At 32.0% G+C, this 121,896-nt stretch overlaps 3 protein-coding genes across 5 annotated transcripts in view; 1 reads left to right on the forward strand and 2 right to left on the reverse strand.

Annotated features, from left to right (window-relative positions):
* The window catches only part of LOC134683156 (protein mono-ADP-ribosyltransferase PARP3-like), a 15,135-nt gene extending 13,086 nt beyond the window's left edge, over positions 1-2,049 (reverse strand). Inside the window, exons 1-2 of one of the 2 annotated variants that reach the window (XM_063542271.1) lie at positions 1,901-2,049; positions 534-716 (exon numbers count right to left, since the gene is read on the reverse strand). In XM_063542271.1, coding sequence (XP_063398341.1) covers positions 534-716 — 183 coding nt within the window. In that variant the 5' untranslated portion in view covers positions 1,901-2,049. The remainder of the gene's footprint in view (positions 1-533; positions 717-1,900) is intronic. The other variant, XM_063542278.1, reaches the window with a different exon arrangement.
* Positions 2,050-16,234: 14,185 nt separating this feature from the next.
* On the reverse strand, positions 16,235-69,337 carry LOC134683169 (ERC protein 2-like). 2 transcript variants are annotated; one of them, XM_063542297.1, is made up of 15 exons: positions 68,113-69,337; positions 52,231-52,617; positions 47,800-47,898; positions 46,028-46,171; positions 35,532-35,699; positions 31,191-31,358; positions 27,534-27,673; positions 25,678-25,801; positions 23,218-23,358; positions 22,537-22,730; positions 22,054-22,189; positions 19,859-19,994; positions 19,304-19,451; positions 18,117-18,264; positions 16,235-16,723 (listed from the first exon to the last, which is right to left on the reverse strand). In XM_063542297.1, exons 1-15 carry the CDS (start codon positions 68,998-69,000, stop codon positions 16,568-16,570), a joined length of 3,177 nt encoding a protein of 1,058 aa, XP_063398367.1. In that variant the 5' UTR covers positions 69,001-69,337; the 3' UTR covers positions 16,235-16,567. The 2 variants fall into 2 exon arrangements, with proteins under 2 accessions (XP_063398367.1, XP_063398361.1); XM_063542291.1 differs by lacking the exon at positions 68,113-69,337 and adding an exon at positions 56,420-59,600.
* An 11,737-nt stretch (positions 69,338-81,074) lies between these two features.
* LOC134691568 (fibulin-2-like) lies at positions 81,075-120,927 on the forward strand. Its single transcript, XM_063552169.1, has 24 exons — positions 81,075-81,208; positions 83,646-83,747; positions 84,412-84,505; positions 88,154-88,221; positions 88,807-88,925; positions 89,932-90,007; positions 91,081-91,700; positions 92,812-92,948; positions 95,932-96,117; positions 96,898-97,086; positions 105,549-105,805; positions 106,228-106,372; positions 107,077-107,229; positions 107,781-107,897; positions 108,231-108,434; positions 109,502-109,642; positions 110,369-110,557; positions 111,243-111,380; positions 112,200-112,325; positions 113,254-113,373; positions 114,144-114,263; positions 116,221-116,352; positions 118,329-118,470; positions 118,952-120,927. The coding sequence occupies exons 1-24, from the start codon at positions 81,179-81,181 to the stop codon at positions 119,355-119,357; spliced, it is 4,011 nt and encodes a 1,336-aa protein (XP_063408239.1). The 5' UTR covers positions 81,075-81,178; the 3' UTR covers positions 119,358-120,927.
* The last annotated feature ends 969 nt before the right edge of the window (positions 120,928-121,896 follow it).

Raw genomic sequence — 121,896 nt, forward strand, 5'->3', positions numbered from 1 at the left:
ATTTTAACCGGAAGTGGGGTTTCTGAAGACATCTTATCTATTTAATTTATCCAAAAGTAGTAAAAAAACAAAGGTCTGTACCAAACATTATGATAGTAGCATGATAATAACACATTTTTACACGCTAGCCTTTGATATTTGGCTGATTTAAGTATGACGTTCGCCATTTTGGATTTTACCGGAAGTGAGACATTTTTTTCAAATGCCTCCCTATCTGAAATAAAAGAGTAATAGTTGAGGAAGGTCTATGCCAAATTTCATGCTTGTAACAGGATGTGCACAATTTGTCTGAAATATGCTTGTAGCCGCCGGACTATTGGCAATCATACCACATCTTCTTTTTTATATATAATGTTCAATAAGTTTGTCACTGATAGCATGTGCAGTATTTCTGTATTTTGTAAATAAAATATGACATTGGATTCTATGCCAAAAAACACATACATTTTATTCAGTTTTCAGAGACATTGCATTGAAAATAGTAGATGAAAGAACATGCATACACAATAGATAGATATACTTCTTGTACTAACCTCACATGATGATGCAAGAGGAAATCTATCATCTACTTTATGTTTCTTTTTCTTGCCAGCATCAGCAGCTTTCAGTGAAGCTATGTGATCATGTACTGTCTTTGGAGCCTCCTGTGCCGCCTCTTTCTTGGCTTTCTTCCCACCAGCAGCTGCTTTCCCTGCGGCTTTCCTTTTTGGTGGCATCTGTAAAACAAATTTGATGATAGAATCAATTTGAATGCACAACAGTATTTTTTGCACCAAACCTTACAGTACTTGCTTTACATTATGTATAGCTGACTCACAATGACTGCAATCACAGGGAACAGAATTACATGGATTATTTGAAGGTTAAAATTTGCCCCAATCTAACATTAGGGCCAAGATCCCTGCAAAATCTTTTTTTCTAGGGTTTAGTGGAGAGAGTGCATACGTATAATGTATCATGAACTCAAGCACAATATCCCTTCTTTTCCTCTAAATTGCTACAGTCAGTTGAAATACAATTATGATACAGGGATGAAGTCTTCACATTTCAAGTTTTTTTCTTTGAAATTAATTGATTGACATTTTCAATTTTGCACAGTTCATTTGCAGATGCATGCAGAGGCTATTTTAATAAAGTATCAACAGCCATTGTAAGCAAACAAAAGGAATATCTAACAAAATTAAACATAAGCACCTCAAAGATTGTTGTGTTTGACAAGAATGGACCATTTTGGACTGACCCAAGAAAATGTGGACATGTTTGATAGTGGCACATATTTACAATCCATTGCAACTGTTACAGTGTTTTTCAAACATCTCACTCAATCGAAGGACAATTCTCGAAGGGAAGTCTTCCCCAACACAGAGAAACTGGTACATATTTCTCCAACCTATAGTTTTTTTGGGGACATGTTTAGAAGTCCACCTACTGACTCCCAATAAATTCACTCTGTATTCTTTTTAGAAGATTTTTTGCAGTTTTGATGCTGGAATCTATGCTAAATTAGTTTTCCCCCCTAATTGATGATAAAAATAGCAAGTATATATCATCATTTCTTTGGTCATTAATCAATTTTTACATCTGAAACACAATAAATCAATATCACATTCTTCTAGTGCATAGGGTAGCACTTCCGCATGCCACGCCCCCTTTTTGTCCGACAAGGCGCCGGCTTGTTTTGTGTTTTTTGTGTTTATCTAAATGTTATGGGATACAATTTTGTTTACTTCTAATCGATTGTTAATCAATTAACAAGATGATGAAATGCCTGGCATAGTATATTATCACCTAATTAAATGCAATCTAATATCATTTACACATATAATGAACCATAATATTAAATCACGTGCAAAGTTTACAAATAAGCAAATGAACACAGTATGTATCAGACTATACCTACCTTTACCTCTCTTGGCGATAGAAGATCAGAAAATCATTACGTTAGCAGATTTTCGTCCTATTTATACTTAGACGCCGGTGTGTGTTTGACCAGACCAATCATTTCGTTCATCCTCAACAGGTTTATACTTGTGTCTTTTGGAGTCTCTTGGTTTTGTTCCTAACAATGAATGATATATAATAATTCCGAGTTGTCTCCCTTCTAATTTCCCGCAAAAAATATCACTGTCCATTTTCTCCCTACTTGCACAGCCTGCGTCGATGATCGATGTTGTGTTGTACAGGATTAGAGATAACAACTGATTGTACTAGATCACAAATGAATTAATAATATAAAGAATAACAACAAAAACTCTAAATCAAATCTTGGAGTATATGTCTCTCACTTGAAATGTGTTAGTTAAATTGGATATGTAATATTCTATTCTTATTCTACCATATAGTGACCGCCTTCAACAAATTGAAGATTATGTCACAGGAGGAAACTTACAACAAGACATAGATTGGAAAAATGTACAATTTTTAAAAAATAGGAAAAATTTAAAATTTAAAATGTTTTGTATAATAAAGTAAGATGTTGTAATTGAGTTAATATTGATGCTTTGAAATTGAAGATTTGAAAGAGTCGACTGAAGTGCAATTTACAATGTTGTCCGGTAGTTTGTTCCAGTCGGTGATAGTTCTTGGAAAATATGACTCTTTTCTGTACTGTGTTTTGCAGGATGGAATTTGGAAGCTGTCACGAGTCGAATTTGTATGTCTTGTTTGTCTTTTTTGTGGAATTAATTTATTTTGTTTAGGGATTGCAACCTTTTCGTGTTCAATTTTGTAGAGCATTACCAATCTGGAGTCTTTTCTTCTGTCAGAGAGACTGCGCCATTCAAGATGTTGTAACATGTTACCAACGCTTGAGGTGTTTCTGTATTTGTTGGTAACAAAACGCGCAGCCCTCGTTTGAACTTTTTCAATGCTATCTATGTCTTGTTGTAAGTATGGATCCCAAACAGAGCAAGCATACTCTAGTGATGGTCTTACTAGGGACTTATATGCTTGCTCTTTAATGGATGTTGAACTTATGTTCAGGTTCCTCTTTAGAAAGCCTAGTGTGCTATTAGCTTTCTTGCATATATGTTGTTAATATGCACATCCCATTTAAGGTTTGAACTGATGGTGACCCCCAGATATTTTGCTGTTGTTACATGTTCTAAAGAATGATTGTGTAATGTGTAGTTAAATGTGATTGGTTTTTTATTTCTGGTGACTGAAATTACATTACACTTATCTGGGTGGAATGCCATTTTCCAGGTAGTTTCCCACGATGCCAGTTTGTCAAGATCTTTTTGTAGTGTTAATGCATCGGAGTTTGATTTTATTGCCAAATAAACTATTGTGTCGTCTGCAAATAAACGTACTGTAGATGTTAGACCAGATGGAATGTCATTAATATAGAACAAGAAAAGACTTGGTCAAAGAACTGACCCCTGTGGAACCCCTGACTCAACTGCAACATACTCAGATTTTTCCCCCTCTAGAACTACTGCCTGTTTGCGATTGCTAAGAAAATTTTGTATCCAGTAATTTAATTCCCCCTGTATCCCGTAATGATGAAGCTTATTAGTTAAAAAAGAATGTGAAACTTTATCGAATGCTTTAGAAAAATCCATGACCAAAATATCTGTTTGTTTACCATTTTCCATGTTTAGTGAGACATCGTCTATAAATTCTAATAGTTGTGTTTCGCAGGATCGATTTCTGCGAAATCCATGCTGTAGGGGATATAAAATGTTGTGATTATCTGCATGTTTCATGATGTGTTTTACTACGATGTGTTCTAAAAGTTTGCAACAAATACATGTGAGTGATATAGGACGGTAGTTTTCAGGGTTATATTTTTGGCCTTTTTTGTATACAGGAGAGACATGGGCAGTTTTCCAGTCATCTGGAACAACGCCTGTTTTGATTGACTTCTCAAAGATAATAGTGAGTATGGGTGCAATTTCATGTGAAAGTTCTTTTAAAAATCTTGGTTTAATTTCATCTGGTCCTGCTGCTTTGTTTGGATTTAAGTTATGTAAGAGTTTTTGTATACCTTCTGTTTTTATTATTAATTTTGATATGGGTGGAAAAGAAGTATTCTGTGGCATGTTACACTGTTTGACAAATTCTGTATGAGAAATATTAGATGCTGGTGTAAATACAGACTGGAATTGTGCGTTAAGTGCCCCAGCTTTTTGTAGTGGATCAGTTAGAAGTTTGCCATCTTGTTTGATTTCAGTAATACCACTATAATCAGTTTTTTTATGTTTAATGTAGGTCCAAAATTTTTTCATAGTGCCAAAATTTGTTTCATCTTGTGGTGGTAATATGATGCTTTCAATGTATTCCCAGTATGATTTTCGTATACTTTTCTGCACCTGGTGTTTAACCTCTTTGTATTTTTTAGCAAGTGATGCATTCCCAGATTTTTTTGATTTTTTATAAAGTCTATCTCTTTTTCTAATGAGTCTTTTTGTTTCTATTGTGACCCATGGGTGACCGTCCTTTGTTTTTGCTGTTTTATGTGGGATGTGATCTTTCACTGCTTTTGTTATTGTTGTTTTAAAACAGTTCCACATTTCATTTACACAAAGATTTTGCTGATTTTCACAGAGATGTTTATATAAGGTGTTAATTTCTTGTTTAATTGTGCTCCAGTTTGCTTTTTTGTATAATGGAATTATTCTTGGCTTTTGTTTAAGTTTTGATGAAGCTATTGCAAATTCTGCGAACACAATATCATGATCGGATAGGCCAGGGATAACTTCAACACGCTGTACTTGGTTTGGTAAGTTTGTAATTATCAGATCAAGAATATTGTCTTTACGTGTAGGGACATCAACAATTTGTGTGAGACATGTGTCGTCAAGTGAGTTGCCAAAGAAGTAATGAAGGTGTGGGTAAGTAGTGTTTGGTTTTAATGATCTGTTATTCCAATCCCAACCTGGGAGATTAAAGTCTCCCCCTATAATAAGCGTAGAATTTTTTATTTGTGTGGCTTTTCTTATCATCAAGTCAAAAATTTTGAGGCTAGTTTCATCAGATGTTCTTGGATTATAGAAAGAGCTTAGGTACAGTGTTTTCGAGCCAACAATGTCTACTTTTGCCCAGACCATTTCTGTTTTGTCTGTAATATAACTTGTTACTTGTTCAATATGGAGCACACTAAATTATGTGGTAATGCGTATAAACAGAGGTTATAATATAGCATATGCCTGATAACCGGCTTCACCGAATGTAACATGTTGATCATCATACTAACCGGAAAAATATTTTGCCTTACTTTAAAATCTTGAAAGTACTCTAAAGTCTTTAAAAGATTTATAGAGCGCACGGTTACATGTATCTTCACGGTCTGATTTTTAATTACTATTATGATATCATCGGCTAATCATTAAAATCCATATTCTCCCAACCATTTGATTAGTTTAAAAATCATATGGATCGATATTTTGTGCTGCTTATCAAAGTAAGGCCGTACATTTCTGAAAGCAGAAAACCGTATATGGCCAGGGATTTATAGGATAAAACTATATTCATTCTTAAAAAAAAAGGTTATTATCAAACGTAAGATATAACAAGGCTTTTGTTTTGCTTTTTTCTATAAAGATGAATGATACGCTCGTCTACTAAAAAATATTTAAATTGGCTTTTGTCTCATGCTCCAAGACGCTAAGATATAACAAATTAGATATAGATAACATAAAACAGTAAACTAAATTCAAACTGACCTGGACAACCATAACGGCGTCGTTCAACACCATTACAAGAAACAAATATTTTACTACCACAATAGTGTTGACGTTCTCTCTGGCCTGTCTACTAGGTTTCAGTGTTGCTTGTATCTGAATTTACAACAACTGAAATGCGTATACACGGTCATAATTCGGCTGTTAATGGCATCACAAGAGACATTTTAATTATTAACATCTATTTTATCAGCAATCAAAGACGGGTTTCAAAGTTATTATTAAACTGCCTATTCTAAGGGTGGCGTGAATTAGATGTGGACATTTAAAAATTCCAAAGATCTTTTAGAGTACATACAATCTAACTCTCTTTCATCTTGTAACAGTATTAAAACATTTTACTTTTCTACTCTTTACACAAGTATTCCACATCAGTTCCAAACTAAAAGACAAATAGAAAGAGTTGGTATTGCTTTGCTTCATAAAGATGAATGACCAACGTAGATACAATTTAATTATCTTGTCTCGGGGAGGGGTGAATCCTACTTTGTACAGGATCACTCTGATTCAAACAAAAATTCTCTGAAACTGATACATGTATTATCAAGATGCTTGATTTCTTGATTGACAACATATTTGTTACGTTCGGAAGACGCGGTTTTTTTCAACAAACTGTCGGTATTCCAATAGGACCAAACTGTGCCCCTCTACTTGCCGACTTGTTTTTTTTATTATTGTGAGGCTGACTTCATACAGGAACTTCTTATGAAGAAAGATAAGAAGTTAGCAATATCCTTTAACTCTACTTTCCGCTATATAGATGATGTTCTTTCACTAAATAATTCAAAATTTGGTGACTATGTGGAACGCATCCATCCCATCGAACTAGAGATAAAGGATACTACAGATACAGTTTTTAAAAAAAGTCGGCCTCATATCTTGACTAACATCTAGAAATTGACAATGAGGGTCGGTTGAAAACAAAAGTTTACGACAAAAGAGATGATTTCAGCTTTCCAATTGTGAACTTTCCATTTCTAAGTAGCAACATCCAAGCAGCACTTGCATACGGGGTATATATCTTCCAATTGATACGATATCCCCGTGCTTGCATTTCCTATCATGATTTTCTTGATAAAGGGTTGCTGCTCACAAGGAAGCTATTAAACCAAGAGTTCCAAAAGGTGAAGTTGAAATCATCCCTTCGTAAATTATACGGACGCCATCACGAGTTGGTTGACCGTTATGCATGGAATAACCGTTTCACAAATGATATAGGATATGTTCCTTACGTCGCAACTACAATCCCCTTCCTTTTTATGATGTGCCCTGCCGAATTAGACTATTAACAAGATGTGTTATCACATCATGTAAGCAACACGACGGGTGTCACATGTGGAGCAGGATCTGCTTACCCTTCCGGAGCACCAGAGATCACCCCTACGGTTTTTGGTGGGGTTCGTGTTGTTTATTCTTTAGTTTTCTATGTTGTGTCATGTGTACTATTGTTTGTCTGTCTTTTTCATTTTTAGCCATGGCGGTACAACTCAGTTTGATTTAGATTTATGAGTTTGACTGTTCCTTTTGTGTCTTTTGTCCCTCTTTTAGCACTCATCGTGATTAGACTAAATCATATGAATAAAAAGGGTCACGAGTATACACCAATTAGACAGCATTACAAATGCAAAGATACAAACAAAAATAACATTCTAATATGACGTCCTTATTAATACGCTTTGTAAACAAAGCCGTGTTCTAATGAGCATAAAAAATATGTTTGACACATGCGCACGAACTTTCTGTGTATATTAACGTTATTTTCATCGTTATCCTTTTGCATCTATAAATTTAAGCAGCTAGTATACACTTTTATTATATATTCTTATAAAACAAAATATATTTACCCTGCTCGTAGTTTTTAAACTAATCAAATATGAAATGTAATGCACAGATTCCTCGGGGAGGAAACGGGAAGACCCAAACATTTTTACGGTATTTTTGTACGCTTCGACCTATAAAAATGCTGTATTTGTCCTATTAGAATCGAAATAATTCCTTCGTGTCATGGCTCTATGCTCATTTTAACATGGGTAGGCATTATATTTGACCACGATTTACATCTCACTAACGCTCAGTGTAAAATATCGACAAATATAATGCCTACCCATGTTAAAATGAGCATAGAGCATGACACGAAGGAATTATTTCTTAAATATACATCTAGTGGTCATAGCTATTTTTCATAGTACCTGTTTCAAACAGTCAAGAGCTGAAAGTTGTTGCATTTTAATGGAATAACATTTACTTTTACTACACAAAATTTCGCGCATCTGCATCTCAATAACGTTTCCTCCGTGATTCTCGTCTATGCGATACTAAAATTATTGAATGTTAAAAATTAAAGTTTGAATATCAAATAGCGTAATGATTAAACTTTAAATATTTGAAAACAATTTGCATGTAAACAAACAATTGACTAATCATTCATTGTGGTTTCTGTTGACTCCGAGATATTTTAATACGATTGAACCCTACCGAATCAAAGACTTGTTACCGGGTTTGTACTAAAATGAGCAACACAGCGGGTGGTGAAACATATGAAGCAGGATCTGCTCACCCTACCGGACCACACGAGATCCCCTACAGTTTGGTAGGGGTTCGTGTTGTTTATTCTTTAGTTTTCTATGTTGTGTTTTATGTACTAATAATTTAATTTTGGATGTAACGTGCCATCTGATTAGCTGACGTTATTTTGTTATCAGCCCATGAAATCATTTAGTCATGTGACCGTGACGTCATCAACGTTTTTCATGGTTTTCCATGTTTCAAATGGAATTTAGAATTAAATTATAAAAAATGACTGTAATATTTTTTTCTGTCTATTCGAAATAACATAAAAAATGTGGTGCTCACTGTTAAATAACCCGCTATGCGCGTTATTCAGTGTGCACAATTTTGTTTTAATGTTTTCTTTCAATCTATTCAAGTTTTGAACTTGAATAAAAAAAAAATACGAAAAAAATGGTTAAATAATATCATTGTTTTAAAAATTCCAATAGGGAACATACTTTACATGATTGTAGTATTAAACCAATAGTTAAGACGTTTCGGCCATTCGCCTTCTTCGGTTTCTATATATTTTTCTTCTCAACTACATGGCAGACATTTTTTCCTGTTTCAATCAATAAGATATAACATCTTAATGATTGAAAAAAAAATATTTCTTTCATTTTAATGAGTGAAAAAGAAAAACGTCTGCTATGTAGTTGAGAAGAAAAATAAAGAAACTGAAGAAGGCCAATGGCCGAAACGTCTTAAAAATTGGTTTAATTCTACAATAAACAATATCAGTTAAGGGCTATTACTAATTCAAAAACATAGAATACTGTATATGTCTCTGCTACTGCTACTATAAAGAGTAGATCACCATTTCAGCATTTATTTATTTTTTTGCATATTTGTAGATATTGTCTCTTAACTTGCTCAAAAAATATTTGTAAGGTTCTATCTAGCATCTAATGTTTCAACATAATTGGCGAACTCACAACAACTACCCAAACAATTTTTGTTTAAATCGTCATTTAGTGACCATATTTCTAATAAGAAGTTCACAAGTTGACTTATTTGTGATTCTTGTCATGCTGACAATGTTTGCATTTTAAAGTTATAATTCTCTATTATAATTTTCAAGATGGAAGGCAAAAATGTACAAGAGTGCACACACTGAAATGTCTGGCCTTCTGTACTAACCATTGATAATGTGTTAATAGTCCTAAATATAAAGCTTTACTCTAACTATCACATTAACTGAACATGATCCAAGACAATGAGGTCAAGGTCAGATAAATCAAACAAGAAATACATGTACATCTCACAAACATTCTATACACTAAATATATATATAGTTGAACAATTGCTTATATTTTCTGAGAAATAAACTTAACCAAATAAATTTAACATTGACCAAAAACCATAAAAATATGGTCAAGGTCAGAAGAACCATGCAAGGCAGACATTTACACTCAAACTTTGCATTAAACATACTTAGTAGCTGACCTATTGCTTAGAGTATTTAAAAAACAAACTTAACCATGAAAACTTAAAGTTGCTCTGTCAACGTATATTTGTTCCATTTAACAAAAGTTACAATGGAAACTTTGTTATACACAATGTCATAATATCTGTTCCTGTTGGAACCATTTATTCTCATTTACTGTAATATTTATTCCAGTGGAAATAATATTCTAGAATATTGTTTCCATTTGGAACTTATGTTATGAAGGAACTTTATCAATGAACCACCAAAATGAGTTCAAGGTCAGAAAACAATGAGCAATGAACCGTGAGGTCAAGTGAAAAAAACATGTGTGACATGTACATCATATAATATAATTGACCTATTGGATAAAAGTCCAATACTCAAGATCTTAATGTTGAAAACTGAACCCTGAAAAATGAGGTCAAGGTCAGATGACACCTTTCAGTTGGACATGTTCACCTTACATTCATTCCATATACCAAGTTTAGTAGACCTTTTGCATACAGTATAAGAAAAGAAAACTAAATTCTAAAACTTAACTATTACCACTGAACCATGAAAATAAGGTCAATAAAAGATTACACCTGCCATTTGGGCATGAACACCTTACAATCCTTCCCTACACCAAACATAATAGACCTATTGCTTATAGTATCCTAGAAACAGACATGACCACCAAAACTCAACCTTGGTCAAGGTCAAGCGAAAACTGTCTGACAGACATGAGGACTTTACAAGGTACGCACATACCATATATAGCTATCCCATTACTCATAAGAGAGATTTCTTTTTCAAGTAGTCACTGAACCATGAAAATGATGTAAAGGACAATGGACATGTGACAGACGGAATCTTCGTAACATTCGGCACCTATATACAAAGTATAATGCATCCTGGTCTTCTACCTTCTATAATATACAGGTTTTAAGAATTTGTCAATGTCCCAGCAGCTTCGACAAGAGTTGCAGGCTCGACAAAAAATTAGTCAAATTCATCATTTATGTTTTTATGTTTATAGTACTATTTTGTAGGTCTTTTCATCTTTTCTTTTGTTGTCATGGCATTGTCAGTTTTTTGCGATTTGTGCGTCAGATTTTCTCCATCTTTAGTGGTGTTCAAGACAATACACAAAACTTTGCCTTTTACCTTAGCTACATTCTTTTTTTCAACACAATTTTTCTAGCTAGTTATAGTAAGATGATAATGGCCAAGTTTGAGAGTTTTGTTAAGTTTACAGACAACTGACGCCAAGTGGTGAGAATAGCTCACTTTGATCTAAAAAAAAAAGGACAAAAAAATCAAAAATTCCTACAAGCAGTCAACTGACCATTTTTTTTTTTAGATAAGGCAATTTACACCTATGCTTTATATTTAGTCTTTGTTGCCATGTTGGTTGGCAGGCAGGATCATCAGACTTTTTTTTGTTACTAGGATACTAGATACAATAAGGATGATTGTGAACTGAAAGATAATGTGTGCCAGTTTAATGACAATAGCTCACACTGATAGACTTACTATTTCATTAGTACCCTTTGCCAAAAGCTTTTGAAACTCATCTGAAGGTACAATGAACAAATTTCAGTTAAACACAACTCTACATTTGGGCTTCACAGTCTTTGGTGATAAAAACAGCATCCTGTATTTTTCAAAAAAACAATTATGCAAGAAACTGGCATTTTACATTGTCAAAAGCAACTAATGTCAAAGTCAACTGATTTGTAACAATGGAATAAGGCTTCCTATACTGTTTACTTTTTTTAACAAATGACTGAACTTAATTATTTGTGGTGATTAAGAAAGTAGAGGAACATAGAATAAATGTGTAAAAACTATGGAGCTATTGAATGTGTTCAAAGTATTAAATTTTCAAAGAACTTATTGTGTTAAAAAGGGGATATTTTACCAAAAAGAGCCGCATCACAAAAGGATGTTCGGGGTTTGCCAAATTACGGAAAAAGTAATCTCACTTTGTACCCTGAAAATTTGACCACATATGTGAAAATGTCGTAGCTTCGAAACGAGCTATCATACATATCCAAGTTTACAATATGGACTGAGCTACAGGAAAAAACGTTACCATTACCGCCTATGTAAAAACAATTAAAGATTTTGACCCAAGTGAATCAAATTCATAACACTATGATTATTCAAAGCAAGAACAAAACTTGAAAGCAAACACAGATCTCCATTATTATCTTCTCCTGCAACAATGGAACATGTAACAAGTCCCTGAGAAAAAATGAGAATTTTTAAGCAATATTTACATTACTTTTTCTAATAGTCTCAAAACCTGTCAACGACTTTCTAATATTTGTCCACTTGAAAATATTGGAAATTTTATCCCTCCAAAATGAAAAACTTTTCTGTAAATTATAGATAGACTACTGCCATTCAAAGCATTAAAAGCTACCTTTTCAACATTCAGAAGTTAAAGAACCTTAGTGAGCACGCTCACATACCGTTGTCCCAACATTGTCATTGGAGAATTAAATAAGTGTAAGAAAAAAAAATTGTACAAGAAAAATTAATTTCCTGCCAATATGCACATCTTAATAGTATGTCCTTATTATCTACAAAATTTCATGAAATTCTGTTGTGTGGTTTCAGAGGAATTGAGATGACAAACTGTTGCAGAAGTACATTGAAGCAAATAAGTTCAAAGGGGTGTAACTCCTAGAAAACAAATTGAATCGCAATTTCCCTTTGATATGCACAACTACATAGTATGTCCTTATTATCTGTAAAGGTTTCGTGAAATTCTGTTGTGTGGTTTAAGAGGAGTTGCGAAGACAAACTTTTGCAGTAGTACATTATAGTAAATAAGTTCAAAGGGGCGTAACTCCTAGAAAAAAAATTTGAATCGCAATTTCCCGTCAATATGCACAACAACATAGTATGTCCTTATTATCTGAAAAGGTTTCATGAAATTCTGTTGTGTGGTTTGAGAGTAGTTGCGATGACAAGAAACAGGACTGACGGACGGGCGGACAGGTCAAAAACATTATACCTCCGCAACTCGTTGCGTGGGTATAATTATAAGATATAACTATGTAGGTATTTTTTATTATTTTTTTACATGCATATTATAACATGACAGTGCTAGAGTAATAACTGCGACATAGAACAAAAAATAAATATGAGCACCTCATACAAATGTTTTACAACGGCAGTCTTTCAGCTATATAAATGGAATTCATCCTTACATTTAGGGAGGCTAAGTATATATGGAACAATCACCAATTTCGCATTCATAGAAACATTTATCCTTCAAAACCCCACCTCTTTTCCCAATTATTATGAATTATTATGTTCTGAACAGTTGAGGTAATGTATTTACAAGTACTTTAAGAGATTTGATGGCCTAACTTTTCCCAATTATATATTCAAGTCAAAGATGATTTTAAAGTAATAGACAATAATAAAGACTAATACATCAACTAGTACTAATACTGTAAATTCAGAAGTTATTGCGTACATTTATTATTGCGATTTTGTCATTTAAAACTTGAATGCGATTTTAATTTTTAAGATTTTGAGAAAAGTCATGCTTAATTCAGACAAAATATTACAAAATGCGAGTTTTAGTTATTGCGTTTACATCTCAGTCGCATTATTCGCAATAATAAAAACCTCGCAATAATTTCTGAATTAACAGTAATCTGATCTGACATAATGAAATAAATATTATGATAATCCTAGTAGAGTGAGATGCTAACAGTCTGTATCAATTAATTCCTACAAACAAAATTATCAAATGGTGAGGTCAAGTTCATTTTACTGTTTAATTAACCTGGTATTTAATTATGTTTTTGAGAACAATTCAAGTACAAATATTCTCACTGTTACTGCAGGTTATATAAAAATTCATACATACATTTAATTTGTATAACATACAGATACAAGTATACCTTCAATAAGCAATTACTTCTATACTCAAATATTACTGGCTTTTCACTGAGGTATATAAATAACTTTTGTGAGAATAAGACTTTGTATGTTTCAGGCTGTTTGTGTAGACCTTAAATCTCCAATTACCCATACTATTCAAATAAGGTTGAGTCTATTTCAGAGGAAAGAAAATATCTTTATTCTTTATACCAGTTATACTTTTTTTCCTGCATATGAATTGTGATAAGTTGTGAAAAGAATAAGTTATCTCCCCTTTTTATTGCTAAGTGTTTTTAAAATTGATTTTATTATTTACTCCAAATCTTATATATCCATGTGAATCTGTATCATGGTTATTTAAACTACTGTTTTATCTGTTGCCTTAAAAAAATCAATAATCTTTTATCAATATCTTAAGAATAAAAATAAAGATATTTACATCAACTCACACATTCAATTACGTACAATTATTTCAGTTATCAGTTTATTATAACTAGAGTCATGTGATTGTGCTTTTCTGAGGTAAAGTTCAAACCCTTTTTTATAAGATATATGCATTTATTTTCAATTTATTAATAATAAAGGGCTTTTCAATAAAGCTTGTGAGGAGAAACTCAGAAAAGGTAATATCAATAAGAAATTTCAATTTTGCATTGATACTTGGAAGTAACTTTTGATACAACCAAAGAAAGCAAATTAAACGTGGCTTCTTCAATATCTTATTTTAATGGCACAGCCTTGAATATCTAAAAAATAAATGAAAACATAACATTGCTGAAAACCGTCTCTACAAGCAATAATGTTTGTATCAAAAGTTAGTCTTTTGTTTTACGTTTAGAATCGTACATGATGAAAGCACATATTTTCTTCAGACTTTGCTAATGCTAATGTGAAGAGGAAATACAATTTGTTAAGATAATAATACCATATCGGAAATCTATAACAAAGATATGTATGTGAAATCATACAAAATTTAAATTATCATTTATGTCAGCAACAAAAAAGCATGTAATTTATATTTACAGTCCCTAAAATTAAAATTAAAAAAGTATAAAATAAAAGTTTCTAAAAACGAACAAAAATATCTATTTTAAAAGGAGTATACTTAACACAGGCAATTGTAATGAGCAAATGTTTAATGTCAAATTAGGTTAAATTTGCCCAGAAAATACCCACTCATTTTCATCCACTTTTTCAATATAATTCCATACAAGTCATTCTACAGAGGTAAATATTGCATCCTTCAAACATTAAAGACAAATATAGCTAAATAAAAGTCTTATCACCAGAACACAATCTTCCATCACAAATGATATTAGTTTAAATGAAATGATGACAATGAATTATAAATGCTTGTTTCTAATATATTGCACATTTTATTAAAATCAAACAAGAAATAAACATCTTTTCTCAATTTTATCTTGTTCAAGTAGCTTTACATATACTAATTCATTCTATAATTAATCTACTCTTTTTTTTCGAGACAAAAAAAATCCCAATGCATAACAAAAGATCTCAAAAATTCATAATTAAAGTTTGTAGAATGTCATTTAAGAGAAATTAAAGCAGAATTTTAAGTCACTCAATTCACAAATAGTCTGTTTATCTCATAATTCGTCAATACAATCCTTTTGAAAAAAAAGTTCTCATTCTTATTTCAAAAATACAGATAACATGTAAATATTTGCCATGCTAAATTTATCTAATATTCTTGAAAATTCCTTTCTTCTGTGAATGAAGTGAGTTGTAACTAGTTTTAGAAATACATGTACATGTATTCATGCAACTAAACAACTAGTTAGCACAGGCAAGGATCTCCTAAATTTCTACATTATCTACATGACGCAGTAGCACTCCAATTACAACCATGGGACCATAAAATTATAAGTTCTAGTTTTTGGGGCTTCCACTATGTAGAACTTAAGCTATGAGGACAAATATGTATGTATCAGATATTAGAAGTTCAGCGACTCTTTTCACAAATAATCTTTGGAATTAGAATTGATCGTAAATTATACTGAAATGAGTATGACTTACAAGTTCTTTTGTCAAAAGATCAGCTGGGTTATGACTTTTTTGTAGAACAAAATTGTTTGATATTTTGAAAATAGCTACGATAATTACAACATAAATTCAAAGTTAATGGCATCAGGGAAAAAATGTTAAGACATTCCTCTTAAAAAAAAAAATATTCATGAACACTAAATCTTAACAAATATGTTTCTCAGAAAACATTCAATGCAACACAAAAACATCGACCAATTGTTTTCTGAATAAAAAAATCCTTTACTTATATATATACAACCTTAATGAACAATCACAGACACAGTTTATCACAATGAAGTTTATACAAAAGTTGTACTTTATACAAAAAAATATCATTACAATAGCTCACATCACCATTACTGGACATATGTTTGAGATATATATATATATAAGTCTTTAGCAGAGTTCAAAATGCAACTCAAAGTGTAGTTGCAGACTGTATAATATATATAACACAGAATGAAAATGAGCTTAGAATAAACTGCTCAATGCTTTATATGTTTAACAAGCTACACATAATTGGTACATATAAAAAGATTGATTTTAGCCTTTTAACTGCCGCAGAAAGTAAAAAACACAAAAATTTGTGAGTACTTTCTCTCTGTAAGTGCTCCCCCCCTTCTTTGGTACTGTATCGTATAAATCTTGTTTTTATTTTGAAGTAAAAAATGATTTTTTAAATGTCTGGTCATTTTACAGAGGATAATTTTTTTAATCTGTTCATGTATTAATTTTTTTAAAGAAATCTTAAAGCCACTAAATTTAAGACAAGATCATACTAATACAATTAATCAAAGTATACATAATTTTTAAAGATTTCAGAACTAAGTTGTACAAGTTCTCTTTCCATAGAAAGAAATTCCCCTCCTTTTCCTTTCCTTACATGCATGGGTATTTCTGATCCTTCATACATGTTATTAATACTGATGGCAACATAAATTTAAAACAAAATCTATGGAGACTAGAGATGTCAAGAATCTGTCTGTTCTATCGCAGGAGGTTGCTCTAGTACTGGTTGAGATTCAGGAGCCTCCAGGGGACTCTCTCTCTTTTTACGAGGTAGTGATGATTTCTTCCTTTCTTCTCTTCTTTCTTGTTTTTGGATCAATTTCATTCTATTATGAGTCTGAAATTAGAAACAAGAATATTTAAAATACAAATATTTAAATTTACTATTTTCTGAAGTTTAAATTTCAACTACTTTATCAAACTAATATATGTTCATTGTTGTTGACCAATGGCTGCTTAATGTCCAGCAGCAAATGTAACATGCATATTCTTAATGTCCAGCAGCAAATGTAACATGCATATTCTTAATGTCCAGCAGCAAATGTAACATGCATATTCAGGACAATTCCATAATAATGAGACTTGTACTTACCCTGCTTTGTATTAGACAGATATTCTGAGTGTGATATTTAATTAAACTCAGGAATTCTTCAAGAAAACCTGTCACTTAAGCTTACACATTATTCTGAAGCCCAAGAATACTAGTTAGTTCCCTGGTTATTATTAAAGAAATAATTCATGGGGGCTTGAATATATCGTTATTTTACCACGGGTTGGCCCTTTATGACAAATATTTTACCCTGAGCGATAGCGACGGGTAAAATATCGGCATAAAGGGACAACCCATGGTAAAATCTAGATATATTCAAGCCCCCATGAATTATTTCGATTCTAATAGGACAAATACGGCAATTTTTTTGGATCGAAGCGCTCTAGGTGGAGGCCATTATTTGCCGTTCCCATAAATTAATGCACTTTTAGATTGGCGTAAAAGAACGGAGCCAACAGAATAAGTGACATGCTAAAACTATTCACAAAACATATTTAGATAGATTTGGATGAATTCTAATAATAACTCACTTATATGTGATCATATGTCGTCTATGTATATAAAAAATGGGCTTATACCACATTTTAGCATCGTTTGTTTACGTTTACTTGTTGTGATGATTTTTGGTATCAAAAGCGTGTATTTTCCCGTGAAATGCTTAAATAATCTTAAATCATAACGTCATCATTCTATGACGTCGGGTACTTCATTCATAAAAAAACATAAGACGTGGGAGTACGATCGGAACAGCCAATGCAATATATTCATATTTTACCACGGGTGTGTACTCAAAGCGTTTGAAGGACGTCATGTTAGAATGCTTTGTAGAAAAGAAGCAAATCTTTGTCTTGTCCAACCTGATAATTGACCTCATTCCTTGCTCTAAAGATTTCCCATTTAACTTCTAATGTTAGATTAAATTATGTAACTGACAGTTATCTTGTTTTTCAAATAAATCTAGTCTTAATTCAAGAATAGTGAATGAAAAAATTTGCAACCATTATATTTTTATATTGTGAAGGCTATAATTCCTGTCCAACATCATTAAAGGAAATCCATTTTTTACCTTCACAATATAATTACTTACATAGTTATGCCTAAAATAGAAGGCTAGACATAAACTCAATACAGAAAATCTATCCCTATTCAAATTTTTTGGTCTTTAATAAAGCCTCCTTACCACATCACTTAGCTGTTGTTGTAACTTTTCTTTGTCATTATTAAGTTTCTCTATTTCTTCTTTATAGTTCTGTTTTTTAGAACTTGTCATTTCTAACAGTGCAATGTTGGCATCTTTTTCACTCATGGCAGCAAGAATGGCCTCTTGTCTACAAAAATAATACTACTCTTTTAGTTCTTCGCTTTTTGAAATAGCTGTAAACACTTAACATACTGTAACTTCAAATATTTAATGTAATGCTTTCAAGAATATGTAAAATATGACAGGGTGAACATTGCAATAATTTGGTTGTAATATTGTTCTTATATATATTGAGAATCACATTAACCAATCTGGCATTGTTGTCTCCTATAAAAATTTTGCAATACATTTTCGCTAATCAAATTCTGAATTCGAAGTATTCCAGTAATCATGTAGACATGTTTCAGTTTGATTACAATGATCAGTATTACCAATGTTATTTCAACTGATCGGGCGGAGCTTAAAATTTAATTTGCATAAGGACAGTCTATTTGAAGATGTGTGTGATAAGGATGATTGCCATTATAATTATCATTAATTTCTAATCACCTATCAGTGTCACCGAATGAATCTCAATGGCCATAACTGGACACTTCATTGATGACTTTATCCCAAAACACCTATCAGTAGATTGACTGGTCAATGATGAGCGAACCGTTTTAACTCTGCCCAGTCAAGTGAAATAAATCAAGTAATAAATATGTCAAATAAGACAATAATTTGTCTGAGAACACAAATGCCTCTACTTCAGGTTTGAAACTTTTCATGATAAAAAGGGGCATAACTCTTGAACAGTAAGTGAATCCCAGCCCAAAGTTGTACACTCTCTGTCAGATTTGTTTCTTAGCATTGTGTATGATTTTCATTAAATTTGGATAAGGAAAATTTTAGTTAAATTGCAACAAGAATGTGTTCAAAATACACAGATGCCCCACTTGCACTATCATTTTCTATGTTTAGTGGACTGTAAAAACTCTAATTTGGCATTAAAATTAGAAAGACCATACCATAGGGAACATGTGCTCTAAGTTTCAAGTTGATTAGACTTCAACTTCATCAAAAACTACCTTGACCAAAAACTTTAACCTGAAGCGGGTCAGAAGGACAAATGAACTCACATACCACAAAACATAATAATTCCAAAGAAGCGAATTCAAGTTACTTACTTCATTTCAAATACTTCTTCCAGATGTTTATGTCTTTCTGCATGTAATTTTTTTAACTTGATATCTTTATCTTCCATAATTTTTGTCATTTTTTCCACTTTTCCCAAGTTCTCAGACTTTGCCTTGACTAGATCCATTGTATATTCATCTACCTACAACATAAAACAACAGAGTCAAACTTCTGTGGTACAGACAATTTGTCAGAGAGTATTTCTCATTTGGTAAATGATCTTGTTGTATTGTATGATTTTATTCAATAAATAAATGTGTGCCATAATTTTAAAATGTAACATGAAAATGATGGGATCACTGACTGCAACCCTTTCCATTCAGTTTTTAAGGAAATAAAATTTGATGCAAAAAAAAATCTGACCAATGAAAATTACTCTATCTAAAACACAGTAAAGTATTTTTTCTTGCTCAAAAACATTTTTTGAATGAATTTTGGGTGAATATAAACAAGAAATTAATCTTTTTCTTACAACTTGGTCTCAAAGGCTTTTCTGTATTTTAATATTGATAATTGCTACTATCTAACACTTCTAAAATGTCCACCTACCTTTCTTTCAGCCTCTTCCAGCTGTGTTTGTAAGTCCACCATCACCATTTCTCTCTCAGCTGTTATTTTCACACTTTCTTTCAGAGCCTCCTCCAATTCCTCTATTCTATCATTCTTAGATTTCATATGATCCTAAAGAAAAATTATATCATTGAAACAATTTCCCTAGTATAAATATAAACCAGATACTGTGGATTCATTTTTATTCATTGGATACCAATTTTCATGGTTTTCATCGGATCAGGTGAACCACGAAATCAAATGTTCAACGAATAGCAAATTTTCTATAGGCTGATATGCAGATTTCGGCAAAACCATGAAATTAAATATCAACGAATATGCAAATTTTCTGTAATACACAAAAATTGGTACCCACGAAAATAAATAAATCCACAGTAGCACTTTAATAAAATTGACCAGTAAGTCAGTAGTATTACCAGTAATAGTAGAAAGACTTGAGCTTTGTATTTAAATCATTTTAATCAATAGAGGCCTATCATACATACCTGTCAACTCACCCGTTTTTTGCGGGTGACACCCGTTATTTTCACCTCTCACCCGGGAGTTTTTCTTTACCCGGCGGGTCCCGGGAATTTCTAACATTACCCGTTTCACCCGGATTTCTGACCGGAATTGTTTCCGGTATTTAGAAGTAATACGACCTTCGGTTTTATCGGTCTTTTTCAATGTAACCAAAAGTCCAAATGTAGGACTTGTTTACCTGAGCTACGTAACGATATTTTCAACAAGCTACAAGATGAGTTCAGTGACTATCAGTTGACCCCTTTAGATGAACTTCCACTTTGCACTTCCCCTGAAACTGACATTGGTACATTTTGGGGAGAAATGTCCAAGTTGCATGACATTTTTCTTAACAAGCCAAGATTTTTTGTTTTGTCAAAACTTGCTAAAACATGAATCCGGGTCCGTTCGCGCCCATTCACGTTCGCACCCACTCATGTTCGCCCCCTTTCACTTTCGCACCCTACATGTTCGCATCCAAAGTTTGTTCGCACCCTGCATGTTCGCGCCCAATATTTTAATTGGTTTTGGGTTTAATAACTTTGTAATCAAGTAGTATTCTTATAAGTATGATTGTTTTCGTTGTCTCAAAATAAAATGAAAGCGTTTTTTATTTTGTTGTCTTGAGAAAATTATGCTTTGGATAGTGATCGATAGTGTATTGTTAAAAAAAAAATCGTTTCTAAATAAAGTGGGATTCTGTCAACGTTTTATTTTGTGTTGAATAACTCTTAATCATGATTTTGTTAGTGTATTGCTATAACTTTGTTTCATTGACTTGTTTAAAATCGAGTGAGATTCTGACTACGTTTTTCTTTTGTGTTTTTCATTTGAAATCTTCAATCTTTTACTCATACCAAGCTATAAATACATTCAGTATTTACAGGAAAGCAATTAAAAACAAGAATCATGATTTCCCAATTGATCAACTGGAATTTGAATTAAAATTGGGCGCGAACGTGTAGAGTGCGAACGGACCTTGGGTGCGAACGTGTAGGGTGCGAAAGTATATTGGGCGCGAACGGACCTGATACCCTAAAACATTACTGGTTTTGCCAAACAGCAATGCGGACAGTGAGAGGGCATTTTCTTTATTAAAGAAAATAGCTACAGAGTTTAGGGCTGATCTTAATAAGGATACACTGTGTGCTCTTCTTCCTTGTAAAATGAATACACATTTGCATTGCTATGAACTGAAACCAAGTGCAGTTCTTTTAAAGAATGCCAAGTCTGCTACTATGGAATATAACAATAGTCTGAAATAAACTTGTATACATGTTTTAACTGTTTTATATACATATTGACTATATAAATTATATGTAAACATATTTTTGTTCTTCAATTGAGCCCGCAAAATGTCGTACGCGTTATGACCTGAGATTTTTTTTCTCAATGCAGGTCATGACCTGACTTTTCATTTTCAGAGGTTGACAGGTATGATCATATGAATTTTATATAAAACATTTGAAATTATGCTAGTGTAAATTCATGGATATTTAACAAGGATTAAAATCTAGAAGTATAAAAATGCAGCAAAATGTGCCTTTCAACCATCATAAGAAAAGTGACATAATGAAAATGAAATAAATAGGACTGCAAAATGGCCTCAGAAACTAACTGATTTTTTTTTCATTTAGATAAAAACTCTAATCCATTCCATTTCACAAACCTCTAACTGTGTAGCATCATCATACAAACTGTCCTCTCTCTTTCTAGCCTCCTCAAGCATGGTAGCACTGTTCTTTTTCTCCATGCTTTGTTTTCTTTTTAGAGTTCCTACTTTCTGTTTGTATTCCTTCATAAGTCTATCAAAATAAAACGGAAAAATATGACATTCATGACTCAACATTTAATAACACATAAGCTTAATTCTAAATGTTTGCTGTTTGTATACAGAAGAAATTTTACACTTGTCTTGTTGTCTTTGATCATTCCTGAACTTCTGTAGGTTTTTTTTCTTCACATTTCGTATTTTTTAGAGAAATTCCATCTCTTGTTTTCATTTCTATACATTTTTCTGTATATTTCAGTTTATAATTGATTTAATTGAACTAAAGCTGATGGTGAACAAATGGTGTCTGGGGATACAATCATACATAAAAATACACCTTCTTTCATGAAACAAAGTATGTAACCAAATTTTAAAACCTACTCTTGTAATTCCTTGATTTGATTTTCCTTGTCATTTTTCTCATTTTCCGTTTCCTTGACAACTCCTACAAGTCTATCCACCTCCTCCTGGGCTTTGTTAGCCTCATTACGGGCTGTTTCCAACTGACTAGATAAATCACTAGTTTGTTTCTGCAATTCCTCAGCAGCCTTTGTTTCTGGAATAGCACCTTTCAACTGAAACAAACGAGAAATCAAATTAATGCTATTTGTTATAATATTTTTTTCCCTTTCAATCTTAAACAGGTTAAACAATAATGTCTGTTGTATTAAATTATAATCCTGGTACCTTTGATAGCTATTGTCATGTACTTCTGCACGTGCCTGTCTGTTTATATCTTTTTTTGTCGAAATCTGGCTATATACATTATAATGAGTCCATGCACTGCCACTGTTATAAAACTGTATCTTATTTAGATATTTCTTTTAGTATGGTATGCATGTAATTTAGGAATATGGATTTGGCAAAACGATATTCATTGTTTGTATTCACACAAAATTTACCTTTAAATTATAAGAAAGGGTTTATTTTTGGGTCACAAAGATTCTAAAATTAAAACCATGCAATATACAAGTATTTTTAAATGATATCCATGAAACATAAGTTAATTACACAATTTGAACATCCTACAAGACCCACACAACTAATGACCTAATGACCTACCTCCTCAATACGAACATTAAGTTTCTCCACCTCTGATGTCTTATCATCAAGACTACTTTCCAGTTGTCGTATCTTAGAATCTGCCTCAAACTTCACTGATTGGGCCTCTGTTGAGTGTTCTCGTAAATCCACTAACTCTGTCTATAATAGATCAAATAAAACCATTGTACACTTAGAAACATGAGATTTAAATAGATCCCTGGTATTTTGCCTCTTTTTAAGTTTTCATGGTTTGTTTGATCATTTTAGTTTAGTTTTAAAGTTTTTTATATTTTATTGTAAAGGTCTTTTTTTGCTTTATCCAGTACTGAATCGTATTGTGACCTATCTTTGCTTAAATCCACTTCCTTTTGATTAGGCTAGGATTTTTTAATTTGTTGGTTTACGGATCCGCCGACCCGATTTTGCCGATTCCTAGAATAAAAATAAAATTGACATTTCATGCTTTTTTATTCCCGCCGACCCAAACAAATACATTATCCCTGAAAAATAATTAAATTCTTCTTTTTTCATGAAATGAAATGCATGAATCACTAACAAAATTGATAACACTCTCTGTTGTGAAAAAATAAAACTTCCAGTTTACGTTTCTAAAAATAGACAAATCAATTATAACTGACCTTGAAATGTTGTTTACGCAAATAATTTTGCGGAACGAAATCTGTTTTTAAAACCCATTACACATTAAGTTTGTTTCCTTTATTTGTCATCAGTCTGTAAGATGCATTATCTCATAGAAATAGACTTGTCCAAATGTGGATAGGTGGAAAGCACCTTGGAAGTAAAAGTTCTGAATATCAACAAGTCATTTAGAATTTTCTTGTTTCATGGATAATAAAAAAAAATATCGTCCATTTGGATTAAAAACGGGAATGCATGACAATAGATTAACCTGATATTCTCGTTTTTTCAGTGGACGAGTCTATTACGTTTTTTGACACGTGTGTTGAAACCTATTTTCGTATGACGTTTTTTACATTTTTTTCTTTATCAGTTTTCGTTTTTGAAGATCATTACTCACCATGTTTTCTGGAATTAATTAAGAGTTACTCAAATGTGTTTCTCTTGTTTGTGAAAAGACGATTTAATTTCGTCTTTGTCTGTGAACACCCCCCTTTTTACGGCAAATCATTAGACAATGTCATGCGATATTTATGACAGCTGAGCAAGAATATTTCATCGAACTAAATGTGAAAAGATGACAAAATAGCATAAAAACATTTTGTCAGAAAGGTGAAATGTATATTTATTTTGCATTTTATTTCTGTCTTGAAAGATATTTTTTTTCTTTTTTTTCCCCGACCGACCGACCCGACTTTTTCATGGGGAAAATCCGTAAACCAACAAATTAAAAAACCGTGGCCTTAAGTGAGATAGTTGACTCATTGGCAATCGTACTACATCATGTCAATTATAAAAATACTCCTTTTATCAACTGTTTACTTTTCTATCAGATTGTAAACATTTAAATTTTGTGCTGAAAACATTGAAACATGAAGATTTCATAATTTAGACGAAAATTAGACAGTTATGCAAGTGAAAATAGACAATATACATTTTTATCTAAATCGCTAATATCAATGTAAAACGAATTCTTAATTTTTTTCTCTCACAAAGTTAAACTGTACTACATTAATGTATGTACAACCAGATGCTCTGCAGCGCTCAGCTTTATACGACCACAGAGCTCGAACCCTGAACAGTTGGGGCAAGTATGGACACATCATTCAAACTTGATACAGCTCTGAATTTGAATTGTGATTAAATAGTTGACACAACATAGGTTTCTGACACAGAGTGAATGTGGTATAAGAACTTAAACTTAAAAACTTAAAAATTTTAAATTGGACATTTATCTATTATGGTCCAATATTTAAAATCTAAATACATGGTTAGATTCAGCATATATCAAAGAACCCCATATATTCAATTTTTGTTGCAATCAAACCAAGTTTAAATTTGGACCCTGATTTGGACCAACTTGAAAACTGGGCCTATAATCAAAAATCTAAATACATGTTTGGATTCAGAAGATCAAAGAACCCAAGGATTCAATTTTTGTTGATATCAAACAAAGTTTAATTTTGGACCATGATTTGGACAACTTGAAAACTGGCCCTATAAGCAAAAATCTTAATACATGTTTAGATTCAGCATATCAAAGATTTCTATTTACTTATACTAAAGTTATGGTGCGAAAACCAAGAAAAATGCTTATTTGGGCCCCTTTTTGGCCCCTTATTCCTAAACTGTTGGGACCAAAACTCGCAAAATCAATCCCAACCTTTCTTTCATGTTTATAAACCTTGTGTTTAAATTTCATAGATTTCTATTTACCATACTAAATTTATAGTGTGAAAACCAATGTGTCTTCAGACTACGACGACGCCAAAGTCAACGTCATATATATGCCAATATAAGGCCGCACAAATATTTTGCAGTCGTATAAAAATTGTGTACCTGTTTTTCGTTAAACTCTAATTGTAAAGAATCCAGTCGAGTCTTAATGTCCTGACTAGCTTTAGAGTATACGTCTAATTCTTCTTGATGTTCTCTTTCTGATTGATGTTTTTGTTCTTTTAATCTGAAAAAAAGTTTCACATATAAACATCAATTGGCTAATTTGAACAGATAAATTGGTCCAATTCATTAGATCTGGTAATCTTAACTCAATTATATTTTGTTTTACTTTTATTGCAATGAAAGGTTAAGAACAAATGTGCAAATCTTTCCCCAATTCTGATATTTTTTACTCTTTTATCGGTATCAAGATTTTTTAGATGGAATCTTTTTTCAGCTCTTATTTTTTGTCCATAAGTTTTTTAAACCAGGTTCACAATTTTTTTAATGTATATTTTTACAAATTTATCAAACTCTGTAGAAACAATATGTAATATATAACTATTGGATTTAAAATTTCAGCCACTCTTATTTCAAACTTTGCATTCAGATTTCTAGAATTCTTTTTCTGTTGTTTGAAGTTTATAATTTTTCTCCTTTTAACACAAAGTTTCTTTCACAAAAAGAAAACTTTAGTCTTACCTGTCTATTTGTTTGTCCTTTTCACTAAGAGATTCTTCTAACACCTGTATTTTATCATTGGAGTCATGAGATGACTTTACCTGTCTATTTGTTTGTCCTTTTCACTAAGAGATTCTTCTAACACCTGTATTTTATCATCGGAGTCATGAGATGACTTACCTGTCTATTTGTTTGTCCTTTTCACTAAGAGATTCTTCTAACACCTGTATTTTATCATCGGAGTCATGAGATGACTTACCTGTCTATTTGTTTATCCTTTTCACTAAGAGATTCTTCTAACACCTGTATTTTATCATCAAACTCATGAGATGTCTTACCTGTCTATTTGTTTGTCCTTTTCAGTGAGAGATTCTTCTAACACCTGTATTTTATCATCAGAGTCCTGAGATGACTTACCTGTCTATTTGTTTGTCCTTTTCCCTAAGAGATTCTTCTAACACCAGTATTTTATCATCAGAGTCCTGAGATGACTTACTTATCTATTTGTTTGTCCTTTTCAGTGAGAGATTCTTCTAACACCTGTATTTTATTTGGTCTTACCTGTCTATTTGTTTGTCCTTTTCACTAAGAGATTCTTCTAACACCTGTATTTTATCATCAGATTCCCGAGATGACTTACCTGTCGATTTGTTTGTCCTTTTCAGTGAGAGATTCTTCTAACACCTGTATTTTATTTGGTCTTACCTGTCTATTTGTTTGTCCTTTTCACTCAGAGATTCTTCTAACATCTGTATTTTATCATCGGAGTCATGAGATGACTTACCTGTCTATTTGTTTGTCCTTTTCAGTGAGAGATTCTTCTAACACCTGTATTTTATTTGGTCTTACCTGTCTATTTGTTTGTCCTTTTCACTCAGAGATTCTCCTAACACCTGTATTTTATCATCAGAGTCCTGTGCTGACTTACCTGTCTATTTGTTTGTCCTTTTCAGTGAGAGATTCTTCTAACACCTGTATTTTATTTGGTCTTACCGGTCTATTTGTTTGTCCTTTTCACTCAGAGATTCTTCTAACATCTGTATTTTATCATCGGAGTCATGAGATGACTTATCTGTCTATTTGTTTGTCCTTTTCAGTGAGAGATTCTTCTAACACCTGTATTTTATTTGGTCTTACCTGTCTATTTGTTTGTCCTTTTCACTCAGAGATTCTTCTAACATCTGTATTTTATCATCAGACACCTGAGATTACTTACCTGTCTATTTGTTTGTCCTTTTCAGTGAGAGATTCTTCTAACACCTGTATTTTATCATCAGATTCCTGAGATGACTTACCTGTCTATTTGTTTGTCCTTTTCACTCAGAGATTCTTCTAACATCTGTATTTTATCATCAGATTCCTGAGATTCTAACTTTGTAGTGGCATCCCTCAATTCTGTTTCTTTTTCATTAACAGCTGACTCTAGTGAATCAATCTGAAAAACAGTATGTTATTTAATGAAAATAAAAAGTGATATATCTTGCTGTTAGTTTTTGAAGACTTTCTAGCAAAATAGGAGATAAAGTATGGCAGGAAAATCATGGTGTGTATTTAATCTATGTTCTCACAATGTAATTTTGTGTATTTAACCTTTGTTCTAACAATGTAGTTTTGTGTTTTTAACCTTAGTTCTAACAATGTTATTTTGTGTTTTTCACCTTTGTTAAAACAAAGTAATTTTGTGTTTTTTACAGATGTTCTAACAATGTATTTTTTTTGTTTTTAACCTATGTTGTAACAATGTAATTTGGTGGTTTTATTCCATGTTCTAATCATGTAATTTTGTGTTTTTTAACCTATCTTCTAAACCATGTAATTTTATGTTTTTAACCTGTTCTAACAATGTTATTTTATATATTTATGTGCTCTACGCGTAGTTATTTTTAGACGCGTAGTACTTATTGTAAGAACCGGTTTAGATTTCGCGGGTAGTATATAAGTAAAGGAGCACGTTTTTCAGTTATCGAGGTTAGGCGGTGACCACTACGTTGATTACTACTACAGTGTAGACATGTCCGACAACAAAGAGAATCCTAATGAAGATATGGATGAAGATATAGTTGAAGATACGGTGGGAGAAGAAGTGTCAAATGCTGATCTTTTGTCACTAATGAAGACCTACATGAAAAACAAAATCACCGGACTCGAGAAGAATTTAAACGATTCGACCCATAGTTTAGCGAAAAAGGTAAAGAAGTCAGAAAACAACTTTAAATTCAAAGGTAACAAGGTCCAGTTTGACCTTAACGTAGATGTGCTGGACAATTTAGATTCAGCTATATCCTGTATCAAGAAAAAATGCCCGAACAAAGCCATTTCGTACTTAGAAGATTCAAAAGAGCTGCTGAACAAACACAATAAGCATATAAGGATCACAAATAAGTCCAAAGGGGGTTGGCAGACGGTCAGTGAATACTTATCTGACGAGCTAGCCAGTGATTCGGAAGATGAGAAACGCATTAGGGCCACGGACAGCATGGCAGTCAAGAAACTCAAGGCAGCTAAGACGGAAAAACAACAGCATGGTAGAAAAAGATCCGCAAAAGCGGCTGGTTCGCCGTATCAACGGGCGCACAGTGGTGGAAATTCTGGCCGTAATTGTTTGCAACTCCAGCCGTTTCATGCAGGGGCATCTGCCGACGGAGCCAATGGCCAGCAGAGCCCAGCAAATCCTTCTGACGTCTGTTATAAGTGTGGATTCTACGGGCATTGGCCAAGAGAATGTCGCAGACAAAGCAAGCACAGAGTACACAGAGCACCTCCTTCTTAAAGAAAACAATCAAAGATATTTTTCAGGTACATGAACAATTTAATATTGACACTTACTTTGAATATGAAAAAGATGTTTCTGATATAAATGTAAAAGGCAGATTAAGTGCTTCTTTAAATTTTTAGGTTAAGATTTGTACAACAGATTTTGTTTATAATATAATCAAAGAAGGTTATAAAATTCCTTTTTTACAAGAGCCTACTTCTGTATTTTTGAAAAATAATAGGTCTGCTTTATAAAATAGTATTTTTGTACATGAAGCTATTTTAGATTTACTTAAAGGCGGTTTAGTTAAAGAGGTATCGAACAGACTGCACGTTGTGAACCCGTTGACCGTAGCAATCAGCGCAAAAGGTAAACATAGACTTGTACTAGATTTGAGACATTTAAATAATATGGTGTTAGTAAACAAAGTTAAATTTGAAGATGTGAAAGTTGCTAAACAATATATTACAAACAAATCTGTTGGATTTCTTTTTGATTTAAAGGCAGGTTATCACCATATTGATATATTTGCTCCACATCAGAAGTATATAGGTTTCTAGTGGAAGTTTGAAGGGGTTGAAAAATATTACGTATTTACAGTTTTACCTTTTGGATTGAAATCGAGTGGTTATGTATTTACAAAGGTATTACGACCATTAGTACACACTGGCGGAGAAAGGGTATTAAAATTGTCGTTTATTTAGACGACGGATTAGGACTAGCTGATGATAGTGAGGTATGTAAATTACATGCAGACATCGTTAAATCAGATTTTATTATGTCTGGTTTTGTTCCAAACAGGGAGAAGAGCATCTGGTCCCGAAAATGATTGTTGCAAATTCCTGAGTTCAAAATATTGGATTTGCAAGAATGCATAGGCATTGCTTTAAATAATCCTTGTAAAGTTAAGATTAGAACACTTGCAAAAATCAGTGGCAAGGTTATTCTCTTACTCCAGCAATCAGCAATTTTACTCAGATAATGACAAGAGCTACATTTGCTGTGATTAACGAACAATATGATTGGGATCAGTGCATGGACATTAACTTCAAAAGTGGTTTAATTTTTGAATTCATGTTTTGGAAAAATAATGTGCAATTGCTAATGCCTGTATCTGTATTACCAAAGGCAAATGAGGTAAGTATTTTTAGTGATGCTAGCGATGTAGGTGCAGGAGGTTTTATACAAAACTCAACGCATGTAATGTATAAATCCTGGACGAATTTAGAAAAAGTTAAAAGCTCCACGTGGAGAGAGGTAAAAACAATCTAGCTGTGCTTAGTATCATTTGCATATTTAGTATGCAACAGTTCGGTGGTTGTTTAACTGACAACCAGAATGCGGTGAGCGTTATTGAAAAAGGTAGCAAGATATTAGAACTTCAAAACTTGACTCTTTAAATTTTTAATACTTGTATTGTCAATTGTATTTCTTTATACGTAAAATGGATTCCACGAGAAGAAAACGAGAAAGCAGATTATCTAAGTCGAATCGTTGATATCGACAATTGGGGGACTTCAGATGAATTTTTTGAGTTTGTAGATAATTTATAGGGTTCTCATTCCATTGACAGGTTTGCCAATATGGAAAATAGAAAACTGCTTAGATTTGATTCTTTATATTGGAATCCGGGTTCGGAAAGTATAGATTCATTTACATGTAACTGGCATGAAGAAAATAACTGGTTAGTACCACCAGTAACACTAGCAGCTAAAGTCATTAATCATTTAGTCAAATGTAGAGCTGTTGGAACTCTAATATTTCCAAAGTGGTCCTCATCGCCGTTTTGGCCGTTACTGTTTGAGGAAGGTTTACAATATAAACCATATGTTGAAGATGTTTTTGAGTTTTTTGAGGCAAATAGAATATTTGTTGCTGGACATAATGTAAATTCTATTTTGCTCAAGGTGATTTTAAAGGAACTGTTTAAGCAGTGAGATTAAATGCTTTAGATATGTAATATTATATGTATATTTTACAGATTATCCATGTTGTCACTGGACAACAGTTTTTTATTTGGTAATGATGGTCACTGGACTGTTAATGATTCGGCATAGAAACGTCACTGGACTTGCACTTGTTTACTGTTTATTGTTATGTTTGTCACTGGACATATGAATTGTTATGGTCACTGGACCAAGAGTATTTTAGTTAAGGTTCAAACAATGTTATTTTGAGTTAATACAGTTTACTCTACCTGTATTTGTAAATTAGATATTCTTCTGTCTTTAATTTCTAGTTGTTCCTTCAGTTCAGAGACCTCTGTTTCAATCTTTCGTTTCTCTGACTGAAGGGACTGAGACTTCTGAGCTTTTCTGTCAATTGTTGAGTCTTTATCTTTCACTCTGTCTCTTAAATCTTCTAACTAAAAACATAGTAATACATGTAATAATCAGCAGTTTCAAAATCTAACACATCCTGGGTAATATTTTCAAAAGTGTACACCAAAACATCCTGATTGGTTTAAGATGTCATAAACAATGGAAATTCAAACGAAACCCGGACATTATTTTTCATTTTGGGGTACGAACAATGAAATTACTCATGTGGTTCTTAAGATTTTGAAACAGCCAATGAAGTGACAATCTTTTTTTTTTAATGAATCTAAATATACCATATCATTACCTACCTTTCAAAAATTTCTTTTTCATTAAATAGATGTTTCAGCCATTTTGTTTCTAATTAATAGATATCAATGTATCTATCATTAATCTAAAATAATGGTTCAAAGGGGAGTCTCCTTAGATACAGATATGAATTTGATAAATCACTGTTTGTCAATCATTATCTAAATAATATTGTAAGTAAATAATGTAAGTGAACATATTACCAAGGCCACGTTTTTTTAATTTGTTGGTTTACTGATTTTCCCCATGAAAAAGTTGGGTCGGTCGGTAGGGAAAAAAAAGAAAAAAAAGATCTTTCAAGACAGAAAAAAAAATGCAAAATAAATATACATTTCACCTTTCTGACAAAATGTATTTTATGCTATTTTGTCATCATTTCAATTTTTAGTTCGATGAAATATTCTTGCTCAGCTGTCATAAATATGGCATGACATTGTCTAATGATTTGCCGTAAAAAAGGGGGGTGTTCACAGACAAAGACGTTAACGGAAGGGCACCACCAGGAGTGGAGCCTGCGGCTTAATTTGACTCAACACGGGAAAACTCACCCGGCCTGGACACTGTAAGGATTGACAGATTGAGAGCTCTTTCTTGATTCGGTGGGTGGTGGTGCATGGCCATTCTTAGTTGGTGGAGCGATTTGTCTGGTTAATTCCGATAACAAACGAGACTCTAGCCTACTAAATAGTTCGCCGATACCCATTTGCGTCGGTGCAACTTCTTAGAGGGACAAGTGGCGTTTAGCCACACGAGATTGAGCAATAACAGGTCTGTGATGCCCTTAGATGTTCAGGGCCATTAAATCGTCTTTTCACAAACAAGAAAAACAAATTCACGTATCTCTTAATCAATTCCAGAAAACTTGGTGAGTAATGATCTTCAAAAACGAAAACTGATAAAGAAATAAATGTAAAAAACGTCGTACGAAAATAAGTTTCAACACACGTGTCAAAAACGTAATAGACTCGTCCACGGGAAAAAACGAGAATGTCGGGTTAATCTAGTGTCATGCATTCCCGTTTTTAATCCAAATGGACGATTTTTTTTTATTATCCATGAAACAAGAAAATTCTAAATGACTTGTTGATATTCAGAACTTTTACTTCCAAGGTGCTTTCCACCTGTCCACATTTGGACAAGTCTATTTCTATGAGATTATGCATCTTACAGACTGATGACAAATAAGGGAAACAAACTTATTGTGTAATGGGTTTTAAACACAGATTTAGTTCCGCAAAATTATTTGCGTAAACGACATTTCAAGGTCAGTTAGAATTGACTTGTCTATTTTTAGAAACGTAAACTGGAAGTTTATTTTTTCACAACAGAGAGTGTTATCAATTTTGTTAGTGATTCATGCATTTCATTTCATGAAAAAAGAAGAATTTAATTATTTTTCAGGGATAATGTATTTGTTTGGGTCGGCGGGAATAAACTAGAGGCTCTCAAGAGCCTGTATCGCTCACCTGATTCTACTTGGGTTTTTGAAATCATATAAAAAAATATAAAATTTGGCTAAAAGTGACAACACAACCTCATTTATAAGAAAAGGAACATGTTTAATTTCATTCAAAAGTCCCCCACTGGCGGCCATCTTGGATGACGGATCGGCTACAAAGTAACAACACTTGGTCAGCACCTCATAAGGAACATTCATGCCATGTTTGGTTTTATTCCATTCAGTGGTTCTCTAAAAGAAGTCATTTGTATGCATTTCCCATAGGGTCCTATGTTAAACTAAGTTCCCTGCTGGCGGCCATCTTGGATGATGGATCAGCTACAAAGTAACAACACTTGGTCAGCACCTCATAAGGAACATTCATGCAATGTTTGGTTTTATTCCATTCAGTGGTTCTCTAAAAGAAGTCATTTGTATGCATTTCCTTATAGGGTCCTATGTTAAACTAAGTCCCCCGCTGGCGGCAATCTTGGATAATGGATCGGCTACAAAGTAACAACACTTGGTCAGCACCACATTAGGAACATTCATGCCATGTTTGATTTCATTCCATTCAGTGGTTCTCTAAAAGAAGTCATTTGTATGCATTTCCCATAGGGTCCTATGTTAAACTAAGTCCCACGCTGGCGGCCATCTTGGATGATGGATCAGCTACAAAGTAACAACACTTGGTCAGCACCACATAAGGAACATTCATGCCATGTTTGGTTTCATTCCATTCAGTGGTTCACTAGAAGAAGTGATTTGTATGCATTTCCAATAGGGTCCTATGTTAAACTAAGTCCCCCGCTGGCTGCCTTCTTGGATAATGGATCAGCTACAAAGTAACAACACTTGGTCAGCACTCCATAAGGAACATTCATGCTATGTTTGGTTTCATTCCATTTAGTGGTTCTCTAGAAGAAGTCATTTGTATGCATTTCCCATAGGGTCCTATGTTAAACTAAGTCCCCCGCTGGCGGCCATCTTGGATGATGGATCGGCTAAAAAGTAACAACACTTGGTCAGCATCCCATAAGGAACATTCATGCTATGTTTGGTTTTATTCCATTCAGTGGTTCTCTAAAAGAAGTCATTTGTATGCATTTCCCATAGGGTCCTATGTTAAACTAAGTCCCCGGCTGGCGGCTATCTTGGATGATGGATCGGCTACAAAGTAACAACACTTGGTCAGCACCCCATAAGGAACATTCATGCTATGTTTGGTTTTATTCCATTCAGTGGTTCTCTAAAAGAAGTCATTTGTATGCATTTCCCATAGGGTCCTGTGTTAAACTAAGTCCCCTGCTGGCGGCCATCTTTGATGATGGATCGGCTACAAAGTAACAACACTTGGTCAGCACCACATAAGGAACATTCATGCCATGTTTGGTTTCATTCCATTCAGTGGTTCACTAAAAGAAGTCATTTGTATGCATTTCCAATAGGGTGCTATGTTAAACTAAGTCCCCGCTGGTGGCCATCTTGGATAATGGATCGGCTACAAAGTAACAACACTTGGTCAGCACTCCATAAGGAATGAATATTCATGCTATGTTTGGTTTCATTCCATTTAGTGGTTCTCTAGAAGAAGTCATTTGTATGCATTTCCCATAGGGTCCTATGTTAAACTAAGTCCCCCGCTGGCGGCCATCTTGGATGATGGATCGGCTACAAAGTAACAACACTTGGTCAGCACCCCATTAGGATAATTCATGCTATGTTTGGTTTTATTCCATTCAGTGGTTCTCTAAAAGAAGTCATTTGTATGCATTTCCCATAGGGTCCTATGTTAAACTAAGTCCCCGGCTGGCGGCCATCTTGGATGATGGATCGGCAACAAAGTAACAACACTTGGTCAGCACCTCATAAGGAACATTCATGCCATGTTTGGTTTCATTCCATTCAATGGTTCTCTAAAAGAAGTCATTTGTATGCATTTCCCATAGTGTCCTATGTTAAACTAAGTCCCCCGCTGGCGGCCATCTTGGATGATGGATCGGCTACAAAGTAACAACACTTGGTCAGCACCTCATAAGGAACATTCATGCCATGTTTGGTTCCATTCCATTCAGTGGTTCTCTAGAAGAAGTTCAAAATGTAAATTGTTAACGACGACGACGACGGACGACGACGACGACGGACGACGGACGCCAAGTGGTGAGAAAAGCTCACTTGGCCCTTCGGGCCAGGTGAGCTAAAAAGCATGAAAAGTCAATTTTATTTTTATTCTAGGAATCGGCAAAATCGGGTCGGTGGATCCGTAAACCAACAAATTAAAAAATCCTGGCCCAATGGTGCAACAAAAACATTAATTTCAAGATATTGGTATAAAACTAAGCAAATGATATTTTATAATTATCTACATTCAAATTTGCCAAAGAATTTAGCTCTGAACAAAACTTTCACCAAAACAGAACCCCTGCACTGTCTATTTTTTCTAGTAATAGACAGAAACCTTAATGTTACCTACATCACTCTGTAACATGACAACCTGTTGATCTTTAGCAGTAATTTGTTCCTTCAGAAGATGTATGTATTGTTGGTGTTCTGTCTGCTGGTTTTCTAATGTTTCTTTCTTCATGGTCAGACCTAACAGTTCTTTGTCTTTCCTAGATGTTTCCTTCTTATACAGATCTACCTGCAATTATAAAGTACAATTTCTGTAACAAATATAAATTTGAGTGCCACATACTGTGGATTCATTTTTATTTGTGGAACACAAATTTTTCATGGATTTCAGGGGTAAAAGCGAACTGAATTTAAATATTCAACAAATACAACTTTTCTATAGGCTTGATTGCAGACATGGATAAGACTATGAAATCAAATATACACCAACATACAGTTTGTTCTCATTATACTAAATTAGTACCCACAAAAAATAAATGAACCCACAAAATAGGTATAAGTCAAAATAGAAAGGATTTTTTCTGCGAATTATAATCAGAATGAAAGGTGATGGATGTAAACGAAACAAAAATCTCAATAATACTAGCATCATAAAACAAAAAATAAAAAGAAACAAGTCAGTTATGGCTGTTCTCCATCTTGATAGAATCTATGTAATATAACCCAAAGAAGATAGGGTCATACAACTTTCTGACTGGTATTAATGTCCATTAAAACCCTATGAAACTGCCTCCAAAGTAAGTTCTATATATATCCTCACCAGCATTGCGGAAGACCAAACTCAACAAACCAATTTAATTTTAATCAGACCAGAAAAACTCTTAGCTCATAATAAAATTTAATGGAAAAACTTCACAATTAATGGGAAATGATAAAATGATCTACTTTTATAAGGAGAATATTTCCTCTCTATAAATATTTAATAAAATAAAAATTTTGAAATGAGAATTATTTCCAATAATTTTATTTTATTTTCATACTTAAATCCGATTTTGAAATAGGTTAGAACCCTTAGCATGTATAATCATATAATATCATCAAATTTCTGACACAAATGCCTACTTCCTTTCTGATAAGGAAATATAGGCACCAACTTAAGTGGAGGGAAAACCAGTATATATATTGATTTCAGTATTGTGTTGCTAGCTAATGACTTACAATTATATAATATCTAAGTAGTCAGAGCTGAAGAAAAATATGATTTATAATTGATCCCTGTGTTAAAGATAGTATCAGCAGTTTTTAATAAAGTTTTTTTTAACAATGCTCATTTTGCTTATTTTGTACATTTGTATCTGCCTAAAACTATATGAATTTTTAGAAATATATGAGAAGCTGACATGATCCTAAATCCATCATATTTCCATAACAATTAAGCAGCATAAATATGATATAAACAAGTGTCATTGATGCTTGCTTGTTTTAGATCAATACAATTTTGGCCTTTCCCTTGTATAGTACATTGTAATGACAATAAAGCCATCTGTGTTGTTAGGTTTTTCAAATATTGTTTTGAATCTGACCATAGATGTTAAAATAAATTCATTTATTTTTCGTGGAAACCAATTTTCATGGATTGCTGAATAAATATATTTCCTTGCATATTCGATTTCATGGCTCAGAAAGTAAATGTAGAGGAAGAAAGGAAAAGAATGAGAGTAAGGCAAGAGAAAAAGAAAACTTTGGCAATCTACATTTACAAAAGTTGTACAGCCATAAATAGGTCAAAAGAAGGCTAAAATGAAATTCACATGTAAAAAATGTAATGTGAAATAACTACTCACTATAGTCACAAAAAAGCTTCATGTGTTGGATGATAAGTTTCCATTAATCAAAAGTCAATTACAGCTATCAATAACCAGATGCTCCGCAGGGCGTAGCTTTATACGACCGCAGAGGTTGAACCCTGAACGGTTGGGGCAAGTATGGACACAACATTCAAGCTGGATTCAGCTCAAAATTTGGATTGTGATTAAATAGTTGACACAGCATAGGTTTCTGACACAGAATGAATGTGTTCTAATGAACTTAAAATTTTTGTTTTCTCTTAGAGCAATTCACTATGCTGTTGAATATTAATCCTCTCAAAAAAATGTTTGAAGAAATTTTCATTTTATTTATGAAATTTCATTTCAAATGAGAAAATTGAACCCATTTTTTTTAATCACATCCCCCTTTCCCTTATTCCAAATTAATCTCAATTAAATTTCTAATGGAGTTTGCAACAATAACTACTCATTTAAATACATCATAAAATATTAAGATGTAAAAAAACTGCTTGTTATCACTGAATGGTAAAGATTATTTTAATTTATCAGTTGGTAGTAAAAACTGAATATACATTGTATATAACAAAGATTTGGGTTGATTTTGGACAAAGAAAGATAACTCCAATTAAAAAAATATATTGCTATTTCACAATAATGTGCAATTAGATATTTCTTGCTTACTATTCTGGACAAAGAAAGATAACTCTTATTAAAAAAAAATATTGCTATTTCACAATATTGTGCAATTAGATATTTCTTGCCATTGTGCAATACTGTGCAATTGAAAAGACTTGCTATTGCACAATACTTAATATAATATTTTAGATCCTGATTAGGACCATCTTGAAAACTGGGCCCATAATCAAAAACCTAAGTACATGTTTGGATTCAGCATATCAAAGAACCCCATGATTTCAATTTTTGTTAAAATCAAACTAAGTTTAATTTTGGACCCTTTGGACTTTAATGTAGACCAATTTGAAAACAGGACCAACCAGATGCTCCGCAGGGCGTAGCTTTATACGACCGCAGAGGTTGAACCCTGAACGGTTGGGGCAAGTATGGACACAACATTCAAGCTGGATTCCGCTCTAAATTTGGATTGTGATTAAATAGTTGACACAGCATAGGTTTCTGACACAGAATGAATGTATTCAAATGAACTTAAAATTTTTGTTTTCTCTTAGAGCAATTCACTATGCTGTTGAAAATTAATCCTCTCAAAAAAATGTTTGAAGAAATTTTCTTTTTATTTATGAAATTTCAAATGAGAAAAATTTAACCCAATTTTTTATTCACATCCCCCTTTCCCTTATTCCAAAACTAATTTGAATTAAAATATTCTAATGGAGTTTGCAACAATTACTACTCATTTAAATACATGATGTAAAAAAAACTGCTAGTTATCACTGAATGGTAAAGATTATTTAAATTTATCAGTTGGTAGTAAAAAGTGAATATACATTGTATATTGTATATAACAAAGATTTAAGTTGATTCTAGACAAAGAAAGATAACTCCAATTAAAAAAAATTCTTGCAGATATTTCTTGCTTACTATACTGGACAAAGAAGGATAACTCTTAATTAAAAAAAAATTTGCTATTTCACAATATTGTGAAATAAGATATTTCTTGCCATTGCACAATACTGTGCAATTGAAAAGACTTGCTATTGCACAATACTTAATCTTAATAATAATTTTAGATCCTGATTTGGACCAACTTGAAAACTGGGCCCATAATCAAAAATCTAAGTACATGTTTAGATTCAGCATATCAAAGAGGCCCAATAATTAAATTTTTGTTAAAATCAAACTTAGTTTAATTTTGGACCCTTTGCACTTTAATTTAGACCAATTTTAAAACTGGACCAAAAATTAAGAATCTACATACACAGTTAGATTTGGCATATCAAAGAACCCCAATTATTCAATTTTTGATGAAATCAAACAATGTTTAATTTTGGACCCCAATTTGGGCCAACTTGAAAACTGGGCCAATAATCAAAAATCTAAGTACATTTTTAGATTCAGCATATTAAAGAACCCCAAGGTTTCAATTTTTGTTAAAATCAAACTAAGTTTAATTTTGGACCCTTTGGACCTTAATGTAGACCAATTTGAAAACGGCACCAAAAATTAAGAATCTACATACACAGTTAGATTCGGCATATTAAAGAACCCCAATTATTCAATTTTGATGAAATCAAACAAAGTTTAATTTTGGACCCTTTGGGCCCCTTTTTCCTTAACTGTTGGGACCAAAACTTCCAAAATCAATACCAACCTTCCTTTTATAGTCATAAACCTTGTGTTTAAATTTCATAGATTTCTATTTACTTATACTAACGCTATGGTGCGAAAACCAAGAAAAATGCTTATTTGGGTCCCTTTTTGGCCCCTAATTCCTAAACTGTTGGGACCAAAACTCCCAAAATCAATACCAACCTTCCTTTTGTGGTCATAAACATTGTGTTTCAATTTCATTGATTTCTATTTACTTTAACTAAAGTTATTGTGCGAAAACCAAGAATAATGCTTATTTGGGCCCTTTTTTGGCCCTTAATTCCTAAACTGTTGAAAATAAAACTCCCAAAATCAATCCCAACCTTTATTTTGTGGTTATCAACCTTGTGTCAAAATTTCATAGATTTCTATTAACTTAAACTAAAGTTATAGTGCGAAAACCAAGAAAATGCTTATTTGGGCCCTTTTTGGCCCTTAATTCCTAAAATGTTGGGACCAAAACTCCCAAAATCAATACCAGCCTTCCTTTTATGGTCATAAACCTTGTGTTAAAATTTCATAGATTTCTATTCACTTTTACTAAAGTTAGAGTGCGAAAACTAAAAGTATTCGGACGACGACGACGACAACGACGACGACGACGACGACGACGCCAACGTGATAGCAATATACGACGAAATTTTTTTCAAAATTTGCGGTCGTATAAAAATGAGGAATCTACATACACAGTTAGATTTGGCATATCAAAGAACCCCATTTATTCAATTTTTAATGAAATCAAACAAAGTTTAATTTTGGACCCCGATTTGGACCAACTTGAAAACTGGGCCAATAATCAAGAATCTAAATACATTTTTAGATTCAGCATATCAAAGAACCCAACCGATTAATTTTTTGTCAAAATCAAACTAAGTTTAATTTTGGACCCTTTGGACCTTAATGTAGACCAATTTGAAAATGGACCAAAAATTAAGAATCTACATACACAGTTAGATTCCGCATATCAAAGAACCCCAATTATTCAATTCTTGATGAAATCAAACAAAGTTTAATTTTGGACCCTTTGGGCCCCTTTTTCCTAAACTGTTAGGACCAAAACTCCCAAAATCAATACCAACCTTCCTTTTATGGTCATAAACCTTGTGTTTAAATTTCATAGATTTCTATTTACTTGTACTAAAGTTATGGTGCGAAAACCAAGAAAAATGCTTATTTGGGTCCCTTTTTGGCCCCTAATTCCTAAACTGTTGGGACCTAAACTCCCAAAATCAATACCAACCTTCCTTTTGTGGTCATAAACATTGTGTATAAATTTCATTGATTTCTATTAACTTAAACTAAAGTTATTGTGCGAAAACCAAGAATAATGCTTATTTGGGCCCTTTTCTGGCCCCTAATTCCTAAACTGTTGAAACCAAAACTCACATAATCAATCCCAACCTTTCTTTTGTGGTCATAAACCTTTTGTCAAAATTTCATAGATTTCTATTAACTTAAACTAAAGTTATAGCGCGAAAACCAAGAAAATGCTTATTTGGGCCCTTTTTGGCCCCTAATTCCTAAAATGTTTGGACCAAAACTCCCAAAATCAATACCAACCTTCCTTTTGTGGTCATAAACCTTGTGTTAAAATTTCATAGATTTCTTTTCACTTTTACTAAAGTTAGAGTGCGAAAACTAAAAGTATTCGGACGACGAAGACGACGACGACGACGACGACGACGACGACGCCAACGTGATAGCAATATACGACGAAAATTTTTTCAAAATTTGCGGTCGTATAAAAATCAGAAGAATATTTACAAAGAAAGGCCACTAAAAAAATAATAAACTACTATTTTGTATGTTGTGCTTAACTTTCTTATTTATGCAAATGTTGTAATATGTAGTGCTTTGAAAACGAATACCACTTTTTATTAGGATGCCCTGCCTATAGATCAATTGGGCCTATATATTTGCCAAAATTCTATTGTTCTTGGCCAAACATTACTAAATTACAGTTTTATTTAAAGTAATGTCTGTTTTACATATTAAAAAATTGTGTAATTACATAAAATCTGCGTTGTCAATCAGATCACATATTGTTACTTAAAGTTATTTGTTTTCTTTTAATGATTTATACACATTGATCTCTGTTGTGATGTTGTAAATATGTTTTTGTTGCTATAACATATATATATGCTTTTTGCAACAAAGTATTCATTCATATTTAGAACAATAGCCATGTCACAATGTGTTTGATCGGCTTGAACAGAAGGAACAAGTTTAAAACTATCAACCCAACATTGATTGTTAATACTAAGTTTCATTTCAACTGATAAAGAGATTTTTGAGAAAAATTTTTTTTGGGAATTTACAGAAGAAGGCAATTTCTCTTTGCATTAATGACCATATGGACCAGATGACGTAAAAAATATATAAAATACCAACAATTTTTTACACAGCATACAAACTCGAGGAACAAATCTGATCTTTTTTTAAGTTCTTACAATCAGCTGATTCGTATTTCTGAGTTCAAGTTTACTGAGGAAAAAAATATGTTATTTGTCCTAACTGTGTTAACTTCAGGTGCAATTTACACTTCCTACACTTAATGATTATATTTATTTATTATACAATCTTGTATTACCATTAGATAATACCAGTAAACACAACCCTATTATTATTACATTTTATCTTACTAGTTAAAACAGATGTCAGCATTAGGTTCGGCTACTGAAAATATTTACATCTTAAAAGAAATAAAGATAATCGTAAGTGAATACTATACTTGTGGGAATGATGCATTATTTTTTCTGCATTTTTCTAGAAATTCCAACCATAAGATTTTTTTGATTTTTTTAATAAATTACTTGTAATAAAAATTTACATTAAATGCACAAGGTAAATTATTAATTCAAGTCACCTTTCTTGCTTTAATGACTTGAAGAAAAGCTTATTTTAGCCTGTATGAATATCTAGGTGTGTATGTCTGTGGGTGTACTTTATATTGCTGAGCAACTTAGATCAAGCTTGAAAGCAAGTATAGGGTTCAAAATATTGAGGTATTCTGCAGAATTTTATGCAGACAAGTACATGTAACAAGCAATTTTAAATGAGGGAAGGATGTGCCAACTTGAAGAGGTCAGGGAAAATGTGATAGTCATGCAGCAGTGACACATATGGAAATACAAATTAATGTAAACCATTCTGTCTTCTATATTTTAAAAGTGGAATATGGTTTCATAAATCTATTGCTAGAAGTTGACTAATCAGTAAAAGAGGGCTACAGCTTTGCTACTGAAATGCACAATTTTCAAATACAACACACCAATACAGAAAAGGAGTAGGTCCGGTAAGAGCTGATTTTGGCCCCAAATTTCAGGTTCATCTGACAAAAGATTTTGACCACTTTTTAAACACTTAAGTGTCAATTTTATTTGAATTAATTAGTTTATGTGAAAGATTATAACTGATTTAATCATAAAAAGGCACCGATTCAAGCTGAAATATGAAAAAACTACCAAATATGTTGAAAAATGTCACTTTTCAGATGGTTTTTGTCAAAAATGAAAGTGGCCGCATCCGTGTTCATCCTCAACCTTTATATATGTTATTTATTATCATAAAATACAACTTACATTCCAATATTAAGGATGAACATGAATGCGACCACTTTCGTTTTACACAAAACCGTCTAAAATTTAACTAAAATGACAGAATTGTGAAGATTTCAGTAATTTAGCATGACTTAATGGTGCTAGTACCCGATATATGCAATATTTGCGCATTGTACAGTAAAAAACAGCCCATATTTATGTAGCAGAAGCATTTTACTGTCCAATAAATAACTAAAAGTTTTCATTTTAACAATTTTGTAAAACTGCTATATTTTGGGGCCAAAAAGGGGTCTTACTGGACCTACTCCTTTAGATTACTTCTACCTAAATTTTGATCAAGTATACCACTGAGATCAATAAATCAGACAAATAATTTCAAACAAGAAGTCTGTAACATAATATATTTTGAAAACTGAGCACATGCAAAAATTTATTAATTAATCATGACACAGTATTTGTATCAGTATCTAATAACATAAAATATTAATATCAGAAAGTACATTTAAACAAAAGTTTATAGATGGTTGATCTCTTTAGTTGATGCAGAAATTTGCATGTTCGTGGTTTCAATTTTAAGTATCAACATGATAATATTGTATTTCATAATGATACTTTAAAATTATTACTTCTATAGTTCAAATTAGTTTTAGGTACACTGACTCAAAACTGAAAGTTAACCTGACAATTGGTGTAAACTGTGGCGTTAGGGTGGATCCAAATTTTTACACCACTGAGCAAAACATTAATTATTTTCATCCTAACATCTGTGATACTTATTTGTAACTTGCTGCAATTAGTAGTTATTTACTAATCATACATACCTAACACATTAAACAATGTCTGATAGGATTTACCAAGCACATTCATTCATTTTCCTTGTGTCAATATGTATTTAGAGGAATGTAAGAGAAAATATTAACAACTGCTTAAGAAGGTTGATGTTTTAGTTCAATAGGATTTAGGTGGTAAAATATTAACCCTAGAAAAAGATTTGTGGAATGTTTGATCTAAAGCGAAAAAATCTAAACAAACAAGAAAATAAGTAAAAACTGAGTTGAAATCATAAAATTCAACATTGTTTATAAAGAAAAGATATTTAGGATGTAAGAACTGAAGAAAAATCTAAACAAACAAGAAAATAAATAAATCAACCTTCAGTTGGAATTCATAAATACAATATGGTTTACACATCAACTTTCTTACAATAAGAAAAAAAAACATGTTACAGTAAATAAATTGTATTACGAGCAATAAAGAGAAAGGGCGTGGGGTAAATATTGAACTATAGTTTTATTTTGTGTTCCATAATTAAGACTCTTTGACCTGGACATTAATTTGATTGTCTGAATTGAAAATCATTTAAAAAAAAATTATGGTTTATTTTGACATGTTCAATTCTAAAAGGAGAAACCGTTTAAACTGTTTGTAAGTTTGCTCTCGAGTTTATCATCCAAGTGGTTTCATACCGGCTAACTTTTCAAAATCCAAACAGGAATTTTAATGCAAGAGGACCTCTTACATCATCATAATTGTTTTTTTTATTAAATCTAATTATATACTATTTGGATGAAAATGTATGTGCTTAAATACCCTTTTAACCCATTTGAATGCCTATGTTGAGGTGTTTAGTTCATATAATAAGAATATCAAAAGTCAAGGTCAACACCTCTCATGAGGAAAATCATCCATAAATCATTGGCAGGTCTGTGGTTTTTATATGGATCAGGATTACAACTAAATAAAATTGAGAAAGGAAATGGGGAATGTGTCAAAGGGACAACAACCCGATCATAGAGCAGACAACAGCTGAAGGCCACCAATGGGTCTTCAATGTAGCGAGAAACTCCCGCACTCGTAGGTGTCCTCAGGCTGGACCCTTAAAAAATATGTATACTAGTACAGTGATAATGGACGTCATACTAAACACAAGAAACTAAAATCAAAAATCATACAAGACTAACAAAGTCAAAGAAGCTTTTACTTCCATATGGATTATGCTGGTGTTTTGGGATCAAATAAACATTTTAGAACTTTATGATAAGTGAATAACAGCCAATTCCCTGGTGGTAACAACATAAGCCCACATAATGAAACCAGTATTTCATTCCATAAGGGTTATGCCATTCTATGTTTATGTACATAAACAACAATCTATTCTTATTTTCTTATTACAAAAATTGAATCCAAGCTGACATTTTCTCTTAACTTTGTAATCCAACTGAACAGTAAATTGTATAATAAATTTTATTATGTAATTTCAAAAAGCACCAAGACATGCACCAAAATAGTTTCCAGACATCTGAGAGTTATGTTTGCATTTGGTGATAGTTTTCTGATTAAATGGTTATTTTGCCAAGCAATGGAAGAAGATGAATATTTCTCCTAAAGTGATATCCAAATAACAAAGCTTTGAAGAATTGGAATCAATAACATTATGACACAACAAGTATTACAAAACAGATGTTTGATGGACACAAATGTTAAGGGAAGCACTTAATTTGAATATCAATTAATTCAACTACAATTCAATTGTACAAAAATGTATCTATTTACAATTCCTATGGCTATTCAAGCAATAACTATACTACAAATTCAAGTTTTGTTACAATATGACAATCAAAACATGAACATCTAATTTGTAAACATGTACATCTAAATTTCATAATTCTGAAAAGTTATGACAACTGTAAACAATTGAAGACAAAAGTGATTATCTTAATACATGTACAGGTTTTGCTCATTGCTGAAGTATGTTCAGTTACATATAGTTGTTTTAATCCACATCATTTCAACTCTAATGAATAGTTGTCTCATTGGCAATCATGCATACCACATCTCCTTATCTTGTCTTGATTTTCATATTTTTTGTCATAGTGAACACTAGCCCAACCTACAATGAAGTAGGGAGTCATTAAAATCGACAGAGAGGAGAGGGTACTTACTTCAGCTTTAAGGGTCTTCTCCCTACTACTGGATACAGCATCTTTATCCTTTCTATCATAGTGAATACTTCCTTCTTCTTGTAGGGTCATTAATCTATCCTCTAAACTCTGAACCTCTTTCTCTAATGCTGAGATTCTAGAATCCTAAAATAAGGCAACAAATGTGAAGCTCTTTTAAAGTACCATATTGAAAAATTCTAAGTATCGCCAAACATGAAGTAGATGTGACCATGTCTTACAGATATAACTAGTTGCTCTAAAGAGCCTGTGTCGCTCACCTTGGTCTATGCAAATATTAAACAAAGGAAGCAGATGGATTCATGACAAAATTGTGTTTTGGTGATGGTGATGTGTTTGTACATCTTACTTTACTGAATATTCTTGCTGCTTACAATTATCTCTATCTATAATGAACTTGGCCCAGTAGTTTCAGTGGAAAATGTTAGTAAAAATTTACAAATTTTACGAAAATTGAAATTGACTATAAAGGACAATAGCTCCTTAGGGGGTCAATTGACCATTTCAGTCATATTGACTTATTTGTAAATCTTACTTTTCTGAACATTATTGCTGTTTACAGTTTATCTCTATCTTTAATAGTATTCAAGATAATAAACAAAAACAGCAAAATTTCCTTAAAATTACCAATTCAGGGGCAGCAACCCCAAAACGGGTTGTCATATTCATCTGAAAATTTCAGTGCAGATAGATCTTGACCTGATTAACATTTTAACCCCACGTCAGATTTGCTCTTAATGCTTTGGTTTTTGAGTTATAAGCCAAAAACGCATTTTACCCCTATGTTCTATTTTTAGCCATGACGGCCATCTTGGTTGGTTGACCGGGTCACCGGACACATTTTTTAAACAAGATACCCCAATGATAATTGTGGCCAAGTTTGTTAAAATTTGGCCTGGTAGTGTCAGAGGAGAAGATTTTTGTAAAAGTTAGCGACGCCAGACGCCTTGTGGTGGGAAAAGCTCACTTGGCCCTTTGGGCCAGGTGAGCTAAAAAGGCTCACACAATACAATTTATCACTGTCAAGCTGCTGCCAAATACGAAGTCGTGCTAAAAAAGAAGTTCTTGGGAAAAGAGTGGTCGAAATGTTTGTTTGACAATCTGACAATTGGACAAACAAAGGTGAATGCCATATGGTTCTTGAGTTTACCTATAATTTTGATAATAATGGCGGCAGTTATTTTTTCATTACACCTTTCAAGAGTTCTAGAGTGCAGTAAAATATTTTTTATGAGCTGAGCAATATAAAATATCTTTTAGTTCCAATTGGACTACAAAATCATATGAAAAGAAAATCAATTTTGTTTGGCCTACAAGATTTTCCTCAATTTACTCATTTCTTCAAATCAAAATGCTTTGAAATTTTTGACAATATTTCAAAACTGCTTCAATAGAAGATGTTTCATGCAATAATCAAAATTATGCATGGTATTCTTTCTGTAAATAAACAATATATAAAGTACATGTAACAACTGGCTAAATGCCCAACTATATTTATTGAATCCATTATCATCTCATCTCTTTATCACAATAAACACTGCCAAGTTCAATACCAAACTGAAATGTGAGTCTCTGAAGATACAAAGATCAATCCTACACTTTTAGAGAACATTTTACAATGTTTAATACTAGCAATGTTTCATGCCCCACTTAATTAGGTTATAAAAATGGACACCAGATATCACAGGGAAATGATTTATACAATTCCAGGTAATTTCCTCAATTATTTTCTCATTAACAGGTATATAGATTACCTTGGCTTCTAAGATAGCCTGCATAGTATGGGTACTGGAAGGTTGCTGTTTTAATTGAAGTTTACTGTGTTTCAATTCATCTGACAGTTTACTGTTTTCCTGTAAAACAATTTATAGAAATAGTCATCATTTATACTATACGTTACTGGTAAAAAAATGAATAAAAGATAAGACATTAAATTATTATCTTCTTTAATCTTGTTTATTAAAAAAGCATCATTTTTTTCTTGCAATGTTGTCTCTTTTTTTTTAAAGGACAAGGTTTTGAAGTTTGTATTGTTTTTATCTTATAGAAGTTATGTTAGGTCTTCTTTTTTCTGGTTGAGAATTAAATTGCAGGGAACATAGGGATGCTCAACATTTAATTTATATACTATGGCCTAAAGCTGCCAATAATCCTGTTAATAGCTCCTATGTTAGAACAACAACTACTCCATTCTCAAGTATGATTATCAAACACAACATACACAGATGCTTTACAACTTTTTTGTACTTTGGTACAACTCTCTCTTCCAGTCAGTGGCATCTTTGAAGAGAATGTTATTGAGAGAAGACTTTTTACTGTTTGCTATAATTATTTCATTTTCAGGTGTTTATTGATGTTTGTTCTCGTATTTGATGTGAATTTTTTCAATGTACAATTCATCAACAATTTGAAGACAGTTCTGACTTTACATTACAATTGATATAAACATTTATAAAGGGGCGATGCTTTATTCAGTTATGCAATAGGATATTACTTTTCACACTTAAGATTTTCGTTCCCTTTCAAGTAATATTCTACAAAGAAAAGTAGATGTGCTAAAAAGGTTGATCTGTCTAATTGATATCACCAAACAAGAGGCTCCAAAGAGCATAAAATCATTCACATGAATTTGTTTGTTTGAAACAAATTATCATTAGAATCATGTGGTTTGAGTCTTCTATCATAAATCCTTTAAGATTTCATAACATTGAGTCTTGTACAGTAGATTTACAAGAGGAAGTAAATGAAACCTGGAAAAGCAGAATCAATGTTTGTCTCTCTGGTCCTATTTTGGAAGGACCAGTATTGATTGTTTATTTCAAACTAATTTAGTGATCTCCAAGAAGTTGATTTTTTTTCATAGGGATGTGCTAGCATTGTTGCTATGTCAACTTGGCTCATGCATAGCTTGGAGAAAATCATTAATCCTTGAACTTTTGAGTTGGCAATCTTTATTATAATCAGCCCACTGAACCAATAAGGTCTTGTTCTATCCAAGAGGTATTCTCATGCTTAATTTGGTGTTGATAGAGCAAATGTTTCAAGAGATTGCCAGATATCAAAACTTTTTTCTAATTTTAGTTTATCATTTGCTGCTGTGACCTTGACTTTTTTACCTTGTGACAGGTTTTTAATATTGGGCCTATCAAAAGTGGCTTTTTGAAGATGATTGTTTATTTATGGCTTAAAAGATCTTGTTAATAATTGAAATGTTCACACTACATTCCAATTTATATAAAAATATGAATTCTCTGATTAAAAACGTTTCACAAGATTTATTACCACAATTCCTAAGAAGTGTTTAAAAATTACTTAGTCTAATTTATCCATTCCTCAATGATCTATTAATCAATTGCAAGGAAATCATAAGTATAAAGTAAAGAGATTATGATGTAACCATTATAGAAAAAAAAATATGCATATTGCATCTTGTTGGAATTATGTGGGATATTTGTGCAATATCATGGTAACTGAAATATCTTAGTAACTCATTCAACAGATACAATAATGGGATCATTACTTTGAAAGCATATATACATGTACACCAACCCTATGTTTATTGCTAAACAAAATGCACATACAGAGTTCTTAAAATATCAAATTCTAGTACCATGGTACTTAAATTAAGACACAGAGAGGTGTGTAATGATAGATCTCTATTTAAGGAAACTTCAGATGCAATGGTAGCATGTCGCAGAGCATTATAATTTTTAAAGAAAAGCAACAAAAAGTGTGACATTGACTTTGTACTTCTGTAGTAGGTATAGAAATAAACAATACATTATACTATATAGGTATAATGTGACATGATGACAGCAAGTGTCTGTTAATTAGGTCAACAAGAAAATATATTGTATCCTTCAGAATAGTGAAGGTGATGGCACTCACAGTCATAAATTATGTCTTTCAGTTTAAGGATACAATTATAATAAATTTTGTCCTTCTGGAATATTTTCCAGAAATTTGAATTTTAGCCAACACCAAACCATTGTCACCATTTTAAAGAGCAGTGTCAAGGGATAACAGCAATACCTTTTATAGCTCACCATACATTTTTCATGACAGTCAATAACATATTATGGATTTTGCTTAACTTTAGTTATTTTTGCTATTTTAGTATTTTAATGACATGACTGAAAATGAATAAAATAATATGATAGCTATGCATTATTCAAATATTGTTGCATATTATATATATATATATACAAGTCTGAGGGAAAGTATTACAAAACAGCATTTCAATCAGCCAGAAAGTTTAATTTGATTTTCGCTTACAGAATTCTAAGATGCAAAATTTAATCAAGTAGAGAAATAATCAATAACATTCTTTCCTTAATAAATAAATTAAATTTCAAAGTAGTACTGGTAAATATAAGATCATAGCACTTTTATTTCAATATATATTAAACCAGTTTATTTTACAAATTGAATCAGCATAAAATTGAGAATTTCAATACTTGTTACATTGATAAGCCATCTCTTAACTTAAAAAAAAGCTAAGGATCCCGCTAACATGTTTAACCCCGCCACATTATTGATGTATGTGCCTGTCCCAAGTCATGAGCCTGTAATTCAGTGGTTGTCGTTGGTTTATGTGTTACATATTTGTTTTTCATTCATTTATTTACATAAATAAGGCCGTTAGTTTTCTCTTTTGAATTGTTCAATTGTTTAACATTGTCTTATCAGGGCCTTTTATAGCTGATTATGCAATATGGGCTTTGCTCATTGTTGAAGGCCGTACAGTGACCTATAGTTGTTTATGTTTGTGTCATTTTGGTCTTTTGTAGATAGTTAATTGTTTCATTGGCAATCATACCACATCTTCTTTTTTATAAATTAAGAGATCTTTATGTCATGTTTGAATTCAAATTCTGATCTCTTGAATTATCAATGAGCTTCCAATCAAATAAGTTATATTTTGTGTACGCTTCAAGTTTTTGGTGTATGTTTCTTTCTCAGACAGACTGACTAACGGACGGACGGACGGACGGACGGACGGACGGACGGACGGACGGACGGACGGACAGACAGACAGACAGACAGACAGACAGACAGACAGACAGACAGACAGACAGACAGACAGACAGACAGACAGACAGACAGACAGACAGACAGACAGACAGACAGACAGACAGACAGACAGACAGACAGACAGACAGACAGACAGACAGACAGACAGACAGACAGACAGACAGACAGACAGACAGACAGACAGACAGACAGACAGACAGACAGACAGACAGACAGACAGACAGACAGACAGACAGACAGACAGGGGTAAAGCAGTATACCAATTTTTTTTTTAAAGCAGGGGTATAATTACACTGTAATATCAAATTTGTTCGACCTCAAATAATCATAATTCTGAATATTCCACTCAGATAGACAATACTCTATTGTGATAAATCAAATCACTACAAAATGTACCGATATGTGCTTTATACTTGCAGGATAAAAAGAGTGGACAATATCTGTGGTCAGAACAATACAAAGGATGGAAGGATGGACATGTATACTACAGGCTGCAAAAAAAAATCTAATATTGTGACAGAGCTTATATCCAAGCAATGATGAATAGATCTTGTTAGAAGAAATAGATTGTTGTTAGCAGCTAAATTACATCAATGTCTGAGGACACCTCTTCTAATGCCAAATGAGATAGAGGACCTAATTAGCTTGTCTGCAGTCTGTCTGTAATGAAGTATAGGCTGATATTGTTTTAACAAGGTTTTAAAGGAAATAAAATACAATTGTGGTATCAAATGCATCCCAATTGGTCTACTGCTAGATAATTTGCTGACGCAATGGCATTTTAATTTTGCTAAATTATGTAGTAAACTGTGTGTAGCTTAATTAAATAAACTTGCAATGTTTAATAAAGAATATGGAGTAAAAAATATGATGCAATACATATGATTGGTAACATAAATGAACAACTATAATGTTTATTTTGTAACAGTGTCCTAACTAGAGTTACTGCACTCAATACCAACAACTAAAACATTGCCTTTCAAAAGAGAAAACATCTTTATGCTTTCCAACTGATATTGTTTTAATTCCATCTGAAGAAATGTATTTGGTGCCCTTCCAAAAAAAATTATTCTGGCTGAATTTTTTTTCTCAATACATGTTTCCCCCTATTCCTTATCATCATATTTATCTATGTCTAATTCTTCACTCACCTCTTTTACTTTGGACATTTCTAATTCATTCTGACTGATAGTATTTTGTAACTGTTTAATTTTTCGATCGTCCTCTAACTGTCGTGTCTGTAAATGTTCTACTTCCTGTTGGTTATCCTCTATTTTTTGTACCGACAATCCTTTACTTTGTAACATTTCTAACAGTTTTTTCATACTCTCATCTCTAGCACTTAACGTTTGTTTTTGAGTTTCTATTCTAAGTTCCATTTCGTCAACTGTCTTTTTAAGGATAAGTATCTCTTTGTTTTGTTTATCTTTCTCTCTCTGAAGAATTTCAATTTCCTGTTGCGAGATCTTAGAACTTGCCTGGACATCTTCGTAAGATTTGGTCTGGTTTTCTAATTCATGTAGATTATCACTTTGTTTCTGGAAATATAAGGTAGAGAAATTATAATTTATTGAAATATAATTTATTGCATGATACAATTTTTTACCTTCAAGCCTTTTTGCTTAATTATAAATGACAAACTTTCTAACTCCTGTCAGTATGGCAACAAATATTTAATTTATTTTGAAATCAAAAATACATGTCAATACCCCACTTGCACTATCACATTTTATGTTCACTGAACTGCAAAATCTAGGTCAAGTAATCTGCAAGACACACAAATGGATCCTTGTGGAATATTTACCTAAATTGTTTCCATAATAAAAATGGATTAGGTACATGTATAGGTAGGTATACATATTTTACATGGTCCCTATAGGGAAGTAGTTTTGGATTTTTAAAGGAGCTTTTCCAAAAATGTCCACAATATATGTTAGGACACCTAGCTATAGGCCGTATAGGGAGACAGGAAACTTAATTATATGTTTTGTTGGCCTCACTTCAACTTGATCTTAAGCTAGAAATTTTCTTATTGCCTTGGGTTACTACTGAAAGTGAATTTAATAATATTTTAATATTTTAATACAGCAGCAATTTAGATATTTATAATATATATAAAAACATTTTATATAAACATAACACTACATAAGTAAAATAATAGTTCAAAGTTCCACATGCATGTACAAAACTTCAATTAATTCTTTTAAACAAAGTGTTTTGCATTGCCACCCAAGTTCAATAACAAACATTTTAAGATTGGCAACAATTTCTCAAACATCAATCTTCTGCAAGTCAGATAAAATAGCAAACATACTAGTTTATCAAATTATCAAATAATGCTGAAAGGAAGTGTTACATGTATATTCTGAGCAATTATGTCCAGTAATGATACAATATATATCTCAAACTATATTCAGAGGCAGATTTAGGGGGGGGGGCCTTTTTGGGAGAAAAAAATGGTTGCTTACATAGGAAATCACTGAAGCGTGACTGAAGTGGGCCCCCTCTTAGGCAGTCAGTGGGCCCCCACTTATGAAAATTTCTAGATCCGCCACTGATACTGCACAATAAATGTACTAAATTTAACTTTCAATACCATGAATACAATATCTATGTTTTTTTTAAATGGTTATAGGTACAATGTAGGCCCAGTATAAAAGACCACTGTACCATATACATTTTTGTAACTGAATGTGATCTAATATTCAAGCCCAACATGTAGGACCCTCATGGGTAGTCAAGGTTTTTAAAAACCCTATCATCATCATCTGGTATTGAAACAATTTTCAGACTGACTGAACGAGTTAGAGAACAAATAAACCAACAAATACAATATAGAATAGATGAATAGCTGTTAAAGAAGGCAATTTTTTGGGGAAGATTGAGGGACAAAAACAATACGTTCTTTTCATCAACTTTTTCAATGTGGTTGCCCTTACTATAAGAAATGAATATTTCCAACAAAGCATCAAACAGTAATACCAATGTCATGAATGTCATAAGTCTTTGGTTTGCTAAGGATTCAATTGCATCCTAGTTTAACAATCACACTACCTTGGTAAGGTTGATGTGACATTTTTTAATCTAGACATTTCTATCTTTGGAAATATGCAACTATTCCAAAAATGGAGATTCACGCTTAATATTGTAAGAAACAGATTGTTGAAATTATTTCCACACTTCTCTCACTGTATGATGTATATTCAATTCTTTCTTAACACTGTGGATGATAGATTCTATCTCATAATTTCAGATAAGTCAATTTAAATTTATGGGAAGCCCTTGACTGATAACTTTTAAACTTCCTATATCAAAAAGTCTGCATGTGGTGAAAGATAACTTGATTAGTAGTGATATACCATCTAACAGACAGCTACTTTGTATATATGTGTTTTCATAACAGAAATACTTTAACTACACACATATAGCCATTGAAGTGGTCATTCTTGTAGAACATTTATTTCATTGATTCTCTTTTCCCACTTACACTTACATTACCAAATTTTGAAGGGATGTGCACAAGCAACTGAACTTTAATTAACATATAATATTTATAAAATATATGTGAAAGCAAATGTGACATATGGGCAGGGCCTAATAATTTTGCTTTCTCATTCCAAATCTAGATGCAATTGTATACACAAACTTCTCTAAAGTCAGGGTTTATATATGAACACCCTATCCTTCTTCTTTAATAATAACTTGCACTTGAAAATCAATAATTATTACATGGTGGCAGATTCTCCTCCCTTCTCTGTTGTGAATACTTTATTATCAATACAAATAATCAGAAAATAATAAACATAAAGCTTCAGTTCAATTCCTTATCATATTCAGCTGTCAATTATATTTCAGTAGCAGCATATACATGGTATATATTTTCTGATATGATTTCATCTATTATTAATTATATCTGTATTTATTATTACATGTCATGATGTCAAAGATATTATCTGCATATCATAATTTAGATTGAAATTCATTAACCTAATTTTAGAAAGAGTTATTTTCCTTTTTCACCATTTCACCATATAACTTTCATGAGGTCACCTGGTCACCCTGCAAATTTTTTTTTTCAAAAATCAACCAAATTAAAATTGTTTAGATAGACTTTAATAATTAAATTGGTTGTCTAATAAGGTTAATGTAAAAATATGAAGATCGGGAATTATTGCCAAATGGGTCAAATGACTCAGATGACTCTGTATGTGTTGGACAATAATAAAGACCTTCAACAGATTATTCAGATTAACATACAAATTTCAAGCCAGTCAAGTTCTGAGCAGTACAAAAAATGTAATTTTAAAAAATGTACAAGAACCAAATATCTATACTTATTGTTTTCAGTATTTTAATAACCAGCTTATTTCTGATAAAATGTATAATTGTTTGTTCTGAAATCTTGAATTCAAAAAGTTTTTATTACCAGATCACCAAATGCCAAACGAAAGAAATAGAACAAGTCTGAAATTGGGACAGTATTGACAAAGCTGTGCGACTCATAAATGCCAAGGAAAAAGATAATTTTAGCTAAAATGCTATAAAATTAAATTATGCAACTAAGTCAGCTGTTTCATGAGGAATTACATCTAAGATCATTGCATGCAGTGAATTGTCATATATGCATCATATTCATAAATTTTGCTGTTTATCATGTTTATAGCACCAGTGAAGAGAAAACGGTTAACCATGGATATTAGGAACACAATTTTCATGTCTTTCAGTCCTTATAAGTGTAAAAAAAATGACAGTGAATCACTCAATAACAAGATAACTCATAAAAGCTATAATCCCTGTACTACATGTACAAGTACCGACTTTTTTTAATCTCATGCGACAGATATTTGTGTTTATGACTTATGTTTTCTGTCTTCAGTAATGGCCAATAAGTCTCAAGGTCAAACATTTGTTTTTACAAAGCGGTTATTGACAATTTAGTTTTTATGCTTATAATATCAAAATACAATATATGACTAAGGCTGGACTAGTTTACTGTGTTTTTTTGTGTATATTTGAAATGGGATGCATTTTCAAGGGCCCTCATGGGGTTTTTGATTATGTGATTACTTGGCCGTTTTTTTAATGATTATTTGATTATTAAGCTAAATATTTCATGATTATTTGATTACCTAGGACTGTATTTTTAGTTTATGATTATTTGATTACTAAAGATAAGCAAATATTTAATGATTATGTGATTATATTGGCCAAAAAAAGGTGATTATGTGATTACTAGGACCCCCCCCCCCCCCCATGAGGGGCCTCATTTTCAAATATTTTAAATTTTCTACATTCATAAATGTTGCAGACTATATTATATCATTGTCAAAAGTTACAAACCTCTGGTACTTTTGGTAGTGTTACAACTTTGAACTGTGTAATTCCCACAGTGGTATTTTTGCATTCATTATTAACAATATGTAATTGTTTAACTATTTTAGGTGGTGGAGGATCCAGTGTGCTACTGATGTCTGCCCTTACTGCTTCTGCATTACGAATTCCTTTATTATACTTTTTCACTGCAACTGTTGACGAGTGGCCTGTCCTTTCTTGTATAAATTCTTCTTGATAGCCTTGTTTAAACATTTTTGCTGCCATGGTTGCTTTGACTGAATGATTAGTGTAATATCCCTTGTAGCCAGCCTGTTTCATCATTTTTGAGATCAAACTGTCCAACATGTTTTTCCCTAAAGGACATCTTGAAAATACTAATCTACTCTTATTTATCGGTAAGCCAACAAAATCTCGTGAAGGACGAAACCAGAAAATATCATTTACTTTAGGAATTATCAATATGTATGTTTCCAGCAAGTTATAATAAGTACGAGGATTGTCTTCACATTTATATTGTTTAACTGGTTTGTACTTCTTGGATGAGACAATTCTAGAGGTGAATTGGACATATTTCCCAGTTTCATCTTCGCCAAATGAAAACTGACTAACACGCAGCTTCCAGAGTTCATATGATGGTCCAACACAGAAAACTTTACAAGTGTAAAAATACACTGCATATAACAAACCCCATGACATATCAAGACTGAACACTCCTTTATCCCACAAAACTTGCTCTTGTTGGTCCGTTATCATTTGTGCCTGCTTCTTTTTTACTCCAATACCCTGTTTTATCAATTCAATACATCGCTCATCTAATGCTTTATGAAATTTAGAAAACTCTTTCTTTGTGGAATCAAACAAGCTTAAATTAGTCCAACCTGAACGTCTGAAAATGCGCTGAAATCCAGCAATTAATGACCTTATTGAATTAGGAGGATAGGGAGCACCAGCACTATTCCTTACTTCATGTATAAATTTAATCAGTAAATCATTCAATTCTTCCTCAGTCACATTTTTGTACACACTGTGAAGTAAAGGTACAGGTTTGCAATCTGGATCTACATTAGCCTTGTTTCTAGCTTTTGCCCAATCATTCCAAGTGTTATTTGCCCAGTTATTATTTTTCAAGGTGTTCCCTGGAACAGATGAGTTACTCGGCTCAATATCTGTGTTCACAGCGATGTTCTTTGATGTTGAGGTATCATCTACATTGTCAGCTGCAGAAGATTTATTTATGTCAGGATCTCTGCCTCCTAAAAAATGATATCTATCAACAGGAACATTATCAGATGGTTCATTTGCTAGAGAAGTCACGCTTTCAATACAGAATGGTCCTTGGCTTATGATTTCAGAAGGTATAACGCCCTGCATATTACATGTATTTACTCTGGTATATAACAAGTTTTCAGGAGCCCCAGTAGAAGTAATAGTTTCATTAGGATTAGCATGAATTACAGTGGAAGTCTCATCACTTGTGATTTCAACTGGTTTTTCTTTTGAATAGATTTCAATGTCAGTATTTTCTATTGGCTCTTTTTTAATTTTCTTAACCAAAGCTTCTAAGCTAGTTTCTGCATCTCTTTCTCTCTTCTTTCTATCATGTCTATTACATTTTTCGAATAAGGATGGCCAATTTGAACTGCTTGTAACATTACAATTTAATACATTGTTACTGGTGTTTTTTGTCACATTTGTACTGGCCATAGCTGTTTCATCATTCTCATAATTTGCCTGAAAATCATGTCTTTCTGAATCTTTTTCCATTAAATCAGTTTTCAAATATGTAGAACTTTCTTCATTTGAACTGCATGAATTTTGAGAAGAATTTGGTTTTGGTAAAATTGGTTTAAGCTGCTGCAAAACAGGTTTCTGTTGTGGTTTCATTTCTGATACTTTTTTAATCATAATTTCATCAGCTATATCCTTTTTACGGGCTGTATAAGCTGTTTTAGCTACATAAAGCATTTTTACATCAATCCATCGTAACGCTTCTTTACTTCCCTCTTCAAGCATTGATATTATTTTTGACATATAATCCCATGAATAGGTTTTTCCATTTTCATCGACCAAATCAAAGGCAAATTCAAACACTAGTTCAAGCAACTGTTTTTTACCCCTAACGCATTTAATCAGTTCTGTAAAACCTGTGCAGGTTAAACCTTTACTCGCCAGATTTTTTTGTTTACTTATTGCCCATTTTTTCCAATGAGTTAAAGCCTTATCCATCCAGTTTTCCTTGGAGTTTAGGTCAATATGAGTTTGTTCCTTATCTAAAAGGTGTGTTTGAGTGTCTGTATTGTCATATGATTCTTTACCGCTTTGATCATTCAACATACAAGCATTTGTCACTAAACCCGTAGGATACACTTGTCCTGAATTTAGGTTTGTATTTGCAATAGCTTCAGTTGAATTAGCACTACCCTGCTTTTCATATTCTGGGTCTAATACTTCAGTTTTAATATTTACAGTATTTTCAATTTCCAATAATGAGGGAATATTTGTATGCTGTTTGCTAACTGGTTCAGACTTGATATGAGTAATAATTTGTCTCTGAGATGGATAATTAGATGAATTAATATTTAGAACTGGTGAAATCTGACCAATATTAACAGAAAGATTTGCATTGTTTACATCTGTTGAAAGTGGGTGTCCTAGATTTTGACCTGTAACCATTGGCTGCACCTGAAACAGCTGCTGTCCCACTTGGACATATGTACCTTGAACTGCTTGTTGTCCTTGAATCACATGTTGCATTTGACCTTGAGATGGAAAACTCTGAATAAATGGCTGACTTTGTAGAAAGGGTTGTATTTGACTTGAACTTGATAATCCACTAGGCAGCTGAGTCTGAAGAATTGTTTGTGATCTAATGTCTAGTGGCTGATTATATGGTCTTAAGTCTAACTGTATCCCTGAAGTTGAAGGCTGGACCTGTTCAGTCTGTTTGTGTACCTCACTTTCTCCTTGTTGAACCATTGGTTTGTATAGCACATACATTGTGTGATGATTCTTAAGTTTCAGTTCAGATAAGTCAATATCAATTAGCACTTTACAATACACATAAATTGAAAGCCTTCTGTTAACAGTGCACTAAATAATCCCAAAAAGAAAGAATGTTTTCAATTTCCACTGTGGTTAGCCCATTTATTGATTTTTGTGTCCTATGATTAGTAGTGTGTAATTTTACTTGTATCATGAATAGTGATGGCATGGTGTAAAGTGTTAACATGGTTTATTTTCCTTACCTGTGTCAGTTATCAGTGTACAATTTAGATGTGAATATTTGAAGAGAGTTTGTAGGTTTTATTGTAAAAGTTTCTTTTTCTACTTAGATAACAATACAAAAAATAAAAGTCTGATTAATAAATTCCATAGAATAAAAAAAAAAAAAAAATACTTTCAAAAGCTCACTTATGGTTTAACCATTTTAAGAAATGATACCCAATTATTACAATATACCTTTGTCCTAATAATTTTTCAGAATATCTAACTAGATCACCATTAGTTAAATAGTAAACTTATTATCTATATACATTTTTAATGCTCAGGGGTTCCTAAATCACAAAAGTTGCCATTATTTACAGTATGCCATAAAACTGTCATAAATCTTCTCAAGGTATTTAAATATGTGGGGCATCATTTGGGTTAAAAAAAATATAGTTATCATGTTTATTCAATTTCAATCATTTATTTAAGTATTTTTAGTGCATATTAAAAAGACATTAGTATGAAATCAAAACAATAGAATTAAATGTGTTAACAGAAACAAACAATAAACAAAACAAACTTTGACAAGCAATATGTTAATATAGAAATTTGTTTTCATAAGATTTTTAATAGCTACTTCTGCATAGAGGAAATTCGTTCATGGAATTTTTATACACAATACACAATGAAGCATCTACATAAACCAAACCTGGCAGAATTTATTTTGATACATTTTGGACAATTATACTTAATAGTTCCAGGATACATGTACAAAATGCAATTTTTAAAAGAATACATGTACATGTACAAAAAAATGTAGCATCTGACAGGATAAGGTATAAAAAGTCGGAAGGTTATAGTAACACTCTATAAATTCAATTACATGCAGTTGATTATGTAACAAACTGAAATGTTAGTAACTGTGTAAGCCTTGGGGTCAGGGTTTTATTTGATATTCAATAAGTAAACACTTACTGGGTAGAAATTGGATTCATGGGTGAGTAAAAAACTTTCCCCTCTTTATCAAAATCCTGGATCTACATTTACACCTGTACACTTCCAGCGGATGGTAACTATTACAAAATTTAATGTTTTTACTTGCAAAACATGGTATTGATGCTGCGTTTAAAATATGATGCAGTTACAAGAGGAACATTAAACAATCGAAGTGAATGGACACATTACCCTTATTTTGAACTTTTAAAAAATATGCTTTATATAAAGCAGACATGTACTTGACAGTGTTTATTCAATGCAGAACTTTGTCTCCATTTTGTCTTTAATTGTAGCACAGATACATTTCAACATTTGCATTACAGTCTACAACTCATTTAGATATTTAAAATATTAATATGACAAATATGATTATTAACATGACTAATAAAACATATTTTTTTATTGAATATCTGAGTGAGTACATATCTGATTACAGCTGTTGTCCATTTGTTTGATGTATTTGAGCTTTTGATTTTGCCATTTGATTAGGGACTTTCTGTTTTGATTTTGCCATTTGATTAGGGACTTTCTGTTTTGATTTTTTTATATGCCCATCTGTACTTTTTTGTCTATTGGTTGGTGTTATATGAAAAAAGTGTCCAATTCTTGTAATTATAATGTTATGGAAATGCATGTATATCATCAGATTAGTGATGATCTAAACCAACTCCTGGTCTGTACAAGTTTTTTTTACATTAATAACAAAATCATCAAGTATTATCTAGAGAAAAACATTTCATTGAGTGATTGTTCAAAAGTTTGGCTGTGTTGGGAAATTAGAGTATGGGAATATAATTCATTATCGGTAACTTTCAAATATGTTCTAAAGATTTTAATAAAATATAAGGTGTGTTTTTTAAACGGAAGCCTATGCTTACATGTACATGTCTTACAAATGTCTTATAGTAAAACTAGGTACATGTATATAAAGCAACCTACAAAATGTATATTACATTTTTGTATTTCATGATGGAGGATTAAGAGGAACGCAGATTACCAGGGGTTGAAGTCATTAAACTTTGCTCAGTGCTTGGAGTTGGAGCACAAAAATCATGCTTGAAACATGAAATCCAACATTTTGATTGGTTGATTTTGGAGTATGAGTACAAAAAAACTGACTCAAAAGTTTGGAGATTGCTCACCAACCTTTGAAAGGACTTTTTTACACTGACAAATCTATATATAGCTCAACACAGAGTTATACTTAGTATATATATACATTCATATAATATGCTACATGAATTTTTAGGTGTATTATTAACATTTATAAGTATGTGCCAAAAATCAGTAACACTAACATTCAGCAATGAATCCGGTTCCTTACCTGGAAGAAGAAGAAGACCTATTGTATTTGTTCTGATTATTATTATTTTTTTATTTTTATTTTTTCTTCCGCCTAATTTTTTTTCTTGCGTAGTATTGATGTTTCAAAAGAAGTCGCTAAGATATTTGGAATATGATATCCTATAGTTTATACGCTTTAAAAATTTACAACGACGTAACAAAATACTTTACGTTGTAAGGGTTATCTCCCCAAACACTGTTTTTCTTGTGGCCACTACTCCTTCGCAACCGTAATAGATTACGACAAATTTATTTTACCAAATTGCTTGTTACATCTTACAGATTAGGATATTCATTGGACCGAAGCTTTACGGAGACTCCATATGACAGTTATTCCCCCTTTTTCATTTGATTCAAGTGATATGCATTTCTAACTAGTAAACCATAAGTGATAGAGACCTAGGGTCTTCAGATTTGAGATCCTTGGTCCAAGAAAATGAGGTGAAGGTCAAAGGTCAAGGTCATATTCTAAATTTTGATTTTGGCTTATTTTCACTTATTTTCAAATACTTTAAGACACATCGACAAATATTTTTTCATAAATTGTTAGTTGCGACATGTCCTTACTTGTATATTTTGGTTGAAAGGGTGCGGAGACAATAAATGGGAGTTTTTGCCCATCTTACTTTTAGAATAATGCGTAAAGTGATATACCTCATTAACCAAACATATTAAAGACCTAGGGTCTTTTGATTTAAGGTCCTTGGTTTGTGACCTTGAAATTGAGGTCAAGGTCATAAGTTTATGGGACATTCTAGATTTTGACCTTTGCTTTAAATTCATATTAATACATCATAAAGCCATAGGAATTAACATTTTAAACTGATTTTTCATATTTCAATATCAAAATAGATCTTTACTAGTGGAAAGACTTTCAATTGTTTTCTAAACAATTGGTTTTTAATTGATTTATATTTTCTTTGAATAATTCAGCAGTTTTTTACTAAAAGGTATCAGAGTTTTGGAAACAGACTGACATATGATTACTAGTAGTAGTGTAAATTAATTCATATACATGTACATACAAAATTTATTTCTCCCTAAACAGTGAATAATATAACATTAAAAGATCTGCATTGGAGATGCATTTACATTATTAGACAATTATCAGTAATTTAGCATTTACGGATATACACGTACATGTCTCCAGCTGATAGAAAACAGTGGATCTCTTAACAAAATTGCAGAGTACCAAGAACATTATGACAGAGCAATTGCCAATTCTGTATACATTTAATTTTTGTACATGCATATATATCAGTCCATAAAATACTAGCACAATTTACAGGAACCTTGAGAAAGGTAATCAGGAAATAATTTATTATGGAAAACAATTAACAATTATATATACACGTACATTTGTACAAATGTATCTCATTAATATTCCATGGAAGTCCCCAACTTCATAATATTACATGAAATTAGTGTTGTATGCATGCATGCGTCTTTCACATTTTTTACGTTTTTTGTGTCAATTGCAGTTAATTGCTTTTCCTTTCATTTTGTAACTGATTTAATTACAATATAATGAAAGTTTAATAGTACATTTAAATTTATGAACATTTGTATTTACATTGATTTATATATACAAGCACTTTTTTCTTTTCTCTTCTTGTGTCTTGTCGAACAACCTTTTAACAACCTACACAATACAACTCAAAGCATGGATATGCAGTACATGTATTATTTTTCATTCACATGCACATGTACAATGAACCCATTAACCCTGTACTACTACATCTTAAAATGTTCATTTGTAACCCCTGGTTGTTCAAGATTATTTCTCATTACAAATAATATATTCCTGTGCCGTTATAAGGGGATAACAATACCAAAATCTGTTCTATCAACTGTATCAATAATAACATTATTATTGCCCTATGTGGGCTGAATCTATCAACATCATCAATAACATGTGACAATATCACATTATTATCAAATAGAAGTTTATAATTTGAATCCAATTCAGTTATGTTTGACAAGTACTTGAGAAATAACTTCAAATAAGTACATACATGACATATGTACATATGGTTGATTACAGCGCCTGCATGGCACCAAAGTTCATTGATCCTACATGTATTTTTTCTTGATATATTCATGTAGATATGGATTCTACCACTGCATCGAGTGGGATACAATATTTATCCATTCGAGACAGATAAATTTTCAAATTTAAAGTTAAATATTTGAAATTTAACTGTTGAGAGTGGATAAATATCATATTGCACAAAATTTGGTGGTGGAATCTGTTTCTCTTAATGGTTTAAGACAATATGCAGGAAATCTTAATCCTACTTTTCGAAATGACCTAAGAATTAGATAAATAATTGTACTCTTTTTTTCAGTTATTTGCATACCCTATTTTTAAGACAAAATTATGCAATTAACTAAATTAAGGGAGACTAACTGGGAGTGTTTCTTTAAAAATATGAGTTACAATTACATTTAGTTTTATATATAGCATTCTACAACAAATGTATACATGTAAATTTACATGTCAAATATCACAATTAACTACATTTTGTACATGTGTATTAGCAGCCATTTGTACCCTTGGCAAGAGGATTAGATAATAGATGGTGATAGATAGCTGTTTAATGACAAGTTACAAAAATGAAAATACAATGGATTAGGGAAACTCCAGTTACCCTGAAGGAAGCTATGTATAGCTAGCTATTGTAGCGAAGTTTTTATTATTAAATTACTATACTTATGTATACACAATGGGGATGGCCAGTATGCATTCACAATATCTATTGGTCAGACTGTCTATAATGATATTTTCCCAGGTTGCAGTTTAAATTCATCATTTCAAACTGATTTAATGGAGAGAGAAAATTGCCAAAAGTAAAATGTTATTATTATCAAGCCTGCACAATATAATAAAAAAAAATATGTGTTAGCACATGTAGTTAAAATCAGTGTTTAATTAATACATGCATGAAGATATAGTAAAACATGGCTAACACCAGATTTTTCTTAACTTTTTTCACTTCAGGGTACACAGATAAATTCTTTTCATTTCTAGTCATGCGTAAAATAACAGGGTTAAACAGTATCATTTATTATCACCTTTCTAACAACCAAATCTTTACTAAATCTATCATGGCCCACTGATCTAAATGATCTAAACACGCAATTTTGAAAATTGATATAACAGAAGTCAGAAATGTGGTTATGGACTTTGTATCAAAAGGAAATGATGCACAATAAGTCAAAGGCATTTCAATCATATGAAAAGGAGATTTATATTAATAGCCCACATTATAGTGACATAACATGTACAGCAATGACAACCAGATGCTCCGCAGGGCGTAGCTTTATACGACCGCAGAGGTTGAACCCTGAACAGTTGGGGCAAGTATGGACACAACATTCAAGCTGGATTCAGCTCTAAATTTGGATTGTGATTAAATAGTTGACACAGCATAGGTTTCTGACACAGAATGAATGTGTTCTAATGAAATTAAAATTTTTGTTTTCTCTTAGAGCAATTCACTATGCTGTTGAATATTATTCCTCTCAAAAAAATGTTTGAAGAAATTTTCTTTTTATTTATGAAATTTCAAATGAGAAAATTGAACCCAATTTTTTTAATCACATCCCCCTTTCCCTTATTCCAAAACTAATCTCAATTAAAATTTCTAATGGAGTTTGCAACAATTACTACTCATTTAAATACATCATAAAATATTAAGATGTAAAAAAATTGCTTGTTATCACTGAATGGTAAAGATTATTTTAATTTATCAGTTGGTAGTAAAAAGTGAATATACATTGTATATTGTATATATAACAAAGATTTAAGTTGATTATGGACAAAGAAAGATAACTCCAAATAAAAAAAAATCTTACAATTAGATATTTCTTGCTTACTATTCTGGACAAAGAAAGATAACTCTAATTAAAAACAAAATTGCTATTTCACAATATTTTGCAATAAGATATTTCTTGCCATTGCGCAATACTGCGCAATTGAAAAGACTTGCTATTGCACAAAACTTAATATAATAATTTTAGATCCTGATTTGGACCAACTTGAAAACTGGGCCCATAATCAAAAATCTAAGTACATGTTTGGATTCAGCATATCAAAGAACCCCAAGATTTCAATTTTTGTTAAAATCAAACTAAGTTTAATTTTGGACCCTTTGGACTTAAATGTAGACCAATTTGAAAACAAGACCAAAAATGAGGAATCTACATACACAGTTAGATTTGGCATATCAAAGAACCCCATTTATTCAATTTTTGATGAAATCAAACAAAGTTTAATTTTGGACCCCCATTTGGACCGACTTGAAAACTGGGCCGATAATCAAGAATCTAAGTACATTTTTAGATTCAGCATATCAAAGAACCCAACCGATTAATTTTTTGTCAAAATTAAACGAAGTTTAATTTTGGACCCTTTGGACCTTAATGTAGACCAATTTGAAAACGGGACCAAAAGTTAAAAATCTACATACACAGTTAGATTCGGCATATCAAAGAACCCCAATTATTCAATTTTGATGAAATCAAACAAAGTTTAATTTTGGACCCTTTGGGCCCCTTATTCCTAAACTGTTGGGACCAAAACTCCCAAAATCATTACCAACCTTCCTTTTATGATCATAAACCTTGTGTTTAAATTTCATAGATTTCTATTTACTTATACTAAAGTTATGGTGCGAAAACCAAGAAAAATGCTTATTTGGGCCCTTTTTTGGCCCCTAATTCCTACACTGTTGAAACCAAAACTCCCAAAATCAATCCCAACCTTTCTTTTGTGGTCATAAACCTTGTGTCAAAATTTCATAGATTTCTATTAACTTAAACTAAAGTTATAGTGCGAAAACCAAGAAAATGCTTATTTGGGCCCTTTTTGGCCCCTAATTCCTACAATGTTGGGACCAAAACTCCCAAAATCAATACCAACCTTCCTTTTGTGGTCATAAACCTTGTGATAAAATTTCATAGATTTATATTCACTTTTACTAAAGTTAGAGTGCGAAAACTAAAAGTATTCGGACGACGACGACGACGACGACGACGACGACGACGACGACGACGACGACGACGCCAACGTGATAGCAATATACGACGAAATTTTTTCAAAATTTGCGGTCGTATAAAAATTGATAGAAAATAAAATCATTAGGATCAAATATACATTCATATAATACAGGTTGACTTCTCATAAAATGTTTGAAAGCAACAAAGTACAAATATTGACATGATAAATGAGTGAATGAGCATCATGCATGTCATACATGAATGTAAATGTACAATGTACATGCACATTTTTGTTCATGTACAATGTCCATCGATGTGCATTTTGTATTATACAGTTGTGCTTAAACTGACTTGGATGAACACAGACACTGACTATATAATTCATGTAATTGTGGCGCTGATGTACATGTGTACATTTGGATTTTTAGTTCCACTCATGATTTTTTGCACAAATCAAAGTTTTTAGATTACATGTAAATGAGAGTAGTTTGACAAATAATTCAGTATCATTTAATTACTACATTGTAATCTACAAGTGAATGTACATTTCTACATGTACATGCATGATTATAATTATTTATTTTAATATATATACAAATAATTACAAATGTAATTAATTTTATAAACGTTACCTACATTGTACATGTATACTGTACATTTCTACATGTACATGCATGATTATAATTATTTATTTTAATATATATACAAATAATTACAAATGTAATTAATTTTATAAACGTTACCTACATTGTACATGTATACTGTACATTGTCACAGGCACATGCAACCTCCTTTTTTTCTTTTCAATTTTGTTATTTTGTTATTGTTTATATTAAGTTCTTTATCATTTTAATTATATAACTTATAACCATCAATGTAATTCAATTCCAAACAAATTTTCAACCACAAATGATTAAAGCAACTGCTTTTTTTCACTTACATGTAACAACCACCATACTGGACAAAGAAGGAAAACACTAAATGCTCTGACATGAGGAAAACACCAAATGCTCATGAGGAAAACACTGAATGTCCATGTAACAATAGGATGGGTACCAATCAATTTATATATATCAAGCATCAAAGCCTACAATGTACATGTACCTAGGGTTATAATACATTATAAAATTAAACTAATAAGGTTAACTTACTTTTAATTCTGCTTGTGCCACTTTTAACTGTTCATTCATTAAGCAATACTTTGCATTTTCTTCCTTCCGAAGTGCTCTTTCTTTCTTTAATTCAGGACTCCAAAATGTTTTAATGCTATTCATACTTGAACTTAATTTATCTTTGTAGGAGTCAACCTCTTGCTGCATTTTTGCACAATCCTTATTTAAATCTGCTATTTGTGACTGTAACTCTAGAATTAATCCATCTCTAAACGTTCTAATTTCTTGTGAATTATACACCTGGTTTGAATTTGTGTACTCAGGTCTTTCTGAAGATCGAGACCTTCCAATGTGATTGTTATGATCACGTTCTAAAGATCTAGCTCCCATATGTGGATATTCCTTGTCTATAGATTTATCACGATTAAAAGAGGATGACAGAGTATGCCAATCTCTACCCATCAACTGTTTTGATGGATCATTATGAACTGGCATTGTCAGTCTTGCAAACTGTCTATCTAACGACTGGTCTCCAATTGACATAGGACTTTGCTCGAACTCATATCTATCACTTAAATTTCCAATGTTCCCATGACTTCCAGGTGGACTATCAAAATGGTATTTACCACCACTTGTTGGCATGCGTGGTTGTGTGCTGTAGCCATCATGCATTATGTACCTGTATGGTGAGTAATCTGGTGGTTGAGCATCAGAAATATGTGTATGACTAGGCGAGGTATTGGCATTGTGAGTAGGGGACATTGAATTGTCTTTTGAACTGCTAGAACTTTTTCTGTTTTTTCTACCTGAAAATATGTTTTTGGGCAGAGAGGAGCTCAAGAAACCCCCTTTTTCATTGTTCGGCTTTTCCTTTGAAGGACTGGATTGCAAGGACTTAGGTCCCTTACTGCTCTTTCTTTTAAACATTTTGAGGTTTGTTTTCTGACTAATTAAATTACTTCAATAGATGTGTTTCGTCTGACGTAAACATTTTGTAAAATGAGTTCATGATTACCTCAACGATACCATTGACGGACCACAGCACAGACCAAAATTGGCAAAAATCATCACTTATCCTTCATCTATCTCGTGTATTGCAACATCTTCGTTATCATAACGGTTACAGAAGATACAAATCTGTTATACCTTCATCTTGGGGTAATTTAGATACTCGAAAAATAACGAAAATATATCGAAATCAACTAAACTTTTTAAGTTTCAGCTGCTGAGCCGAAGATGTCTCGCAAGTAATTTATGCGCCCCCTACTTCCGTTGTAAACAAATTAATATTTGACAGATTTAGAAAAGTGATTTTATAAAAAACGAATTTCAAATTTCGATATTATGTCTACAGGTTTTAAATTGCAAATGCTTTTTCTCATAACAAATTTTTATTGCATAAAAAAAAAAAAAGTTGAGACAAAACATCTGTAAGTAATAGCTTATTTTGTCAGTGTCTAGAGGCTACGCAAGTTCAAGTATATACCTAAAATGCACACTGAGGCACTTGTCTCAAAAAAAATCCTATATACCTTAAGGGCATACGATACAGTTACAGGGGAGGTAATGACGTTGCTAACGTAAACTGTTATTTTCGCGACGTCAAACTATGACACATCGGGAAAAGATGCATTTTTCGACTGATTTTTATCATTCAAACTGATTTAATTTGAAAACGAGTGCATGGAACCCTATTTTTCAAAACGGTAATTTGTTTCATTTTGTAAGGAGATTATTTGACCCAAATTTTATAAAGCTGTAAATAGAGAAATTTCTTTTAATTTTGATAAACATGCATCAAAAATTAACGTTTTTTACTCAATTCATGAATATTTAATAAATATGAGGTATTTCTGAATAGAAATTGCATAATTTTTTAGAATACTTATAACATACAGAAATAACCGATTATTTAACAAAAAACAGTTTGTGTTTATCTTTTATAACAAAAAAGTTATGTCTTTCTTTCGAAAAAGAAAATACGGCCACAAATCTTAATTTTGAGCAAATATACCAAATTTCGACCTCATTTTACTCCAAAAGTAGCACATGAAGGTATATTTTTTATAACATATTTGATTTAATCAGGTAAAAAATAGCCTATATGCACATTTTCATGAACTTGTAAATACAGGATCAAAACTGTATCGTGTGCCCTTAATATAACACAAGGTGTTATTATAAGGTATATAGGATTATTTTTTTTGAGACAAGTGCCTGTGCTAAAATGGCATTTGGCTTAGCTCATCAGTGTTGAAGGCCGTACGGTGACCTATAGTTGTTAATGTTTGTGTCATTTTCGTCTTTCGTGGATAGTTGTCTCATTGGCAATCATACCACATCTTCTTTTTTATGTTGTATTTTGAATTCAATGTACACTAAACAAACATGAAATTATTCTGTAAATCATGATGTCTAAACCAATAATTCAAAGCAAAGAAAACAATAGTATATGTAAGTGAGGTATAGTCTACCTGTCCCCGTTGAAAATAGTGCTATATGATATCCAGCAGCTACTCAGGGTTACAAGGATTTGTACAGAAACTTTACAAATTTGCTACTGAGAAGCTTGAAACAACAAGCAGAAACAACGCAAATTCAACTTGATAATTACCTGGTATATCATAACGCTTTCAAATCTAATTCAGTTTATATACTGCACTGCGTGTATTCCCCCACCTTATTATCTCTTCAGGGATATTTGTATATACCAAAATTATTAGAACAGGTTATCTTATCAATGTTGTAATTAGATCTTTGAATATTGTTTATATTGGCACAAATATCGATTTTGTCATCATCAAATAAAACATAACTGTATTCGTTTCATTTTTTTTTTATGTTAGCCCATATGATTATGATTATCGATATAACGTGACATATATCTCAAAAGGTTTCAATCCTAACTATCAGACTGCCTGTCGATACTTTTATTTTGTCATTGCACACAGGTCATGTCTTCCATGACTGTCCATGACATTGAAACACTACGGGGGGAGGGCTAGTTCATTTACGTCTCTGATCGGTTTGATTTTTTATTGGCCTTTAACTAGCTTTCAGATACTGCAAAAAAATATCCGATGACTATGGTTGTTTGTTTAGCCGAGGTTCTAAAGCTGTGAAAAGGCTGTGTAAGCAGAGGCTAAAAAAATGTGGAGCGTATCTAGTAAAACTGCAATTTGTTATTTCTCTGCAGTAAGATTCATTTGTATAGAAATCTGATCATGAGAAATTTAAAATAAAATTGTTGTGTCTGAAGAGTAACATCTCGATATCATACAAAGCATATAAACATTATAAGTACTATGAATAAACTTATTTTTCTGACATCGTTTTATTTTTTAATTTGATTGTTCTGTTGTCCAAAGAGTTAATTGTAATTTTTAATTATGAACCGTTTAACTGGTGATTCCTCGCATACATTTTATTAAAGTTTATTTAGAAAAATGAAGAAACATAAATTGTTAGTACGTTCTTTGTCATCGGTGGTCTCTGGTTAGGTAGATAGTTGAATCAGTGGAACTAATACCACATCTTCTTATTTGTGTGTAGACCGTATTAAATTACTCAACTTCCGTGAGAAATTCAGTTGTGTTGATTGTCCCTTGCGTAACTTCCAGTAGCGGAAATATTTCATTCGTTCGTAACGTCTCGTCAAGACTGTCCTTCACCCGTGATTTATTTATACGTGCCAGTATCTTTTATGTCCAATAACCAAAAAATGTACAGATGTGTAGTTCTATAGTTTAACGTATGTCTCTCCCTCTTGTTATTGACCTCATACGACTTTAAGACTTGTATAAAATGTGCGTTTAGAATGATTTATTTCATATTTCATAAGACAAACCATCTTCAAAATCCTTATACTTCCAGTAAATATCCAATTGTACGGCGTGTGTTCCTATGTCCATACGAAAGCTTTATTTAGATTAGACATATACTTATAATATACAAAAACATTGATGCCTGCCTAATCTTGACGGCTTCAAAGGATTACATGGATGGGGCCGTTTGATCGAAAGTCCAATAATCAGCTGCACCAAGACAGGGACTTTATATAATAGTATAGAAAGTCCCTGACCAAGACTCATGTCTTGTGCATTTTATTTTTTTCTGCAAGAATTAGATAAAACATTTGGAAAAATTCTTATTAGAAGTCACTAAAATGTCTCAAAATTTGTAAACGCATTTTTTAAAATATTTATTACGAAGCTATAAAGAATTATCGACAAATAATATTTCATTTAGTTATAGTTGATCGCATTTGCTGTCGAAGATTACCGCGGATCGTGACTGGACTTAGGCAAATAATCAGCACAGAGCACGTGGAACATGTGACAAATAAGTGAGTTGATAGAGCCTTGATTGTTTTTGTTTATAATCTTTCATACGGTTCCATTTGTTAAGCTTTAAAATGATTGTGTTGTATTTATGCATAATTGGCTTTTCAAGAATCAGCTATTACTTTTCACCTTCAAGGACAGAGCACCTTCGTCAACGTCACTGCATCATGTGACACTGATGAATATATCGGCGATTTGGTGTACGGGAAGTCAATAAATGTATTTCAATAAGAAAACATTTATCTAGATTTTGATAATATAAAAAATATTTTCTTCAACAAGAGAGTTCACGTACACTTGTTTTAACAGACAATGACTTTGGAATGACAAATTAAGTAAAAAAAACAAAACAAAAAACATAATCAAAACCAGGAATCGAAATTCGCACTAGCACAGTAGTTTCCCCCACCTTTCAAATTTGAGCTGGAGAAGTATGTTTCCACATTATAGTTCTTAATTGAGCATGAAATAAAAGATCACCGACAGAACTTTGATAATGCCCATCCATAAAAGGGTATTATACCCTCTTCAATATACCAATTGTCACACTATAATGTTGTCAGTTAATCAATCAAATCATAATAAAAAAATAATTGATGGTATGTTATGAACAACATGTGATTTTTGTTTTTAATCTGACCAGAAGCGCTCATTGAGGAATAGACCTCCCTCTTTCTATTTTTGTGTGTGTGTTATAATGTTCCGACCGTGCGAGAGTCATGATACTCTCATGGCCATGATAGCCCGGCAAGGTCGGTGACACCACTGAGAGTTAGTTTTTTTTAATATCTATATGATTTGGAAAATAAAACAAGTTTTTACTGATATAACACCCTTCTTATTCTGCTTATCTCATCCTTGCTTTCTCTAAACTTAGACCAATGATTACTTGCGTAGTAAACATCAGTATGTTGAGTTTTCTAAAACTGAAAAATTAGGCTATGATCACGACTATGATAATCATATTAGGCTATATGTCTCTGATGTCTTAAAGCCGTACACCCAATAAAAATTATCCAAAAGAGCATCATTTCAAACACGTTATATATGTGAAAATATTGATAAATACTCACAAAAATTCATATTATATAGAAAAAGGGTTGTCTACATTTTATATGTCTCTAAACGCCTGTGATTATTTTTGGATTTGAACCATTAAATTATCAAAATTTTGATCTTTAGGCTAAATATTGGGATATATTTGTTTTATGACAACTGGTGTCATTTGTTAAACAAGTTTGAAGTTCCTAACCTTCCCTAACCTGGGACAGTTGTGTAGATAGTGGTGTAGACAAATTGGTACTGTTTCAATCTCCGGCGCAGAGTTCATATCCGTTCCATACATGCTTTGCAATACTGCACTTAATATGACCTCTGCCACACATTGTCCGACTCCATGAGGAAATTTCCTCATGGCCGACAAGCATTCGGTATTCTCTGCAAAGTCCCTTGCGTGATACACAATTTAGCGAGGATTGTCGAAAAAAATATTTGCGGAAGGTTAGGAGTAATGAGGTAAAGTGGCGATGGCGGAAATTATGAGAATCATCTCATCGCTTCATCTCCTTCAACTAGGATTGTCGCCAAATTGAAGTTTAAAAATTACTTTGACGAAACGTGCATCTGACGCAAACACAAAATTTCAATCCTGGTAACTATGAGGAGTATATTTGAAGCGAAAAAAGAAGAAATTCTATGAATTTTGCAGACAGGCTATATGTAGGCTACGGCAATCTGTTGAGTCTTTCAAGTATTTTATCACTCGGTTAGCACTTTTGATCCTGGTCTAGGATGGTAGTTGTCAATTCAGTATAGCTCTATGTACTCCACATGGGTTTGTTACAATTTGCCGGGTTCATACATAAGAAACCCCAAAAAATCACACTTCAGTTTACATATCATAGTGCCGTGATAGACATATTTTAAAATAGAAGCATAGGCGGACCCAGGGGCCCTCCCTTTTCTTGAGAAAAAAAAAATGGTTGATTTTATAGGGATTCGCTGAAGCATGGCTGGAGTGGGCTCCCTTTGGTCAGTCAGATAACTCCCCCCCCCCCCCCCCTTTTTGAAAAGTTCTGGATACGCCACTGAGGAGACAAATTAAGTGGAAACAAAGTACATGTAAGTGAAAGTCTTATATGTGTTTCAAATCATTGTATTAAATTGATACAATGATTTGAAACACAGTTGCTATGGGGGTTCTACCCTTGTATTTTTTCGGTTTTTGTATAGATAAAAAGTAAACCCAGCAAATTGTAACAAAACCCCTCCCTGTGTTCCAAAGTTTTTGCAAAAAGTAAAAAAAATTAGAAATGAAGAAAATCTAAGGTTGGGATTTCTGGAATAAAGTGCTAGGTATTACTAAACATTGCTAAAAGGCCACACTTAAAAATTTGTTGGTTTGCCCGAACCCTACATTCAATGGCTGAGACAGTGGGTAGGTAGACATTTCCTTTTTTCAACAAAAAAGGAAATTGAAGTATCAGCTGTTTATTAGTCTTCCTGCCTATCTGATTAAAAAAAGAAACTTCTTCAAATCAGGACAATAAAAAGATTTTTATTAGGCAGCTATTTTCTGGGTAGGTAGGCTAAGGGTTAGGGCAAGCAAACATATTCCTTTTTATGGTCCAATGCATCCTTACCATTAGGAATCCATTAAACTTCCATTAAAAAAGGTACATGGCAAATATTAACAAACCTCTGTGATACCTGTATATTAAACAGCACAACCCTTTGTCAGAGGGAAAGCCTCTCATAGCTTGGTGGGGTTGTACCTTACCTTATAAAAATTCCTGCTACCAAATGAGAAAAATATATTGCTTTGCTTCCATGAAGCCTATTCTTGTGCAAGCATTCTACAGTACATAGACACCTATAGGAAATAATTCTTTCAAATTCTGAATCTTGCAGTATAACACTAGACAATGGTTTTATTACTCTACTTTTATTCTTGCATTATTCCCCTTCTCTAATGTATCATATAATCTTGACTTTTACTGCACATTAACCAATGTCTATTATTTAATATACATGATTGGGGACTGGGTTTTAAGCTAGCAGATACCTTGGTAGATGTTACACCCAAATTATGTCCTGATACTCTTGGCATTATCAATAATTGATATTGGAGTTCTGTGCACTAAACTAGTGATGAATGTATGTACTGTTAATCAATTGTTATTATTTCAAGTTGAAAAACAATCTGGATCCATTATCACTGCTAAAAAAATAATGTCTCAATAGCAACAAACACATCTCATATTTTTTATTCAGTAAGCCAACAAAACCTGGAATCTACATCAGCTTAAATTTATCATCTAGTTAAACATTTTACATGCCATATTGAATTCAGAATAAATTCAAAAACCATTGTCAGCACATTCACATACCCCATGTCCCCACATTGTCAGTGGACAAACATCTACCTAGAATGTCCTTGTTGTCTACAAAGCTTAATAAGATTCTATTGTGAAGTTTCATAGAATTTGCAATGAAAAACTATATTGTAGAAGTATAGTTGAGGCCAATAAGTTCAAAGGGGAATAACTTCTAGAAAAAGACTTGAATCACAATTTCCTGTTGATATGCACATCTATAAAGTTATATGAAGTTCTCTTACAAGAGGGTTTTCAGAGGAGTTGTGATGACAAGTTGTTGAAGACCAGGAATGACAGACAGACAAATGCATGGGTCAAAAACATTATCCCCCTCTGCAAGTTCATTGTGTGGGGTCATGAAATAATTGTCATTGTAAGAGGTAATAATACTGAACTTTCTCATGCATCAATACAACCATTTAATCAAGCACAGACATGATGTACATGTATCCAGTGTGAGATGATTTAACCCATTATAATTTATTTGCAAGACAACTGTTATTACTGCTTTCTTTTTGTTGATGGCAGATCTTTATTTGTAACTGAAGTATTTTATTAAGATTTTTGTGTTTTGGAATGCTGTCCAATTGACTCATACCAATTATTTCCTTGAATTCATATGCTTAAATCTCAAATCTTAGGTAAAAAGTTAAATCAGTTTTATCTGTACATTACTGAAGTTATGAGTAGTATAAAGCAAAAGGCTTTTTGGGAAGTTTTAAAAATGTAAACAATGTGAAGGACATTCATATTTCCATACTACTTGGCTAAAACTGATAAAATGTATTCTTCATTTCTATTTTAATTGCTAACAACAATATGTTCATGATAGATTTAAGAAGACATAAAAAAATTTCAAAACAGCAATTAATAAAATTCATTGTAATTAATACATGTATTAAATGCACACAAATTTGGATGTGCAATTAGAATCACTCCAATTCACTCATTGAAACATGAATCATTTTTTTATGAGTTCTTAAGTCTTGTTTGTAAGTTCTTTTAAAGTGAAAGTCTATTCCATTTGTGTGTATAATCTATGCAGGTGTGTAATGCTTCTCATGTTTCTATGATCAGGTTAACATAATTGTGATCTGAAAATATAATTAAAAAAAAAATATCTTTTTAATTTCCAGTTTTTATTAAGATAAGGGAAATACATGGTATGCCATTGTTTGTCAACACTTTATTCAATATCTCAAAGGAGTAGAGGCATAAAAGACCCTTATTTGACTCAAATTAATATTGCTGCAAATTTAAAAGTCATCTTAATCCTAAACATTTAGAAATTTGTACAAACTAGACTAAGGAGCTAAAATAATAAAATAAGTATAACTTTAACCATATGCTCTGCAGAGAACAGCTGTATAAGACCCCAGATGTCCAATCCTGAACAGTTGGGCAAGTATTGACACAAAATTCAAGCTTGATATAGCTCTGAATTTGGATTGTGAATAAATAGTTGACACAAAACAGGTTTCTGACACAGAATGAATGTGGTATTAAATTGAATTGGAAATTTACCTATTATTGGCCAACATCCAAAATCAAAATACATTGTTAGATTCAGCAGATGAAATAACCCCAAGAATTCAGTTTTTGAAGAAATCTAATAAAGTTTCATTTTGAACCTTTTAGTCTTCAATGTATATCCATATATTCAATTTTTTTTTAATTTTGGACCTCGATTTAGACGAGTTTGAAAACTGGGCCCATAATCGAAAATCTAAGTACATGTTTAGGTTTGGCAAATCAAAGAACCCAAAGAAATTATTTTTTGATAAACTCAAGCTAAGTTTAATTTTGGACCCTTTGGACCTTAATGTAGACCAGTTTGAAAACAGGAACAAAATTAAAAAAAATAAAAATCTAATTACACAGTTAGATTCAGCATATCAAATTAAGCAAATATATTTCAATTTTAGATCAAAGTTTAATTTTGGACCCTTTTGGTCCCTTATTCATAAACTGGTGGGACCAAAACCCCCAAAAATAAATCGCAACCTAACTTTTGTGGTCATGAACCTTGTGTTTAAATTTTATAGATTTCTATTTACTTATACTTAAGTTATTGAGTGAAAACCAACAAAATTGCTTATTTATGCCCCTTTTTTGCCCCTATATAATTCCTAATCTTTGAGACCCAAACCCCCCTAAATCAATCCCAACCTTCCTTTTGTGGTCATAAACCTTGCCTTTAAATTTCATAGATTTCTATTACTTATTCTAAAGTGATTGAGCCAAAACCAAAATCAACTGCTTAAAAGATGTATTTGAGCCCCTTTCTGGACCCTTTTTCAAAAACCGTTTAGACCAAAACCCCTATAATCAATCTCAACCTTTCTTTTAAGGTCATGAAGCTTATTTTATAAATTTGTATTCACTTGTACTACAGTTATTGTGCAAAAACAAATAAAAATGATTATTTAAGCCCCTTTTTGGCCCCTAATTCCTAAACCATAGGGACCAAAATCCATCTCAAGCTTCCTGTCTATGGTATGCATATGAACTACATGTTGACTATAGGATGGCAATATTATTCTACTCATAATTGTAAAAGGTGGCAAATTATGGCTACCACTACAGTAATTGTTTACTGAAAACAAATAAGTTACAGACTTTTTATAAAATGTGTTAACGAAACTGTAAGTTTATAAGACTTTGCAGTGTCTGTGCATTTTAATTTATGCTAAACAGATAGTACATGATTTTGTTTTTCTATCATATGCATTTTGTATAAAAATCTACAAATAAGTCTGTGTTACTATCTCATCCAGATGGAGAGTAACTTTTACAGGATAAAAATGTGTCCATTTTGGTATATTATCTGGTAGTTTAAACACCAACTTAACACCAACACCAATATGTAGAAAATCATATTGATTTCAACACTATAAGAGGTGAAAAGCAAAATGTGAAAGCATTCTTTAATATCAATATCATGAATATACATGTATTATATTTTATTTTCTATTTTTTTTTTCATAAATGCCAATTAAATGAATTGTGTTCCTTATTTATTTGAAATAAAAAAACAAAATTCTATAGGAAAATATACAAGTTATTTTTCCAATTATTAGTAAAGAAACTATTATCCTAAAAATCATTGCTATTTTGTAAAATGATAAAAAAAAAATGCTTTCATAAGCTTAACTAGCTCACATTTGTTCGTCTGCAGTTGGATTCGAACCAACATACAACAAGTGTATTTCCCTTATTTACAGACTTTATATAATGAACTTTGTTATTATAGAGCATACATTTTATCTTTAAGCAAAAAAAAAGAGACTAGAAGCAACATAGGGCCAAATGAGTAAATTGAAGCAAAAATAAAAAAGATAAAGCAATGAGTGAGATACAAAGTAACAAATGGTGGCTTGTGCTTGATCAGTTGTTTGTATAGTTGTATACCAATCCCAAGTATAAATGAATACTATAATATGCTAGAAATACTGAAACCCTCTCAATTTCATACTTGGTTTCCTGCAAAAGAATAAAGCAAAATTAAATATTTTTATGGTGTATTTATCTTCATCATGTATATACAAATCAGGTCTAATCTTAATAAATTGGCATAATTAAAAAAAGAATCCAATTGTTACATTCAACATATGCATAATTGTTTTAGTCCTGTCCATCCACTTCTTATTCTTCTTCTATTAACAATTTACAACTGTACTCATGGTCATTTGAAGAACTGCAATTTAGATGAATGGTAACTTAAAAGTAAAGCCAGTATTTTTAAAAGTATTTAATTACTCCTATAGAAAATGTATGGCATATGTATAGCTAGATATTGACTCAATTTCTACATACACTGTACATGTATGAACATCTTTTTACAATGTTTACTATGTATGATTTGTATGATCCTGTGTTTGCATGTAAATAGAGTAATTACACTGCAGATGTATATGAATAGCACAACATTTACAAACTATTTAAAACTTCAGTACTTTGTAGCATTATGAATTTTGTGAAGAAAACTTTGACATTATGTAATGCACTACATAAGAGAAGTTAATCAGTCTTAAACATTTGTGTTAAACTTTAATTGAAAATAAAATTGTCAAATATTTTATAATTTGATTGATATAATTAATTTCATGTTATACTCAGTAGTCTGTCTTTTTACTCCAGATGCCCCTTTGAGTCATCTTTTGGCATAACATTGTCATAACTGCTAAAATGAAAGGAAATTATAGAAGCAGTAGTTAGAGATAATTTCCTAATGTATGTAGAGTAAGAATTTGGTTAACTTGCTTGTTTTGTTTGTATATTGTACAATTGTTATTGGGATAACATTCAATTAAATTGAAATATAATATACAAGTTTAAATAACTATTCCTATCTATATTGTTTGCAGATGTCAATCTTAATCACAATGCTTGAGCTACATAGCAGGCAAGTCTACCAAAGTCTTATTTTACGAGCATTAGGAAATTAGCTCTAATGAGAATTATAACCACATTTCTGTTTAAGTCATAAACATTCAACAAGAGTTTATATAATATATATCATTTTTTTATCATGTTGAGTATAAGGTATACATTTGTACTTATTCAAATATTATTTGTTTGATTGTCTAGAACTTAAAGTGTCAATAATTTCAGTGCGTTCATTATATTGACAGCTTACAGTCAAGCAATCCATCACTTGGCCTTTGTAAAAAATTCAGGGAATATTTTTTTGTGTCTGATAATGTCACATAGACTTAAACTACATCTCATTGTTGAAGGCCATAATGTGACCTATAGTTGTAAATGTCTTTAATTTTTGTCTTTTGTGGATATTTGTCTCATTGGCAATCATACCACATATTCTTTTTTATACATAACTATGATTTCTATCTTTAAAATGAATAATAAAAAAAACAGATTCAAATAAATAGGCAAAACTTTCACCAGCTGTTTGTATGACCCTATCTATCCTTTCTTTGTGTGCATTTGTTTGCAAAACTGTAAGGAAACACATTTGTACCTAACAGAAAAAGACAATCTAATTAAAATTAAATCCTTTAAATGCTCCTGTTCTGATATGTCACGCATCAAGGCTTGATGCGCAACATATCAGAACAGGAGCAAATAAAGGATTTAATTTTAATTAGATTGCAGAAAAAGATTGACTTTAAATAAAACTATGGTCATATTGAGTGTAGTGTTACAAAGTATTGAACGGAACGGATATGTGAGCTCTGCGCCGGAGATTGGTACTGTTTATGTTATAATGGGTGATAATTCGTTTTATTTTATTTAATGCGTAAAATGGTCTAGGCAAAAATGATTGGACAACTCCGACACAATGCGCGAAATTCAACTTCCTGTGGTTATAAACATCACAACAATCATCAGAAAAAAGCTGATATCTTGGAATTTGTACATGCAATGGAGCACAAACCTGCCTGTTTTGGACAGGTTAGAAAACAATATTGAACATTAAAGAGCAGAACATTGCTTTATTGAAATATCCACTATAACGAGACCAACGTTTATAATTTTTTGTTGTCCGAGGCGAAGTTCATAAAAAATAATTTATGAATGATGCATTGCCATTGGCATTGATGGGAATTTTCAGAATATGAATTATAGTTGTTCCGTTTCAATTTTTCCTTTATCAATGCTTACAAGCTTTTCTTATTGTTGACGAAGGCGTCCCAGAAAAAAAAAATAGCCTTGCCAGACATCATATTGCTTTCGGGTTGATCCAGCCCATGTCGATCCTGCCCATATGTAAAGTCGATCCGGCCCCAATAAAAAATATATTCATTGAGAATTAAAAAAAAAGATATATGGGGGTATTGATTGTAATTGTAACCGGAGAGCACGAATTTCATTACAAAATTGCTTGTCTCCAACGGGTACTTCTTTAGCTCAACCGCTTACGGCTGACTAAGTTTCTACTAAGTTTTTCTAAGGGAAGCAATCCCGTCACACTTCCCCCATCTCAAGAGTCATTATACTCTATAATGATGATATTTTCATCTATTGTATATTTATATGTTAACCTGGCTAGGTAATTCTTCTAACCGTGGATTATTATTGTTGGGCGCCAATGTAACCGGAGAGCAAGAATTTCATTACAAAATTGCTTGTCTCCACCAGGACTCGAACCCGGGACCTCTGTGTTACAAGGCAGCATGCTAACCGACTGAGCTAAAGAAGTACTTCCTTAGCTCAACCACTTACGGCTGACTAAGTATCTACTAAGTTTTTCTAAGGGAAGCAATCCCGTCACATAATTCATAAATGTTTATGATTTTAACTATAATGTAAAAGGTGTACGGTAAAAAAAAAGGGCCTTTGAAAAATATTTTCTCCAGATGAGTATAAAACAACTACATGTAGATTGATCATGTTTTTATTACAAGTTTTCAAGATTATTGGGTAAAATTATATTAAAATGTATATAAAAGAATTCAAACATCAACATTAATCAGCAGTAATTAGCATTTTCTTTCAAATAGGGCTCTTCACAGTTAGTTCGGCCATATTGGATAGGGGGCAGATTTTCATAATAGAGGTAAAACTGGTGTGAAAAATATGGGAAAACATCATTAAAACAGAGCTGTTGCTTGGAAACACTTGTGTAATAACAAATAGTTACACAATGGAACAAGCTGATACATACAAACCTTGTTTTTCTTTTAAGTTCTTTAAATTTCTGAGACATAATAACATATGTGCTATAGCAGTCTCAGTCTACATAAAACTTTTCAAAATATTGTCAACTTAAAAAAAAATATAAATTACTATATTCGATGTTACAAAAATAAACCAAGTGTTAAAGAAAAAAATACAATTATTTATAATTATATACGCCAAACAAAAGATCAAACTATAAAGACCTTGTTGCTTACGTAACTTTAATTAATCAGGATTTGATCGAATTAAGTAATTACAAGTGGCATTACCTCAGTTCACAGGCATCAGACAATTGTTGCATAAACAAACCAATTATAGACTAATGATTTGGTTAAACACGACATTATGATGAGTTAAATTTTAACAGTTCAATTGGACTGTTAATATTTATTTAGCTACTGAGCCTACTCTGTGAGAAGTAAATAAAATAAAAATCGCCATGACATTCAAAGTCAACATGGAAAATATCTACACATTCTAAAATATGTTAGAGCTTTATATGCTTTACAAACAGACACAATTACACTCAGTTTAGTATCGATTTAAAATAGTTCTTTAACTGGTACTGCAATACTTGCCTGTTGTCATCCATCATCAACACTTTTTGCAAGTTCCGTTTATACTGTTTAAAAATTCCTCCATATAATTTATTCATATATATAAATGAATAAAAAAAAAGTTTATTCATATTTTATAATGGGACCGGATTGACTTGGGGCTGGATCGGTTTGGGACCGGAACAACCGGATACCGTCATATTTATTTGGACAAGTGTAGAGAGTTGTCTTAATTTGACAGTCATAACCGGCGTGATACCCAATCTTCTTTTTTATACTTCACAAATTGTGGTGTGTACACAGACATAATATGATTGAGGCAGGCATTATTTGTGAAATTATTTTTTCAAATCCAATTTCCTGTTTCATACACATGTCTCGGTAGTATTTTGAGAATTTTTGAATATGATGATTTATGATAGTTTGTATGAGTGTAACCAATGTAACTATTATACATGTCAATGAGGGTTACAAAAAAAGATAACTGAATTATTGTGCACATTTTGTGCCTCATATGTAAAGTTGTGTATAGATTTTTATATGAAAATTTTTTGATACTGCACTAAAGTTGTGTATAGATTTTTATATGAACATTTTTTGATACTGCACTAAAGTTGTGTATAGATTTTTATATGATATTTATGACATTACAGGCAGAGTTTACCACAGAAGAACATGAAGCAATACAAGGTGCCTTAAGACAAAGACTGGGACCTGAATTTATCAGTCAGAGAGCTGGAGCTGGGGGTCAGAGGGTAATTTGATTATCAGATATAGAAAAATATGACAAATGAAGACTTTCAAGAATATCATAAGTGCACTTTTCACATTCAAAATTGTATTTGTCTAAATTTTTAAACCTATAAACAGAAAGGGGAGAAGTTTATTATTATCAAATAAGTCATGAAATTATGGCATCACATCTGCACATGTACACATTAAACAAATTACAAATAAAGAAAAAAGTGCTTTTATTGCTGTTTATCTCAAAGTTGTTGTTATACATCTAAAGTAACAATACATTGCAAGTTCAACACGACTGCTCCCTTCATTATGAGTTTATGTATTGTGTCATGTCATATGTTGTATTATATTTGCCAAGTGTTATAACAGACATACCATAGTTCACAATGCAAAAGGAAACATGCTCTACAGGCAAACAAAAAACAGTAAACACTTATAATGGACCTGAAGTCTAAAAGATTCTTTTTAAATTTGACTTGATGTAGTTTAATATTTGAGGAAAGATCCAAATTTTACACGCTTTTGATGATTTTTATTTGCGTTATTTTTCATCATGTGAAAGTCACGAAAATAATTTGGTTTGCAGTACATTGTATTTGATAAAAGAAATTTTCATTTCCCCTATGTTTCAATTAAGAATGTAGTTATAATAATCCTTTTGTTCTTTTTCTTCAGTTAGCTTACATTGAAGGATGGAGACTGGTTAATCTTGCCAATGAAACGTTTGGATTTAATGGATGGTCCCATTCAGTTACACACCAGTCAGTAGGTAAGTCCATGTTCCGATAGTGGAATTCAATCATATAAAGTATGATGCATAATTTGAAAATTGAATTTTAATTAAAATATATATATATATATATGTGATTTCTGTCATTTATTATACCATGTATTGAATATTTAATAATATTGTAGAAGTTCATATCTTGGTTAATGATTTTAAGGCAATTAAGCTGCCTTATGCGAGCACCTTTGATTTGTGTTCTACCCAATAAATCCTGAAATACGTGCCATTGTTATTATCTAGCTGGGTATTATGTTATTTATAACTCATTGGACATTTTTTTCATACTTTTCATTCTGGATTACAAAAAAACCTTAAATGATCGTCGAATTTCCCAAAAGTTTTAAAGTTGCACATAGGAAGTAGAGCACATTAGGATTCCTTATGTATTTTATTATCCCCTGAGCTTTTGGTTAAGATGTCGAAGAACAAATGTATGAAATATTTAATCGCCGAAAATCTCTAAAGACAAGTAGTTTAGATTTCCCAAATTGCAAAACTCGTAGGAATATTGTCTGTCATCAATATGTAGTCAACTACGTCAGTATAGTCTACTAAAATAAGTTCGACTGATCACGCTGTTGGCGGCAATTTTGAATTAGAATACGAAATTTCTATCTTTTCAATTTGGACGCAGGGGTTCAAATTAGCGGTGGTCCAAGGTCTGCGACCTTTCATTTTTGCAGTCGGAATTTCTTCTTGGTTACTAGCTAAGCCCGACATGCCCAACGAACCTAAAAAAAATAACTTTTTCTAATAAACGATCTCAAACTTATATTCATTATTACTATCCATGACAGCGATGTTCAATTTGTTCCACCGCTGGATTTATACAGAAAATCACTGACAAATAATGTGTAAATCCGAGTTAAATCGATTCTCACTCCATCTGTCAAAAACAACATTGAAAATAAAATGGCTGCCGGGGAAGACAATTACAATATCGGATCTGATTCCGGAAGCGGATAATGGTAATCCCGGGTTTGGCTATCATTTTAAAAAAAATCCAGACAGGTGACAAAATACATCTATGCATGGTAAATAAATATAAACACTAGAATTGAAAACCAAAAGATATATGTAAAAGAAAGAAAAAGCAGAAACATTTTGTACACAAATTTCAATGTCAAAATTAAATACAATGTGACAGCTAGGAACAGTTTATCTAATAATATATATGTTCCTGGTAACAGTATACATTTTCTTTATCAGTGATAACTGTTGGTAATGCATGTTAGATGCTTTTAAAGTTAAACATATTACTGCAATTTCAAGGGCTATTTTTTTCTTCTCAATTTTAATGGGTCAGTTAATATAGCTGGAAGTTTCTCATATAAAAAAAAAAGATGTGGTATGATTGCCAATGAGACAACTGTCCACAAGAGACCAAAATGACATAGACATTAACAACTATAGGTCATGGTACTGCCTTCAACAATGAGCAAAGCCCATACCATTACCACATAGTCAGCTATAAAAGGCCCTGACAAGACAATGACGTGAAACAATTCAGACGAGAAAACTAATAGCCTTATTTATATAAAAAAAAATAACTATGAAACAAATATGTAACACATAAACAAACGACAACCACTGAATTACAGGCTCCTGACTTGGGACAGACACAAACAGTGCAACTATATATATGATACCTGAATGTAAGCAAATCTTATTATATATAGTCCATTGGGCCATTCTACCTCCTCCTGTTTGATAACTTTGAAACGGATGAGATCCCCACCCCTCGACCATATACATTCATGTATGAGACTAAATAAATAATCAAATGAAATATAGGTGAAGTCCCCAGGGTCACCCCAACCGTCATGTTTAAGAACTTGGAAACAGTCGAGATCCCCACCCCTAATCCATATTTATCATGTATGGGACAATATATAATTTATCAAATGAAATATAGGGGGAGTGCCTGGGGATCACCCCATCCCTCCTGTTTGATAACTTGGTAACGGTCGAGATCCCTATCCCTAAACCATATATCTTCATGTAGTGGACAATATAACAAATCAAGTGAAATATGTAGAGGGCGTCCCTGGGGATCACCCCACCCCTCCTATTTGAGAACTTGGAAACAGTGGAGATCCCCACCCCTAAACCATATATATTTATGTATGGGACATTATAACTAATCAAATGAAATATGTAGAAGGAGTCCCTGGAGATCACCCCACCCCTCCTATTTGAAAACTTGGAAATGGTCGAGATCCCCACCCCTAAACCATATATATTTTTATGTATGGGACAATATAACAAATCATATGAAATATAGGTGGAGTTCGTGGGGCCACTCTCCCCCTTCCGGTTAGAGAATTTGTAAACAGTTGAGATCACCAATCTTAAACCATATATATTCATGTATGGGACAATATTACAAATCAAAGGAATAATGTTGGGGTCCCTAGGGTCACTGTTCCTTCTCCTGTTTGAGAACTTGGAAACATTTGAGATTCTCAACCCTAAACCATATTTATTCATGTATGGGACAATATAACTATTCAAATGAAATATAGGGGTTCCCTGAGGGTCACCCCACCCCTAAACCATATATATTCATGTATGGGACAATATAACAAATCATATGAAATATAGATGGAGTTCGTGGGGCCACTCTACCCCTTCCTGTTTGAGAATTTATAATGGTCGAGATCCACAATCTTAAACCATATATATTTATGAATGGGATAATATTACAAATCAAATAAATTATAAGGGGGTCCCTATGGTCACTGTACACCCTTCTGTTTGAGAACTTGGAAAAATTAGAGATCCTCACCCCTTAACCATATATTCTCATGTATGGGACTATATAACAAATAAAATAAAATATAGGGGAAGTCCCTGTGGTCACCATACCCCTCCTGTTTAAGAACTTGGAAACAGTTGGGATCGCCACCTCTAAATAAAATGAAATATAGGGAGAATCCCTGCAGTCACCCCACCCCTCCTGATTGAGAAATAGGAAACAGTCGAGACCCCCACCTTTAAATTAAACCATATATATTCATGTATGAGAACTGATCAAAAGAAATATAGGGAGAGTCCTTAGGGTCACCCTTTACACTCCTGTTTGATAACTTAGTGTACTGTTGAACACAAACTCAGATTTCTTTCCAGGGAAGCAAGTCTATTCATACTTTTACAAGCTCGTACTAAAGTCAATTTGAACTTCTAACAGTCAACCAATACTAACGTTAACGAACTGCAATCATTGTAAACTTGTACCACTGCAGACTCATGACCATGAATAAGATATACTTGATATATGTGTTGCTTTTAAAAACTTTGACAAAATATGAATTATTTGCCTCAATGATTAATTCATTAAATGAACATAAATGTACAATATATGATTGTTTAATGTTTGTTCTTTTTAACAAATCTTTAAAAAACAAATTGAAGCAACAATATTTGTCTTATTATATAAACTTCTGCCAAGTTTGCCTCTGCATTTTTTTTACTTAACTGCCTACAGCGCCTTTGGTGCTTTGATTTCCTTTAAAGTTTACTTTTAAAACAAGACTATAATGATCGAAAACTTTGAAATGATGATCATTACGAAAGAATGAACATTTAATCTTTTTTTAAAGTCATTAATTAATAAATGTGATTTTGTAGACTTTGTTGACCATTTTAACAGTAAATACTATGTAGGAGTTTGTGCCACAGTCAAAGTCCAACTGAAAGTAAGTTTATTGTGAAACCAAATATTATATATAAGAAAAATTGACAATGGTTTAAACAGCTTCACATTCTGTTTCTTCAATTTGTGCCTATCTGTGAATGCTGAAGGTGAACACTTTCATAAGTTAGTAATTGAAAGTAAGACATTTGATTATATTTCAACAGAAAATCTTTAAATTGAACACCAAAAAAAATGGTAGAAAATGAGAGTGAAAAGTAAAAGGGGACACACTCATTTAATATTTTAAGAATTATCTCCCTTTAAACAGTATATCATAAAACTTTCAAGTTCACAATATGTTATTCAGATGAAAAAAACTCTACTTATTAATTATGAGAATAATTTCCTCCTATGGTTATGCAGAAAACAGATAAATATATTCATGTACACAACATAAAAAATGCAAAAATTGGATTAGCAACTTTACAATTTTTGCTTACAGTTAAACACATTCCTCAAAAATTGATTTATACATGAAGAAAGCTAACTGATAGATAATCTGATGTTTCTTTTCTTTATAGATATCAGATTTAGAACACTGTCAATCAGAAATTATTGACTTGTTAAAATATTTTTTTTTTCTCAGGATGGTATCTTCCATGAAGATGTAGGTTATGGGGTCAGTGAAGGAATGAAGTCCAAAGCTTTATCTATAGAAAAAGCTAGAAAAGAAGCTGTCACTGATGGATTAAAAAGAGCTCTCAAGTAATATCCAAACTATTAAATGATGCAAATTTTGTTACTAATTCATTTATCATTACTGTAATGTGTTGCAATTCAAAATTGACATATTATACCTAGATACAACAACCGTTCATGCTGGCTGTTCAAAACTTCTCCCTCTGAAAAATCATGTGGCCAGTTGTTTGCTTGTTTACAAACAAAATAGGGGAGGTTGTGGAAGAGCCTACATAAACACTCTACACTTATGCGCATCGGACATAGAAATTACCTTAATTGTCCTATGGGTTAATCAGAATCGAAATAATTGATGCAAGCTATACTTTATTGTAGTTTTAACATGGGTAGGCATTATATTCATGTTATTTAACCCTCACTATCGCTCTGGTAAAGATAATCACAAATATTATGCCTTCCCATGTTAAAACTACAATAGAGTATAGCTTGCATCAATATGATTCTTCTCATGCAAAACTTGTTTTTTCAACTGACACACTTTCCCTTGTGTAATGTCAAAACATGGACCTAGCTTATAACTTTAAATGAGAATTTTTATTTTATCTTGTGATAATTTCTGACACTTCTGTTAATATTGCCTGCTTGCATGTGCCAATATATATCTTTGCAAGATATTTATTTCTGGCTTGTATTTCCTTTGATAAAAATCAAATCAAATATTTTATTATTAATATAGTCTCACCTCTCCATATGTACAATACAAACATGAATACAATATTTACAGCATTTTTTATTTAAAAGTACAAAACAATCTTAAAAACATTCAAGAGCCACTCTCAAAAGAGTTATGAGAGACTTACATAAAAATGACTAATCGATAACAATAAAAAAACACATATCTATATAAAAAATTGTTCCTTTGAATTAAAATATTATGGCAGATTTTGGCAGAATAAAGGCACACATTTTAAAAATTTCACTGAGTAAACAAATTATCAACTGATTGACAACAACATGCAACTGTTGAGCCTTTTCTTTTGTAATAGATGGTTTTTTTTCTTAATTTTTTCAGAAGCTTTGGTAATTCTTTGGGAAACTGTATGGCTGATAAAGATTATTTGAAATGTATTAACAGAGCTCCTAAACCGGTAATGTTACATTTAATAATACAGTGAAGAGGAGTTTTACACAGAAATGATAAATATCAGTGATTTGATCAGGGTCACACAAAATAAATATATTATTTGTTGTTTTATTAAGATTTTACTAAGATGTTTTTGCAGTTGTGCCATAAAAAAAATATATGGGTATATTTTAGTACTACAATGTACCTTAGAAAAAACTCAAAATTATTCAATTTTATGTACTTTTGTATACTGGTTTATCTAGATAATGAAAAAAACAAAAAACTTCAGTACGGGAGTGATTTTCTCCTTACAGTCACCTGGGCTGAGTTCAATATTATAGCCACTAGCTTAGCCAGTAAATTGATCTAGATAACTCAAAGAATTCATGCAATACATATGGAATACTAAATGGCATCAGATAGGTTATTACTATTGACAACATTGTAGTAGGCTAACTATCCAGCATATCTTTCAACATACATGTATATCTAAAATAGTGGCTTTGCAAGCAGCTACAATATTGAAAGCAACCCTGGGAATAGTTATGGTCATAGAATAGAATCTGAGAAAAGTGACAAATGTGGAAATGAAAAGATTAAAAGTCAGTTGGAATAAAAAAGATTAATGCTTTTAGGAGGTAATAATAATTGAATAGATAACTTTTGAGTTTGATGCATTCCGTCAAAAACTGATTTAAGTGAACGTCATTCATGCGTTTAGGGGCATCATTACTTCCGTTTCAATGTTGAGCTAATGGTTGGAAAACTATAATGCTATATTGCACGAATTATTCAGCAAATTAAATTCACATAATTGACAACTGGCACTATTGTCATTAGGGAATTTTGATTAGGTACTTACATAACAAACATTATTTCTAGTTTATCCTGCACAATGACGATCACTTAGATGCTTGATGAACATTAATAGTGCAGGGATACAGACAATCTCCTCTATTTGGTAATTGACGTCATAAAGGCACGCATAATTGACAAGTTTTTTCCAGTGACGGATGAACTTGAAAGTGGTTTATTGCAATTTTACTAATGCAGTCAAATGTATTCTTATAATATTGATACATTCTTATTTTCCAGCCTGCAAAAGTTTATGATATAAATGACATGAAACATTCAGACATTGATCAGACAGTGGCTAAAGCTAGGAAAGTTAGAGCTAAAGCATTGGACACTCAAGTAAGAAATGAATGTATGCCTCCTCCTTCTATGATATCAGATGCCAGACTGAGCGGGAGAGACACATTTAATAGAGAAAGTATTCAAAGTACAAATTCTAATCCAAGTTCGAACAGTGGGGGTTCTAGTGTTCATAGTTCTAGAGACAATGCTTCAAAAGAAAGTGCCTACTCTTCTTGTGTATCTAGAGATTCTAACAATTTCACAGGAACAACTAAAAATCAAGACTGGTTACCTGCTGCTGTTGTGTTAAATGCTTGTGAGACTGATGGACAGGGACCAGTTAATGTGCCAGAAGGTGTCACTACTAGGAGGGGATCTTTGAATAGTATGCAGGCAACTAGTACTCCTTCAAATAGTGGTAGACTTTCATTAGGAAAACAGAGCACTGAAGACCAAACATTAACTGGGAGACTTTCTTTAGGGAAACAGGGCTCTGAAGATCCAGGACAAAAGATCAATCATAAAAGGACACAATCAGTACAACTAGTAGATCCTAACTATGGGGACGAAAACATGAGGTAAAGAAACCAAGCTATTATTAGTTGTTGGGTGCCAATTTATAATTATGTCTATTGGCTGATAATTACAAAACCACATCCGCCAATCAGAGGACATGTTACATCCAAAATTAAATTATAAATATTTAGACTGACAATTAAACACTTTTAGAACAATATAGTGAAAAGAATAACTGTAGTATCACCCCTTAATATCTAAATTGATAAAACTTAGGCTATAAGGAGTGAGCTGATGGAATTGGCCATATTTGCATCTGTGTAGATCTATTTTACTTTGTTGTACAATTGATTATGTTTTCTGATCTGTACATTGGTACATTTGTGTGTCCCATATTTGGTTTTATGGTAAAGATAGTCTTCAAACAAGTTGTAATCATATAAACTTGAATTTTAGTACACAGGGTCACTAAGATGTTAACTTTCAGAATTATAAGCCAAATTCAGCTTTGACTCCAATTTCACAGTTCATTGATTATGTGTTATATTTTATTTTACACAAGCAGAAGGACCTTAAACAAATGGGATAATACCCCTAATGCGCCTTGAAATGAGGAACACAAAAGTCACGTGTAAACGAAAAATCTCTGTGTAGTGATATTTGACACATTTCTATAATAACAAAATGACTGAGCTGAACCATTTGTGTTAATTCAGGAAGTAAGGGAACACAGAATAAATGTGTAAAAACTATGGAGCTATTAAATGTGTTCAAATTATTAAATTTTCAATGCACTTATTGTGTGAAAAATGGGATTTTTTACCATGAGGAGCCACATCACAAAAGGATACTCTGGGTTTGCTAATTTACGGAAAAATGAATCACACTTCGTACCCCAAAAATTTAACCTCATATGTAAAAATGTCTCAGCTTCGAAACAAGCCATCATACATATACAAGTTTACGATATGGACTGAGCAACAGAGGAAAACGTTACCATTACGGCCTATGTAGAAACAATTGCGCATATTGCCCCTAATGCAAATAAAATAAACAATAAACACTTAAATATGATTCATTTCATTATAAAAAAATACCAATAAACCAAGCAAAATCAATTTAAATTCCTTTCAATTGTTTTTAGAAAATAACTTTTTTGGAAATTTTACATAGGAAAGACCTGAAAGATGCCAAAGGAGAAGATGAGAAAGCAAAATATGAAAGATTGATGAGGCAGCGACAAAAACAGATAGAATTCCAACAAAAATTACAACTGAAACAACAGGACCAAACAGCCATTACTAATCTAGGTAGAATACTGAGGACAATAAAAAAAATAATAATGAAAATTTACCAATTCACATTTCAATATTAGATGGGTTTAGATGGTCACATGTTTTATCACTTGTTCCTAAAAAAACTTCTATTTGCTGATGGGAGATAAAAAAAAAAAAATACTCGCAAAAAATAGAATAATCATGAATGTATATTTATGAGACTAATGGATGGCATTTATAATTCATTCTAATATGACGTGCTTCTTTCGCTTTGTTAACAACACTGTGATAAAATTCTCTATATATCTATACTTCAGTGTCTTCCCTAGAAAATTCTTGATGCATGGTGGGTCTAAGATGAATTTGCAACGCGGTGTGCGGCTTTGATTTGTAGAAAAAAAATTCTTACACAATACACTAGTGAAATGAATTGTTCATGTCAGTTTAAAAACTTCACATCAATCTGCAATACAGTTAGGAACAATACTTAACATTTTTTCTCAAAGCCAGCTGGATCCAAAAGTTTTTTCAAGGGCCCTGTAGAATTTTTTTAGGCTCTACCAGGTTTTTTTTTACTACAGGTACATACTTATTAATAGTCTGGAATGTTCTTATATAAAAGCCAAAAATATATGTTTGAAATACCTTAAACATGTAGCTTGTTTCTGATTTAATATGATGGAAATAATAAAGGAATTAAAAAAAACATAAACATGAGTCTTTTTAGAATTAAAATCCATTTAACCATGTATTTTCAGACTTGTTAACTTTATGAGGGGGAGGACAGGGTATATCCTTCTCCCTTCTCCCACCCCTCTTCTCCTTTCTCCTACCCCTCTTCTTTTCTTTTTTTTAATTTACCGGAAAAAAGAGAGGTATTTTATTTTCTCATATTTTATTTTTTGTTCCAACTTTTTCTCCTTTCTCCCAGCCTTCCTCTCCTTTCTTCTACCCCCTTTCTCCCTGTCTCCCTTCACCCTGTCCTCCCCCTCCTTTATATATTTGTAATATTGAAAAAAAAACAAAACAAAAAAACCTTTCCATATACCCCTAGATGTAAATTATTTTAATAAAAAGAGTATTATCAGTTTCACCCAAAGAAATTATTAATTTTTCATGAATAAATCTTAGCAGTTTCCAAAATGAAATTCCTACTGTCTATAAATAACAATGAAATGTAACTGTTTCCTGTTAATAAGGGGTTTCCCGAATTTTCCCGCCAAAAAGCACATGGCTTTCAACAATTGTAAACAAAGCATTGTGATCATGGATTACAGCTTTAATTAATTTAATTTGGATATAGATATTCAACTTAAGGTACAGTCAAGCAATGTTATTACTTTCTTCTGGATTTTGAAAACTAGTTTGAAAGATCAATTGAAAATAAAATAATTTTTGAAATCAAAACAAAAACTATCTTAATTGTGAATATTCAGTGACCCATAAATTTGTTGAACTCTGCTATGGAGGTCAAAGGTATTCTCTGTTAAAACTAATCAACTGGGTTTGATATAAATATTTCGATGTCAGACTTGAGTTATGATTTCAAAACGTAAAATTTATACTGCCAAAGGTTTACTTTAAATTTTTTCACGGAAGGATATTTGGAAGCTGTATCAGGCTAAAATATTTATCATTAAATCAATTTGAACTCCCGATTTCTATTATGCAATCGAAGTCTTCAATGTTGTTCTATCTAATCAATGTGTTGTAAAATCAGAGCGTTGCATCTAATTATGATCAATTATCAGGCCAGTGAGTTTGAAACACCTGTAGAGTTTTGTCAATTGTCACTTCATATTATAAGATAATAAAAATTTCACACATAGCGGGATGCATAGCGGGTATGATAAATGCATGGCGGCCGAAATTTTATGCGTAGCGGTACCGCAATGCATGAATAGCCTAGGGAAAACACTGTACTTAGCGCAGACTCCGTTGACTTGTGTACATAATAATGGCTGTTACAATATACTTCCCACGTAAATCCACATGTAAAGAAACCTATTTGCAAACCCTTTGCCGATTTTATTGTTTTAAAAATAGCAATTAAAAAGAGACTAAATCACTCTTATTCTTATTCGGATGCATGATAAAAAGAAGTAATGCACAATACCTCGGAGAAACCAACAAAATGAAAATAAAATAAAATTCCCAGAAAGTTTATTAATGTTTTTGGCGCATTTTTAAAGTCATTTCAAAACATGAAGTCATACAAATGAAAACGTTAGAGTTGAAAGTTTTCTGTTATGTGAACCATTGCAATGTTGTTTACTATTGTATTAAAATTAATTATCAAGGTAGGTTTTGTTTGATTTTCTATTCTATTGCACTATATATTCGCATATTCACTGATTTCAGCAAGTCAACATGGCGGCTCCTTAGTTACGAAATGTCAACTTTCGATTTGACGGTAGCTTATGAGAAAAACATGTAAATCAAAATGACAATTGTTGGTTTTGAAAATGAAACAGATTTTTATTCTAGCGGTTGTTAACGAAAAAATCCATACAAGCAACGGCTTTATTAGAATGTTTGAGCTTTATCTAACAGGGAGTAAAAAAGAACAGCCACACACACAGCTTTACAAACCCTCGCTTCAGTTTTTTTAATGATTGTATTTGTCCTATTAGAAGCGAAATAATTCATGAAAGCCATAGATTATTGGAAATTTACACATGGCCTAGGCCGTGATATTCCTTAATTTTATCCCTTGCTAACGCTCAGGATAAAATTCTAATATCACGGCTCAGGCCATGTGTAAATTTCCAATAATCTATGGCTTCCATGAATTATTTCTTAAATTTAATATGGAGATGAAAAGCATGAGGTTACTGCATTGTAATGTAACATAATTGCCTTATATTTTCTAGTACCACTTGCTGACTGTGACCTCAAAAAATATTAGGCAAAAGAATCAGAGGGAAAATGAACAGTTGAAAATAGCAAACTATATCAGATACATTTTGTAGATTGATTGTCAGATGAAAATAAAATATTTTAACATTTTTATTAGGTCCACCAATAGCATCGTCTACTCCAGCCTTGGGACTTGGTCCACCTATGCATACATCTAGTCCAAAGCCAGGATTGAGGTCCAGAGGTTCTGCATTAAGTGGAAGTTCCAGACCAGGTTCACTTGGAGAAAAAAGTAATGTGAATGGGGAGACTCCACCAGAACTTATAGAGGAAGGAACTTTTGGTAAATTATAGGATTTTATATTGATTGAAATTGAATGCATGTATTTGGGTTTTTAATGCCAGGAAAAGAGCTGTCAGTTCAAATATTTCTTGTTGACTTGTTTCTTTTGCATGAAATAGCTGATCAATATGACTTGAATAGAATACTGTGGATTCATTAATATTTGTTGGATACCAATTTTTGTGGATTTCATGGGTACAAGAGAACTTCAAATTAAAACAAAAATCGATTTTTAGTTACTTTTACAGGAATAAACAATAAAACCATAAAACTATGTACCCTCAAAATAGCCTTTTTTTCTCATTGGAAATTGATGCCAACCAAAAATAAATGAATCCACATGATTCCACTGTTTAGTTAAATATTTCTAGTTGTGTACTGTAAATTCAGAAATGATTACAATGTTTTCTTTTTTGCAAATAATGTGAATAGTCAACTACCACAATAATAAGAAATTGGTTACTGATATAGTAAATACATCTGTATGCAGATTTCCTAAATCGCAATAATTAATATCTCTTTTTTTGTCCTTTCATGAAAAATCATTATGATTAATGCATGCAGTTATTTCTGAATTTACTGAAATTATTCAAACTCAGTTGAGCCTTTCAGTAACAGTCAAAACTTGCATCAATTTAAACAGGATTTTTTTTATGTTAAATATTATGTTTTCACTATTAAAAGAACAATTTAGTTTTATGTTTAAACTCAATGTCTTGATGATAATAAAAATCTTAAAAATGATTATTTTTTTATTAAGATTTTTTCCAAACTTTTCAGAAGACACAGTATGGAACCAGTCCATGGATATAGAGAATATTGACCCTTCACAAAAACATGTGCAGGAGAAACAGGAAAGAAGTAGGACATCAATACCTATGTCTAAAACACCTATCAGAGAAAACACTCTTAATAACCATTTTCCTGTAACCAAAGGTTCTGTGGCTGTTAGGAAAGTGTCTGTTAATGGTAGGCTGATAATTGCTTATCTCCCATTGCTGCTGTCAACTGTGTTTTCTTTTTGATTATCTCACCTTTTTTTGTTCTGAAGAACATTTTTCTCAATTATCTCCCTTTCTTGTTTGTCTGTCACTTGTTTTTTGCGTGTTGATTATCTGCCTTTCTATTTTTTTCTGTTGCCTGTTTTTCATGATTATCTCCCTTTCTTGTTTGTCTGTCACCTGTTTTTTGCGTGTTGATTTTCTGCCTTTCTATTTTTTTTCTGTTGCCTGTTTTTCATGATTATCTCCCTTTCTTGTTTGTCTGTTACCTGTTTTTTGCTTGTTGATTATCTGCCTTTCTATTTTTTTCTGTTGCATGTTTTTCATGATTATCTCCCTTTCTTGTTTGTCTGTCACCTGTTTTTTGCGTGTTGATAATCTGCCTTTCTATTTTTTTCTGTTGCCAGTTTTTCATGATTATCTCCCTTTCTTGTTTGTCTATCACCTGGTTTTTCGTGTTGCTTATCTCACTTTCTGCTTTTTCTGTTGCCTGTTCTTCTTGATTATCTCCTTTTCATGTTTGTTTGTCATCTGTTTTTATGCCCAACCTATGAAAGTAGAGGAACAATATGTTTTTTGGTCTGTTCATCGGTTCGTTTGTTTGCTCATATGTTTATTTGTTCGTCGGTCCATCTGTCCCACTTCAGGTTAAAGTTTTTGGTCAAGGTAGTTTTTGATGAAGTTGAAGTAAAATCAACTTGAAACTTAGTACATATGTTCCCTATAATATGATCTTTTTAATTTTAATGCCAAATAGAGTTATAAGGTTATACTGATTGCAATAATGATAGTGCAAGTGGGGCAAGCATCTACTACGGACACATTCTTGTTTTTTGTTCATTATCTGCGTTTCTGTTTTGTTCTGTTGCCTGTTCTTCTTGATTATCTCCTTTTCATGTTTGTTTATCACCTGTTTTTATGCCCAACCTATGAAAGTAGAGGAACAATATGTTTTTTGGTCTGTTCATTTGTTCGTTTGTTCGCTCATATGTTTATTTGTTCGTCCGTCCATCTGTCCCGCTTCAGGTTAAAGTTTTTGGTCAAGGTAGTTTTTGATGAAGTTGAAGTAAAATCAACTTGAAACTTAGTACACATGTTCCCTTTAATATGATCTTTTTAATTTTGATGCCAAATAGAGTTATAAGGTTATACTGATTGCAAAAATGATAGAGCGAGTGGGGCAAGCATCTACTACGGACACATTCTTGTTTTTTGTTCATTATCTGCGTTTCTGTTTTTTTCTGTTGCCTGTTCTTCTTGATTATCTCCTTTTCATGTTTGTTTATCACCTGTTTTTATGCCCAACCTATGAAAGAAGAGGAACAATATGTTTTTTGGTCTGTTCATTTGTTCGTTTGTTCGCTCATATGTTTATTTGTTCGTTCGTCCATCTGTCCCGCTTCAGGTTAAAGTTTTTGGTCAAGGTAGTTTTTGATGAAGTTGAAGTAAAATCACCTTGAAACTTAGTACACATGTTCCCTTTAATATGATCTTTTTAATTTTAATGTCAAATAGAGTTATAAGGTTATACTGATTGCAAAAATGATAGTGCGAGTGGGGCAAGCATCTACTACGGACACATTCTTGTTCTTTGTTCATTATCTGGGTTTCTGTTTTTTCTGTTGCCTGTATTACATGATTATCTCCCTTTCTTGTTTGTCTGTCACCTGGTTTTTTATGTTGATTATCTCAATTTTTGATTTTTCTGTTGCCAGTTTTTCTTGATTATCTCCCTTTCTTGTTTGTCACCTGTTTTTTCTCTTTGATTATCTCCCTTTTTTTCTCCAAAAAATCCTACTGGTATCCTGTTTACAGAATATAAAAGCTTTCCTGTAACTGAAGGTCAATGCTGTAATAACTTACTAAGTTTTGGCCATGGTCAATTTGGTCTAGAGATTTATGTCTATTGGGGGCTTTTCATTTGTGTTAAAGGGGAGATAATTCAAATGTATTATTTCAGTTTGTAGTCTGGTTAGTGCTAGATATAGTTAGTGTGAGTGCCAATGAGACAACTCTCCATTCAAATAATCCATTTTAAAGGCTTGGAAATATTGTGAAATGAGGAGCAGTTAGTTCACTCCTAAGTCAGCCTGAATATTTACTTAAATGATTTGTCATTGCATGACAATTTTGTTGTAGCACTCGTTTTCTTCACCTATCCATACTTAATTTCCACATGAAATTGAATTCAAAGTTTATTTAAAATTTTGAGATGTCATGATTTGTATCTGCATACCAATAATAAATATATGCTTATCTTTAGAATAACAAAGATTGCAGACATTTTTTGCTAATAACGAGAAAGAGTGAAATGACTCAAGAAGGATAAAAGAAGAGAATGATTTTTACTCAAGTTTGAATTAAAAAGAAATTATAAAAAAAACATTAAAAATGTTTCCCAGGAATTATGTAAAAGTTATTATGGAACTCAGCTTTGTTTTTGTTTTTTGCAGATGATTATAATAGTGTACAGAAAAGAAGAAAGGTTGATGTATGACTTCATGAATAATCAGAAGTTATTTTATTTTAATAAGACTAAAGATTGATGTACAACACATTTAATACAGAAATATTATTAATAAAAGTGTCGAAATGAGTTTGAATCGGTCAGATCTCATAATGAACATGTGAACAAAGAACCAGTATTTGATATACTTCCAACATTTTACTTATTGTATGATGTATGTCAATTCAATGCTGTAAAAAGAGCTTCATATATTTATAGTGTTTGTGTGTATTTATGCCTTTCAAAGATGTGCAATTTCCATTTACTCATTGTCATTATATATCATTGTAAATGTTTAATCAGGTTGTGATAAATATTGTATGGTTTCATTGAAAAAATATTAACGGTTTGCATGTCTAATTGATAAATGTATATTGATTATTTGTACCAAAGACTGACCAACCAGAATTATTTTTGTAGTAATTTACACATACTATTTTAAAGTTACAACATAATTTATTGTTGATCCTACACAGAATAAAACATGTAACACCAACCATTTTTAGTGTTCAGCATTTTTTTCTGTTGTCTATAAACTGTTTCACTGTTTCTTTTGATCCATGTTGAATTCAATTTTAGATATGAAGAAAACTATTTCATAACATGGTTTTACCCGATATTATTTAGAACATTGTGTCCCAACAGATGGATAACATTAGAAGAATAGGAAATGGTTTTGTGCAGTTGAAAATCATGCAATTACCTGAATTATGCAATTAAGCGGTAGCAATAAAGTGGAGTTGACTGTAGTTTGTTTGAGATATTTTTTAAATGGTCCAAGAGAGCTTTTTTCATCACCTGGCATCTGTCATCCATCATCATCTTTGTCTGTTAACTTCTACAAAAATCTTCTCCTCTAAAACAATTATTATTGGGGTATCTAGTTTATAAAATGTGTTTGCCAATCAACATGACCCCCATGACTATAAATAGAACATAGGGTAAAAATGAAAATTTTGTACATTATTTTGAAAAAAATTATGAAAAGAGAAAAATTGACAGGCGCAAATATGTTTAGATTGTTCAGCTCTACCAATTGTCCATATACATTGAAATTGTTGACAAATTCTAATAGGAGTTATTACCCTTAAATAATAAATTTTATTTTTTTTTTTTCATTTTTGCCTATTATCTTTTAAAGACTGACTTTAAAAGATACAGAGAAACATTAAACTGAAAAAATTATCAGCAAGACAAGTTCTACAATTGTGTTCAATTTTCCATATCGTCAGCCAACTCCTTATTAGAGTTATTGCACTTTGATAATTTAAAAAAAAAATGTTTTTTTAGGCTTTTGCCTATATCATAAAAATGTATATTTGATAGATAGATAGATAAGCAAAAGTGATCAGTTAAACAAGATCTACAACTAAGACCATGAAAAGTATATTGTCTGACATGTCCCTTTAATGACGATTTTTATTCTTTTTGGGGGTCTTGCCTTAATTGATATAAATAATAACAGATAGATAGACACTTTAGATATCAAAAATGATCAGCAAAGGCAAGATCTACTAACAAGTCACATTTCGCTGATATAGGTAAGAGGCTGTCACACTTTAAAAGAGTGATTGCCAAGCCCCTTAAACGAGGATTTTGTTTTACCCTCTTTTGTGTCTCAAGCAAAAACTAAAAAAGTAGAAACTGAATAGACTTATGATAAGCAATACAAGATCAACAAAATAGAGATTTTTGTCATGAATTCTATTCTAGTCTACAATGTTAGAGAGTGTCCTTAATTGAATATGCACATATACCAAGGTGAGCAACTCAGGCTCTTTAGATCTTCCAGTTTAGCCTGCTAACAAGGCATATATTGTGGTTGTCAATGTGTGGATAAAGAAATACCTAAATGGTAAGTTTTTTGTTTATTTCAGCTATTGATTAAATTGACATGTATTTTTTGGAGAACTTGATTCATGGATACTGAGTACTTGGTATTCCACAAATATTGCATCAAAAGCCTTCCAGCTATTAACCAGCTTTTCTTGAATCTGGAAGGTTTGGTGACAATTATAACAAGAGCTGTTAAAATTGGTGACTGTTTAAGACAAAATTACTTGGATCCCCCACAATTGTGCTAATTCATATAGGTAGCTATCTTTTTTATAACATTTTTTAAGCCCCATTTATGGGCATTGTGTTTTCTGGTTTGTGCATCTGTCCTTTCCTCTGTCCTGCTTCAGGTTAAAGTTTTTGGTCAAGGTAGGTTTTGATGAAGTTGAAGTCAACTTGAAACTTAGTACACATGTTCCCTATGATATGATCTTTCTAATTTTGTTGCCAAATTAGAGTGTTGACCGTAATTTCAAGGTCCACTGAACATATAAAATGATAGTGTGATTGGGACATCTGTGTACTATGGACACATTCTTGTTTTATGGCCCAGCAACAAAGTTGTCGGTGCCATAAAGTTTTACCCTTTTCCAAAATTCTGTAAGTCAGTATTTCAGAAATTCCATAATTCAGAAAGGAGTAGGGCCGATTTTGGCCTCAAATTTCAGGTTCATCTGACGAAAGATTGTGACCACTTTTTAAACACTTAAATATCTATTTTACTTGAATCAATTAGTTTATGTGAAAGATTTAAACTGATTTAGTCATAAAAAACTCACCAATTCAAGCTGAAATATAAAAAATCTACCAAATATGCCTAAAAATATCACTTTTCAGATGGTTTTTGTCAAAAATGAAAGTGGCCACATCCGTGTTCATCCTCAACCTTTATATATGTTATGTATTATCATAAAATACAACTTACATTTCAATATTAAGGATGAACACGAATGCGGCCACTTTTGTTTTACACGAAAACTATAAAATTTAACTAAAAAGCTAAAATTGTGAGGATTTCAGTAATTTAGCATGATGTAATGGTGCTAGTACCCAATATATGTGCATAGAATTGTCAAAAACAGCCCATATTTATGTAGCAGAAGCATTTTACTGTCCAATAAATAACTAAAAGTTTAGATTTTTACAATTTTATATAACTGCTATATTTTGGGGCCAAAAAGGGGTCTTACAGGACCTACTCCTTTCGTCATTTTGTCATTCCGTGACAAACCATTAAACAAAGAGTTTTTTCTAAATGCCTTCAGATATTGGGCTGATTTTTTATATGTGAGTTAACCATGATGAGTTATAGTTCAATTTTAAGTTTCGTTCCGCTCCGCTAACTTTTAGCCAGAATTTAGGGTTTACAACTTTAAAATTGTTATACAGACTGATTTATGATATGTGAGACTACCATCATGTATGTGTCCACATGTGTTATAGAAATTGCAGATATATGAACTTTTTGAGACAGGGACATTCGTGTTGCTTTGACATATCTAGTTTTTGTAAATTTCTGTTATATTTTTAATGAAAATGACCGTCTGTATAAAAATTGGTTATGAAAAAATGTCTGCTATAAGAATAAAAGAAATTGAATGAAGATTTGACTATTATATGAATGACGCATATTAGAATAAATAAAATCTTAAGAGGGCAACTTTTAATATTCTCACAAATTTTACTCCTTATCTGTTTGAAGGTATCAGAACACTCAACATTAATAACATAGAACCACTTCAAATAAAGTGAAGTACTTCCTTTTAGTGGTTAAGTTGGTTAATTACACATAGTACTGAATTTAACCCAAATACAGATATTAGAAAAAAATATTAATTTATTAATTTTGCTTTATATTGTCTCTGCTTGTTTGGTTATTTGAACTGTATCTAAATAAAGTTAAATTTGGCTTCATTTTATCCGCCAGGAATTACAAGCAAACACACTATAAAATTAAAGGAATTAAAGGAATCATAATTTCTATTAATTTTATTCTAAATCTATGAAATTAGTTTGGTATGTATGATTGGAGCTTTATTAGTATTCAGGATTAAAATCTAACTAGGAGCGTAACACACTAATTTAAAGTAATTTTTGTCTGGCAAATTAATTTACATGTAAATTATGCATTAAAATAACACATCTTTTATAGGTTAAACATTTTTTTGAACAAAAATACCTTTTGTTTTTTAATTAGATAACTCTATTTGATTGTTAGGTAAAAAATCAGTTGAATTGAGGTATTAAAATATTTTAATTATTATAAAAGGTGTCTGCCACATAGAGAGGACATTTGTCATAAGATGTCTGATACAATTGAAGTATAACTACTTATATTGGTTTCACCACATGGGAATAATCCAGGGGTACTCTAGAGGAAACTAATTATCTATTAAAAATTAAACTTGTCAAATATTGTATGAAATTATGTTTTGTTGCATTTATCATTTATCCTATGTTAATTCTGCATATTAAAAGTTTTGTTGTTTTATTGAATTTTTATAGTTATTTTTTTAAGGTATATAGTATTAAAAAAATTTCATAATTTGTTTTGCTTCGAATAGTTTCTCAAACTGATTTATTCCCCTTCTTTACAGAATGCATGTCTCAATTTCAGTTTTAAAAATGTATTGGCCTAGATAGTTTTATTTTATTTTTATCCAAGGGTCAGACTTTTTATTAATGAAGTTTCATTATTTGATAATGTTAATTAGTTTATCTCATTAGCTAATAAAGATATCAAATAATCTATAATTACCCCTATGTTAACCCTGTACATTATACTTGTCTTGTGTTTCAACTTTAATTTCACTATCATAAGTGGAAATTAAGTAGGGATAGATAAAGGAGGGAGGAATACACATCTTTAAACTTTCATTTCTCTTAAATTTTGGAAAGATTTTATTTTTAGATATTCTGGAAAATGTTCTTATATTTTGTACTTTTAGTTGTGAGTGCACATTTTGGAATTTCTGAAGGTAAGCATTAGATTTGATATCAATTTTATTTTAATACTTGCCGTTAGATATAAGCTAAATTTTCCGTAAATTTCTTTATGAAATTTTGCAGCAGTTGACATCCATGAAAACATCTCTTTCTAGTCAGAATTATCTTGGGGAAACATGAAAAAGAAAGTTGCAAAATTAAACATTGGAAGACAAAATCAGTATAAAAATGTAAAAAAAAATAGTTCAGAGACTCTTAAACTAAGTTCTGGAAAGTTCTTCAGTCTATTAGATGTTCTTCCCTTAGAAATGCTACAAATTTTATACAACCAAAAATATATAACTTTTATGAATTGTACCACTACCTAAAGTGGTTGCTATACAACTAAGTTTTAAAATATTTAATATTTTTAATGCAGAAAATACATTTTAATCACTGCACTTCAGGTTCTTATTACATTGCTCAAATTATCCTACCAATAGTTTATTTATGAATCAAATCTGAAATAAAGGAGTAGGGGCATTAAGGCCTAGTTTTGGCCCAAGAAAATAAAATGTTTGATAACCATTTCAAATTGGCACATAATGGTAAGAAATGCATAGGGTCAAGAACTAAAAATGAAAAACAGAAAGATTTTTATCTGGTGACGTCACAATTATGTCATAATATGTACTGTTTTCACAAAAACGATGAAAAATACAGAATTTTTGCAGTTTTTTTTATCTTTGTTGGGGAAACATCCTGCGCAGCCGAGAAACAACATAATAATTTAACAGAAGCTTTATTATAACTATTGGCATGATCTCACTAAATAAAAAGTTGTTTCTTATTGCGCACATACTTTTTCAATCTCAAATATACCTAAAATTTGATGAAAAAACAAGGGAAATCATGAAATTTAACAAAATATGCAAATAAGGTCATGATTTGTTGCCATGGTTACTTGTTTGATGTCAAATTTATTTTCTTTTTCTTAGTACCTTGTACCTTAGTCAAGTTTTCAGTAATTTAAAAATTTGTATGATAACTTTTAAATTAGCAGTCATTTTTGGGCCAAATAAGGGCCTTATTGCCCATACTCCTTGATTGCTTTTCTAGTTTAACATTATTAAGGAGTCATAGGGACATCTTTATTGTTTTAGGTGGTGTGGATACAAATCTATTAGTAAGGTGTTGTGTGGTAGGTACCCAGTGGGCATCAAAGAGCAGTCGTTGTGACAATTATCCCAGTGCTGTAGAAAATGTTCACCAAGATGACCAGCGGAGTTGTCGTTCTTTGTTAGAAGTATGTTGTATGAAACAAAAGCATCGTACACAGTGTGAGGATGGTAAAAAAGATGCATCTGAAAACAGTTTTTGTGCCATCAGGGATGATGTATTTGGGTCAGAGCAGTACAAGGTATGAATCGACTATTAAGACTAAAACTTTAAAGATCAACATAGATATTTATTTATGCTGGAAAAAGTTATATTGAATTGACGTTGAAAGGTATTTATGTACTATGATAAAACCTTTTTGAAACTGTTCCTTGTAATAAAAAATTATATGATTAATTTTCATAGTTTCAATTTCAAATCATTTTTAATTCTCAAGTGAATGTAAATTTGTTATCTATTATATGATTTATAAATAGAAATAGTGAACAAATATAGAAACGAGAGAAATTGGCAAAAATGACAAATAAAGAATACAGTAATAATTGTCTTTAATATTCTCTTAGTCCTTGAGTTTTAGCATGCTTTAATACCCAGTATTTGATATAAAGTGGTTGATTCAGTATAAGATATGTATTTTATCAAATGAACATTTTTCAATTGAAGGAATGCTGTCACTGCTGCAGGGTTGGTATTACAGCCAGGTCCATGGGAAGTGATTGTAACTTGTTGAGGAATGAGGAATTTGGGGGTCCATGTGATCGTGTGTATAAAGATTGTTGTCTCGGACCTAATGCAGCTAACATTACAGGTATTATGAAATTGACTCAACTCAAAACATGAAGTTTATACAGATGCTTTGATAATATATTAGATATTTTGTTTGTCAAAGTTTGGTCACTTTGTTCTTTGACACAGGCCAATTTTATGATCATTTAGTAAATTGTTGACTATTTCAATATTCTGAATAAAATTACACCACTTTTTGCAAGATGAGATTTCTCTGCAAGAAGGGATGAAAAGTTGCCACATTCATCTTATTTTGTCTTGTAACAAACATACCATGAAACAAGACTGCTCTTGTAATATTACATTTATAATGGTCTTCAGGAATGATGTTTGACATCTGGTTTTACAAAGACTTAAAACAAAAAAATAGAAATGCTTCAAAGGTTCAAATGCAAAATGCTGTAAAGTATGTGTAGAATTCACATTGAATTTTCCTAGCAATTTTTTAAGCAATTTTTTATGAACATTTTAAACTTGAAAAGAAAATTCAATAATGAGCAAAGGACATACCCTATAATAAGCTATAAAGTACTTTAAAATGATGCAAATCATGAAAACCAACAAATGTTTAACTTCACACATATGATTTGATGATTTCTTTGAACATCCAATGCATATTATAATCAATTTAAATTAGTTATGCTCTGTCCCTGTTACTGTAAGGTATGCCTTTAAGTGATGCAGTCTTCTTAAAACTGCTAAATTCTATATATTTATTCATTTCAGAAGTCAGTAATGATATCAATGAATGTGAACTTTATCCTAATAAGTTATGTAGTCACACTTGTGTGAACACGATCGGCAGTTACAGGTGTGAATGTCCTGAAGGTCATAGTTTACATCAAGATGAATCAACCTGTATAAGGGATCAAGACAGTCGTAAGTTATTATTCTTTCCTCTATATCTTCCTCCAGTAGTTGGAGTTCACAAATTTTAGAGAATAAAATTGTTTCACAATAGAATTAATCTGCCAGTAAATAACTATGAATAGTTCATTTTCTAGAGGAAAAAAACCTGATAAAACTTTGTACCTTAAAATCTAGTGCTGATTCAAAAGTTGAATAAAGAAAGTATAAATGGAGGTAACTCATGATTAAACATGAATGGTCATTATTCGTTTATAAGCTAAAAGTAGATGTGGTGCTTACATTATTGAGCAGCCTCAATAGACATATAGACAGCAACTTCCGCTATCAACGACTATGACAAAAAATCGCTGTAATTTTTTAGTAATGAATAAGCAATTTTCTGTTAAAATAAGTAAACATTGTTTATCCCAAAACAAATTTGATAACACTAAAAAAAGTTGTAAAAAAATGAAATCAATTACTAGAAGTATACAGTATAATTTAATATGTGGAGTGTTTCTGCTATCCTTATTGAGTTAATACAGTTTCGTTTTTTTGTTATTTAAACAACTATATTTTAGGTATGAGATGTGCCATCTACAACCCCTGTAACCAATTATGTGTAGACACAGATTCTGGAGTAACTTGTCAGTGTAATGCTGGATATACACTATCGTCAGACGGACATACTTGTCAAGGTACTCACTAAAACTTCTTCACAATTCCTTATGTTTGTTTAAACATTTAAATGGGAAGATCTTAGACTAGTATTTATTTATTATCACCATTTTGTGTATTCCTTTGCAACATTAAGCAACCAACAATCAATCAGTCATTTACTACAAAAAAAACCAAAGCTAACGTATAATTCATTGAGATAAGGATTTATTCTAATTTGAAATGTTTGATATTTCCACTGAATAAATTATAGTTTAACAAACATATTATTAAGTTTTCTTCATGGTGATGAAATATCGCTAAAAGACAAAATTGGCATCAGTCATACATTGTGTATCTCATTTACATTTTAGATAGGGATGAATGTCGAGAAGGTCTACACAACTGTACGAGTGACACACGATGTGTCAACTATGAGGGAACACACAGGTGTGAACGGATTCCACCACCACAATGTCCAGAGGGAGCTGAACTTAATCCTGTTACAAGACAGTGTGTCACTAAAAGGCAGTGTAATAGAGGATTTAATTTTAATGTGATTTCCTTAGCTTGTGAAGGTGAGATCATTGTGATACAAAAACTTCTTATGTCTAATATATTTTTGGTGTATGGCATAATTGCTAGCTGTAAATGCATGTCTGTGAGGTGTCACCTGACCTTAACCTCATGTTTTTGGTTCTTTGGTCAATGTAAAGTTTTGTCTAAGTTTGTGTTATCCTGTTTCTAAGATACAATAAGCTGAAGGTCAAATCTTTTTGAATTATGGAATTATTACAAAAGAATACAAGGTACATGTTTGAATGGTAGGTTCTGTGGGAAATATTAGTATTATTTAATAGGGTTAACTATATTTGGGATGTGGCAAGATTGTAATGGTTAAATATGGTCCACATGTCCATCTGGTTTTGATTGTCTAACCTTGACCTCATTTTCATGGTTACTTTGTCCATAATGAAGTTTTCTTGGTTAACCTGGTTTAGAGATACTATAAGTAATAGGTGAATTATATTTGGTCGGATTTTATATTAAATTATTATAAGGCATAGATGTCTGTCTTGTGACCTTGACCCCCTTTGCATGGATTACTTCTAATGTTGATATTTTGTAATACTTGTCTTGTTAAAGGTAGAGCCACCTTGATAGAAAAAAGTGTAACTGATCTAGTAAATTCTGACCACCAGTATTGATAAATCTCAAAAATGTTATAATTGTAATTGATATTTAGGAACAGGTTTTTATTTGGCAGTACACAGCCCATACCGCATAGTCAGCTATAAAAGGCCCCGATAAGACAATGTTAAACAATTCAAACAAGAAAACTAACGACCTTATTTATTTAAAAATTGAACGAAAAACAAATATGTAAGTACATGTAATACTATTTGGGGTCATGTTTGCATTTATATAGATGCAATTGGTGGTCAACAAATATATATGCAAGATTGATGAAGCTATACTTATATGCATATCATTTATATCAGACTTTACATTATAATAGCTCAAAAGACGTGCTTTCTAATATCTTTGAGGTTTATTCTATGTTGACAATGTTTTTGGAGTTGTAATATAATGTTGACTGTACATTTATTTTTATTAACATTCAATCTTGTCATGATATTTTCAGATATTGATGAGTGTGCCCAACAGATTGATGCCTGTACACCAGAACAGAGATGTGAAAATAATGATGGATCCTATTCCTGTAGGAGAATTGTAGGCTGTGGAACAGGATATTCCTTGGATGAGGAAACACAGTCCTGTATAGGTAAGTTAGAACATGTTTGAATTCCTATTCCTGTAGGAGAATTGTAGGCTGTGGAACAGGATATTCCTTGGACGAGGAAACACAGTCCTGTATAGGTAAGTTAGAACACATAGGTATGGAATCATGATTACTGAGGGATAATAAGGAGAATTGTAGGCTGTGGAACATAATATTCCTTGGATGAGGAAACACAGTCCTGTATAGGTAAGTAAGAACACATTTGAATGAGATTAAGTTTGCTGAAGGAAAATGCTTCCATAAGGAAAATTTCAGGCTGCTGAACATGATACTCTGTAAAGAAAGAAAAGACCTGTATAGGTGGTAATATGATTGATATAGATTATTGGTAAAAATAAGGAACAATTAAGGGTTCTATTCCTGCGTGAGTACTTATAAGCTGTGATATAAGGTTAATATCTACAATCCATTATTTGTAATTGTGGTTCCTTTACAATAATTATAGACTATATATTTAGCAACAGGTATTTTATTGGAAAGAGGAACATAAAGAGGAAAAGGCATTTATTCCTGCCAAAAAAGTACTGTGGTTTTAATATTATTCATGGAGAATTATTTTTTGTTGACTTGGTTGATATAGGTGAACAACAAATTTTAGTCTTCCATAAATTGTAAATAACCTATAAGCTTGTATGAAAACTGGGATAGAAAAATAGGATTAATTAATGTGATAGTTTAATTGACTTTTTTTTAAACAATGAATTGTAGATGTGAATGAATGTGAGGCTGGCACACATAATTGTGGTAATGGGTATGAATGTGTCAACATTAAAGGATCTTTTAGATGTACTCCAATTAAATGTCCAGATGGACACCAATTTAATACCAGGACAGGAAAATGTGAGAGGGTTAACTGTCCCAGAGGATTCAGGTCTGATTCCAGAGGAATGTGCATTGGTAAGTTATACCGAATAAAGTTTTTGAGGGTATCGATTCAACTGCATGTCAATGCAGTCTCGAAGGGTTAAAAAGAGGAGTTCTTTCAGTTGATACTTTATTTTGTTACCGTCTGAATGCAGTTTATACTGAATTATGTCCCCTTCTGAATGCAGTTTTTACTGAATTATGTCCCCTCCTGAATGCAGATTATACTGAGTTATGTCCCTTTCTGAATGCAGTTTATACTGAATTATGTCCCCTTCTGAATGCAGATTATACTGAATTATGTCCCCTTCTGAATGCAGATTATACTGAATTATGTCCCCTTCTGAATGCAGTTTATACTGAATTATGTCCCCTTCTGAATGCAGATTATACTGAATTATGTCCCATTCTGAATGCAGTTTATACTGAATTATGTCCCCTTCTGAATGCAGATTATACTGAATTATGTCCCCTCCTGAATGGTTTCATTGGTAAATATAGATATAGGTTTGATCATGAGACAACATAACAACAATTTGATGAAATGTTGAGATACGGTATAAAAGGAATGACACTTTTATTGCAGTCATTAATCTGAACAATTGCTTGAAGTACTAATGATATGTACTGAATTGTTGAAAACTTACACCATCATCAGATTTGATTTTTGACTTGTACTGTTCTTATGATATTTAACAAAGTCGTACCTATATTACAGATTTGGATGAGTGCCAGAGATCTGGAATATGTGATTCCACTGAAACTTGTGAGAATACCTATGGAGCATATAGATGTCGTTCTAATTATAACTGTGAATCAGGTTATCAAGCTGATACCCGGTCAGGAAACTGTGTTGGTGAGATATCATACAGTATATCAGAAAGTTTTTTACCATTTATGCTAGCAATTTCTTTCTCACAAAATTGGCCTTATCCAAACATTTTGAAATACATTATTCAAGCTGCAAAAATTAAATAATAAAAAACGGCTTAGATTTAACTTCACCTTCTAGGAGTCAAACTGTCAAACCATGATAATAACTGATGAGAAAACAACTGAATGCATGATATCTTTCTGTTGATTGAATGAATAGAAACAGGGTTCTCCCCAGAAATTTTGGATAGCATCACATTTGGCGTAAAAAAAATTGTCGCATCGTGGCAACGCTCTATTTCCATTTTGATATATGCGTTATTATTTATTACAAAATGTATTATATTGTTTGTATGCTATAGGTCCTTATTTGGTGAATAAAATATTCTATTCAACCCTATTCTTTGTGTCAATATTGTTGAAATCATGACTGAGAATACAATTAAACTACAACCATGATAACAGTATTTTTAGTTTATGTTTTCTATATTCATTTATAGTTCCAGAATTATTTTTTCCTCTTGGGCCAAATTATATATGTGTGGTTCCAGTTAAAAAAAATCTTTATTATTTCTATTAGAAAAACAAACACTGACTGACAAAATATATACTATTGCATTGAAACAAGAAACAAACAGTAGTGTGCTACCCTAGAGTACAGAAAATTGTGATGTGACTTTAAAATTGGTATTTGCTACACATATACTAAAATTATTGATTAACTGAAGGTAATAAGTGGTGTGTCCTTCTTACAAGTACTGTCAGTTGTTGCATTGTTAAGAGCTTTTTTTTCCTTATACAGATATTGATGAGTGTGCAAGAGGGACCCATGACTGCGCTTCAAGTCAGAAATGTATAAATAGACGAGGAAGTTTTATATGTGATTGTCCAGAAGGATTTAGGCAATCAGCTGAGGGTGTATGTCAAGGTAGATATAAATCTATAAAAATTTACAGATGTAGACCAAATGTGCATGAAAATACTGTTAATATAAGAAATTATAGAATGCTTTCATAAAATAAAAAATTAAAGAGACGATATAGAAAAATAAATGTTGAAAGTATTATTTCTCGCTTTATTTTGTGAGTTTATTACAATCAAATTTCAGCTTTTGGTCAATCGTATTCAATAAAAAAAATGTATTTTTTTTGGAATTTACAGTATAACAAATCAAGTTAGGTTCTGGTCCTTTATCATATTACAACAACTATGAATACAATAGATAAATGTAAGGAGTTCACACTTTACTAATTTCAGGACTATTTGTCAAGTCAAAATTACAACTTTTGGTTTCAAACAATTTGCTTAATTTTTCAAGTGTACTGATTAAGGTGAACCATATATAATCTACAAAAATAAAGCCACAAATACATATTTTTATGCCCCACCTATGATAGTAGAGGGGTATTATGTTTACTGGTATGTGGGTCTGTTTATTCATCCGTCCTTCCTTTCGTCCCGTCTCAGGTTAAAGTTGAGGTCAAATCAACTTGAAACTCAGTACACATGTGCCCTATGATATGATCTTTCTAATTTTAATGCCAAGATAGTGTTTGGACCCCAATTTCACAGTTCACTGAACATAGAAAATGATAGTGCAAATTTCAGGTTAAAGTTTTTGGTGAAGGTAGTTTTTGATGAAGTTGATGTCCAATCAACTTAATACTTTGTATAGATGTTTCCTATGATATGATCTTTCTGATTTAAATGCCAAATTTTTTAGTTTTTACCCCAATTTCAAGGTCCACTAAACATAGAAAATTATAGTGTGAGTAGGGCATCCGTGAACTATGGACACATTCTTGTTTACTAATACATGATGGTGTTTAAAACTACTATTTTATTTCATTTTTCAGACGTTGATGAATGTGCCTATGGAAATGTTTGTCCTTTTAATGCTGGTTGTACCAACACTCAAGGAAGTTATAGATGTGAATGTAACCCTGGGCTGAAACAGGAGGGAAGAATGTGTGTGGGTAAGATATATTTGTTACACCATACCTGCCAACTTTTCAAAATGCCCATGGGGGTTTTGCGTGCAAGTTGGCTGTTATAGTCCTAAAAAAATCTTCAAGGGGGCCTGCAAATATATTTTAATGTTGTTTTTTCCTTTTTTATTCTTTTTATAAGCCTAATGTCATTATAAAATTAATTGTTTTGTTTAAATTGTGGACAAAATGGCTTTTTCAAAATTTCAATTTTGAAGCCTCCATGGGGGAAATCCCCCACAAATAGTGACAGTTGGCAGGTATGTTACACCCTTTGTGGAATTTACTGACCCAATAAGCTTAATATGTATAACTTATATTATTACATTGGTTATTATAAATTACATTGATTTCCCAGTGAAATAAAAACCGATTATTTCACATTTGAAATAAAAGTGGTTATTTCACTCCTCTGAGTCATACAACAAAAGGGGTTGTCATGATGTCTGGGATCAAAACAAAATGTGAATGCTTAGAAAACTATATAGTTCCTTACATTTTCTACTTTAATCTCAGAAAAAAACCATTTGCCAATGTAATAAAAAGAATAACTAAATTAAAAAAAAATCAAATATAAAAAAATATTCAACTTGTTAGGTAACAACACTGATGATTAAGTCATGTATTACACGTATACATGAATTAATGTGTTGTCCAGTCACATGTTGAATATTTTTCTCTTTTTGAATACTTCGATTAGTTTTTCTATAAATATCATTATTACAGCTAATCTACTTTTGTTGTTTTGCTATTTTCAGACATTGATGAGTGTCAAGAGCCGAACAGGTGTCAACACGGTTGTGTCAACATGCTTGGATCCTATCATTGTACATGTGAAACTGGATACCAGTTATCTACTGACCAAAGAACATGTGAAGGTAAAGGAGAGTAAAAAAAATGCATAATTCCTGTCAAACTAAAGGCTGATGCCTACATTCTATACTGTATAAATGCATCAACAAGGTACTGTGGATTCTTTTATTTTCATTGGATCCTACTTGTATTTTCATGAATTAAGCCAAACTTACATGATCCTGGATATTTAATTTCGTGATTTTGCCAAAGTTTGCATACAAGCTTATATGTTACAATGTATTCTTTAAACCTTTTATTTTGTGGTTCACCTGTACCCACGAAATCCACGAAAATTGGTATCCAACGAATAATAATGAATCCACAGTATCAAATAGTGAAAAATAGATTAACGTGAAGTTGGCAAGATACAGATAAACTTGAAAAAGTATCAATGAAAATAAGTTTGCTTACAGATTGTATAAAGCATTGTATTAGTTCCACTAATATGATATCAAAAATATTCATAGGCTCATGCTTTGAATTGTATTTTTACCACCATCAGTAAGATGGGAATGATCAAAGGTGTAAGTTATATAAACTTTAAGGGTTTTAATAATTTTACATTTGTAGCATTAAGTATTATGAGGTGAATTGAAAGTCAATTCTAAGGAGGTGTGCTAACAGAGTATGCATTAAAATTGTCTGTGTGGCTATTTGGCATCATAGAACCCCGATCATTACATGTTTGTTGCAGGGTAACAGTTGTACTCAGATCAGAAAAGAATCACATGGATCTTACAACATACAGACCTAGTTTGCATCATAGAACCATATCATTACATGTTAGTTGCAGGGTATCAGTTGTATACAGAACAGAAAAAAAATCACAATTTGATCTCCCAAAATACAGTACCAGTTTTGTCTGCAAAATGATACACAGTTTGGGTACCTCCTAACATCATAGGCGAATTCAGGGGGGCCGGGCTCCCCCTTTTGTGGGAAAAATTTGGTTGATTATATTGGGGATCATTGAACCGTGACTAGATCTGGGCCCCCTCTTAGGTAGCACTCCACAGTTAGGTGTGTAGTTTCGCATTTTGGCCCCTGTGGATTTTTCAAATATGAGAGCTAGTGTGCAATAAAAATCATTTTTGGATAGCTGAGTATTAAAATAGCCTTTGTATTGGGTTTATATGATCATCAAGGTTATGTAATGTATGTAATATAGGCTGTTTTCTGTATGACAGTCCGTATTTGCATGTCCCTACCATACATTGGTCCGGCAATTATTGCAATGTTTTTTTCCAACTTTTTATCGCACAAACTTTGTGATTGGATTTTACGAAAAAATGAGGCGAAAGACACCCATTTTTTATTTGATCATTAGGAAGATTTAGGAAAACAGTTTCTAAAAAGGTATCACTCAAAGGCATTGAAATTCTAGTTTGATCCAAATTGTGGGGGGAATTGAGACATGTTCACCCCCCTTTTTGCCATATTTTATTGGAAATAAATGCAGAATGTTGCCATGGATACAGATAAAAGGAATTTATTTTCACCCTATTAACTTTTGAAAATCAAATCTATGGAAGATACTGATTACATACATATGCACATGTACAACACAAACAGTTAGGTTAATGTATTAGAAATCCAGGAATAGGAGATGATAAAACATTTTGGGGCTCATTTTTAATTTTATTTTCTAACTGTGGAGTGCTACCTTAGATCAGTCAGAGGGCCCCCCTTAGGAAAAGTTCTGGATCCGCCACTGAACAGTCCTGTTAAAATACACATTGTTTACTGTAAACACTGAAATTATAGCAATGTTTATATTAATATTGCAAATAATGGGATAATATCTGAGTTTATAGGTATAGGTATTTAGTTTGCAGGCAATCTTGCAATGGTAGAATGTTGCATCTGAAAGGTGAAGATTTTTTCTTAATAAAAACTTGTTATGTATCGCTTAAAAAGTGAATTTGTCACATTTTTTTTTCACTAACATTTACTATATTTTATTGAATGCTGATTTTACAGATATTGATGAATGTCGTACCTATGCCAACAGAGGTCAGGTTTGTGCTGGAGAATGTGTAAATCTACCAGGTTCTTACAGATGTTCATGTCCAGAGGGATGGAGATCTCTTTCCAATGGAAGGACATGTCAGGGTAAGGTCAAGGTCATTTACATGTTGTTCCATTTACTAAAGATTTAGTTCACCATACATTTGATTGAGTGAGTGTACTTTCAAAATAAATTGAACAGGTTGAAGGTTAAGTCAAGTGTAATTGAACTATATAATTTGCTTCATTGTAACAAATAAGCTAGCACAACATCATGTTATATGTATTGAACATAGGTATACCGTATACAGAATGGCACATTCACAGCAAGAAAGTTACATTTGCTTAATTTGTTTAAGTAAGAACTAGGCTAGTGCAAAGATAAATGTCACATGAAATGTCTTTTTCAATCTCTTCATTGAAAACCAACTATCCCTGAACTGTCCTTTCATTTTGTATCTTAACATTTTTTAAAGAAAAAAATGTGTTGAATTATATATATGTTACAGTAAATAGGTGAAATTAGGAATTACATGTAATTACTAAAATTTAGGAATTACCGGTAATTCCCGATGCACTTAGTTAATACAAGTAATTCCTAAAACGGTCCAGTTATTACTATTTTCAAAATGAATTTTTACACCTATTTACTGACCGCTTAAACAATGTTGTATTATGGTCAGGTGATTTGTTAGTACTCTTAAAATTTTGAATGGTTGATTTGTATCAAAAATATCTTGAATAAATATGGACTTTCAAATATTTGGTTAAATCAGAGTAACTTTAGTTTTAATCCAAAATGGTTAAAGTTGAGCATTATACAGATAATTTTTGACCAATTTCAGCAGACATGGAAATCAGAAATGGAAAATTCTCCCAAAGAAAACTTTGAATTTGAAGAAGATTTAGACTTATTACCTTATAAAGATAAGATAATGCTATGTAGTGGGTTAAGAACTGGAATGAACTGTTATGTGCATTAGCTTCGAGATATATAAAAAAAAAAATCTTTTTTTTTGTTGTTAAATCATTAATAAAAATGATATAGTGAAATTATAATTAACTGTTAGCAGCCAATCTGGTTCTATTTTGTTAAATCAGCTGAGAAACAAGGTTGATGAGTTGTGCACTTGTGAGTGAATATTTGGATCTCATTGAATACATATTCATGTGACCTTCGATTCAACCCCTAGCTGGAGATGGGTTATTGATGTATTAAACTATTAAAATTGTAAGGGTTTTGCAGAACAAATAGTCTCGCCTTCTTTTGCTGTTAATCGCAGGCTCAACAAAAATGTGGAAAAAATATTAAAATTTTCCTCTAGATACTATCTTTTGACTAGTACTGTAAGAAGCTTCGGTCAAAATTGGGTAAAAATCCAGGATGGTTTATTAAATCTTATGTTTTAAAAACTTTAACTGCAGAGTGTATGTAATGTTAACTGGGAAAATACTAGTCTTTTTAATAAGTTATATACGAAAAAGAGGATTTTTTTTTAACAAACTTTACTTTTGGATATTATCTTATGATCATAAACATTTAGCTTCTGTCAAAGTTTGGTAGAAATCCAGGATATTTGGAGAAAGTTATTTAAAAGTTTTAAACCACAGTGCATGATGGAGATTTTAGTTTAACAATATTATGAAATCAATTTTGGATTGATATCATTGTCTTGCATGCATATATTTACGGAGTTTCAAAACCTGTAAAACAACCATTTTTCAGTTTCAATTCACAAACACAAAAGAGTATATGCACTTTTGAGTGCCTTATATTCCTACATCCCCAAGAAAGCTCCCTTAAAATCCCTACCCCTTTACTTTCTTATTTGGAACAAATGTATCTTGAATTATGTTTTTGATTTTAAAACAAAAACATCAAGTTAGTAAACAGCTGTAAAATTGACAAAAAAAATCAGTAATTACCAGTAATCACTGAAACAACTAGTAAATACATGTAATTACTAAATTGGCTAGTAATTACAGGTATTTACTGAAATGTTTAGTAATTACGTGTAATTCCTAATTTCACCTATTTACTGTAACATATATAAAGACATGCTATATTTAATTTAATTTAGATGTTGATGAGTGTGCAGAAGGCACGGCTAGATGTCAAGGTCAAGAGGCCATGTGCTATAACACTAGAGGAAGTTACAAATGTCCACAAATTCAATGTCCATCAGGATTTGTTAGAACACCTTTAGGTCCAAGAAGAAATAGGTTAGTTGTTATTTTATGAAGATTGAAGTGATTATGTTAATAGTTTATGTTTTTGTTTTGTTTCTTTGGATTGTTTTTACTCATACATTTGTACTGCATTTTGTTAAAATCAATGTTAGTTTTTTAAATCATATTATTGCATCAAAGTCAAAAGCCAACACAAGAACTTGCATTGTTGCTGGATATACACAAACTGTTAAAAATGAGCACCATTTCATTGAATTTTAGAATATAAATGGATATGAAATAATACATAAAGCATGATTGAAATATGTCACAGAAATCCTTCAAAAAATAACTTGAAACTGCCTTACTTTTTAAATTAGTTATGTATAAACTAATAATGCTTGAAATGTTATCTGTGCATTTAAAATGTAGCAAATTCTTATGGTGTTACTTAATATACTGCCAAACAAATCATTGAAGTTTATATTTAAACGATTTAGAAATCAATTGATGGATTTATCTCCCTTTATTTCAGCGTTCGTTGTAAAAGAGTATCTTTCACCTGTCGACAGAATGACTATGAATGTATAAATGCACCAATTTCTTTGTCATACAACTTCCTGTCATTTCCCGAAAACGTGAAAATTCCAAGTGACTTATTTGCAATGTCAGGACCGCAGACGACAGAAAAAATATTTGACTGGGAATTAAAGATTGTCAATGTGACACCACTTAGAGCTGATTCAGTGAAAGTTAATCGTGGTTATTTTGACTTGAAGGTGGGGCCTGGTGAAGCTGTTGTTGCTTTAAATTACCGTATTTCTGGACCTCAAGATATTGAACTGGAATTAAAAATGAAAATAACAGACAGAAGAACAAGATACACAGGGACGGCTGTGTCCAAAATATTCCTTTATGTCACAGGAGCTAACATTTCATAGTCTTAAAACTTTCATGTTCTTTCAAAATAAACTTTTATAGAACAAAACCAAACCAAAACTTGCATTGTTTACCGTAAACTGTATTTCTGTTTTATATTGATTGTTCATTAAACAAACATTTATCATAAAAGTTGATGGTCATTTATTTGTGCATTATATATAACACAAAAGTAAAAGAATGATATTTTTGGAAAATAAATGAAGATGTTTTAATTGTAAAATTTAATCACACATTGTATATAGCCCAAAGTATTAAATTCAAGAAAAAAATCTTAATTTTTGTAAGAAATTTGATAAGAGACTTTTAACATTTAATGCATCAGCTGTTTTATGAATGCTAAATAACTTGAGGCATGCATGTTTTATTTTTTTGGAAACACACTAACAGCTTCTTTAATTTTCCATTTTTTTCCAATTTTTTTTCCATTTTTTTTGGTGTTGTACATATTGACCAAGAATGTTCAGAATGTATAAAGAATTTATGGTGTATATATCTTAAAATCATTTCATTAGTCTAGATAAATATTATCTTGATTGTATTTTGTAAAATGTGGTAGAGCCAATACTCAATACATTCCATTTGTATATACAAATCCAAAATGATAACTCCCACCAAGAATAGTTAAAAAAGAATCTGGTTGAAGAAAGCCAACTTTAATCTCAAATGGATTCGTCACCTTAGTACAAGTATTTTCAAATGAATGCATGTCAGAGCTATGAATTGAACAGTATTTTGCTTGAACCTTTTAAATTTGTTTGGAAGAACTTTTGGTCAGTAATTGTTTTTTTCTTTTAACTTCAGTTTTACAATGAAAACACATAAGTATACATGTATTATATTAATTTTCAACAAGTTTATAGCTTTGATTTAGCAATATAAGTATAACTTTGTGACAATTTAAGCTCTACCCTGTTTTTGACTAATTAAAGCTCTTTAAGGTTAGTGTAGATAGAAACCTTTTAGAAGTCCCCAACCTTATTATTTTATATTTCATCATTGATATGTGTACTAATGATCATTTGACATATTCCAATCAGTATAATAAAAAAAAATTAAACTTCAAAATTAGCAATTTTGTTATCTCATATTATTCATTATTATTCAACTTTTGATGCCACCCTTTTTTGCATGTGTTCAAAATAAAAAATCAATAGAAAGCAGTTTGAACATTTGAAATTACAGAATATATCTTGTAATGCTATCATTAAAAACCCTGTATACTTTCATCATATTTTTACGCTTTGTAAGGAAAGTTTTCTCGGACTAGATGTATCAAACTTTTTACTGGCTCCCATTTTTTGTCTTGTTCACAACTAGCTTACTTCTGGAAATGTTAATAAATGTATATTAGTAGACTATATAAACTAGTGCCAGGGGACTATAGTGCAATAATTAACAGCTCATCACGCTGCCATTGTGAATATATAAGATGTAACTAAATCTTAACTAATATAAAGCATGTATTGTTGTACAGTTTTGCTTTGCAATCAAAATTATGCACAGAAGACCACTCTTCTTATGTATGTTTTCACTTTTTATAATAAAAAAAATACTGCTTTCATAAATATTTGTATTTGTGTTCTGTTCTGTATTGCTAAGCATTAAAATGTACTAATCTTGTCAAAGGTACAATAATTTTTTTTCAAACTACACTCCAAATTTAAATGACAAAGAAAAATTTGCATCAAGATTGAATATGATGATTGATGAATGAATTTTGGTGTTTTAACACCTCTTAGTGCTAACACTATTGGCGTCTTTCTCGAAGTCAGTTTCTATTGGTGGAGGAGACAAGATACACTGATCTTAGGCATGAAAAACTGACAATCCTAGTCCATTAAGATTGGAGTTGAGAACACCTTTCATGTGCAGGATTCCAACTTAAAACCACAGTACTGACAGGCTAGTGGTACAGAAAACTCAGCCACTAAGGCCCTAAATTGAAAATAACATTTATTTTTTATTTTCAATCCAGCTAAAAAAACATCTACTGAAAGGTTTTATTTCATAGAAAAACTATTGAAAAGACATTTTAAAAATTGATATAAAAATAAGATGTGGTTTGATTGCCAACAAGAAACTTGCAACAGGGTAAGCCAAAAAAGCCCCCAAAATGGCAATATGACAAATGTAAAGCAATTCAAACAAGAAAACTAAGCTGAAATTCACACATTTGAAAACATAAATATATTATGAAGAAATCTCAACTTGTGGTCACCCAAATTTTAAAATTTGATTCTTTTTCAAAAGAGGTATTTTGCTGGCAAATGACGGTGTCGTCTGCAGCAGAGTACCATGTGACTTGAAGTCCCTAGACTGTATCCAGAATAAGACCAAGTCTGTTGCCTGGCAGTTTTTTGCTTTGCCATCTTTACCTGTGCTTCTCGATGCTGTGGAAGTTCTTAATATTCAGACTAATTTTGCTTATTTTCCAAATCTATTTCTTACTATAATAGATGGAAATGATGACAAAAACTTTGTTTCTGAAGCAAATGGTGATACTGGTGAGTAGCTGTATATATAGTTCAGATTATGTAC

The sequence above is a fragment of the Mytilus trossulus genome, chromosome 1, assembly GCF_036588685.1.
Source record: "Mytilus trossulus isolate FHL-02 chromosome 1, PNRI_Mtr1.1.1.hap1, whole genome shotgun sequence".
NCBI lineage: Eukaryota > Metazoa > Mollusca > Bivalvia > Mytilida > Mytilidae > Mytilus > Mytilus trossulus.

Coding starts and splice junctions, on each gene's coding strand:
- LOC134683169 (XM_063542291.1), bottom strand. CDS start 59,410: ATGTATGTGCTATACAAACCAATGGTTCAACAAGGAGAAAGTGAGGTA. Junction 23,359..25,677: donor TAGAGTTTAACGAAAAACAG/GTACACAATTTT, acceptor GATCTATTATAG/ACAGAGTTAGTGGATTTACG. Junction 22,731..23,217: donor TTAATGTTCGTATTGAGGAG/GTAGGTCATTAG, acceptor CGTTTGTTTCAG/TTGAAAGGTGCTATTCCAGA.
- LOC134691568 (XM_063552169.1), top strand. CDS start 81,179: ATGGAGCACAAACCTGCCTGTTTTGGACAG. Junction 83,748..84,411: donor CTGGAGCTGGGGGTCAGAGG/GTAATTTGATTA, acceptor CTTTTTCTTCAG/TTAGCTTACATTGAAGGATG. Junction 109,643..110,368: donor GGAAACACAGTCCTGTATAG/GTAAGTTAGAAC, acceptor AATGAATTGTAG/ATGTGAATGAATGTGAGGCT.